The 144,179-nt window shown below is 48.0% G+C and overlaps 1 protein-coding gene and 2 long non-coding RNA genes across 4 annotated transcripts; 1 reads left to right on the top strand and 2 right to left on the bottom strand.

Moving 5' to 3' along the window:
- Positions 1-33,906: 33,906 nt before the first annotated feature.
- Positions 33,907-105,493, bottom strand: LOC141203924 (securin-like). 2 transcript variants are annotated; one of them, XM_073663894.1, is made up of 9 exons: positions 105,369-105,493; positions 96,456-96,519; positions 64,977-65,076; positions 57,681-57,850; positions 57,119-57,194; positions 46,453-46,750; positions 45,891-46,047; positions 36,520-36,595; positions 33,907-34,229 (listed from the first exon to the last, which is right to left on the bottom strand). In XM_073663894.1, the coding sequence occupies exons 2-6, from the start codon at positions 96,465-96,467 to the stop codon at positions 46,683-46,685; spliced, it is 426 nt and encodes a 141-aa protein (XP_073519995.1). In that variant the 5' UTR covers positions 96,468-96,519; positions 105,369-105,493; the 3' UTR covers positions 33,907-34,229; positions 36,520-36,595; positions 45,891-46,047; positions 46,453-46,682. The 2 variants fall into 2 exon arrangements, with proteins under 2 accessions (XP_073519995.1, XP_073519994.1); XM_073663893.1 differs by lacking the exons at positions 96,456-96,519; positions 105,369-105,493 and adding an exon at positions 81,057-81,591.
- Positions 63,048-63,724, top strand: LOC141203923 (uncharacterized). The gene is made up of 3 exons (XR_012274905.1): positions 63,048-63,155; positions 63,238-63,485; positions 63,574-63,724. It is a non-coding gene; the product is annotated as an uncharacterized lncRNA (long non-coding RNA).
- A 27,342-nt stretch (positions 105,494-132,835) lies between the features above and the next one.
- On the bottom strand, positions 132,836-136,161 carry LOC141203921 (uncharacterized). Its single transcript, XR_012274904.1, has 3 exons — positions 136,019-136,161; positions 134,734-134,859; positions 132,836-133,093 (listed from the first exon to the last, which is right to left on the bottom strand). It is a non-coding gene; the product is annotated as an uncharacterized lncRNA (long non-coding RNA).
- Between the last annotated feature and the right edge of the window lie 8,018 nt (positions 136,162-144,179).

Here is a 144,179-nt window from a genome sequence, read left to right as displayed (position 1 = left end):
GAGAATGCCAAGTGTGCGCAAAGCAGTCATCAAAACAAAAGGTGGCTACCTTGAAGAACCTAGAATATAAGACATATTTTCAGTTGTTTCACACTTTTTTGTTAACTATATAATTCCACATGTGTTAATTCATAGTTTTGATGCCTTCAGTGTGAATGTACAATTTTTAGTCATGAAAATACAGAAAAATCTTTAAATGAGAAGGTGTGTCCAAACTTTTGGTCTGTACTGTATATATATATATATATATATATATATCTATAATATAAGGCGGGATGCGTGTCTCTGTCTGAAGCCTTGATAGACTGCGCATGCGTGACGCGCAGTCTGGCTCCAGAGAGAAGCACGCATCCAGCCGTTAGAGGTAAGAGGAGGTGTATGGCGCCGGAGTTCGCGGCATGCGTAGACACTGAATGCATACCGCGATCTCCGGCGTCATACTTAGATACTTACTTGACCGGGAGGAGCGTTGCCGCGGCGCCTCTCTCCGCTGGAGACCGGGGGCGGAGTGAAGGCGTCGGACCGGCGCGTGCGCATTGCGCTATCCGGCACCATTTTACTGAAGACACATTTACAGCGTGTCTTCAGCAAAATGGCACCGGACAGCGCGGTGCTCCGGCGCCGCACTCCTCCCTCGGCCACCGACAGAAGAGGACGCAGCAGCGCTGGAGTACAGAGAAGAAAGGTGAGTATAGCTGTTTTTTTTTATTGTATGTGTGTGCAGTGTGAAAGGGATGAGGAGGCCACACATAACAGGATTGTGGGGTGAGGTGACCATGCATATATCAGGATTGGGGGGTGAGGGGTACCACACATACCAGGATTGGGGGTGAGGGGTACCACGCATACCAGGATTGGGGGGTGAGGGGTACCACACATACCAGGATTGGGGGGTGAGGGGTACCACACATACCAGGATTGGGGGGTGAGGGGTACCACACATACCAGGATTGGGGGGTGAGGGGTACCACACATACCAGGATTGGGGGTGAGGGGTACCACACAAACCAGGATGGGGGGTGAGGGGTACCACGCATACCAGGTTTGGGGGGTGAGGGGTACCACGCATACCAGGATTGGGCGGTGAGGGGTACCACGCATACCAGGATTGGGGGGTGAGGGGTACCACGCATACCAGGATTGGGGGGTGAGGGGTACCACGCATACCAGGATTGGGGGGTGAGGAGTACCACGCATACCAGGATTGGGGGGTGAGGGGTAACACGCATACCAGGATTGGGGGGTGAGGGGACCATGCATACCAGAATTGAGGGTGAGGGGTGCCACGCACACTGGAATTGGGGATGAAGGGTGCCACACATACAAGGATTGGGGATGACAGGTGCCACGCATGCCGGGATTGGGGATGAGGGGTGCCACGCATGCCGGGATTGGGGATGAGGAGTGCCACGCATGCCGGGATTGGGGATGAGGGGTGCCACGCATGCTGGGATTGGGGATGAGGGGTGACAAGCATCCCGGGATTGGGGATGAGGGATGGAATGCCATGCATACCGGGATGAGGGATGGGGTACCATGCATACCAGGATGAGGGATACCATACACACCAGGATAGTGATGAGGGGTGCCATACATACCAGGATAGGGATGAGGGGTGCCACGGATACCAGGATGAGGGGTGCCACGCATAACGGGATTGGGGGTGAGGGGTGCCACGCATACCGGGATTGGGGGTGAGGAGTGCCACGCATACCGGGATCTGGGGTGAGGGGTGCCACACATACCGGGATTGGGGATGAGGGGTACCACACATACCAGGATTGGGGGGTGAGTGGTACCACACATACCAGGATTGGGGGTGAGGGGTACCACACATACCAGGGATTGGGGGTGAAGGGTACCACGCATACCAGTGTGAGGGTCGTGATGACATTCCACTCGTCCTCCAGTCACTCCAAATTCAAACTATGAGCATGGGTCAACCATTCAAAGAATGAGTCAGACAACAAGCTGGTTCAAACTCAGAGCACGCTCAAAAGACTACTACAGACAACGTTCTCAGCAATGTTCTGTGTTTATTCCTACATACACAAACCTAAATACACTACATAATGGGGAGGGGAAAGGGGTTGTCCGGGGCGGGGTAAGCCATGAAAGTCCAGTGTCTGGCCACTCCTGATTGGTCCACATCTCCTTATCTCAGTCTCTGGGCAGATATTGCAGCCGTCAGCTTATAATCTTGTTTCGTTTCTCTGAAATAAGTCTTGGCAACACTGGAACTGTCTTAGTTTAAGTTTCGATTTGAGTAATACGTAGCAAGGAAAGCTTATTGTTATAAGACACAAAATGGTGGTTAGTACATTAGCAAAAAAGCGTATAAAAGTTACAAAAGTATAAAAGTTACAAAAATATATATTCTCTTTTACCCCGACATTCCCCCCTAAACACTAAGCTTTCCCTTGCTTCGGGGCCTTTGAGACTGTCCATGTGTGGGGAGAGGGGAGGTGGATTTCTTCACCCAATCATCTTAGAAGCTGCCCCCTTATGGGACGCCCCCAGACAATCGAGCCCTATCCTGGGTGACACATGGAGTTCTCCCAACTGTCCCTAAACTAAATCTCTCAATTGGACTTTGTCATGGGGGGGCTGGTCAGGCTTGTTCAAAGGAGTGTATTTCTCCATATCTTCTCTTGATTCAGAAAGGTCCCGGAGGTTGGGACAGCATTGGTTATAACTTTCCTGTATAAGGGGACTATGCAGCACAGGACCACCAGGCCCAATACTAGTAGACCTCCCATTACTAGACAAACTTGTTGGAGGAATCCCTTGAGCCCTCCCAACCAACCTGAGAAGAAGGAGGTATCTACCCCTGTGTGGTAGCTGTCCACCCTGAGACAGACAGTAAGCATATGGAAAGGATATAGAAGAAGGTAGTCATCTTTTATAGGCTCGTTCTGTCTCTCTTGCAGTGGGAGGCGTGAATCCAGGTGCTCTTGCCCTCAAGCTTCAGAGCCGTCGGGGTGGTGAGAAGCACAGTGTACGGTCCCTCGAACTGCGGCTGGAGGCAGTCTTTCCGGACAAACTTCTTCACATACACTAGATCGCCTGGGATGAAATCATGTACTGCATCACCTGTGGATTCTGGGAGAGAAGCAGATACTGGAGAGCGGGTGTTAGTCAATTCTCTAGACAAGGCAATCACAAATTTTACCACTCTATCATGTGTTTCAGACAACTCTTGGGGCCTAATCTCTCCTATCTTGGGTGGGGTCCCAAACAAAATTTTATAGGGAGTTAGCCCATGTTTGGCCTGAGGAGTGTGTGTGATATGATACAATACTATGGGGAGTAGGTCGGGCCAGGGGAGGGGATGATCTTGGGTCATTTTCAAGAGCTGGGTCTTGAGTGTGGAATTCATTCTCTCCACTTTGCCTGAACTGGCAGGATGGTATGGAGTGTGGAGGCCCAAATCTGTTCCCAACATGTTCCAGAGTTCTTCGTAGATATTTGCTGTGAAAGCTGGTCCTTGATCCGATTCTATGACTTGGGGAACTCCAAATCTGTAGGCAATTTCGGTGATCAGTTTCTTGGCTGTGACTTTAGCAGTCATGTTGACAACCGGGTAGGCCTCGGGCCAGGCTGAGAACATATCCACGGCTACCAAAACGTACTCCTATTTTCCTACTTTAGGCATTTGGATATGGTCGACTTGTATTCTCTGCCAAGGGTAGTCTGGTTTAGCCAGGTGTTGGAGAGGGACCCGTGCCGTACACGTTGGGTTGCAGGTAGCGCAGACAGAGCAGGATTTTGAGTACGCAGTCACAGTGGAAGAGATTCCGGGTGCAAAGTACAGTTTCTTGATACATGCCAAGGCTTGATTCTTTCCTCTGTGTGTAGGCCCGTGAGCCCATGCTGCCACAGCTGAGTACATGCGTCTAGGCAAGCAAGGCTTCCCATCCACTTGGTAAAGAGTCGAGTTGACCTTTGAATCTTTGCGACCTGCCAGCACAGCTCCTGCCGCTTTCCATTGCTTGACTTCTTCAGTGGGGGGTCTTCCTTTGTTCCTCACACAATTTTTCTTCAGGCATCCTGACCCCCCGGGATTCCACTCGTGTCTCCGCTGGACTTGTATGATCTTCCGCCGGCTGTTCTTTGGCTCTTGCTCTAGTGAGCGCCACAGCAACGGTTTGCAGGCTCTCCCCCATCTCTTCTTCCTTTTCCTGCCACTTTGATGACACATTCTCCACTGCTGCAGTCTTGGCTGCTTGGTCAGCTAGGTGGTTGCCCCTGGCTTCTCTGGATTCTAGTCTTCCATGAGCCTTGACCTTGATAACAGCAACCTGAATGGGTAGTTCCAGGGCCTTCATTAGGGCCTTAATCCATGAGACATGTTTCACTGGTGTACCTGCAGCTGTGATGAATCCTCTAGACTTCCACAAAAGTCCAGAATCATTGCAAATTCCATGTCCATACCTGGAATCGGTATATATATATTCGCCTTTGTTCCTGCTGCCAGGTGGCAGGCCTCTGTGAGAGCCACAAGTTCAGCTTCTTGTGCAGACATGTATGGTGGTAGAGCTTCAGCCTTGAGGACTGTTAGGTCTGTTGTGACAGCATATCCCGTGTGGAACTTCCCTTGAGGGTCTGCGAAACGGGATCCATCAGTCCATAGGTGCAAGGCAGGGTCTGCGAGCGGATGTGCCACCATATTCTCTGGAGCAGAAGTCTCTTCCTGCAAAATTTTTATACAATCATGAGGTTCCACCAATGGACCTTCACCCTCTTCACCTTCCCCCCTAGAAGGTGGAAGCAAAGTGGCAGGATTGATAGTCAGACATCTGGTAAATGTTATATTGGAGGGCAACAATAGGGAACACTGCAGCCGCAGGTGTCTTTGGTTGGTTAGATGTTTCGGAGATGTTTGTTGCAGAACAGCTGAGAGATCATGGCCGGCCTGTATAACTAGATCATGTCCAAGGACGATATCAGCTGACTTGTCAAGGAGGATGTGAGCAGCGTGGACCGCCTTAAGGCACGTTGGGGCAGTTCGGGCGACAGGGTCCAGGCGGGCTGAGTAGTAGTCCAAAGGCCGATACTTATGATCATAGCGTTGTGCTAGAACTCCAGAGGCATGACCTTCCGATTCCGAGACAAAAAGGTGAAATGGCTGAGTATAGTCTGGTAAGCCCAAGGCTGGGGCAGAGACAACAGCCTGTTTAAGGCGGTCAAAACATAGTCTGTGTTGATGAGAAACACGTGGATCTTCAGCATGAAGCCAAACTGAGCCTTCATCCTTGAGACAGTCGTACAGAGGTTGCATGAGCTTTGAGGCATCAGGGATCCATTGCCTGCAGTAAGTGATGAGGCCAAGGAAAGTCTGCATAGCGGAATAGGTGGTTGGGAAGGTGATATCCATGATGGCTTGTTTTCTTTCTTCAGTCAGATGTCTAGCACCTTGTGATATACAATGTCCGAGGAAAATGACCTTGGGCAGACACCATTGGACTTTGCCTTTCGAGACTTTACAGTTAGCTGAGTGAAGAAACCAGAGAAGGGATGCTGACATCTCTGGCAAATTTTCTTCAGTGCCACAGAGTAAAAGATCATCCACATACTGTAGAAGGGTGACCTGAGGGTTCTCTTGAACCCATGGCTCCAGAATAGACTTCATAGAATGAGTGAATTGGTTAGGAGAGTTCTGGGCTCTTTGCGGAGTCCTGGTCCATGTAAGCTGTGCTCCTTGAAAGGTGAAGGCAGAAAGAAACCACGAATCTTCATGTAAGGGTATACTGAAGAAGGCGTTGGCCAGATCTAACACCGTAAACAAGGTGGCCGTTGGAGGCAGCTGAGACAAGAGGGTGTTTGGGTTAGGTACCACTGGAGTTTCTAAAATGGTAGCTGCATTGACGGCTCTGAGATCCTGAACCAACTGGTATCTTGGAGACTCTCCCGGAACGGTTTTCTTTTTTTTACAGGAAAGAGGGGTGTATTGCATGGAGATACACATCTGACAAGGACTCCTGATTCCAGGAGGGAAGCGATTTGGGTACCCAAGCTTTGTTCTTGTGCAGCCTTGAGGGGGTATTGTGGCAACCGTGGGTACCTGTGTCCAGGCTTGAGGTGTACTCGGACCGGGGGAACCTGCAGGAGGCCAACGTCCTCTGGCCCACTGGACCACAGAGAGTGAGGGAACTGTGAGATATCAAGAAGAGTGTGAGGTTGTATGGTCATCATTATGAGAGGGAAGGCTTTAAGAACACAGCGGTCTTCAGTCCCTTGTTCGGAATGAGGGTCCCGCAAAAGAAGCTCCATACCATGGTTTCCGAAGGTAATTGTTGCCTTCATCCGCTCTAAGAGATCGGCTCCCAACAGATTGACAGGGCAAGTTTCAGAGACCAAGAATCTTGTGAGTACTCCGGTGAACGGTCCTGCAGACACAGGGACTGTGAGTGGAGAGGAAATATGTTGGCCTTCCACCCCAACACAGGTGAGGGTATCCGGTGATAGGGATACAGATGGAGGGAGCTGTGCAGAGGAAATGACAGATGTGGCCGCCCCAGTGTCCACCAGGAACTCCAGTGGTTGATGGTCCACCTGTAAAGTGACAGTCCCACAGGCGGCTGTGAGATGCGTAGCCGGGAAAGTGGACACTGGTTGACCGAGCCGTCATTGGCGTGGATGAGATGGTTCACGGGAAGGTCCATGGTTGTGTGGACCGTCACGGAACGACCGGTCATGGTACTGTCTGCGGGTTGGACAGTCTCTGAGGATGTGGTCAAGGCTACCACACTCCCAACACAACATTCGTCCTTCAGAATCACGAGATTGTCTTCTGTTTCTAGATGGTCCCTTGTCATCTCTTCTGTCTTGTTTTCTATATGTGGGAGGAGTATCATCACCTGTGCCTTTAACCATTACCCACTTGATTCCATGTTGGTTGCCAAGGGGTGGGTAGCTTTCTTGAGCTTGATATACCATGGCAGGAGCGGTTTTCTTCTTTGGCTTAGTATCCTTTTCCATTTTTAGCATTGATTTTTGGAAAGCTTTAACGATGTCCACCGCGTCGTTGAAAGAAGAAGAACGAATCTCGGGCCGTACTCTCAGGACTTCATCTCTGAGAGCGTCTTGTAGGCCATCTACCAGGGCCTGAACCAACAGGGCGGCCTGCGTCTTGACGTGAGGACTGTATCCGAGATCCTCAAAATGCATGCTGAGTCTTGCAGCATATCTTTCCACAGATTCATCAGGGTCTTGTTGAACATCTTGTACAGACCCAGCTTGATCTGACAAGCGATCCTGAGCCCAGGCCTTTAACTGTTTCATGTATTCTAGGCCGGATTCATACGTACTAAGAGATCCTGCTTTTGTGGAATCCATGGCCTTTTCGATAGTAGGCAAGAAATATTCCTTGGCCTTCACAGATGTGATACCTGCCAAATCAGCCCAGGTTGCACCATAAATGGCTCTGGTTGTGGTTGTGTCCAAGCGTCTAGCATACTGCATGGGAGATTTATCGGGATCAGGAAGCTTTGAGACCAGAGTGTCTACTTGTACTGGGGTAAAGGGTTGATATTTAATCATCCCTAAAGGTCCAGGAACTTGTTGAGGACCGGGCAGCGTCGCTTGTTCCTTGGTGGTGTTTGGGGTGGCCGCTAGGGAGGATTCTTCAGGCAACAGAACCGCATTGGGAATCGGTGTCGGGGAGGAGGTTGCCACTAGTAGCTCAAGGGCCAAAGGCATAGCAACATGAACTGCTGGACTACGGACACAGACAATGCGTATCGAGTCCAATCCATGAGGGAGGGTCTCTATGCCTTCCTTGAGGGCCAGTACGTGTTCCTCCATGCACGGCCCGAGTGGGTAGCCGAAAATTCCAGAAGATATGAGTGGTATCGCTAAAGTGCGTCTGGGCATATCCTGATGACTCAATTTTCCTGCATGAAGGAGTACTGAACGGATGGTAGATGCGAGAGTGGAACGTGACTCTTCAGGGTTCCGGGAGTCATAAATAGGACCCATTGCATGTATGATGACATCAGCGGGCAGTCTACCCACACGGGTGACTAAGGTCTGGCCTTGTGAAAGCTCTCCGTTTTCGGCTAAGTGAGCCTGGCATTCTGCAGCCAGAGTAGAACCAGCAGCAAGGGAAATTTTGCGAGCCAATCCTCCAACATGGCTCATACAGGTGTTTGCAGGGTTGACTATGGCCCCCACCCGATGTGTAAGGATGTCACCATAGCCTATTGACAGAGTGACAGGGCGTCCTGATGGGTCTACTAGATTAGGGGAGCGGCAGGGGTCCCAAACTTCTGAGAGGCTGGGGGGTGGTGTTCTTTCAGCAGTTGCTTGGAGCAAGGGCCGGAGTATGGGTAATGGATGTGGGGTGAAGGATGCCATAGGAGACGTATGGGGTAAAGGAGGGGGGGCTGGAGTATCTTGAGCCCATCCCTCATCTGGCTCCGTATCGTCTTGAGTAACAGTATGTTGGCGGAGGGAGAGCAGTCTGGCCTGAAATTCTGGGGAGTTGAGGAGGCTATCCCCAGGGTTGTGGGTGACTCCCATAGGAAACAGGGGAAGCGTCTCAGCATCGTGGACTGGAGCAGAGGGTGTCACATTAGCTTCAGATGGGTGCTCTGGGACTGCGGGCTTTTCCACCTGTGCTGGTGGCTGGTAATATGCACCGGACGGATCTAGTAGTGGATATAGGCCGGATTGGGGCTTTTCACAACAAGTAAGAGGTGTAGCAAGATGGCCGTGGGAGGGAGGAGTTAGAGTGGAAGTGGGATTGTTCTTGGAGGCAGGAAAAGGTGTAGTAAGATGGCCGTTGGAGGGAGGAGGTGGAGTGGAAGTGGGATTGTTCTTGGAGGCAGGCTGGGCATCGTGCCATGGGCGGCCCGCCCCACAGACACAGCAGAACTCCGCCCAGGGTGGGTTTTGCTCTCCACACACCCGACACGTCCACCCCTCCGGTGATTTGTTGTTGGTACCATTATAGGGCGGTGGCTGAGGGCTCGGTGTAGTGACAGGCATCAAAGGTGCAACGGCCATTTTGGGGGCACATAACAAATCACAGTCTGCAGCTTTCATGTATCCGAACAAAGGCTCGGCATTCTCTGTCCCCCCCACACCATCTACTTCTTTCCAGCCTTCAGACTTCAAATCACTCACTACTCTAAGATGTGCTTGAGCCTGGTGCAGAAGTCCTCACCCAGCTTTCCCAATTTCTGTGTAACACATTCTTTCTACGCTGAAAACTAAAGCCTGCCTGTACTGGATAAGCTTATCATGTTATACAAATTCCTAACATTCTTCTTGCCTTCTTGCCTTCCCGTAACTCCACTAATTGGCTTAACTCCCACAGCAGCATTCCGCAACTTACGAGATCTTTCAAATTTGAATATACGCAACATTTTCTTATAGAATGCAATGATCTGTCGCGACTCAGATCACTGGTGCAGTCCACAGGTCGCCACTCCTCAGTGTAGAGCACACCTCAATACACTGATGAGATAGAGAGACACCTCAATCTAACTCCTTTCCTAGCCTTGAATGGCGACTTTACAATGCGACTCACCACGGCACCCTGACTACAGGTCACCACCCGTCAGTGTAGAGACACCTCAATACACTGATGAGATAGAGCGACACCTCAATCTATCTCCTTTCCTACCACGGCACCACCCGACAGTGTATAGACACCTCAATACACTGTTTCCTAACCTTGACTTTACAGCAGTCTCTGTGTTAGACGAAGAGCACTCCTCAATTCGTCACAGATTCTGACAGCACAACACCTCCTTATGAGGTTTCTCTGTATAAGACGAAGAGTACACCTCAATTCGTCACAGATTCTTTCTCCCTTACACTACAATTCAGGAATGCTTTGAAACCTCGACTATCAGTTACGGGAGGCAGCTATCTAAAGAGAGTTCAGTGACCGGAGGAGGAGGAGATGGTGTTCACACGAGCACGCGCAGGCATGCGACGTCACTCGTTTTAACACTTGCTGGTTCAGGACGTGGTGCGGGACGCCTGAGGTCTCACCACTCAACCGATCACCCACCCAGATCCAACCTGACAACCCAACAGGAACCGCTGCGGCTGACACACAGGCAAGTGAGACATATAAAATACATCTCAACTTACCGTGTTCGATGGAGGTTGATCAGGCCTCAAATTCAGCCACCGCGGTCACCACCAGGGAAATCAGCGATATGGGTCCGGGAGGGCGGCGTACCGCTAGCCACGCCCCACGTTGGGCGCCATTTGTGAGGGTCGTGATGACATTCCACTCGTCCTCCAGTCACTCCAAATTCAAACTATGAGCATGGGTCAACCATTCAAAGAATGAGTCAGACAACAAGCTGGTTCAAACTCAGAGCACGCTCAAAAGACTACTACAGACAACGTTCTCAGCAATGTTCTGTGTTTATTCCTACATACACAAACCTAAATACACTACATAATGGGGAGGGGAAAGGGGTTGTCCGGGGCGGGGTAAGCCATGAAAGTCCAGTGTCTGGCCACTCCTGATTGGTCCACATCTCCTTATCTCAGTCTCTGGGCAGATATTGCAGCCGTCAGCTTATAATCTTGTTTCGTTTCTCTGAAATAAGTCTTGGCAACACTGGAACTGTCTTAGTTTAAGTTTCGATTTGAGTAATACGTAGCAAGGAAAGCTTATTGTTATAAGACACAAAATGGTGGTTAGTACATTAGCAAAAAAGAGTATAAAAGTTACAAAAGTATAAAAGTTACAAAAATATATATTCTCTTTTACCCCGACACCAGGATTGGGGGGTGAGGGGTACCACGCATACCAGAATTGGGCGGTGAGGGGTGCCACGCATACCAGGATTGGGGGGTGAGGGGTGCCACTCATACCAGGATTGGGGGGTGAGGGGTGCCACGCATACCAGGATTAGGGGGTGAGGGGTACCACGCATGCCAGGATTGGGGGGTGAGGGGACCATGCATACCAGGATTGAGGGTGAGGGGTGCCACGCATACCGGGATTGGGGATGAGGGGTGCCACGCATACCGGGATTGGGGATGAGGGGTGCCACGCATACCGGGATTGGGGGTGAGGGGTGCCACGCATACCAGGATTGGGGGTGAGGGGTGCCACGCATGACGGGATTGGGGATGAGGGGTGCCACGCATGACGGGATTGGGGATGAGGGGTGCCACGCATGCCGGGATTGGGGATGAGGGGTGCCACGCATACCGGGATTGGGGGTGAGGGGTACCACGCATACCAGGATTGGGGGGTGAGGGGTACCACGCATACCAGGATTGGGGGGTGAGGGGTAACACACATACCAGGATTGGGGGGTGAGGGGTACCAAGCATACCAGGATTGTGGGTGAGGGGTACCACGCATACCAGGATTGGGGGGTGAGGGGTACCACGCATACCAGGATTGGGGGGTGAGGGGTAACACACATACCAGGATTGGGGGGTGAGGGGACCATGCATACCAGGATTGAGGGTGAGGGGTGCCACGCATACCGGGATTGGGGATGAGGGGTGCCACGCATACCGGGATTGGGGATGAGGGGTGCCACACATACCGGGATTGGGGGTGAGGGGTGCCACGCATACCGGGATTGGGGATGAGGGGTGCCACGCATGACGGGATTGGGGATGAGGCGTGCCACGCATGACGGGATTGGGGATGAGGGGTGCCACGCATGCCGGGATTGGGGGTGAAGGGTACCACGCATACCAGGATTGGGGGGTGAGGGGTACCACGCATAACAGGATTGGGGGGTGAGGGGTACCAAGCATACCAGGATTGTGGGTGAGGGGTACCACGCATACCAGGATTGGGGGGTGAGGGGTACCACGCATACCAGAATTGGGGGGTGAGGGGTAACACACATACCAGGATTGGGGGGTGAGGGGACCATGCATACCAGGATTGAGGGTGAGGGGTGCCACGCATACCGGGATTGGGGATGAGGGGTGCCACGCATACCGGGATTGGGGATGAGGGGTGCCACACATACCGGGATTGGGGGTGAGGGGTGCCACGCATACCGGGATTGGGGATGAGGGGTGCCACGCATGACGGGATTGGGGATGAGGGGTGCCACGCATGACGGGATTGGGGATGAGGGGTGCCACGCATGCCGGGATTGGGGATGAGGGATGGAGTGCCATGCATACCGGGATGAGAGATGGGGTACCATGCATACCAGGATGAGGGATACCATACACACCAGGATAGTGATGACGGGTGCCATACATACCAGGATAGGGATGAGGGGTGACACGCATACCGGGATGAGGGGTGCCAAGCATAACGGGATTGGGGATGAGGGGTGCTACGCATACCGGGATTGGGGGTGAGGAGTGCCACGCATACCGGGATTGGGGGTGAGGGGTGCCACGCATACCGGGATTGGGGGTGAGGGGTACCATACACACCAGGATAGGGATGAGGGATGGGGATGGGGTATCATGCATACCAGGATGAGGGATACCATACACACCAGGATAAGGATGAGGGGTGCCACGCATAGTGGGATTGGGAGTGAGGGTTGCCACGCATACCGGGATTGGGGGTGAGGGGTGCCTAGCATACCGGGATGAGGGGTGCCACGCATACCGGGATTGGGGGTGAGGGGTGTCACACATACCGGAATTGGGAGTGAGGGATAGGGTGCCATGAATACCAGGATGAGGGATACCATACACACCAGGATAGGGATAAGGGGTGCCACGCATACCAGGATTGAGGGTGAGGGGTGCCACGCATACCAGGATTGGGGGTGAGGGGTGCCAAGCATACCAGGATTGGGGGTGAGGGGTGCCACGCATACCAGGATTGGGGGTGAGGGGTAGCACGCATACCAGGATTGGGGGTGAGGGGACCACGCATACCAGAATCGGATGGTGGGTACAGGATGGGGGCATCACAAATACAAGGAGGGGGGCAGCACATACCAGCATGGGAGACGATATACCAATAAAAGTGCTCACCACCCGGGCGTAGAACGGGTTCAATAGCTAATATATATATATATATATATATATATATATATATATATATACACACAGAGTTGAAACCTGAAGTTTCCATACACTATATAAAAAGACACATATGCATGTTTTTCTCAATATCTGACATGAAATCAGAACAAATCTTTCCCGTTTTAGGTCAATTAGGATTACCAGAATTTTTAATATTTGCTAAATGCCAGAATAATGAGAGAATGTTTTAAGGCAAAATTTTTATTAGTTACTGCAAAGTCTGTAACATCTGTCTCTGCTGAAACGGCACTATGATTATCATCTTTATACAGTGCCTACAAGTAGTATTCAACCCCCTGCAGATTTAGCTGGTTGACACATGCAGAATTAACTTGGCATTGTGACATTTGTACTGTAGATCAGCCTTGTAGTGGGAAATGCACTGCAGCAAATTTTTTTTTTTTTTTAAACGTTAAAAGTTAATTCAGAGTGTCATTTATTATTCAACCCCTCAAACTACAAGAATTCTGTTTGGTCCCCCTAAAGTATTAAGAAGTAGTTCAGGCACCAAGAATAATGAGCTTCACATGTGTGGATTAAAGATCTCTTTTGCCAGCCTTTTCTGACTATTTAAGACCCTCCCCAAACTTGTGAACAGCACTCAGACATGGTCAACATGGGAAAGACAAAGGAGCATTCCAAGGCCATCAGAGACAAGATCGTGGAGGGTCACAAGGCTGGCAAGGGGTACAAAACCCTTTCCAAGGAGTTGGGCCTACCTGTCTCCACTGTTGGGAGCATCATCCGTAAGTGGAAGGCTTATGGAACTACTTATAGCCTTCCACGGCCTGGACAGCCTTTGAAAGTGTCCTCCCGTGCCGAGGCTAGGCTTGTCTGAAGAGTCAAGGCTAACCCAAGGACAACAAGGAAGGAGCTCCGGGAAGATCTCATGGTAGTGGGGACATTGGTTTCAGTCAATACCATAAGTAACGTACTCCACCGCAATGGTCTCCGTTCCAGATGAGCCTGTATGGTACCTTTACTTTCAAAGCGTCATGTCAAGGCTCGTCTACAGTTTGCTCATGATCACTTGGAGGACTCTGAGACAGACTGGTTCAAGGTTCTATGGTCTGATGAGACCAAGATCGAGATCTTTGGTGCCAACCACACACGTGACGTTTGGAGACTGGATGGCACTGCATACGACCCCAAGAATACCATCCCTACAGTCAAGCATGGTGGTGGCAGCATCATGCTGTGGGGCTGTTTCTCAGCCAAGGGGCCTGGCCATCTGGTCCGCATCCATGGGAAGATGGATAGCACGGCCTACCTGGAGATTTTGGCCAAGAACCTCCGCTCCTCCATCAAGGATCTTAAGATGGGTCGTAATTTCATCTTCCAACAAGACAACGACCCAAAGCACACAGCCAAGAAAACCAAGGCCTGGTTCAAGAGGGAAAAAGTCAAGGTGTTGGAGTGGCCTAGTCAGTCTCCTGACCTTAACCCAATTGAAAACTTGTGGAAGGAGCTCAAGAATAAAGTCCACATGAGACACCCAAAGAACCTAGATAACTTGGAGAAGATCTGCATGGAGGAGTGGGCCAAGATAACTCCACAGACCTGTGCCGGCCTGATCAGGTCTTATAAAAGACGATTATTAGCTGTAATTGCAAACAAGGGTTATTCCACAAAATATTAAACATAGGGGTTGTATAATAATTGACCCACACTTTTATGTTTAAAATTTAATAAAATTCAACTGAGCAACATAACTTTTTGGTTTGTAAGATTTATGCATCTGTTCATAAAACCTACTCTCGTTTGCAGTTTGAAGGCTCTAACTTATTTGCATCTTATCAAACCAGCTAAATCTGCAGGGGGTTGAATACTACTTGTAGGCACTGTATATAAGTACAAAGTCAGTAGGCTATAACATAATTGTGTGACAGGAGCCATGCAGTAATCATCAGTAACTGTAATAGGAGTTTCTAACCCCCTCGGTGGAGAACTTCAGTGGCCCCATATGGTGCCCCACAGCGTAATGGCCCTATATGGTGAGCAACAGCGTAATGGCCCAATATGGTGAGCCACAGCGTAATGGCCACATATGGTGAGCCACAGCGTAATGGCCACATATGGTCAGCCACAGCGTAATGGCCCCATATGGTGAGCCAAAGGCGTCATGGCCCCATATGGTGAGCCACAGCGTAATGTCCCCATATGGTGCTCTACAGCGTAATGGTCCCATATATGCCCCACAGTATATGCCCTCCCAATACTTGTATATGGCTACATCTTCGTATATGGTATATGGTCCCCATCCTGGTTAGGTGTATATGCCCCTCCATCCATCCATTCTGGGTAGGTATATATGCCCTTCCATCCATCCATGCTGGGTAGGTTTATATGCCCACCCATCCATCCATCCTGGGTAGATGTATATGCCCCTCCATCGATCCATCCATTCTGGGTAGGCGTAGATGCTCCTCCATCCATCCATCCTGGGCAGGTGTAGATGCCCCTCCATCCATCCTAGGTAGGTGTAGATACCTCTCCATCCATTCTGGGTAGGTGTATATGCCCCTCCATTCATCCTGGGTAGGTGTATATGCCCTCCATCCATCCATCCTGGGTAGGTGTATATGCCCCTCCATTCATCTTGGGTAGGTGTATGTGCCCCGCCATCCATCATGGGTAGGTGTAAATGCCCCTTCATCCATCCATCCTGGGTAGGTGTATATGCCCCTTCATCCATCCATCCATCCTGGGTAGGTGTAAATGCCCCTCTATCCATTCATCCTGGGTAGATGTATATGCCCCTCCATCGATCCATCCATTCTGAGTAGGCGTAGATGCCCCTCCATCCATCCATCCTGGGCAGGTGTAGATGCCCCTCCATCAATCCTGGGTAGGTGTATATGCCCCTCCATCCATCCATCCATCCTGGGTAAATGTATATGCCCCTTCATCCATCCATCCTGGCTAGGTGTAAATGCCCATCCATCCATCTATCCTGGGTAGGTGTAAATGCCCCTCCATCCATCCATCCCTCCTGGGTAGGTGTAAATGCCCCTCCATCCATTCTGGGTAGGTGTAAATGCCCCTCCATCCATCCATCCATCCTGGGTAGGTGTAAATGCCCCTCCATCCAACCATCCATCCTGGGTAGGTGTAAATGTCCCTACATCCATCCATCCATCCTGGGTAGGTGTAGATGCCCCTCCATCCATCCATCCATCCTGGGTAGGTGTGCATGCCTCTAAATCCATCCATCCATCCAGGGTAGGTGTAAATGCTCCTCCATCCATCCATCCTGGGTAGGTGTAAATGCCCCTCCATCCATCCATCCTGGGTAGGTGTAAATGCCCCTCCATCCATCCATCCCTCCTGGGTAGGTGTACATGCCCTTCCATCCATCCATCTATCCTGGGTAGGTGTACAAGGCCCTCCATCCATCCTGGGTAGGTGTAGACGCCCCTCCATCAATCCTAGGTAGGTGTAGATACCTCTCCATCCATTCTGGGTAGGTGTATATGCCCCTCCATTCATCCTGGATAGGTGTATTTGCCCCTCCATCCATCCATCCTGGGTAGGTGTATATGCCCCTCCATTCATCTTGGGTAGGTGTATGTGCCCCGCCATCCATCAAGGGTAGGTGTAAATGCCCCTTCATCCATCCATCCTGGGTAGGTGTATATGCCCCTTCATCCATCCATCCATCCTGGGGAGGTGTAAATGCCCCTCTATCCATTCATCCTGGGTAGGTGTAAATGCCCCTCCATCCATCCATGCTGGGTAGGTTTATATGCCCCCCCATCCATCCATCCTGGGTAGATGTATATGCCCCTCCATCGATCCATCCATTCTGAGTAGGCGTTGATGCCCCTCCATCCATCCATCCTGGGCAGGTGTAGATGCCCCTCCATCAATCCTGGGTAGGTGTATATGCCCCTCCATCCATCCATCCATCCTGGGTAAATGTATATGCCCCTTCATCCATCCATCCTGGCTAGGTGTAAATGCCCATCCATCCATCTATCCTGGGTAGGTGTAAATGCCCCTCCATCCATCCTGGGTAGGTGTAAATGCCCCTCCATCCATCCATCCATCCTAGGTAGGTGTAAATGGCCCTCCATCCATCCATCCATCCTGGGTAGGTGTAAATGTCCCTACATCCATCCATCCATCCTGGGTAGGTGTAAATGCCCCTCCATCCATCCATCCATCCATCCATCCAGGGTAGGTGTACATGCCTCTAAATCCATCCATCCATCCAGGGTAGGTGTAAATGCTCCTCCATCCATCCATCCTGGGTAGGTGTAAATGCCCCTCCATCCATCCATCCTGGGTAGGTGTGAATGCCCCTCCATCCATCCATCCTGGGTAGGTGTAAATGCCCCTCCATCCATCCATCCCTCCTGGGTAGGTGTACATGCCCTTCCATCCATCTATCTATCCTGGGTAGGTGTACAAGGCCCTCCATCCATCCTGGGTAGGTGTAGACGCCCCTCCATCAATCCTGGGTAGGTGTATATGCCCCTCCATCCATCCTGGGTAAATGTATATGCCCCTTCATCCATCCATCCTGGCTAGGTGTAAATGCCCATCCATCCATCCATCCTGGGTAGGTGTAAATGCCCCTCCATCCATCCATCCATCCTGGGTAGGTGTAAATGCCCCTCCATCCATCCATCCATCCTGGGTAGGTGTAAATGTCCCTCCATCCATCCATCCATCCTGGGTAGGTGTAAATGCCCCTCCATCCATCCATCCTGTGTAGGTGTAAATGCCCCTCCATCCATCCTGGGTAGGTGTACATGCCTCTATATCCATCCATCCATCCATCCATCCTGGGTAGGTGTAAATGCTCCTCCATCCATCCATCCTGGGTAGGTGTAAATGCCCCTCCATCCATCCATCCTGGGTAGGTGTGAATGCCCCTCCATCCATCCATCCTGGGTAGGTGTAAATGCCACTCCATCCATCCATCCCTCCTGGGTAGGTGTACATGCCCCTCCATCCATCCATCTATCCTGGGTAGGTGTACATGGCCCTCCATCCATCCTGGGTAGGTGTAAATGCCCCTCCATCTATCCATCCATCCTGGGTAGGTGTACATGCCCCTCCATCCATCCATCCATCCTGGGTAGGTGTACATGCACCTCCATCCATCCTGGGTAGGTGTACATGTCCCTCCATCAATCCATCCATGGTAGGTGTTAATGCCCCTCCATCCATCCATCCATCCTGGGTAAATGTATATGCCCCTTCATCCATCCATCCTGGGTAGGTGTAAATGCCCATCCATCCATCTATCCTGGGTAGGTGTAAAGGCCCATCCATCCATCCATCCCTCCTGGGTAGGTGTAAATGCCCCTCCATCCATCCTGGGTAGGTGTAAATGCCCCTCCATCCATCCATCCATCCTGGGTAGGTGTAAATGCCCCTCCATCCATCCATCCATCCTGGGTAGGTGTAAATGTCCCTACATCCATCCATCCATCCTGGGTAGGTGTAAATGCCCCTCCATCCATCCATCCATCCTGGGTAGGTGTACATGCCTCTAAATCCATCCATCCATCCATCCAGGGTAGGTGTAAATGCTCCTCCATCCATCCATCCTGGGTAGGTGTAAATGCCCCTCCATCCATCCATCCTGGGTAGGTGTGAATGCCCCTCCATCCATCCATCCTGGGTAGGTGTAAATGCCCCTCCATCCATCCATCCCTCCTGGGTAGGTGTACATGCCCTTCCATCCATCCATCTATCCTGGGTAGGTGTACAAGGCCCTCCATCCATCCTGGGTAGGTGTAGACGCCCCTCCATCAATCCTGGGTAGGTGTATATGCCCCTCCATCCATCCATCCATCCTGGGTAAATGTATATGCCCCTTCATCCATCCATCCTGGCTAGGTGTAAATGCCCATCCATCCATCCATCCTGGGTAGGTGTAAATGCCCCTCCATCCATCCATCCATCCTGGGTAGGTGTAAATGCCCCTCCATCCATCCATCCATCCTGGGTAGGTGTAAATGTCCCTCCATCCATCCATCCATCCTGGGTAGGTGTAAATGCCCCTCCATCCATCCTGTGTAGGTGTAAATGCCCCTCCATCCATCCTGGGTAGGTGTACATGCCTCTATATCCATCCATCCATCCATCCAGGGTAGGTGTAAATGCTCCTCCATCCATCCATCCTGGGTAGGTGTAAATGCCCCTCCATCCATCCATCCTGGGTAGGTGTAAATGCCACTCCATCCATCCATCCCTCCTGGGTAGGTGTACATGCCCCTCCATCCATCCATCTATCCTGGGTAGGTGTACATGGCCCTCCATCCATCCTGGGTAGGTGTAAATGCCCCTCCATCTATCCATCCATCCTGGGTAGGTGTACATGCCCCTCCATCCATCCTGGGTAGGTGTACATGCCCCTCCATCCATCCTGGGTAGGTGTACATGTCGCTCCATCAATCCATCCATAGTAGGTGTTAATGCCCCTCCATCCATCCATCCATCCTGGGTAGGTGTAAATGCCCCTCCATCTATCCATCCTGGGTAGGTGTAAATGCCTCTCCATTCCATCCATCCATCCTGGGTAGGTGTATATACCCCTCCATCCACCATAGGTAGGTGTATATGCCCCTCCATCCATCCTGGGTAGGAGTATCTGCCCCTCCATCCATCCTGTGTAGGAGTACATGCCCCTCCATCCATCCTGGGTAGGTGTACATGTCCCTCCATCAATCCATCCATGGTAGGTGTTAATGCCCCTCCATCCATCCATCCATCCTGGGTAGGTGTAAATGCCCCTCCATCTATCCATCCTGGGTAGGTGTAAATGCCTCTCCATTCCATCCATCCATCCTGGGTAGGTGTATATACCCCTCCATCTATCCTGGGTAGGTGTAAATGCCCCTCCATCTATCCATCCTGGGTAGGTGTAAATGCCTCTCCATTCCATCCATCCATCCTGGGTAGGTGTATATACCCCTCCATCCATCCTGGGTAGGTGTACATGCCCCTCCATCCATCCATCCATCCTGGGTAGGTGTATATGCCTCTCCATCCATCCATTCTGAGTAGGTGTATATGCCACTCCATCCATCCATCCTGGGTAGGTGTATATGCCCCTCCATCCATCCTGGATAGGTGTATATGCCCCTCCATCCATCCTGGGTAGGAGTATCTGCCCCTCCATCCATCCTGGGTAGGAGTATCTGCCCCTCCATCCATCCTGGGTAGGAGTATCTGCCCCTCCATCTTTCCTGGGTAGGTGTATATGCCCCTCCATCCATCCATCCATCCTGGGGAGGTGTAAATGCCCATCCATCCATCCTGGGTAGGTGTAAATGTCTCTCCATCCATCCATCCATCCTGGGTAGGTGTAAATGCCCCTCCATCCATCCATCCTGGGTAGGTGTATATGCCCCTCCATCCATCCATCCTGTGTAGGTGTAAATGCCCCTACATCCATCCATCCTGGCTATGTGTATATGCCCCTCAATCCATCCTGGTTAGGTGTATATGCCTCTCCATCCATCCATTCTGGGTAGGTGTATATGCCCCTCCATCCATCCATCCTGGGTAAGTGTATATGTACCTCCATCCATCCTGGTTAGGTGTATATGCCCCTCCATCCATCCTGGTTAGGTGTATATGCCCCCCTCCATCCATCCATCCTGGTGGGTATATCCAGCCCTCCATACTGGTGGGTATATGCCCCCCCTCCATCCATCATGGTGGGTATATGCCCCCCTCCATCCATCCTGGTGGGTATATGCCCTTCCTCTATCCTGGTGGGTATATGCCCCCTCCATCCTGGTAGTTTTATGCCTCCTCCTCCATCCTGGTGGGTTTATGCCCCCTCCTCCATCCTGGTGGGTTTATGCCCCCATATATTCAATGCAAAGGGGAAAAAAACAAAACAATAAACCCTTCTACTTACCTTCCACGTTCCCACGCAGCGCTGTGTCTGTGTTGCCTGAAGATGTCGGCGGTGATAACAGCAGAGAAGCTGAGATCACCGCACAGCGCCGCCGCAGATACTCACTCGGGGCCTCCACTCCCAGGCATTTCCTCCCCGGCAGCTCCTGTCATGGCACGCTCTGACTGAGCAGTGCGTGCGACGACAGGGGGAATGTACAGCTTACACTGCAGGCTCCACAAAGATGGCTGCAATCTCCTCCCACGGCTGCGACCTGAACAGCCAAGGGGGCGTGCCCAGGTCACAGCTAGAGGCAGGAGGAGCGGCCTCTAATGTTAGAGATAGGGTCGGTGACAGACTACTGTCTCTTATGGCCAGGGCTGCCGTAAATGAGGTGTGTAAGAGCGCTTCTTACACCCCCCCCCCAAATAAAAATGGCAGCCCCTAGTGGCCAATGTAAAAATAAATAAATAAAAAACTAATAAAGTGGAACATTTAATTTTGTATTAAAAATAATTGATTACATAATTATTAATACAAAACATAAAATGGTGGCCCCTTCCGTGTAAGAATAGCACACGGCTCTTTTCACGTCTGGTTATTTCTCTAACAGGTAGAATATGCTCCGTTATAGACCGGGGACAGGTTTACAGCTCTATTTTTTGTGGACGATTGATCTGTAAATCAGAACTGAGACCGGTCCGATTTCCATCCGATTTGTAGATAAAGATCATCTATTGAAGTCAATGAGTCTGTCAGAAAAATGGCCAGAACCAACCATGTTGCCTGTACTGCTTGTTCTCCAGTGTCTATAGGCCGGGCAAGCGAGGCTAGGAAACCTTTAGCTTTTTACTTTACATATAAAAAAATATGCCCCACTGAGGAGAAAAACTGACACCCTGACCAAAATCAGATGAAAATGAGAAAAAAACACTGATTAAAACCTGACATGTGAACGGGGCCTTAGGCCTTAATCAGATGTCAGCAGGGTCGGACTGGGGTGTCTGGGGCCCACTAGGGGCCACCTACAGCAATATGCAGATCTCTTTTCTCTGCTCTCCCTGTTATAGTGGAGCAGTGACCGGCGGCTCCTCACATCTACTGTGCACAGACTAGAACAGGGATGGACAATTTCTGGAGTTTGCATGAAAGAGCTTCTTTGGTTAAAACAAGTGATCACAGATTCATGGGCTACACAGGATAGGTGATCACTTATTGATTGGAAACCGCACCGATTGGAAGAATGGATCAGTGGTCGAGTCGCACATGAGCTCCAGTCTAATGGGGAGAAAAGCTCCACATTCTGCCGATCGGTGCAGGTCCCAGTAGTCAGACCCCCACCAATCAATAAGTTATCACTGATCCTGTGGAGAGGTGATTACTTGTTCTCACCGGAGAACCCCTGTAAGTGCATCTCTGACGCTCTGCTCCAAGTATTCCATCTCTAAGGCCACAGCCCCACTATCAGTATTCAGTCAGGATTATTCTCAGGAGTGGGGGCCAAAACCAGGTGAGGAACAATCAGAGAAAGAGAATAATAGAAACAAGTCACCAATTCTGGATTTATCACCCACTCCTGCTTTTGCCTCTCACTACTGAGAAAAAATACTGACCAAATACTGATAGTGAAGCCGTGGCCTCATGGAAAAAAATCTTTTCCTAGTTAATCTCAGCGAGAACAAATGACCGCCATACACAACATAATCCACTATAACAACACCAATAATACCACATACAAAAGGGGCAAATATCACCACACCATGACCAGACCACATATTACCACCACATAGTGACCAAATAATACAATACTGATCAGGAATACAAACCACAATACTAACAACACTGTCACTATACATATGAGCTCTGTATATAGTGTCAGTGTACAGGTAATACAGTGATCACCAGTGACATTATACACAGGAGCTCTGTATATAGTGTACAGGTAATACAGTGATTACCGATGACATTATACACAGGAGCTCTGTATATAGTGTATAGGTAATACACTGGTCACCAGTGACATACACAGGAGCTCTGAATATACTATATAGTGTAAGTGTACAGTAATACACTGACTCACCAGTGATGTCTCTAGGTGAAGTTCTTCATCTTCGCTTTTCTTCAACTGGCACAGTCCGCCATCACTTCTTCCAGCGAGGAATCATCTCTGCAGAAAATAACACACAGTTATCAATAACTGATCTCTTTTAGAGCACATTCCCACTTTTCCCCAGGCTTCTACACTACACCAGTTGAAGAAATAAAGCGACATAGTGGCGCCCTGCACAGTAACAGGACCCCCCTTTTGTCCCCTCTTATGGAAAACAGTTTCCTAAAAAGTAAATTATATTACAGAAGTAATAATGTCCCTAATTGGACTTTAAAGTAATAATGTTCCCCACTCGCCATCATAAACTAATAAAGTTCCTCAATCTGGCCACTAAACAGTAATAAAGTCCCTTGTCCAGCGAGGCCAACCATCTATCCATCCTGACCTCCCCCCACCCATATATCCATTCTGGTCTCCATGTGTCCAGCCTGCCCCTCCCATATATCCATCCGGGCCTCCATGTGTCCAGCCCGCCCCCTTCATATATCCATCCTGTCCCCCCCATATATGCATCCCACCCCACCCCATATATCTATCTAGGTCCCCATGTGTCCAGCTTGCCGCCCTTCACCTCCATGTGTTCATCCAGGTCCCCAACTTGGCCACCTTCACCTCCATGTGTCTCCCCATGCGTCCAGCCAGCCCCCTCTTCAGCCCCGTGCCTCCATCCATAAGTCCCCCCATGCGTCCAGCCAGCCCCCCCTTCAGCCCCATGCCTCAATCCATGTCTCCCCATGCGTCCAGCCAGCCCCCCTTCAGCCCCATGTCTCCTTCCATGTCCCCACGGGTCCATCCAGCCCCCCCTTCAGCCCCATGTCTCCATCCATGTCCCCACGGGTCCAGCCAGCCCCCCCTTCAGCCCCATGTCTCCATCCATGGGCCCACGGGTCCAGCCAGCCCCCCCTTCAGCCCCATGTCTCCATCGGTCCAGCCAGCCCCCCCTTCAGCCCCATGTCCCCATGGGTAAAGCCAGCCCCCCCTTCAGCCCCATGTCCCCATGGGTCCAGCCAGCCCCCCCTTCAGCCCCATGTCCCCATGGGTCCAGCCAGCCCCCCCTTCAGCCCCATGTCCCCATCCACGTCCCCATGGGTCTAGCCAGCCCCTCCTTCAGCCCCATGTCCCCATGGGTCCAGCCAGCCCCCCCTTCAGTCCCATGTCCCCATCCATGTCACCATGGGTCCAGCCAGCCCCCCCCCTTCAGCCCCATGGGTCCAGCCAGCCCCCCCTTCAGCCCCAAGTCCCCATCCATGTCTCCATGGGTCCAGCCAGCCCCCCCCTTCAGCCCCATCCATGTCCCCATGGGTCCAGCCAGCCCCCCCCTTCAGCCCCATCCATGTCCCCATAGGTCCATCCAGCCCCCCCCTTCAGCCCCATCCATGTCCCCATGGGTCCAGCCAGCCCCCCCTTCAGCCCCATGTCCCCATGGGTCCAGCCAGCCCCCCCTTCAGCCCCATGTCCCCATGGGTCCAGCCAGCCCCCCCTTCAGCCCCATGTCCCCATGGGTCCAGCCAGCCCCCCCTTCAGCCCCATGTCCCCATGGGTCCAGCCAGCCCCCCCTTCAGCCCCATGTCCCCATGGGTCCAGCCAGCCCCCCCTTCAGCCCCATGTCCCCATGGGTCCAGCCAGCCCCCCCTTCAGCCCCATCCATGTCCCCATGGGTCCATCCAGCCCCCCCTTCAGCCCCATGTCCCCATGGGTCCAGCCAGCCCCCCATTCAGCCCCATGTCCCCATGGGTCCAGCCAGCCCCCCCTTCAGCCCCATGTCCCCATGGGTCCAGCCAGCCCCCCCTTCAGCCCCATGTCCCCATGGGTCCAGCCAGCCCCCCCTTCAGCCCCATGTCCCCATGGGTCCAGCCAGCCCCCCCTTCAGCCCCATGTTCCCATGGGTCCAGCCAGCCTCCCCTTCAGCCCCATGTCCCCATGGGTCCAGCCAGCCTCCCCTTCAGCCCCATGTCCCCATGGGTCCAGCCAGCCCCCCCTTCAGCCCCATGTCACCATGGGTCCAGCCAGCCCCCCCTTCAGCCCCATGTCACCATGGGTCCAGCCAGCCCCCCCCTTCAGCCCCATGTCACCATGGGTCCAGCCAGCCCCCCCCTTCAGCCCCATGTCCCCATCCCTGTCCCCATGGGTCCAGCCAGCCCCCCCTTCAGCCCCATGTCTCCATCCATGTCCCCATGGGTCCAACCAGCCCCCCCTTCAGCCCCATGTCTCCATCCACGTCGCCACGGGTCCAGCCAGCCCCCCCTTCAGCCCCATGTCTCCATCCATGTCCCCATGGGTCCAACCAGCCCCCCCTTCAGCCCCATGTCTCCATCCACGTCGCCACGGGTCCAGCCAGCCCCCCCTTCAGCCCCATGTCTCCATCCACGTCGCCACGGGTCCAGCCAGCCCCCCCTTCAGCCCCATGTCTCCATCCACGTCGCCACGGGTCCAGCCAGCCCCCCCTTCAGCCCTATGTCTCCATCCATGGCCCCTTGGGTCCAGCCAGCCCCCCCTTCAGCCCCATGTCTCCATCCATGTCCCCATGGGTCCAGCCAGCCCCCCCTTCAGCCCCATGTCTCCATCCATGTCTCCATGGGTCCAGCCAGCCCCCCCTTCAGCCCCATGTCCCCATGGGTCCAGCCAGCCCCCCCTTCAGCCCCATGTCCCCATGGGTCCATCCAGCCCCCCCTTCAGCCCCATGTCCCCATCCATGTCCCCATGGGTCCAGCCAGCCCCATGTCCCCATCCACGTCCCCATGGGTCCAGCCAGCCCCTCCTTCAGCCCCATGTCCCCATCCATGTCCCCATGGGTCCAGCCAGCCCCTCCTTCAGCCCCATGTCCCCATCCATGTCCCCATGGGTCCAGCCAGCCCCCCCTTCAGCCCCATGTCCCCATCCATGTCCCCATGGGTCCAGCCAGCCCCCCCTTCAGTCCTATGTCCCCATCCATGTCACCATGGGTCCAGCCAGCCCCCCCCCTTCAGCCCCATGGGTCCAGCCAGCCCCCCCTTCAGCCCCAAGTCCCCATCCATGTCTCCATGGGTCCAGCCAGCCCCCCACTTCAGCCCCATCCATGTCCCCATGGGTCCAGCCAGCCCCCCCTTCAGTCCTATGTCCCCATCCATGTCTCCATGGGTCCAGCCAGCCCCCCACTTCAGCCCCATCCATGTCCCCATGGGTCCAGCCAGCCCCCCCTTCAGTCCTATGTCCCCATCCATGTCTCCATGGGTCCAGCCAGCCCCCCACTTCAGCCCCATCCATGTCTCCATGGGTCCAGCCAGCCCCCCCTTCAGCCCCATGTCCCCATGGGTCCAGCCAGCCCCCCCTTCAGCCCCATCGGTCCAGCCAGCCCCCCCTTCAGCTCCATGGGTCCAGCCAGCCCCCCCTTCAGCCCCATGGGTCCAGCCAGCCCCCCCCTTCAGCCCCATGGGTCCAGCCAGCCCCCCCCTTCAGCCCCATGGGTCCAGCCAGCCCCCCCCTTCAGCCCCATGGGTCCAGCCAGCCCCCCCTTCAGCCCCATGGGTCCAGCCAACCCCCCCTTCAGCCCCATGTCCTCATGGGTCCAGCCAGCCCCCCCTTCAGCCCCATGTCTCCATCCATGTCCCCACGGGTGCAGCCAGCCCCCCCTTCAGCCCCATGTCTCCATCCATGTCCCCACGGGTGCAACCAGCCCCCCCTTCAGCCCCATGTCTCCATCCATGTCCCCACGGGTGCAACCAGCCCCCCCTTCAGCCCCATGTCTCCATCCATGTCCCCACGGGTCCAACCAGCCCCCCCTTCAGCCCCATGTCTCCATCCATGTCCCCACGGGTCCAACCAGCCCCCCCTTCAGCCCCATGTCTCCATCCATGTCGCCACGGGTCCAGCCAGCCCCCCCCTTCAGCCCCATGTCTCCATACATGTCCCCACGGGTCCATCCAGCCCCCCCTTCAGCACCATGTCTCCATCCATGTCCCCATGTGACCAGCCTGCGACCCCTCCATATACGGATGATGACCAATGCTGGTCACACTCACCCAGAAAAACGTGGATATTGCACTTGACTTGAAGTTGAAGCAGGGAGAGCTGTAGCCGGGGCCTGCAGCCTTGTTTCCAGGGTGATGGTGAGAGAGCAGAGTGCAGGTCACCGCATACTCAGCCCAGGAGCCGGCTTAAAAGGCCAAGAGAGCAGGAGAGAAGAGGGCGGTGCGCGGTGCTGGTGCGGTGTTACATACCCGGACGGGAGCCGGTGTTACAAGGCCAATTCCAAGGGAGCAGGAGCCGGGACTGGAGAGCAGAGCGCGGCGTCGGCGTATGAAAAGCCGCCAGGGGGGCAGGGAGAGGAGAGCGTGACGTCAGCGTGTCACCTGACACCACACAACTGCCAGCCACCAGCGGGAAAGCAGAGCGCGGTGCGTGTCACCGCCCACCAAGATCACGTCCTCCTGTCATGTGACTATGCGCGTCACCCGCTGTCACCACTGAATAGCATGAGCGCCGCACGCGACGCTACATTTCCTTCGGTTGCGCTTTTAAAGGGCCCGCACTTTTTAAGAGCCCCCGCTACCAATTCTCTCACTCTCTCATCGGGGCCCACCGGGAATTTTTCGCGCTATCACACCAGGCCAGTCCGACCCTGCATGGGCCCATCAGGTAAAGTGATGGGATGAAGTTTTCTCTCCTCATGTTGAAAAATGACATTTTCTGCCACCTATTGATGAGAGAAAAAAAGTGATGAAGATTTACAAACTTCTAACATTAGTCAGTGAAAAACATACAGAACAAGGATGCAAATGGATCTTTTTTTGGCAATCCAATCATTTGAATGGGCCAGTTTTATCTGCAAATCAGATTACAATCAAACATGTCTCAAATTTCTTTTGTGAACCATCAGCATCAGAAAAGGTCCATAGACTATAATTATTATGTTTTTATAAGCAAAGAAAAGGAACACAATGCAAACTCTAAAATCAGACATTTAAATGGATGAGTTTGGTGGGCAAACAGGGTCTGACTGGAGCACCGGGACACTGGACGATTATCCGATGGGCCAGGGTCCTTGGCAGGACGTAGAGGGGGCCCACTGGTTTCAACTGAATGTGCGTCCGAGGACATTTCATTAATGATCAGTATTGTAATATTCGGTCACTATGTTGTAATATCTGGTCCGGTCATGGTGTGGTATTTATCCCTGTATGTGTTATTATTTGGTCACTATGTGGTGTGGACATGGTGTGGTGGTATTTCTCCCTTGTATGTGGAATTATTTGGTCGCTATATGTTGGTAATATCTGGTCTGGTCATGGTGTGGCGATATTTCTCCCTTTTACAGTATGAGGTATTGTTCGGTCACTATGTGGTGGTCATATGTGGTCTGCTCACGGTGTGACGGTAGTTCTCCCTTCTATGTGGAATAATTTGGTCGCTATATGCTGCTAAAATCTGGTCTGGTCATGGTGTGGCACTATTTGTCCCTTTTACAGTATGAGGTATTGTTCGGTCACTATGTGGTGGTCATATGTGGTCTGCTCACGGTGTGACGGTAGTTCTCCCTTCTATGTGGAATAATTTGGTCGCTATATGCTGCTAAAATCTGGTCTGGTCATGGTGTGGCGATATTTGTCCCTTATACAATATGTGGTATTGTTCGGTCACTATGTGGTGGTCATATGTGGTCTGCTCACGGTGTGACGGTAGTTCTCCCTTCTATGTGGAATAATTTGGTCGCTATATGCTGCTAAAATCTGGTCTGATCATGGTGTGGCAATATTTGTCCCTTATACAATATGTGGTATTATTCGGTCACTATGTGGTGGTAATATGTGGTCTGGTCACGGTGTGGCTGTATTTCTCCCTTCTACGTGGGATTATTCGGTCGCTTTATGCTGGTAATATGTGGTCTGGTCACAGTGTCACGTTAGTTCTCCCTTGAATGTGGTATTATTGGTCTTGAAAAAGTGGAGTGTGTTGTGTACAGCAGTCAATTGTTCTCTCTGATATTAGGAGAATAATCTTTATTTAGATTTGTGATTAAATACTTGGAACAAGATGCACTTACAGGAATTCTACTGTGAAAACAAGTAATCACCTTTCCAAAGGATAAGTGATAAGGTATTGATTGGTGGGGGTCTGACTGCTGGGACCCGCACCGATTGGTAGAATGTGGAGCTTTTATCCCCACTAGACTGGAGCAGCATGTGCGACTTCACCACTGATCCATTGATTTCCTCAATGGCTGCGAGCGCTGCTCTTGTTTTTTTCTGGAAGCCCCAAAGAGAATGAATGGATCTGCGGTCAGACATCCCACCTGCCGCTGCATTTTAAAATGGGGATAAAAGTGTCCTGTCAGGGATAAAACTTCCCAATTCTGATCAGTGCAGTTTCCAATGGTCGGACCCAAACGATCATTAAGTTATCACCAATCCTGAGGAGCCCATGGATCGGTGATAACTTGTTTTCACCAAAGAAGCCCTTTAATGCAAACTACCGTAATTGTCCATCCCAGTTGTGCTGTGCGCACAGTAGATGTGCAGGAGCCGCCTGTGATTTACAGTCGAGGTCCCACTATAACGGGGATAACGGCTATCAGGTATCTGCATCTAGCTGTAGGGTGGGCCCCAGTCTCCCCAGTCCGAGCTGTGAGCAAATATAACCTGTCTGGGCAATTGTAGCCAATTTTGCTGCAAAAAAAGAAAAGTCTTTTTACCTTTTTAACCATAACTTTCAATGTCTTGGATAAATGTGTAACCCTTTATTAAATTCTGCCTTTATTATGGGGATCTCATGGTAGTAGAGCATAGCAGAGGTTGACTATATTTTATTTTTTATTTATTTATTTTTTACAGAAAGATCCACGTAAAGAAAAAAAAGAAGAAAAGTAAAAAAAAATGGAAACCAAAAGAAAATAAACAGAACACACCTTTTTGGTAAATTTTTATACTCTGAGCAGCCCCATGATATAAGCTGGTGCAGGTCACTAATCAGACAAATCCACATGAATGAGTGTAAGAAGTGAATGCAGCACTCACCGCTATAATAAAACATTGTATTCCATCATTAATAACCATCAGCTTCTCACAGAGGGAGGTCAGCGAGTGGTAGATACACTGCATTGTGAAAGGATTTGGCCCCCTTGAACTTTTCCACCTTTTGCCACATTTCTGGCTTCAAACATAAAGATATAAAATTCAAATTTTTTTGGGAAGAATCAACAAGTGGGAATGAAATTTATTGGATATTTTAAACTTAAAAATAAAAACTGAAAAGTGGGGCGTGCAATATTATTCGGCCCCTTTACTTTCAGTGCAGCAAACTCACTCCAGAAGTTCAGTGAGGATCTCTGAATGATCCAATGTTGTCCTAAATGACTGGTAACGATAACTAGAATCCACTGATCCAATGTTGTCCTAAATGACTGGTAACGATAACTAGAATCCACCTGTGTGTAATCAAGTCTCTGTATAAATGCACCTGCTGTGTGATAGTCTCAGGGTTCTGTTTCAAGTGCAGAGAGCACCATGAAGACCAAGGAACACACCAGGCAGGTCCGAGATACTGTTGTGGCGAAGTTCAAAGCCGGATTTGGATACAAAAAGATTTCCCAAGTTTTAAACATCTCAAGGAGCACTGTGCAAGCGATCATATTGAAATGGAAGGAGTATCAGACCAATGCTAATCTACCAAGACCCGGCCGTCCCTCTAAACCAGTGTTTCCCAAACTCCAGTCCTCACGGACCACCACAGGTCATGTTTTCAGGATTTCCTTAGTATTGCATAGGTGATGGAAGTATCATCAAGGCATCAGGAATTTTCTCACCTGTGCAATACTATGGAAATCCTGAAAACATGACCTGTGGGGTCTGTGAGGACTGGAGTATGGGAAACACTGCTCTAAACTTTCATCTCGAACAAGGAGAAGACTGATCAGAGATGCAGCTAAAAGGCCCATGATCACTCTGGATGAACTGCAGAGATCTAGAGCGGAGGTGGGTTAGTCTGTCCATAGGACAACAATCAGTTATACACTGCACAAATCTGGGCTTTATGGAAGAATGGCAAGAAGAAAGCCATTTCTCAAAGATATCTATAAAAAGTCTCGTTTGAAGTTTGCCACAAGCCATCTGGGAGACACACCAAACATGTGGAATAAGGTGCTCTGGTCAGATGAAACCAAAATCAAACTTTTTGGCCACAATGCAAAACGATATGTTTGGCGTAAAAGCAACACAGCTCATCACCCTCAAAACACCATCCCCACTGTCGAACATGGTGGTGGCAGCATCATGGTTTGGGCCTGCTTTTCTTCAGCAGGGACAGAGAAGATGGTTAAAATTGATGGGAAGATGGATGGAGCCAAATACAGGACCATTCTGGAAGAAAACCTGTTGGAGTCTGCAAAAGACCTGAGACTGGGACGGAAATTTATCTTCCAACAAGACAATGATCCCAAACATAAAGCAAAATCTACAATGGAATGGTTCAAAAATAAACATATCCAGGTGTTAGAATGGCCAAGTCAAAGTCCAGACCTGAATCCAATCGAGAATCTGTGGAAAGAGCTGAAAACTGCTGTTCACAAACGCCCTCCATCCAACCTCACTGAGCTCGAGCTGTTTTGCAAGGAAGTATGGGCAAGAATTTCAGCCACTCGATGTGCAAAACTGATAGAGGCATACGCCAAGCGACTTGCAGCTGTAATCGCAGCAAAAGGTGGCGCTACAAAGTATTAACTCAAGGGGGCCGAATAATATTGCACGCCCCACTTTTCAGTTTTTAATTTGTTAAAAAAGTTTAAAATAGCAAATAAATTTCATTCCACTTCACGATTGTGTCCCACTTGTTGTTGATTCTTCCCCCAAAAAATAGAATTTTATATCTTTATGTTTAAAGCCAGAAATGTGGCAAAAGGTAGAAAAGTTCAAGGGGGCCAAATCCTTTCACAATGCAGTGTATAGGCGACGGCAGTGCTGTGTATCTGCAGGATTCCAGGCCAGTATCTGCCACCCGCTGGATTTCCCATGTGAGAAGCTCTGGGATTTTATTACAGGGAAACTGTCATCAGGTTTTTGCTATGTAATCTAAAAGCAACAAGTCGGGGCAGAGGACCTTATCCCAGCGATGTGTCACTTGCTGGTCTGCGTGATGGCATTTTGATATAATCCCTCTTTTATCTGCTGCAGATCTAGCAGTTCCCTGAATTCACAGATCATGTAGAGACCAATGCGGGAAAGTTACCCCAAATGTTATAGAAGTCAGCATTGGATTTTCTGCTTTCAGATCACCTCACAGACCAATGTAAGTTAAGGGACAAGTTCAGATGACGGTTTATCCCACTGTTTTTTTAAAGAAATTCGCCATTAAAACTCATGCATACAGTACAAAAAGAAATAGATGCCACAACCAGGGCCGCTCCAGGATTTCATGGGCCCCGGGCAAAAGTCTCAGTGGGCCCCTTTCACACCTACCACGATTCATGATGCACAGAAATATAGGTATAGTACAATGCTAAAGATTTCACTTCTCACATTACATGAGTGATATCTATTGTAAAGTCTACAACAGCTCAGAAACCGGCGAATCCTCCCAGCGCACAGTTCAGACCAGACAATATAGTCCTCTATACAGTATTATGGGCCCCACGTAGTCCTCCATATACAGTATTATGGGCACCACGTGGTCCTCCATACAGTATTATGGGCACCACGTGGTCCTCCATATACAGTATTATGGGCACCACATGGTCCTGCATCCAGTACTATGGGCACCATATATTGCTCCATACAGAATAACGGACCGTATATAATGCTCCATACAGTATGATCCCCATATATTGCTCCATTCAGTATAATGGATCCCATATATTGCTCCATAAAGTAAAATGAGCCCCATATATTGCTCCATACATAATGGGTACCATATAATGCTCCATACAGAATAATGGAGCCCAAATATTGCTCCATACAGTATGGGCCCTATATATTGCTCCATAAATAGTGGGACCAATATATTGCTCCATAAAGAATAGGCCCCATATAATGCTCCATAGATAATGGGCCCTATATAATACTCCATACATAATGGGCCCCATATATTGTTCAATAGATAATGAGCCCCATATAATACTACATACATAATGAGCCTCATATATTGTTCAATAGATAATAAGCCCTATATAATACTCCATACATAATGGGCCCCATATATTGTTCAATAGATAATGAGCCCCATATAATACTCATAACATAAAAAAAAAAAATCAAATACTCACCGCTCCTTGCTGGAAGCAGGCCTGTCTCATCAGCGTCTTCTGACTCTCTGCACTGGGACTGCTCAGCAGAGGGCGCTCTGTAGTGACGTCATTGCGCCCTCTACCCTGAGATGTCACAGAGTAAGAAGACGCAGAAGACAGAGGAGCAGAAGAGGAACAGGGAGAGGTAAGTATTGCAAACAGTTTAAAGCACTGGGGAAGGCCCAGTGCAAGTGCCCATTCGCTGGCATCAGGCCCCGCTGACTCATGGGCCCCATAGTGCGCTGGTGTCCCAGAGGGTGAGTGGGCCCCCTGCTCGCTCAGGGCCCAGGCACTTGCCCGGGTGGTGATGCCGGCCCTGGGTACAACACATACGGCACCCGTTTTTAACTGATCCGCTGCAATGATTATGTAGGAAACTGTATTCATTTACAATCATCCACAGCGTGAGAGAAAACAGCTACAACATTACTGAATAAACAGAAACCCTGCAAGTATAAGAAAATGATTTTATTAAAAATATTTTGCATATCAATCCAGTTTGAAAAAAAATAACTCATTAAGCATTTTTTGCAACGTAGCAGTCCACATCTGACAGACTCCTGTAACTCTGGACACAGTATAATAGTGTGGCCGCTGTTCTCTAGGAGGACCCTCTAATGATAGAAGCAGGACGGCATACTGGATCTCGCACAACGCTACCTGCATGCCATCTGATTGGCTACTGTAAGTGCTCCAGCCGTATAAAGATCACTATGTATACAATATACTCCGAAAAGATGTCAGTGATTACTGTGAAGTCAAAATATTGTGGCCCCCATTGAGCAGGAATGATTAGAGATGGACAAGCTCCAGTTGGCAGACAGTCAGTGATGGCGGAGAGCTGATCATCTTTACTCGCTGCTCATTAGGAAAGTGGTCGCTTTCTGAAACCATTTGACTCTGAACTCGGCGTCAGACGGCATTATGTAAGAGGCCAATGTCTGAGTGGTTTTTGTGTCCATTTGTCCTTCCTCTGTTCTTTCTGCCAAAAGATCCTCACCCATAACCTAAGGATTAAAATAAAGTTGAATTGTTACTAATATTATTTTAAATTTATCACATGAATTGAATTTCATAAATTAAAAGAAAACTTTCCCTCCGATGTCCACAAAACTGAGCGCCACTACATAAGCCACAAATAGTCTCCCCTCTCTCTCCCAGTCTGTGCAGCGGACGGGAACCATTTAAATGGGTGCAGGGCCGATTTTAGATAAAGTGGGGCCCTGGGGAAAAGTTTAAAGTGGGGTCCCAAATGCTGACATACAGCACCACACAAACATTTAGCTTGTATGTACATGCGCTGAGATCAGGCCGCTAAACGAGCGCAATCCACAATACTGAAGCCGTTCGACGCTTGTTTCCCGACCTCTTTACACCAGCTGAGGAAGAATGATGGATACAGAACAATCACTAATAGATCAATCTGTCCCCATACAGCATCATGTTATCCACCGGGCGATGTGCTGCTGAGAACAAGGATTTTTGTTCTGGCATAAACAATCCAATTACTCGATGAATAGGCAGCATTTTGCTTGTTTAGTATAATACATGTCATAGTCCTCCATATTTTATAATGTGCCCCACAGCCCCCCATATTGTATAATGCACTCCCCATAGCCCTCAATATTGTATAATGCACTCCCCATAGTCCTCCATATAGTATAATACACTCCCGATAGCCCTCCATATAGTATAATGCACTCCCCATAACCCTCTATATAGTGTAATATACTCCCCATAGTCCTCCATATTGTATAATGCACTCCCCATAACCCTCTATATAGTATAATATACTCCCCATAGTCCTCCATATTGTATAATGTGCCCCACAGCCCTCCATATTGTATAATGCACTCCCCATAGTCCTCCATATTGTATAATGCACTCCCCATAGCCCTCCATATTGTATAATGTGGCCCATATTCCTCCAAATAGTATAATACACTCCCCAAAGCTCGCTATATAGTTTAATGCACCTCATAGTTCTCCATATAGTATAATGCACCTCATAGTCCTCCATATAGTATAATGCACCTCATAGCCCTCCATATAGTATAATGCACCTCATAGCCCTCCATATAGTATAATATACTCCCCATAGTCCTTCATATAGCATAATGCACTCCCCATAGTCTTTCATATTGTATAATGTGCACCACAGCCCTCCATATTGTATAATGTGGCCCATTTTCCTCAATATAGTAAATACATTCCCCATAGCCCTCCATATAGTATAATGCACCTCATAGTCCTCCATATAGTATAGTACACTCCCCATAGCCCTCCATATAGTATAATGCACTCCCCATAGCCCTCCATATAGTATAATACACTCCCCATAGCCCTCCATATAGTATAATGCACCTCATAGTCCTCCATATAGTATAATACACTCCCCATAGCCCTCCATATAGTATAATGCACCTCATAGTCCTCCATATAGTATAATACACTCCCCATAGCCCTCCATATAGTATAATATACTCCCCATAGTCCTCCATATAATGGAATGCACCTCATAGTCCTCCATATAGTATAATGCACTCCCTATAGCCCTCCATATAGTATAATGCACTCCCTATAGCCCTCCCTATAGTATAATGCACTCCCCATAGCCCTCCCTATAGTATAATGCACTCTCCATAGTCCTTCATAGTGTATAATGCACTCCCCATAGTCCTTCATATAGTATAATGCATTCTCCTCAGTCCTTAATAGAGTATAATGCAGCCTCCCTATAGTATAATGCAGCCAAACATATAGTACATATAATATAATGCAACCCATAGTCCTCGTAAAGTATAATTCGGCCCCAACCATAGAGTATAATGCAGCCCCCCAGTTCTGCAGTATTATGGTCACCACGTATAAAAAACAAATACATACAATACTCACCTCTCCTCGTTCTCCAGCTGCTCCATGCTCTGCAGAGCGTCTCAGCAGCTCCACTCTGCAGGCACAGTCATTCCCCCGCTACCGATACAGTTCAATGCGCGATGCGGGGGGACGAACTCACGGACCCTATAGAGGCACGCCACGGGCTGGAGGCCCCAGGCAGATGCCTAGTCTGCTTGCCATTACGCCGGCCCTGAATGGGTGTCTCATGCTGGGTACATGTTTTTCTGCTTTTTTTCTTGCCATAGTACAAATTCTATTCAGTAGGACTATCAGCTGTGTATCCACCAGACTTCTGCACAACCCAACTGATGGTCCCAACCCCATTTATAAGGCCAGAAATCCCTCTTATTAAACCTGACAGGGCACACCTGTGAAGTGAAAACCATTTCCGGTGACTACCTGTTGAAGCTCATCAAGAGAATGTCAAGAGTGTGCAAAGCAGTCATCAAAGCAAAAGGTGGCTACTTTGAAGAACCTAGAATATAAGACATATTTTCAGTTGTTTCACACTTTTTTGTTAAGTACATAATTCCACATGTGTTAATTCATAGTTTTGATGACTTCAGTGTGAATGTACAATTTTCATTGTCATTGAAAATACAGAAAAATCTTTAAATGAGAAGGTGTGTCCAAACTTTTGGTCTGTTACTGTATATATCCAGGATGTGTGATCACGGGGTGCCATACATACCAGAATGGGAGATCAAAGGGTGTCATGCATACCAGGATGGGTGATCAAGGGATGCCATGCATACCAGGATGGGGGATCAAGGGGTGCCATGAAAACTAGGATGGGGATCAGGGGGTGCCATGCATACCAGGATGGTTGATCAAAGGGGTGCCATGGATACCGAGGGCTCAAGGGGTGCCATGCATTCCAGGATGGGGATGAGGGTCACGTATACCAAGATGTGATGGGGGCCACATATACCAGGAAGGAGGGACCATACATACCAGGATGGAGGATAGTAACAGAATTGGGGGACATTACCCCAATACCAATGTCAGCAGCAGACTCCTATTAGACAAAGATAGCACAAGTATACACAAAATGCAGTTTTTAAAAGGAAGGTTTTTATGATTAAGGGAAAAGGAAATCCAAACCTAAAGGGCCCTGTGTGAAAAAGTGATGCCCCTCCCTCCTTAAAACATAAATTAACTGTGATTTGTCACATCTTTGGGAAGCTGAGTTCAATTTCCGTAGCCCCACACAGCCCTGTTTACTGCCACACGTGTTCTCAATCAAGAAATCACTTAAATAGGACATGCCTGACAAAGTGAAGTAGAACAAAAGATCCTCTAAAGCTAGACATCATGCTGAGATCCAAAGAAATTCAGGACCAAATGAGAAACAAAGTAATTGAGATCTATCAGTCTGGAAAAAGTTCTAAACCCATTTCTAAAGATTTGGGACTCCAGCGAATCACAGTGGAAGTCATTATCCACAATAGGCAAAAATATGGAACAATGGTGAACTTTCCTAGGCGTGGCCGGCTGATCAAAATTACCCCAAGAGCGCAGCAACGACTCATCCAAGAGGTCACAAAAGACCCCACAACAACATCCAGAGAACTGCAGGTCTCACTTGCCTCAGTTAAGGACAGTGTTCATGACTACACCAAAAGAAAGAGACTGGGCAAAAATGACACGCATAGCAGAGTTCCAAGACGAAAACCATTGCTGAGCAATAAGAACAAAGGCTCATCTCAGTTTTGTCAGAAAACATCTTGATGATCGCCAAGACTTTTGGGAGAATAGTCTGTGGACTGACAAGACAAAAGTTGAACTTTTTGAAAGGTGTATGTCCCATTACATCTGGCGTAGAAGTAACACTGCATTTTAAAAAAGGAACATCATACCAACAGTAAAATATGGTGGCGGTAGCATGATGGTCTGGGACTGTTATGCTGCTTCAGGACCTGGAAGACTTGCTGTGGAAATGGAACCAAGAATTTTGCTGGTTAACCAAAAAATCCTGAAAGAGAATGTCTGGCCATCTGTTCATGACCTCAAGCTGAAGTGCACTTGGGTTATGCAGCAGGACAATGATCCAAAACACACCATTAAGTCCACCTCTGAATGGCTTAAGGAAAACAAAATTAAGACTTTGCAGTGGCTTAGTCAAAGTCCTGACCTTAAGAAAGAGGTTCATGCTCGGAAACCCTCCAATGTGGCTAAATTACAACAATTTTGCAAAGATGAGTGGGCAAAAATTCCTCCAGAGTGTTGTAAAAGACTCATTGCCAATTATCCCAATTGTACAATTGTAAACATTTATGCTCCCAACAAAAGACAAATCAGCTTTCTTAACAAGGTGATGAAAAAGATTTCCAAAATCAAGAAGGGAGAACTGTTTATACTGGGTGATTTCAATATGGTTCCTGATGGTCATATGGACTCCTCATCCCCCAGAAGATGTCTATCTGCTTCCCTAAACCTGTGGCTAATAAAAAACGAGCTGTTTGACGCATTTAGGTGTATCAACACTACCTCAAAAGAGTACACGTTTTTTTCAGACGTCCACCAGACTGCGTCCAGAATAGACCTTATTCTAACTGATGTCTTTTCCATCTCAAAAATTGAAAAAATTGAAATTCTCCCAAAAACTATCTCTGACCACTCCCCTTTGCTGGGAGAAATTAGGTTAGGCCCACCCCTCACTAATAGCTTTCTTTGGAAATGCAACCCATCCCTCCTTTATTCACCAGAGTACAGATCTATAATTGAGGAAAATTTAAAACAATACTTCAATGAAAATGAAGATGAAGCCATTAGTCCATTTACTCTCTGGAGTGCTCATAAGGCAGTCCTCAGAGGGACATTGCTGAAACTGTCATCCTCCATCAAAAAGAAGAATAGGGCTAAAATTATAGAACTCCAAGCCTTAATTAGATCTAAGGAGGAGATCCAAACCAACACTTACCCACCCTCTCAAAAAATTGGCCAAGAAATTAATAATTTAAGAGTAGAACTCAAAAAAGAATTATTTGCCCCCTTCGAATCTCTAGTCAAGAACTCACAATTTAAAGTATATGCATCCTTGAACAAACCGACTAAATTTATGATGAACCGTATTAAGAAAAAGAGGATACAAAACAGGATTAATAAAGTTCCATCGGAGGATGGCACACTTAGACATCACCCAAAAGAGATAGTCTCCACTTTTGAGAAATACTATCATAAACTATATAATATTAACACAAATGATTCCATACCAAAGCCTAACAAAGAACTAATCAACAAATTCCTTTCCTCAATTAATCTACCAAAAGCCAGTAAACATGACTTAGAAACCTTATCATCCCCCTTTACAGAAAAAGAGGTCGTCGAGGCAATAACACAACTAAAACCCTATAAATCCCCAGGCCCCGACGGATTCACCAACCAATATTTCAAAACGTTCGAATCTATTCTTACCCCTCACCTCACCCAAGTATTTAATAAGGCAGCGTCTCAGGGCTCATTCCCAGACGAAATGCTGGAAGCCATAATCATACTTATACCCAAACCCAAAGGAAATCCGGAGGATGTCAAAAACTTCAGGCCCATCTCCCTTATAAACACCGATGTCAAACTATACTCCAAAGTGTTGGTAAATAGATTAAAATCTATATTACCTACCTTAATAAACAACGATCAAATTGGCTTTGTCGATAAAAGACAATCTACAGATAGAACGACACGCCTCATTAATATTATCAAATTATTGAATTTATCCAAAACCCCATCAATCCTCCTGACTCTTGACGCTGAAAAAGCGTTCGATCGTCTCAACTTGCTATATTTAAAACTTGCACTAATGAAATTTGGTTTTGTCGAAAAAATTTTGTCTTCCATCCTCGCGTTATACTCTAACTCCTCTGCCAAAATATACGCCAACAATCACTTATCTAGCCCAATAAAAATAAATAACGGAACCAGGCAGGGTTGCCCCCTATCACCTCTTTTGTTTGCTTTGGCAATTGAACCCCTAGCACAAAAAATCAGGGAAAATGAAAATATCAAAGGGATACAGGCAGGCTCCCCACAATTTACAATTAGTCTGTTTGCAGACGATATTCTCCTTACACTAGCTGACCCCCTCAATTCGGTCAAAGAGGTAACAAACACCCTGGAAAAATTCTCGGAAATATCGTATTTCAAAATAAACAACAAAAAATCAAAAATAATCCAAATCAACCTAAGCAACTGCATAATAAATAAAATCAAAAAAGACTTTAACTACGATTGGGAAGAGGAGGAATTCACATACCTAGGAATCATCATCACAAAAAATATAAACTCAATTATCACCAAAAATATGGTTTCAATTACAGAAACAATAAAGACTTACAATACTTTAACGACAAAGACCTATCGTGGCTAGGCAAATCGCTAATCCTGAAAGCATTTGCACTTCCTAAAATCTTATACGTACTAAGAAACCTTCCCTTAATTATTCCCGCCCCATACATAACCAAGATGCAATGCCTTATCAATACATTCTTTTGGAGCGGTAAAAAAGCGAGGACCCCGACAGCTTTGCTATATAAAAGCAAAGTTAACGGTGGCATTGGTCTCATCAATGTGAACACTTACTATTTAGCAAATTTAATTAAACAAAGCCAATACTGGTTACATTCAAAACACCCTCCAGCATGGATTGAATTGGAGACATTGCTCAATGGTAACCTTCTTCCCCAAAATCTACTCCTTAATAATCTTTTCAAAAAATCCCGGTATACTCCATCCCACCCTATCTTCCAAGCTGCTTTATTTGCTCGGGGAAAGTTCATTACTCTCAATAGAAGCAAAAACAATTCAAATAACTCACTGAATTTTCCTCTTTCATATATCGCAGCAATCTACAATCACCCATTCCCCTCTCATTGGCCCATCATAGGCATAAGCAAAATCAAAGACATTTTTAACAGTAGCAATTTTATTCCCTTCGCAGAACTAAAATCCAAATTTAAATTGACATCCGACGAGTTCTTCTACTACTCAATGACTAAGGACATGATTGGAATATTTCTATCCAGCAGGAAATCAATGTCTGAGGCCTCTATAAACTTACTTCGTAATACAAACCATAACATCTTCTGGAGTCTGAAATATATTTACTCAAGTTTTAACAAAGACGCATTTTTAAAAAAAACTACATTCATGAAAAAATGGGAAGTAGACTTAAATACATCCTTCACAATGGAGATGTGGGAAAACGCCCTCTGCTCATCATATTCCTCCAACATTTGCATGGCGTTACATGAGGGATACTATAAAACGTTATCACGTTGGTACTATACCCCTTTAAGACCCTCGCATATAGACCCCAACAATTCCCCTCTCTGTTGGAGAAATTGCGGGCAATACGGAGATCTGATCCACATTTTCTGGAACTGCCCCAAAATTAAAAAAATCTGGGCTCAGACGTCTAAACTAATTAATAACCTAACCAACCAAGAAATCGCCCTTACACCTCAGAAGGCTCTCTTGTCCTTAGAGTTGGAATCACTGACCTCACACACTAGATACCTTATCATCCACATATGTTTGGTAATAAAAAATTCAATCGCATATAACTTGAAGAAACCAGATCCCCCTCGTTTCTTCGAACTTCTAGGCAGAATCTCACTCCATAAATCGTATGAGTTCAGATATGCTTCCAGCATAAATGGCTCAACAAGAAACTTAAAAAAAAGGTCATTATGGTCAAAAAAATTCCCCGATTAAAGAGAAACCATAGACAGACAATCGTCATTCCCAAACCTTTCACACAGGTTTAACATGTTGTTCCAATGTGTCATTGCTAAGCGTATTCGCTTTTACTTGTTCTGTTTTGTTTTGATTTATATTATCTTGGATAAACAATGCTAATGTACCTGATTACCCTCCTTCCCCTTTCACAAATTCTCCCCCCCCTTTCCCTCCCTCCCCACCCCCCCCCCATACGAACCATGTTTGAGTTCGTGTTTAAATGTTGATAAAATTAAATAAAAATATTGTGAAACAAAATTAGAAAAATTTTGTCTCTGTCCAAATATATATGGACCTAACTGTAAGTTTACCACTAAAAGTACAATGTGTCAAAAACAAACAACCCAATCTCAATCATTGGGATTTGAAGCGTTCAGAGTTACTACAATATAAAGTGGCAGTGGTCTAAATTGTACAAGTTGGCCTAGTCATGAAGGTGAAACAAGGGTGAAGGGGTTAAAGAACTGATTAGCTCTTCACATCACATGGCTATCATTATCAGAAGGGATATTTTTACCAGTTTTAAAATTACATTCATTGGGCAAGAAAAAAGCGAAAAGGACATCTACAGAATGGGAAGAATAGAACCAAGCAACAGCACATGTGAAAAAGACTTGGGTATAATAATAGATCACAGATTGCACATAAGTCAACCGTGTGATGCAGCAGAAATAAAGGCAAGCAGATACAGATTAGATATTAGAAAAAACATTTTGACAGGGTGATCAATGAGTGGAACAGGCTGCCACGAGAGGTGGCGAGTTCGCCTTCAATAGAAGTCTTCAAACAGAGGCTGGACAGACATCTGTCCGGAGATGGTTTATTGAATCTTGCATTGAGCAGGGGGTTGAACACGATGAACCTGGAGGTCACTTACAGCTACGAATCTATGATTCTATTCAATGGCCCCAATTTTGATAGGTTGGGGTATCCTCATTATGAAAAAGCTAAATCTGTATAGTAATATTATGGACCAGGTTATCAATGAGACTTCTGATGCTCTGGCAGAAATCTCTTTAGAATTAGAACAGACATGTAGAGTAGCAGATTTCTTACTGGCAGCTCAAGGTTGTGTGTTCATTCGTGGAGGATTAATGTTGTATCTTTGATAGCTCTGAAGTTGTGATTGAGCATCTCAAGAATGTAAAAGAGCTCCAAGTGATAGCATCCAAAATAGGTTCCCTAGGAGCTCAGTTGATTGAGTTCTTTGTTTCATTCCTCAAAACCTATTGTTGCAATTTGTGTTATTATAATTCTAGACATTGCAAATACACATGAATATTCAAAATAGAAACAGTGTACTTTTAAGCTTGAAAGAGTAGCTATTGCTTTTAATTTTGTGATTCATAGAGTTGTTTACGTGCAAAACAAAGGTGGGAACTGATGAAAATAATCCGTATAGCTATTATAACAAGTAATATAACATATTGGCAAATGATGGATTATATGTCAGCTTTATAAAGTGATGTTTTGTTTCAGCTAAAAGAAACCAATTCTAATCAGGGGCGTATCTAAGGGGGTGCAGGTGTGGCATTAAACTTCAGTGCAGCCGGCCAGGGGGCGCCATCGGGCCACCTAAAGTCGCGGTCAGACGTGTCTCTGCCGCCCCCATAGTGGGATTCAGCTATTAGCTTGATGGCCGGCTCAGAGCAGGTGCAACAACGGCTCCCAGCAATCAACTTTACTCACGTCTTTCATGCACAAGAACAATTCAAGCACTGACTTCCCGCACTTCTGGGTCAGGGCGACGTCAGCAGCGTCATCAGGTCATCTGATTATACTGCTGATGACACTCTTCAGCGACACATAGGCGTGAAGAATGTCTGTTGGTGTGGCAAGCGCTCCAATTAAGCTGAAGGAACCAAAGAATTATTGTAATGCTGGGTGAATTTGAGGAGACAGTATGGAGAGAATGTGTGAAAAAACAGTACGGAGAGCGAGAGGAGAATGTGTGAGGAAACAGAATAGTGAGCGGGGGTGAGGAATGGGTGTGGAAACACTGCGGGGAGGGAATGTGCGAGGAGCAAGCGTGAATGGGTGTGTGGAAATAATGAGGAACGGGGGGGGATGTGTGCAGAAATAGTATAAGGAATGGTGGGGGGGGTGTCAGGAGACAGTATAGGAGGAGAAAAGTTAGTGCGGGCACATAATAGAGACTGGGTAATGTGGGGAAAGGGGTAACATGAAGAGACAGTGTGAGGACATACCAAGGAGGAGACAGTACATGTACTGATGGTGGTTCTGGTGTTGTACTGTACTGATGAGGGTTGTGATGCTGTATTTTTGCATACTGCTGGTAGTTATGTTGATGTATTTTTGTGCAGTTATTGGTTCTGATCCTGTACACATTGAACAGTCCATAACTTATAAAATTACATGATACATGGCCATATTAATAAAGTGTTGTGCTGTCTGACAAGAGTTACTCTGTTTTTATTTGTTTTAGGAAAATTAAAAGGGTTGTTCAAATTTGTGATGAAAGTCTGCAATCACTGACAGCAGACCTCTGAATTTTCACCGTGCGCATGTGCACTGCATGCGGTCAGGATTCTCTGGCGCTAGTGGTGAGAGCAGGAAATCTTGAAACCACAATTATGCGATTTGCATACACTTGGTCACATGCCAACTAGACATGCGTGGCCTCATTCTATACAAATGACTTGAGTGAGGCTGGTCACGTTTAGTTGGAATGTGGCCAGAAGTATGAAAATCTCATACTTGCACTCACATGACCTTTCAGGATTCTCCTGTGCTGGAGGAAAGGTGAAAGTGTGCAGTGCATGTGCTGCAAGTATTCAGAAGTCTGCAGCCACCTAGAGTTACTGCCGACTTTAATCACAAACCTGGACAACCCTTTTAATTATAAAATTAAGTACTGTAGCATGCCCAACCTTAACAGCGTGCAATATACTCAATGTCAGGATTCAGCTCTGCTAGCTGGGTCCAGCAGACACCACATGACCACTCGTATGTGATTTTCATACTTACGGTTATGTGACAACTAGCCTTTAATCCTGCTTCTCTTCATGAAATAGGGGCTGTCGTTTTTCACTGAAATTGAGAGAATTAGGAAGAGCAGCTAGTCACGTGACTGTCAAAAAGCAAATCGTATATGAGCGGTCACATGACTACTATTCAAACTGCATGAGCGGTGTGTGGGGGGGGCGCCAAACTGAATTCTTGCTCCGGGTGCCGGAAAACAGATCTGCCTCTGTGCTAAGCTTCCGATATGGTCAGAAGGTTCTGTAAGACATTGCACTATAGATCAGATATTCTTTCAGAAACAAACCGCCTGGAAGCCTCCTTGTCAGATTTATGCTTAAGTACTAATTATATTTTACTTTAAATATTTCTAATAAAGAAAATAATCAATACAGTAATTATAATCCATAATTTTCCAATATGTTATATTACTTGTGATACGTCTGATATAGTCTAGCTTTATTAAATCATGTTTTGTTTCTGTAAGGGAAATCAAGGCTGAGCCTGCAGATATTGTTAGAAAGTTCTGTACCATGTTATTCTATAGATAAAATGTACTCCCAGAAACCAGGTGTCTGGAGGTCTCCTGCAACAGACTTATCCTTGAGAACTAAGAATTGTAATGTTTAATCTGAACATGCATGGAAACTTTGTTACTGTGAGCCAGAACTTTGGTTTAGATCCTGCACTCTTCTGTAACAGAGTAGGTCCCTCTCTCATTCATAGGGGTCCTGTATACGCATTTTATGTCTCATCTCCATCTCTGAACTGTAACTATTATTCAAAATACATTTTTCTCTCATTCAAATCACCTGTGAATATGGATGTTTTGCTTGGAATACAGATTTCCATGTCATTTCATTATATTGTCTGGGCGTGCGTGGAAACTCCATGCATGAGAGAAATTTACATTTAAATACTGCACCCTTTTGCAAGAAGGCCGACCCACTTCTCATTCATAGAGGTTTCTGTATAAGGTTTTTATATCTTATCCTTATCTATACCTTTACTTGTAACTTTATTCTAAATAAACCTCCATTTTATTCAATTACCTATGAAGACCTGGTTTGGCCATTCCAGCAGTGTCAGCACTGGCTCTCCCGGGGCCCGCGATCCCTGCGGCCAATCAGAGGTGTCGTCACTCTCTCGTACTTTGGAGGAATTGACCGCTGCAGCTGCTCTCCCACCTCCTCCAGATGTCAATGATGTCTGTAGGAGAGGAAAGTGAAGCCAGCACTGAATGTCACGCCAAATATGGCTGCCCTCCTATTATATAAATCTCACTAGAACTCCACCACCAGCCTATCACATTCCTAGTTCCACATCCAACCTCCATATCAAACCCTGTAATAAACCCTTCATTACCTGGTCTTGTCAGGACCTCAATAAACCCAGCCTTTTTGAGGGCTAGTTCTGTACGGCCATTAATAATGCACTGGTGTAAATAATGTGTGTGAGGTAAATTGTGTGGAAAACCGGATTGTAATCAAGTAATGATTTCTTCAATTGGACTGCAATGTCCTGAACCATACGACTTGTACCAGTCATGTGACTTATGCTGCCCCAGGACTACAGCCATATTGGCCAAAGCTGTGATATCACAGAGGCACATACCAGCATGTGGAAGCATGGCGACATAGCGATGACATCACAATGGCAGGTGCCGGAATGTGGAATCTATGACATAGCGATGACATCACAATGGCAGGTGCCTGCATACACAGGAGCGCAGGTGAGAGGAGACACACGGGAGCTCACAAACCACAAGGAAGGCAAGAAGAATCGATTGGAGAATAGGGACAGGAGAAAGCCAAGAAAGCCCAGAATAACCCGCTTCTTAGCCTTCACTGAGCCATGACAAGACTGACCGGATGGAAGCGGAGGAGGAGGCCCAGGACCCCGTCACATCCACCTGAATGATGAGAAAGGGGAGAAATTATGTAGATTATGGAGCAGAATTACAACTATTCTCGTTACCCATAGCAACCAGTCAGAGCTCAGCTTTTATTACAGGGGTATTCCCATCTCCAAATCCTCTCCCAATATGGAGTAGGTTGTAGTGGAGAGAAGATTTCCCTTTTTCGGCGCTTCCAGAGGATAAGGATCGTTACAGATGAATTTTTTTTCTCAAAATCAGATTTATTCGGACACTATATTAAGAACAAACAACGCGTTTCTGCCAGCAACAGCCTTCATCAGGTATAATATGCACTTGTAAGGACTTTAAGGGAAGACAATCTTTATAGAGTAGTTACTCTTAAGATGTCGTGGTTTTTTTTTTCTTTCCTTGACTTGGTTGAATTGATTAGGATTGACACCACACCCCAATTAAGTTAGGAGAGTGGGTAGTTGTTCAGCATTACATTCTAGCACCATTCTGTGTACTAGAATGGTATATTTTTTGATATTAGAATGAACATATATATAATAAAATTCCTTTCTCTTATCATTTCCTTCACTTTCCCCTCCTTATATATATAGAAAGAGAAAGTGATATATAATAGTAATTTTAGAATACATAGTTGTGATTAAAATATACCTGGTGATGGTTATATTTATATATATAAAAAAATAAATAAATAAATTACATAGTACTGATCATAAAAATACATAATTGTTAGTCTAGTATATAAAAAAAAATCATAAAATATAAGTTATTTTTACAGGAATGAGATCTTACAATAAAACAAATATTATTTTCAGTATTGGTAAATAGGACTGTGCATTATTAAATATACATTTTTTTTCTTCTTTTTCCCCCTCACACATTTTCCACTATATCATTAAGACCATCTGGATATAGGGTTTTCAATCTAAAGATCCAATAAGACTCTTTTCTGTTTAGTTTCTGGAGTTACCTTTATGTCAAATTGTTTGTGGTGTTTAACTAAAAGGTGTCTGGACAAACTGTGTTTTAAAAAACCTTTTTTGGTGTTGTGTCTGTGGCCATTCATACGCGACCGCAGTGTCTGTGTAGTGCGGCCCACGTATTGAAGACCACAGGCACAATTGATCACGTAGATAGCGTGATCACTCTCACAAGTAAGGTGCTGGTTTATATTTATTGTCTTTCCTGTGCTTCTTGATGTGATACATTTTTGTTTGTGACTAATGATATTGCAGCAATGACATTTTTTTGATCCACATCTAAAAACTCCAAGGGGATTTTGTATAGGAGTCTTTTTTGGTCTTAAAGGAGAGAGGGGTTTCCCTAAGACACTAGGCGCAATAATGTTCCCAATAGTAACCCCCCTCCGGAATGTGATACCAGGATTCTCCGGTAGCCACTTTTTGAGAAAGGAATCCCTTCTTAGAATGTACCAATACTTTTTTAAAATCTGTCTTACGTTCACACTTCCCTGATTAAAAGCAGTAATAAAATTATATTGCCATCTTTTATTATTTTCTTTATCTCTCTTTTTGTACGTATTTGTTTGTTCATTGTCTATAACAGAGCACTGTTATTTTTCTGTGAGTTTTTCATACAGACATTCATTTTGAGTTTTTTTCAGGTTGGTTTCATAGGCTTCTGCTATCAATTTTTTGGGGTGTTTTTTATCCAAGAATTTTTTAGTCCGAATTTTGGATTGTTCCACATAATCTTTGTCTTTCGTATTGTTCTTTCGGATGCGCAGCTATTGGCTGAACAGTATGTTCTGCTTCCATTTTGGATAATGTGCGCTCCGAAAGTCCAAAAATCCATTAGAATCCGTTTTTTTTAAAAAAGGTTTTACTTATAATTTTATTATTAGAGTGACTGATTTCCAGGTCCAGATAATGGATTTTTTCTTTATCCATGTTATATGTGAATGAAATACCCCAACTATTTTTGTTAAGTTCCTCTATAAGAGAAATAGCTTGTTTTTCTGTGCCCTTCCAGAAGATGATTAAATCATCTATATAGCGTCTATATAGCAATATGTGTTCCTTAAATGGTGTTTGGCTGATGGGAGATGAGGACTCGAATCGCCCCATAAAAAGATTAGCGAAACTTGGCGCGACCCGAGTCCCCATCGCGGTGCCAAACTGCTGCAGGAACAATTCACCCTGGAATTCAAAAACATTATGCTCCAATATAAACTTTAAGCCTGATAGAAGGAAATCTCTCTGGGCCGACGGCATATTTGGAATCTCAGATAAATAGTGTGATACTGCTTCAACTCCCATATTATGTTCTATATTGGAGTACAGAGCATTCACATCCAGTGTAATGAAAAGATAATCATTTTCCCAGTTTAAAGAACTATATTCCTTTATAAGTTGGTAAGAATCATGGAGGAAAGACGGTAGCTTTTTTACAAGGTCCTGAAGATGTAAGTCTATATAGTGAGATAACTGACTAGTTAGAGATCCAATACCGGAAATAATCGGTCTACCTGGTGGTACTACAGGGTTTTTGTGGACCTTTGGTAAATGATAAAAAATTGCTGTGTTTGGGTTTTTGTTTGTCAGGAAACGTTTTTCTTTTTTATTGATAATATTTTGTGAATATGCTACATTTATGAACATGTGGTATTCTGATTTAAATGTTTTTGCAGGATCTGTATCTAATTTGTTATAGTATTTTTTATCTGCTAGGATATTGTGAGCTTCCTGCAGATATGTTTCCCTGTCCTGAATGACCACTCCACCTCCTTTATCAGCTTGTCTGATGACTATTTTTTTTATTATTTTTCAATTGCTTGAGAGCTAACTTCTCTGATTTTGAAATATTGTCTTTGGTACTGAATGATATTTTTTCAGTATTTTTGTATTTATTATTTTTAAAAAAAGTATTGGTACATTCTAAGAAGGGATTCCTTTCTCAAAAAGTGGCTACCGGAGAATCCTGGTATCACATTCCGGAGGGTGGTTACTATTGGGAACATTATTGCGCCTAGTGTCTTAGGGAAACCCCTCTCTCCTTTAAGACCAAAAAAGACTCCTATACAAAATCCCCTTGGAGTTTTTAGATGTGGATCAAAAAAATGTCATTGCTGCAATATCATTAGTCACAAACAAAAATGTATCACATCAAGAAGCACAGGAGAGACAATAAATATAAGCCAGCACCTTACTTGTGAGAGTGATCACATTATCTACGTGATCAATTGTGCCTGTGGTCTTCAATACGTGGGCCGCACTACACAGACACTGCGGTCGCGTATGAATGGCCACAGACACAACACCAAAAAAGTTTTTTTAAAACACAGTTTGTCCAGACACCTTTTAGTTAAACACCACAAACAATTTGACATAAAGGTAACTCCAGAAACTAAACAGAAAAGAGTCTTTTTGGATCTTTAGATTGAAAACCCTATATCCAGATGGTCTTAATGATATAGTGGAAAATGTGTGAGGGGGAAAAAGAAGAAAAAAAATGTATATTTAATAATGCACAGCCCTATTTACCAATACTGAAAATAATATTTGTTTTATTGTAAGATCTCATTCCTGTAAAAATAACTGTTATATTTTATGAATTTTTTTATATACTAGACTAACAATTATGTATTTTTATGATCAGTACTATGTAATTTATTTATTATTATTTTTTTATATATAAATATAACCATCACCAGGTATATTTTAATCACAACTATGTATTCTAAAATTACTATTATATATCACTTTCTCTTTCTATATATATAAGGAGGGGAAAGTGAAGGAAATGATAAGAGAAAGGAATTTTATTATATATATGTTCATTCTAATATAAAAAAATCTACCATTCTAGTACACAGAATGGTGCTAGAATGTAATGCTGAACAACTACCCACTCTCCTAACTTAATTGGGGTGTGGTGTCAATCCTAATCAATTCAACCAGGTCAAGGAAAGAAAAAAAAAAAAAACACGACATCTTAAGAGTAACTAGTCTATAAAGATTGTCTTCCCTTAAAGTCCTTACAAGTGCATATTATACCTGATGAAGGCCGTTGCTGGCAGAAACACGTTGTTTGTTCTTAATATAGTGTCCGAATAAATCTGATTTTGAGAAAAAGAATTCATCTGTAACGATCCTTATCCTCTGGAAGCGCCGAAAAAGGGAAATCTTCTCTCCACTACAATATCCAACATGCAAGCCTTATACCAGGGCTGACATAGTTCCCGCATTTGTGCTGCAGACCAGAGGATTGCAAAGAGCTGATCCACTATACAGATCATTTGAGTGAAATTACAAGACATCTAAAGGGTGAGTGCAAAAAACAAATATTGTTGTGGCAAATGCACATATTCATCTACACTTAGACTCTGCGCCCCTTGTCTCCCCTTTTTATTCTTTTTTTATATCACTGTGGAATATGGAGTAGGTGTAATAATAATAATGTTAGCAAATACCTCCAATTAGAAATGTAGAATAGTTTTTCTGATTCGCCATGTCTCTTCCCTCATGTGCAGTCATTGCAGGACCTTAGCTATCCATGCTTACAAACCACTTATAGCAATAGTTATCTAGTTGCTAGTGGTCGTAACCATAGATACCTAAGGTCCTGCAATGCCTGCACATGAGGAAAGAAACATAGCGAATCAGAAAAACTATTCTACATTTCTTATTGGAGGTATTTGCTAATATTATTATTATTACACCTACTATATATTGCGATAGGATCTTGGAGATGGGAATACCCTTTTAATTTCTGATTGCTATGGGTAACTAGGAGAGTTTTTTGTTGCTCAGCTTTGATAAGGGATGATAGATTTTACTAGGCTAAGTGGATATCATTGGTGCAACCAGTGCAGCTGCACAGGGGACTAATAGGTTAGGGGCTACCCTCTGGTGACTGTGGGGCGGTCATAAAACTACCCTCTGGTGACTGTGGGGCGGTCATAAAACTACCCTCTGGTGACTGTGGGGCGGTCATAAAACTACCCCCTCGGCTGACTGTGGGGCGGTCAAAAAACTACCCCCTCGGCTGACTGTGGGGCGGTCAGAAAACTACCCCCTCGGCTGACTGTGGGGCGGTCAGAAAACTACCCCCTCGGCTGACTGTGGGGCGGTCAGAAAACTACCCCCTCGGCTGACTGTGGGGCGGTCAGAAAACTACCCCCTCGGCTGACTGTGGGGCGGTCAGAAAACTACCCCCTCGGCTGACTGTGGGGCGGTCAGAAAACTACCCCCTCGGCTGACTGTGGGGCGGTCAGAAAACTACCCCCTCGGCTGACTGTGGGGCGGTCAATAAACTACCCCCTCGGCTGACTGTGGGGCGGTCAATAAACTACTCCCTCGGCTGACTGTGGGGCGGTCAAAAAGCTACAACCTCGGCTGACTGTGGGGCGGTCAAAAAGCTACCCCCTCGGCTGACTGTGGGGCGGTCAAAAAGCTACCCCCTCGGCTGACTGTGGGGCGGTCAAAAAGCTACCCCCTCGGCTGACTGTGGGGCGGTCAAAAAGCTACCCCCTCGGCTGACTGTGGGGCGGTCAAAAAGCTACCCCCTCGGCTGACTGTGGGGCGGTCAAAAAGCTACCCCCTCGGCTGACTGTGGGGCGGTCAAAAAGCTACCCCCTCGGCTGACTGTGGGGCGGTCAAAAAGCTACCCCCTCGGCTGACTGTGGGGCGGTCAAAAAGCTACCCCCTCGGCTGACTGTGGGGCGGTCAAAAAGCTACCCCCTCGGCTGACTGTGGGGCGGTCAAAAAGCTACCCCCTCGGCTGACTGTGGGGCGGTCAAAAAGCTACCCCCTCGGCTGACTGTGGGGCGGTCAAAAAGCTACCCCCTCGGCTGACTGTGGGGCGGTCAAAAAGCTACCCCCTCGGCTGACTGTGGGGCGGTCAAAAAGCTACCCCCTCGGCTGACTGTGGGGCGGTCAAAAAGCTACCCCCTCGGCTGACTGTGGGGCGGTCAAAAAGCTACCCCCTCGGCTGACTGTGGGGCGGTCAAAAAGCTACCCCCTCGGCTGACTGTGGGGCGGTCAAAAAGCTACCCCCTCGGCTGACTGTGGGGCGGTCAAAAAGCTACCCCCTCGGCTGACTGTGGGGCGGTCAAAAAGCTACCCCCTCGGCTGACTGTGGGGCGGTCAAAAAGCTACCCCCTCGGCTGACTGTGGGGCGGTCAAAAAGCTACCCCCTCGGCTGACTGTGGGGCGGTCAAAAAGCTACCCCCTCGGCTGACTGTGGGGCGGTCAAAAAGCTACCCCCTCGGCTGACTGTGGGGCGGTCAAAAAGCTACCCCCTCGGCTGACTGTGGGGCGGTCAAAAAGCTACCCCCTCGGCTGACTGTGGGGCGGTCAAAAAACTACCCCCTCTGCTGACTGTGGGGCGGTCAAAAAACTACCCCCTCTGCTGACTGTGGGGCGGTCAAAAAACTACCCCCTCGGCTGACTGTGGGGCGGTCAAAAAACTACCCCCTCTGCTGACTGTGGGGCGGTCAAAAAACTACCCTCTGCTGACTGTGGGGCGGTCAAAAAACTACCCTCTGCTGACTGTGGGGCGGTCAAAAAACTACCCTCTGCTGACTGTGGGCGGTTCTCAAACTACTCCTAGTGCTGGCGGGCGGGTTCTAGTACTGCTCCTGGCGGGGCGGTTCTAGTACTGCTCCTGGCGGGGCGGCTCTAGTACTGCTCCTGGCGGGGCGGCTCTAGTACTGCCCCTGGCAGGGCGGCTCTAGTACTGCTCCTGGCGGGGCGGCTCTAGTACTGCCCCTGGCGGGGCGGCTCTAGTACTGCCCCTGGCGGGGCGGCTCTAGTACTGCTCCTGGCGGGGCGGCTCTAGTACTGCTCCTGGCGGGGCGGCTCTAGTACTGCTCCTGGCGGGGCGGCTCTAGTACTGCTCCTGGCGGGGCGGCTCTAGTACTGCTCCTGGCGGGGCGGCTCTAGTACTGCTCCTGGCGGGGCGGTTCTAGTACTGCTCCTGGCGCTGGCGGTTCTAGTACTGCTCCTGGTGCTGGCGGTTCTAGTCCTGCTCCTGCTGCTGGTGGGCGGGTCTAGTCCTGCTCCTGGCGGGGCGGGTCTAGTACTGCTCCTGGTGGGGCGGGTCTAGTACTGCTCCTGGCGGGGCGGGTCTAGTACTGCTCCTGGCGGGGCGGGTCTAGTACTGCTCCTGGCGGGGCGGGTCTAGTACTGCTCCTGGCGGGGCGGGTCTAGTACTGCTCCTGGCGGGGCGGGTCTAGTACTGCACCTGGTGCTGGCGGTTCTAGTCCTGCTCCTGGTGCTGGCGGTTCTAGTCCTGCTCCTGGTGCTGGCGGTTCTAGTCCTGCTCCTGGTGCTGGCGGTTCTAGTCCTGCTCCTGGTGCTGGCGGTTCTAGTACTGCTCCTGGTGCTGGCGGTTCTAGTACTGCTCCTGGTGCTGGCGGTTCTAGTACTGCTCCTGGTGCTGGCGGGGCGGGTCTAGTACTGCTCCTGGCGGGGCGGGTCTACTACTGCTCCTGGCGGGGCAGGTCTTGTACTGCTCCTGGCGGGGCGGGTCTTGTACTGCTCCTGGCGGGGCGGGTCTAGTACTGCTCCTGGCGGGGCGGGTCTAGTACTGCTCCTGGTGGGGCGGGTCTAGTACTGCTCCTGGCGGGGCGGGTCTAGTACTGCTCCTGGTGATGGCGGGTCTAGTACTGCTCCTGGCGGGGCGGGTCTAGTACTGGTGCTGGCGGTTCTAGTACTGCTCCTGGCGGGGCGGTTCTAGTACTGCTCCTGGTGATGGCGGTTCTAGTACTGCTCCTGGTGCTGCCGGTTCTACTGTAGTACTGCTCCTGGTGCTGGCAGTTCTAGTACTGCTCCTGGTGTTGGCAGTTCTAGTACTGCTCCTGGTGCTGGTGGTTCTAGAACAACCCCTGGCGGATGGTTCTGGAACAACCCCTGGTGCTGATGGGCGGTTTTAGAAGTACTCCTAGTGTGCAGTTCTAGTACTGCTCCTGGTGGGCGGTTATATAACTACTCCTAGTTTTGGTGGGCGGTTCTAGAACTACCCTGGTGGGCGGTTCCAGAACAACCCCTGGTGATGGTGGGTGGTTCTAGAATTACTCCTGGTGCTGGAGGGCGGTTCTAGATCTACCCCTGGCGGGTGGTTCCTGAACAACCCCTGGTGATGGTGGGCGGTTCTAGAATTACCCCTGGTGGTTGGTTCTAGAACTACCCCTAGTTTTGGTGGGCGGTTCTAGAACTACCCCTGGTGGGCGGTTCCAGAACAACCCCTGGTGATGGTGGGCGGTTCTAGAATTACTCCTGGTGCTGGAGGGCGGTTCTAGATCTACCCCTGGCGGGCGGTTCCTGAACAACCCCTGGTGCCGGTGGGCGGTTCTAGAATTACTCCTAGCGTGCAAGTCCTCGTGGGCGGTTCTAGTACTGTTCCTGGTATGCTCCTGGTGGGCGGTTCAAGAACTACCCCTGGCGCCAGTGGGCGGTTCCAGTACGACCCCTGGCGCCAGTGGGCGGTTCCAGTACGACCCCTGGCGCCAGTGGGCGGTTCCAGTACGACCCCTGGCGCCAGTGGGCGGTTCCAGTACGACCCCTGGCGCCAGTGGGCGGTTCCAGTACGACCCCTGGCGCCAGTGGGCGGTTCCAGTACGACCCCTGGCGCCAGTGGGCGGTTCAAGTACGACCCCTGGCGCCAGTGGGCGGTTCCAGTACTACCCCTGGCGCCAGTGGGCGGTTCCAGTACTACCCTTGGCGCCAGTGGGCGGTCCCAGTACTACCCTTGGCGCCAGTGGGCGGTCCCAGTACTACCCTTGGCGCCAGTGGGCGGTCCCAGTACTACCCTTGGCGCCAGTGGGCGGTTCCAGTACGACCCCTGGCGCCAGTGGGCGGTTCCAGTACGACCCCTGGCGCCAGTGGGCGGTTCCAGTACGACCCCTGGTGCCAGTGGGCGGTTCCAGTACGACCCCTGGCGCCAGTGGGCGGTTCCAGTATGACCCCTGGCGCCAGTGGGCGGTTCCAGTACTACCCCTGGCGCCAGTGGGCGGTTCCAGTACTACCCCTGGCGCCAGTGGGCGGTTCCAGTACTACCCTTGGCGCCAGTGGGCGGTCCCAGTACTACCCTCGGCGCCAGTGGGCAGTCCCAGTACTACCCTTGGCGCCAGTGGGCGGTCCCAGTACTACCCCTGGCACCAGTGGGCGGTTCCAGTACTACCCCTGGTGCCAGTGGGCGGTTCCAGTACTACCCCTGGTGCCAGTGGGCGGTTCCAGTACTAACCCTGGCGAGCGGTTCTACACCTACCCCTGGTGTGCGTTCTAGAACTACTCTTGGTAGTATACATCTATTCTATATTTTTCTATTTTAACTATTGTATGTACATTGGTGTGAGTGCCTGTCTCTACGGTGTCACTTACTTAACCGTGTATTCATTATACGTTTTTTAAATTTCCTATTTTTGCAGAATTTGACTATTTAGTTCGGTTGTTCTTGATTGGTTCTTTGGCATTCCTAGTTTGTCTATGGGCTCAATGCAACAAAATGAGTCATCTAGCGTCAATGAACTTTAACCACCTTCACTGCACACGTCAGTGTTGTGCCCTCCTCTCCCCACCCCCAAATAGCTGCAAAGTCCCACCTGTATAGTGGAGCCCCAGACCACACTCTGGATCTCTGATGTCACGTGCAGGGGCCCCAGGAGCCTCCGAACACCACACTGACATCTGTCTGCTCTCCTCCACAACTGAGCAGCAGCAGAAGCCCAGCTAACAGACATTGCTGTCACTGCAAACACTCATTGGATTAACTGACACGATGTCAGCAAGTTTCTGAAGATCCGGATACTGCAGCCATGAGATCTGTGGCTGCATTAGGCAGATGGGACATTGCAGCTAATAGAGAGTAAGAGTGTAACAGAGATGGCCCTAAACTGCATTTAAAGGGAATCTGTCACCAGGTTTATTGCCACCTGATCTGAGAGCAGCACAACGTGGGGACAAAGATCCCCAATTCCAGTGACGTGTTGCTTTCTGGGCTGATTGCTGTAGTTTTGATAAGAGATCCTCCACAAGCAGGAGACTGCCACCAGATGACTAATAAAGCTTCTGCCATGTAGTCCAACCCTGTCCCCACAATGGATGGATAGTTCTGTACACTGTGCATAGGCAGAAAGCTACCAATCAGTGATGTGGGTGGGGTTATACAGAGCCCAGCATTCAGAGCATTTGTAGATCTGCAGCAGACACAGTTACTCTGAACTGCACCAAGTGATCCATCACTGTAATCAGGGTCTCTGCCCCTAAGTCATGCTGCTCTCAGATGGGGCAGCAAAATCCTGGTGACAAATTCACTAACCCCATCCAGCTTCAGGTGCAAGTATTAGAATTGATTCTCATGCTCAAAATTAAATGTAAAGGCAAGTGGCTAATGGCAGGCAATAGGTACAGCAAGGTATGGAAGAGTTACCTGCAGGATTGTAGGGAACAAACTTCTCAATGTCGGGGTACTGCTGCTCGTCTGTCTTATCAGAAGAGCCAGAAACCTAGAGGGGAACAGGAACCAGGTCACAAGCTTCATTTATCCAGTGTTTGCCATTAGGTTCTCCATATATGATCTGAAAAGGAGTCAGCCAAGCCCCTGTGGCATAGCTGTGGCCTGGCCATACACTGTTTGGCTAGCAGCCATCTCTCCCAACATACAGATGAGCTCTCATGTGTTCTGTGGGGAGGAGGGTAATCTGCTGCCTCTAAGCAATTTGTGCCTAGAGAACAAGGAGCGGGTATTTGAACTGAATATTTGTTAGGGCAGCCAGGAGACCCCCATACACATTACACAGCTAGATTAGCCAGATATTAGCCCACTTTAATCCAACAGATAATAATGGGACTTGTAATAGTAGAAAATGCCATGTGATCTTCTTGCAGATGTTCCTGTGGCATTTTAGGATTATGTAGATACAAGTCTGTACATCAGTACAGGGCAGAACACAAGAGCGGTGTATGATCAGAGCTGCGGTAATACATTATACCTGTATAACAGCGGGCGCAGGCTTTGGCACTTTCCGGTCTCCTTTCAGAGGCTGCCCGTTCTTCTGGGTCATTACTTGCTTGTTGACATTTCCCAGAGCTTTTCTTGATGTTTTCCCACTTGATGCAGAACTGCGCACTTTGCCCTGGTGGCTTTTGACAAGCGACTTTCCTATAGGGAAAAAGTCAAGTTACTTACCGGTAACAGGATCTTTCGGAGACCATGACAGCACCATGGGGGGGGGGGGTCAGCCCACCAAGGACAGCAAACCTACAGGCTTAACAAGGGGTGCCACTTCTCGCCTCAGTCTGGATTACAGAGTATTGAGAGGACTGCCAGGATAAACATAGCAAACAATCACAAAATGCCTCTATCATACACCACCCATTAAGTGTGAAATTCTAACAAACAGAGTGCTCCCACAAACATGAAGGGAGGAAATATAAGGGTGCTGTCATGGTCTCAGAAAAATCCCGTTACCGGTAAGTAACTTATGACCATCGGTCGACCATGACAGCACCACGAGAGAATTGTAGAGATTAAGAAGTCTAGGGAGGGTCCACAGCTTGGAGCACCCATCTCCCAAAGGTGAGGTCAGATGAAACACCCATATCCAGTCTATAGTGCCTATAGAATGTAGAGGGAGAAGACCAGGTAGCAGCCTTACATATGTCTATCGAGACACCCGTCTTCTCTGCCCAGGAGATAGACAGCCCGGGTGGAGTGAGCGTTCAACCCTTGTGATACTTCTTCGCCACTAAACGCATAAGCTAGAGAAATAGCCTCCCTCATCCATCTAGCTACGGGGACCTTGACTTTAAACCCTTTCCTAACCCCTTGGTAGGATATAAACAATGAGCTCTCTTTCCTAAAGTCTTTGGTAACCGAGAGGTACCTAACCACACAACTCCTTACATCTAATGTATGCAACTCTGCTTCCTTCTGGTTACTCGGATTAGGACAGAAGGAGGGTAGTACTACTTCCTGAAGTCAGTGGAAATGAGTAGCTACCTTAGGGAGATAGAGTAATGCTTAAACCTGATCCTGCCTATCATCCAAGATTTGAGTAAATGGTAAGGCCGTAGACAGAGCCTGAATGTGACCAATCCTCCTAGCAGAGGTTAAAGCTATTAGTAGTGCTGTTTTAAGGGAGAGGGATTTAAGGGTTGCTAATTCTACCACTGGGCGTGCCACCTGCTGGCCGTAGAGGTTATTGCAGCACTCCCTTTGGAGTCGGCACACATGTGGCCGGAACTTCCTGGTCCGGTCACGTGACCACCAGGGCGCACAGCAGCATCATGCCACGCCTCCGGCTACATAGAGAGACCGGAAGCGTGTGGCCCCGCCGTATCATGCGGCACTGAAGCTGCAACTTCCCACAGGGACACCACTGCCTGGCGCCAGAACGACACTGGGGCGGCCCACCCCAGACAGGGGCGCAGCTCCCCCTTACCATCTGGCACCAGCATGATGTTGGGGCTGCCAACCCCAGACAGGGGCACAGCCCCTGCTGCCATCCAGCGCCCATTTGATGCTGGGGCTGCCAACCCCAGACATAGGCGCCGCTCCACAGCCACTGACGCAGAGCGATGCTGGAGCTGCCGACCCCAGGCTGTGGGCGCTGCTCGACAGCTCGATTCTTCAGAATCCGTACATCTTCAACAGGTAAGCCTGCCACAGGTTCCCTTCATCAAGGATAGGAAACCAAACTGAGGCGAGAGGTGCCGCCCCTTTTAAGCCTGTAGGTTTCTTGTACTTGGTGGGCGGATTCCCTCTCTCGTGGTGCAGTCATGGTCGACCGATAAATAGATACTTTGAGGACTGTTCCCGAGCATCAATGGGCAAGAAACTGAAAGATTGCCAACACCAAAGCAGCAGTGGCAGAGTCTTCCAATACGCAAGGAACAGAATTATGCCCACCTGGATGTCAGGTGTACTAGTAATCCCAGCACCCATGCCCAATCTGAGCACATACTTGAAAATCATTTCTGCACTAAAAGTGAAAGAAAAAAAACCCACTGGAGTGGCACTTTAACCCCTTACCAACATGATTTGCAGTTACATCATATGCCAGCTGTGATATTTAGCCATCATCAACCTCTAATAGCCACATGTAGGGCAGAGCTCCACCTGTTAGAGACGGACAGCGGCATTAACAGCGAACTGAGAAGGGAGTCATGCCATGTGCCCATCTGTGCCCCTGTAACACGATCGTGGGATGCCATCACTGCCAGAAAGGAGTCTGCTGAAAAGACCCATGCCTGTCATGACAGATCTGTGAATGCTGGCTATATACTGCAGTATTGCTGTACGTAACAAGAAATCAGATGATTGCATGTTCAAGTCCCCTAAGGCTATGTGCCCACGATGCAGAAATACTCCGGATTTTTCCTGAGCGTTTCTGCATCTCCCCTGGCAGAAAAAACGCATGTGGATTGTACATGCGGATTGTACATGCGGATTGTACATGCGGATTGTACATGCATTTTCCTGCCAGGGACATGCGGAAATGAAGAGTTCTTAACATGCATTTCCGCATGCGGGTTGTCAAGCGCTTTCCAAGCGATTTTAGCATCACTTGGAAAGTGCTTGTCAACTTGGTCACACTATATAAATCTATGCAAACGGCATGGATTTATATAGTGTGACCCGAGAGAATGTCAAAAAATAAAAAATAAATCTATACTTACCTTCCGATGGACCCCAGAGTCTTGCTTCACTCGGTGCTGACTGCTGGCAGATCGCGGTACACTGCACTGAAGGACCTGCCGACGTCAGCGTCGCGTGACCCATCACATGACTATGACATCAGCGCAGGTCCTTCAGTCCATCGCGATTTGCCGGCATGAGAGGAGGGGCGCAGCGGGGGCCGCCAGAAGGTAAGTATCATATTTAGTTTTTATTTTATTCTTTTTTTCACAGTTTCTATAGTACCCGGGTCCGGAGGACGGTCTCCTCTCCTCTAGACCTGGGAACCATCCGCACATTGGAACGCATGGATTGCGCATCTACATATACAGTGATGCGTAATCCATGCGTTCTAATGCAAGTAAGTGGCGGCGAAAAAGCAGCACTTCCGCAAAATAATTGGTAGTGCTGCGTTTTTTTTCCGCAATGATAATCCGCAGCAGAAATTTCCGCAGCATGTGCACAGCACATGCGGGTTATCATTGGGGAACATGGCAGGCCTTCTACCATGTGTTTTTTAAGCGTTTCTGCAGTGTTTTTGCCGCTGCGGAAACGCTTAAAAAATGCATCGTGGGCACACAGCCTAAGGGGACAAAAAGGAAAAAGTATAATCTGAACATTCAAATCACCCCTGCCCCTCTATGACCCATTTTAAAATAAAACATATGGGCGTTACTTCTGTAAAAGTCCAATCAAAATATAAAAATAATTAACCTGATCAGTGAACGGCATAAAAACAAAAACCCTCATATTGCTGTATTGACAGAAAGATAAAGTTACTGCTCTTAGAAGAATAAGAAAAATGCAGAGATGGGAAATAACACGGTCAGGAAGGGGTTAAATTCTGCCACTTCTATAGAAAATTGAACCCATTTCGCTGACTGCCTTCAATGGCAGCCAAATAAGGCAGAGGGTTAGAGGAATACTGACCTTATATTGTAGACTTCTAGGATGCTTAAGAAGTGGACATTCCCTTTAAGCTACATTGTGCAGACAAAGCCATGGCAGTGTAGAAGGCCGACAAGATCTCAGTGGAAAGGCTGCAGGTTTGCGTCTGCATTAGGCAAGTTATAGAGGTAGAAGTGTTGGGACCTTGTTGCTGTGCAGGTAGAATCTGGAGCCTCGGCACCGTCCTGCGTAGCCCATACTACAGGGAGGAGCAGCGCCATGTGTAGTAATCTGAGCAGGATAGTCAGTGTTCAGCCAGCACTGATGGAGACTGACACCCCAACTCATTACCCAATACATGACAGTCTTAAAGAACCTCTCCCATCAGAGCTTATCCTCTTAATATATTGTAATTATATAGGACTGTGTACTAACAATTGCTCACTTTACCTTTCTACCCAGTAAATTCTTTTCTGTGTAGAAACAGGAAGCCTCTTCCCTGCAAAAATCATTCTCCTCTTCACCTCCTGACCCAGCTGCTCTCTCCTCCTCTGCAGGGACTTATGACTCATGCAGGAAAAGTTCACCTTGTGTTAACATAGAGATTAGAAGGATTCAGCTAGTCAGTTTTTAATCACATCTCTTTTCCATTAGGTAAATGACAATAAGCTGGGTAGAAAGGCAAAATGAGCAATTGTAAGTACACAGTGCTATATAATATGATGACTGCAATATATAGAGAATAAAAACTGATGGGAGAGATTCTTTAAAGATGGGTGGGCAAAAGTAAAAGCAAAGTTTATTATGAGGTGGACTCCACTTAACACTTCTGGTGAGGCGCACCATAGTGATGGGGTGCACTTAATTTATGGAAAGTTGTGACTCAGGTGGCTTCACCATGCTCCGTCCACTTGGCAGAGCTGGAGTGAAAGTGCTTAAATAAATAAATATATATATATTGAGTGCAAGGGATAATTTTATTTAATTGAACACGATGACAAAATCCCAAACCGACCCAAATTCATCTTCAAAAAGGCACGTAACCTAGGATCAATTATAGCCCCCACAGTAAGGATACACACCAGTTCTCAAAAACCTCAAACCCCATTCCATCAAAAACTAAAAGGCTTCTTTCCATGCAAAAAATGTAAGACATGCAAAACCCTAAACACACCAAAACAACACACCGTCAGCCACCAAAAAGAAATATACCCCATCACACTTTTTATAACATGCAACACCACAGGGGTCATATACGGGCTATATTGCCCATGTGGCAAATTATATATAGGCAGAACAAAAAGACCTATGAACATCAGGATCAACGAACATTTAAGGAACATCAAAAATAAATACATGGGCCACCCTCTCTCAAAACACTTTATAAAAAAACACAATGGGTCAATAAAAGGAATTAAAATAGTAGGTATACAAATCGTCCACAAGAACTGGAGACAAGGAGATTTTATTAAGAGCATGTCCAGGAAAGAAAGTGAGTGGATTTTTAAACTGAACACCTTAAGACCAAGAGGATTGAACAGCGAAATAGAGCTCTTTGCATTTAATGACTAACAAATTGACCTATGACGTCACCAGCCCTGCATATATAAGGACACCATTTGACTGGGTTAAGCCATCCCTGAGGAAGACAGCCGCAGTTGTTGAAACGCGTCGGACTGACCCTTAACACAGCTAAAGAGGCGCCCACAGGCCTCCGTACCTTGTGCACGCTGCACACCACGTGACCCCACGTCACGCTGCCTTCCTCTCGTGCGCTCTCCACATACTCTCTCTCTCCTCCTCCTACCCGGAAGTAGCGAGCACGCGGCAGTCACCGGCCAGGACTCCGCTCTCGCTCCGGACCTCGACCACCCCCAGACGGTGAAGCCCTCTACAGACCGTAAGTAACAACGGGCCCCTGCCCCACCAAGTCCATACTGTACGCAGCTGACCCTTTAACGGTTTTTCCCTGTTCCCCGCAGTACTTGCTATCAACCCCTTCAGTTGGGCTCTGCACCAGCCACCCTCCCTATTGCTGAATCTGGCACCCACTGTTTCCAGCCAGAGCCTCCTGGTGCACCCAACATAGGAAAACATAAGCCTCCTACTGTATCCTATCTCTGGTTACCTCTGACATAACTATAGCCTCCTACTACAGCACCCTGCTGTATCTACATTATGGAGACCTGAACCAGCATCTACTATTGACACCCTAATCCCTACGAAGCAGGTAAATCACGATCTCTGGGTAAAAACTGGAGGCTACAGCCACAATCCAGTGATACCTTAACAGATACACCCCCTCCCCCTCCCTACAGATCTCTATACAGCGAACAGAGGCATTACATGCTAGTACAAGCCTCTTGCTGCATCCTACTTCTGACCTCCTCGTGCTACCTCCACTCAACAAGGGACCAGGACTACTACCTCCAGCTCATTCTAAGACGTCCCTGGATGCCCCTTGTACCTACCAACAGGTAACCCCAAAACTCTTGTCTCCAAGGCTTGTACCACAGCTACATCAGTTAATTTATGATCTATCCCTATTCCTTCCCCCTGCAGATCTAACTCAGATCATCAACCCACAGCCGTGTGTGACATATCCTCTACCTCTCTCCAAGAAGGACCAGGACCGATACCTCCTAGTCATCCAAAATAATCAGGACACCCCCCGCTACCCTCTAGAAGGTAACTAATCCAAAACTACCCTCTTTGAACCCCGTACCTTAACCCTTGAGCCCTGCACCCTATTCTTAATACTTGTCTCCTCTCACTCCCTATAGTACTGCTCCGGTGAATCCAGTATTATCCACACAGCCTGCTGACTGTCACACCAGTAGCAGTGCTACTGTGGATCAACAGCTAACTACTACCACAGTCTATTGAGTACCATACCAAGAACAGGTAACTCACGACCCAACTCAGAGTCCAGCAGAGACATCTCTGTCGAGTTCCACCCCCACTTATCCATACATTTTTTTGTGTACCCCACTCTAGGTACCCCTCGTCCTCCCTCCCAGGCACCAACACGTGCCACCAGTGAACCTCCATACCCCATACGAGGCACCAGTATCAGGTAACCACAGACAAACAGATACCTACCCCTTCCCCCATCGCTCATTAGTATACCATATTTATACATTCCTATTCTATCCCACCAGGTCTACAAGCCTTTGCCTCCTTATACATCTACTGCAACCGAACATCCTCAGACTACGAGGGAAAAAGGCCTATTCTTATCAATCAGTGATTACCTTGTATCAGTGGACACCGATCTATTTATCGATTTTATAACTTTTAATACTTTTAATAACTATTCTTATATCCGACCCAGTGACCTCACTGAGTCTGAATCATTTTAACTAGCTATTTTTAAGCACATGTTCGATTAAATAAAATTATCCCTTGCACTCAAAATCTCTCGTGCCGTCCTTCTGTTCACTACCACTAGCGCAAATTTACTTCTTCTCGGCTATATCAACACTTATTTGGACAACCCTGGTTCCCTGTCCACAAATTTGCTGCCACTAGTAGTGACGAGCCCACAGCGCCTCCTGTACCCATATACTAACCAATTATATATATATATATATATATATTATATAAAAAAATTAACATCTAGTTGCATAAAAGTTTTGACCTGTCAGAGTTCTGCTAGAAATCTATTAAACCCCTTGATGAATTGGGGCCAGATCGGCCGTTACCTTTAGAAACCACTTACCGGCACCTGATAGTTGTGCACGATCTCTGGACAACAGCGCAGCATTAACATCACCGTTCTCCTGGTCACTGTAGATCACGGTCGCCATTATAGTCAGATTCTGCAGGCAAAATATAAGAATGAGCCACGTTTCATTTTAGAACACACCAACAAGTAGTGTCCTCCTCACCAACCCCTGGACAATCTCCTGACACCACAACTCAGGAATATTAGAGGAGCCCTTCATAATGCTGGTCCTTGTCAGGAGGAGTATAGCGTGAGCTCAGGAGAGGAAGCCATTCCTGGTAAGCAGGTACCCAGTGTTATAGCGATGATCCTCCTACAGATGCCAGGACCAGAGAATAGAGGACTGTGCCTCCAACCACAGCAACAACCCATTACAGGAACCGGACAGATCCATAGAGCCATGAGCAGCACTGATCAGTAGCCATGTCTACACTGCAGCAATTACCCATTACAGGGACCTGACAGATCCATAGTGCTATGAGCAGCACTGATCAGCAGCCATGTCTACACTGCAGCAATTACCCATTACAGGGACCTGACAGATCCATAGTGCTATGAGCAGCACTGATCAGCCGCCATGTCTACACTGCAGCAATTACCCATTACAGGGTCCTGACAGATCCATAGGGCTATGAGCTGCATTGATCAGGAGCCATGTGTACACTGCAGCAATTGCCCATTACAGGGACCTGACAGATCCATAGTGCTATGAGCAGCACTGATCAGCTGCCATGTCTACACTGCAGCAATTACCCATTACAGGGACCTGACAGATCCATAGTGCTATGAACTGCACTGATCAGGAGCCATGTCTACACTGCAGCAATTACCCATTACAGGGACCTGACAGATCCATAGTGTTATGAGCAGCACTGATCAGCAGCCATGTCTACACTGCAGCAATTACCCATTACAGGGTCCTGACAGATCCATAGTGCTATGAGCAGCACTGATCAGCAGCCATGTCTACACTGCAGCAATTACTCATTACAGGGACCTGACAGATCCATAGTGCTATGAGCAGCACTGATCAGTAGCCATGTCTATACTGCAGCAATTACCCATTACAGGGTCCTGACAGATCCATTCTGCTATGAGCAGCACTGAGCAGCAGCCATGTCTACACTGCAGCAATTACCCATTACAGGGACCTGACAGATCCATAGTGTTATGAGCAGCACTGATCAGCCGCCATGTCTACACTGCAGCAATTACCCATTACAGGGTCTTGATCGATCCATAGTGCTATGAGCAGCACTGATCAGCAGCCATATCTACACTGCAGCAATTACCCATTACAGGGTCCTGACAGATCCATAGTGCTATGAGCAGCACTGATCAGCAGCCATGTCTACACTGCAACAATTACCCATTACAGGGACCTGACAGATCCATAGTGCTATGAGCAGCACTGATCAGCAGCTATGCCTACACTGCAGCAATTACCCATTACAGGGACCTGACAGATCCATAGTGCTATGAGCAGCACTGATCAGTAGCCATGTCTACACTGCAGCAATTACCCATTACAGGGTCCTGACAGATCCATTCTGCTATGAGCAGCACTGAGCAGCAGCCATGTCTACACTGCAGCAATTACCCATTACAGGGACCTGACAGATCCATAGTGTTATGAGCAGCACTGATCAGCCGCCATGTCTACACTGCAGCAGTTACCCATTACAGGGTCTTGATCGATCCATAGTGCAATGAGCAGCACTGATCAGCAGCCATGTCTACACTGCAGCAATTACCCATTACAGGGTCCTGACAGATCCATATTGCTATGAGCAGCACTGATCAGCAGCCGTGTCTACACTGCAGCAATTACGCATTACAGGGTCCTGACAGATCCATAGTGCTATGAGCAGCACTGATCAGCAGCCATGTCTACACTGCAGCAATTACCCATTACAGGGTCCTGACCGATCCATAGTGCTATGAGCAGCACTGATCAGCAGCCATGTCTACACTGCAGCAATTACCCATTACAGGGTCCTGACCGATCCATAGTGCTATGAGCAGCACTGATCAGCAGCCATGTCTACACTGCAGCAATTACCCATTACAGGGTCCTCACAGATCCATAGTGCTATGAGCAGCACTGATCAGCAGCCATGTCTACACTGCAGCAATTACCCATTACAGGGTCCTGACAGATCCATAGTGCTATGAGCAGCACTGATCAGCAGCCATGTCTACACTGCAGCAATTACCCATTACAGGGTCCTGACAGATCCATAGTGCTATGAGCAGCACTGATCAGCAGCCATGTCTACACTGCAGCAATTACGCATTACAGGGTCCTGACAGATCCATACTGCTATGAGCAGCACTGATCAGCAGCCATGTCTACACTGCAGCAATTACCCATTACAGGGGCCTGACAGATCCATAGTGCTATGAGCAGCACTGATCAGCAGCCATGTCTACACTGCAGCAATTACCCATTACAGGGTCCTGACAGATCCATATTGCTATGAGCAGCACTGATCAGCAGCCATTTCTACACTGCAGCAATTACGCATTACAGGTTCCTGACAGATCCATAGTGCTATGAGCAGCACTGATCAGCAGCCATGTCTACACTGCAGCAATTACCCATTACAGGGTCCTGACCGATCCATAGTGCTATGAGCAGCACTGATCAGCAGCCATGTCTACACTGCAGCAATTACCCATTACAGGGTCCTGACAGATCCATAGTGCTATGAGCAGCACTGATCAGCAGCCATGTCTACACTGCAGCAATTACCCATTACCGGGACCTGACAGATCCATAGTGCTATGAGCAGCACTGATCAGCAGCCATGTCTACACTGCAGCAATTACCCATTACAGGGTCCTGACAGATCCATAGTGCTATGAGCAGCACTGATCAGCAGCCATGTCTACACTGCAGCAATTACCCATTACAGAGTCCTGACAGATCCATAGTGCTATGGGCAGCACTGATCAGCAGCCATGTCTACACTGCAGCAATTACCCATTACAGGGACCTGGCAGATCCATAGTGTTATGAGCAGCACTGATCAGCCGCCATGTCTGCACTGCAGCAATTACCCATTACAGGGTCCTGACCGATCCATAGTGCTATGAGCAGCACTGATCAGCAGCCATGTCTACACTGCAGCAATTACCCATTACAGGGTCCTCACAGATCCATAGTGCTATGAGCAGCACTGATCAGCAGCCATGTCTACACTGCAGCAATTACCCATTACAGGGTCCTGACAGATCCATAGTGCTATGAACAGCACTGATCAGCAGCCATGTCTACACTGCAGCAATTACCCATTACAGGGTCCTGACAGATCCATAGTGCTATGAGCAGCACTGATCAGCAGCCATGTCTACACTGCAGCAATTACGCATTACAGGGTCCTGACAGATCCATAGTGCTATGAGCAGCACTGATCAGCAGCCATGTCTACACTGCAGCAATTACCCATTACAGGGTCCTGACAGATCCATAGTGCTATGGGCAGCACTGATCAGCAGCCATGTCTACACTGCAGCAATTACCCATTACAGGGACCTGACAGATCCATAGTGTTATGAGCAGCACTGATCAGCAGCCATGTCTACACTGCAGCAATTACCCATTACAGGGTCCTGACCGATCCATAGTGCTATAAGCAGCACTGATCAGCAGCCATGTCTACACTGCAGCAATTACCCATTACAGGGTCCTGACAGATCCATAGTGCTATGAGCAGCACTGATCAGCAGCCATGTCTACACTGCAGCAATTACCCATTACAGGGTCCTGACAGATCCATAGTGCTATGGGCAGCACTGATCAGCAGCCATGTCTACACTGCAGCAATTACCCATTACAGGGACCTGACAGATCCATAGTGTTATGAGCAGCACTGATCAGCCGCCATGTCTGCACTGCAGCAATTACCCATTACAGTGTCCTGACCGATCCATAGTGCTATGAGCAGCACTGATCAGCAGCCATGTCTACACTGCAGCAATTACCCATTACAGGGTCCTCACAGATCCATAGTGCTATGAGCAGCACTGATCAGCAGCCATGTCTACACTGCAGCAATTACCCATTACAGGGTCCTGACAGATCCATAGTGCTATGGGCAGCACTGATCAGCAGCCATGTCTACACTGCAGCAATTACCCATTACAGGGACCTGACAGATCCATAGTGCTATGAGCAGCACTGATCAGCAGCCATGTCTACACTGCAGCAATTACCATTAAAGGGTCCTGACAGATCCATAGTGCTATGAGCAGCACTGATCAGCCGCCATGTCTACACTGCAGCAATTACCCATTACAGGGTCCTGACAGATCCATTCTGCTATGAGCAGCACTGATCAGCAGCCATGTCTACACTGCAGCAATTACCCATTACAGGGTCCTGACAGATCCATTCTGCTATGAGCAGCACTGATCAGTAGCCATGTCTACACTGCAGCAATTACCCATTACAGGGTCCTGACAGATCCATAGTGCTATGAGCAGCACTGATCAGCAGCCATGTCTACACTGCAGCAATTACCCATTACAGGGTCCTGACAGATCCATATTGCTATGAGCAGCACTGATCAGCAGCCGTGTCTACACTGCAGCAATTACGCATTACAGGGTCCTGACAGATCCATAGTGCTATGAGCAGCACTGATCAGCAGCCATGTCTACACTGCAGCAATTACCCATTACAGGGTCCTGACCGATCCATAGTGCTATGAGCAGCACTGATCAGCAGCCATGTCTACACTGCAGCAATTACCCATTACAGGGTCCTGACAGATCCATAGTGCTATGAGCAGCACTGATCAGCAGCCATGTCTACACTGCAGCAATTACCCATTACAGGGACCTGACAGATCCATAGTGCTATGAGCAGCACTGATCAGCAGCCATGTCTACACTGCAGCAATTACCCATTACAGGGTCCTGACAGATCCATAGTGCTATGAGCAGCACTGATCAGCAGCCATGTCTACACTGCAGCGATTACCCATTACAGGGTCCTGACAGAGCCATAGTGCTATGGGCAGCACTGATCAGCAGCCATGTCTACACTGCAGCAATTACCCATTACAGGGACCTGACAGATCCATAGTGTTATGAGCAGCACTGATCAGCCGCCATGTCTGCACTGCAGCAATTACCCATTACAGGGTCCTGACCGATCCATAGTGCTATGAGCAGCACTGATCAGCAGCCATGTCTACACTGCAGCAATTACCCATTACAGGGTCCTCACAGATCCATAGTGCTATGAGCAGCACTGATCAGCAGCCATGTCTACACTGCAGCAATTACCCATTACAGGGTCCTGACAGATCCATAGTGCTATGGGCAGCACTGATCAGCAGCCATGTCTACACTGCAGCAATTACCCATTACAGGGACCTGACAGATCCATAGTGCTATGAGCAGCACTGATCAGCAGCCATGTCTACACTGCAGCAATTACCATTACAGGGTCCTGACAGATCCATAGTGCTATGAGCAGCACTGATCAGCCGCCATGTCTACACTGCAGCAATTACCCATTACAGGGTCCTGACAGATCCATTCTGCTATGAGCAGCACTGATCAGCAGCCATGTCTACACTGCAGCAATTACCCATTACAGGGTCCTGACAGATCCATTCTGCTATGAGCAGCACTGATCAGTAGCCATGTCTACACTGCAGCAATTACCCATTACAGGGTCCTGACAGATCCATAGTGCTATGAGCAGCACTGATCAGCAGCCATGTCTACACTGCAGCAATTACCCATTACAGGGACCTGACAGATCCATAGTGCTATGAGCAGCACTGATCAGCCGCCATTTCTACACTGCAGCAATTACCCATTACAGGGTCCTGACTAGTGTTGAGCATTCCGATACTGAAATATCGGGTATCGGCCGATATTCACTGTATCGGAATTCCGATACTTAATTCCGATACTTTTATAATATCGAATACCGGAATCGGAAGTTCCCATAATGCCTGCGCTCTGCAGTGTCTCTGAAGGATGACAAGCTGGATGGCAGCGCTCAGCTGCGATCCAGCTTGTCATCAGAATGCCATCCCAGCGTGGGAGAATTCTCCTGATTGTTTAAAAGCCGGCGCGCGGTAAAAAGCCGCCGGCTTTTAAACAATCACGCAGCCCCATACTGCTTCCCCGCAGCCTCCCACCCCGATCCTCCGCTCCCCTCGCCACCTCCCATCCCGATCGTAAATTAGGACCGGGCGGGGAGCACAGCACCAAGGAGCGAAGGACCCGGGCGGGGAAGCCGGCAGTGAAAAGACTTAACCGCCGGCTTTCCCGTTCTGTGCTGCGCTTTCCCGCCGGTTATTTCAAATGAACAGCTGAGGTATCAGGTGATGCCGATCAGCTGTTCATTTGAAGTAGCCGCGGTGCCCTCAGAGGGTTCATGTGAGTTCATGCTTGACTGCATGAACTCACATCAACTTTCCCACGGCCGCACAGGTCAGCCTCACCTCCCGGACCCGTCATGATTAGTGTGTGTGCGGGGTGTGTGTGTGCGGGTGTGTGTGTGTGCGGGGTGTGTGTGCGGGGTGTCTGTGCGATGTGTGCGGGGTGTGTGTGCGGGGTGTCTGTGCGATGTGTGCGGGTGTGTGTGCGGGTGTGTGTGTGTGCGGGTGTGTGTGTGTGCGGGTGTGTGTGCGGGGTGTGTGTGCGGGGTGTCTGTGCGGGGTGTGTGTGCGGGGTGTGTGTGCGGGGTGTGTGTGCGGGGTGTCTGTGCGATGTGTGCGGGGTGTGTGTGCGGGGTGTGTGTGCGGGGTGTCTGTGCGATGTGTGCGGGGTGTGTGTGCGGGGTGTCTGTGCGATGTGTGCGGATGTGTGTGCGGGCAGACATAGGCCGATGTGACACTACTACTCCCATCGGCCTATGTCTGTCCCCCGTCCACTCCTGCCAGCAGGATCAGCTCGATGGGAGCAGTAGTTCCCATCAGCCTGATCCTGCTATTTAAATTGCCCTACTGTGTCCCCAATAAATGTTAGATACATGTCATTGGTGGCCAGTGGTTACCTAAAAGAAATTAGTTCATACATTACCTGTCCCCGCCGATCGCCACCTAAAATAAAGTAAAAAATAAAAAACTACACCTATACTCACCAAGACACCTAATTCCCCGAAGTCATCGATCTCCTGTAATAAAATATAAAATAATAAACCACAACCTTATCCTTACCCCTCCGTAGCAGTCCACGAGTGTCCCACGAAGATCTCCAGTTCAGAGCAGCCACATAGAATGTGACCGCTCTGAACCGCTGCCGCCGCTAGAATGACGGGGCCGTAAGGGTTCACCGGAGTTCAGGCAGCGCTGCTCCGGTTAGCTCCTTTACGGCACTGCTGTATCGTGAGAAATTCCCACGGTACAGCACTGCCGTAAAGGAGGTCTCCGGAGCTGCGCTGCCTGAATGCACTCCGGTGACCTCAGTCAGTGGCTCCCGCTGCCGGGAGCGGACGTGTTCCCGGCAGCGTGAGCTTACAGCAGCCATGCACAGCTGTCACCATCTCCAGATGTGACAGCTGTGCATGGGAGATCAGCGCAGGAACGTGGACAGGTAACTATTTTTTTTTTAGTAAACTAAGAATTAAATAAAATGGTGTTTTATTTCAAATAAATTATTTTTTTCTGGGTGTAGTGTGTTTTTTCTTTTTAACACTTTGTAGGTTAGTAATGGGGGTGTCATATAGACGGCCATCATTACTAACCTGGGCTTCATGGCAGCTGGCGCTGACATGAACCCCACCACTATTACCCCCTGCCACCGCACCAGGGCAGCGTGGAAGAGCGAGGCTAAGTGCCAGAATTGGCGCATCCTATGGATGCGCCATTTCTGGGGCGGCTGACGGCTGGTGTTTCTAGCCTGGGAGGGGGCCAATATTCATGGCACCCTTCCTGAGCTATTAATATCAGCCCCCAGCTGTCTGCCTAGCCTTTGCTAGCTATTAAAATAGAGGGGACCCCACGTCATTTTTTTTTGGGGGGTCCCCCATTTTAATAGCTAGTAAAGGCTAGGTATTCAGCTGGGGGCTGATATTAGTAGCCTGGGAAGCTCCGTGGGTTTTACCCCCTTCCCAGGCTTCAAACATCTGCCCCAGCCGTCTGCTTAACCTCCGCTAGAGACTAAAATTATGGGGGATCCCACGCCATTTTTTTTTTAAATAAATCCTTTATTTTAACACTAAATGACATTTGAGGACTTAATAAAGATGCAGTCCCTAAATTATTATTTATTTTTTAATAAATTTTTCCCAAAACTTTTGACGTGGGCTTCGCCATATTTTTGTATGCCAGCCAGGTACAGCATCCAGCTTCTATGAACGCGCCATTTTCCGGGGCGGCCGCGGACTGCAATTTTCAGCGGGGGGGGGAGGGCAAAAAGCTTGGGCCTCCCTGCGCTGCAGATTCCATCCCCCAGCTGCCTAGTTGTACCTGGCTGGACACAAAAATAAGGAGAAGCTCCACGTTTTTTTTTTTTTAATTATTTCATGAAATTCATGGAATAATTAAGAAAAAAAGGGCTTCCCTATATTGTTGTGTCCGGCTAGGTACAAATAGGCAGCTGGTGGTTGGGGGCAGCCCATTCCTGCCTGCTGTACCTGGCTGGACACAAATATAGTGTGAAGCCCCACGTCAATTTTTTTTTAATTATTTCAGGAAATTCATGAAATAATTAAAAAAAAATTATGTGGGGCTTCGCCCTATAATTGTGTCCAGCCAGGTACAGCAGGCAGGAACGGGCTGCCCCCAACCACCAGCTGCCTATTTGTACCTAGCCGGACACAACAATATAGGGAAGCCCTTTTTTTCTTAATTATTCCATGAATTTCATGAAATAATTAAAAAAAAAAATGTGTGGCGCTTCGCCCTATTTTTGTGTCCAGCCAGGTACAACTAGGCAGCTGGGGGCTGGAATCTGCAGCGCAGGGAGACCCAAGCTTTCTGGGTCCCACCCGCTGCAAATTGCAGTCCGCAGCCGCCCCGGAAAATGGCGCGTTCATAGAAGCGCCATCTTCTGGCGCTGTACCCAACTCATCCAGGGCCCTGGTGCGGTGGCTCACTGGGTAATAAAGGGGTTAAGGCCAGCTTGGCATTATCAGCTGGCCCTAAGCCCGAAATTCATGGGGTCACGCCAATATTAGACATGACCGCCATGAATTTCTAGTAAAGTATTTAAAAAAAACACAAACACCCAGAAAAAAGTCCTTTAATTGAAATAAAGACACAATTCTTTATTGTTCTAAATTAAACCATACTTACCGCCACACCCATTCCAGCTGAAGCCAACGATCTCCTGCAATAAAAGTAAAATAATAAAGCAACCTCATCCTTACCTTTCCATGGTTCCCAGGACAGCTTCAGCTCTGCTACATCGAGATGACAGGCTGGACCGCAGCAGAACGCTGCCATCCAGCCTGTCATCCCGCGGACACTGAGAAGCGCAGGCATGCTTGCGCTCCTCAGTGTCTTTCTGTGACGTCATCCAGATGAGCCGAGGTCATGTCCAATGAACTCAGCTCACCTCATGCACGTCACTGACAGCGTGGGAAAATTCTCCTGCACTCAGCGCTTCAGCGTGAGAATTCTCCCACGCTGTCAGTGACGTGCATGAGGTGCGCCGAGTTCATGGGACATGACCTCACCTCATGCACGTCACTGACAGCGTGGGAAAATTCTCACGCTGAAGCGCTGAGTGCAGGAGAATTCTCCCACGCTGTCAGTGACGTACATGAGGTGAGCCGAGTTCATTGTCGGCTCATCTGGATGCCGTCACAGCCAGACACTGAGGAGTGGAAGTATGCCTGCGCTTCTCAGTGTCTGCGGGATGACAGGCTGGATGGCAGCGTTCTGCTGCGGTCCAGCCTGTCATCTCGATGTAGCAGAGCTGGAGCCGTCGTGGGAGCCATGGAAAGGTAAGGATGAGGTTGCTTTATTATTTTTCTTTTATTGCAGGAGATCGTTGGCTTCAGCTGGAATGGGCGTGATGGTAAGTATGGTTTAATTTAGAACAATAAAGAATTGTGTGTTTATTTCAATTAAAGGACTTTTTTCTGGGTGTTTGTGTTTTTTTTAAATACTTTACTAGAAATTCATGGTGGTCATGTCTAATATTGGCGTGACCCCATGAATTTCGGGCTTAGGGCCAGCTGATAATGCCAAGCTGGCCTTAACCCCTTTATTACCCAGTGAGCCACCGCATCAGGGCCCTGGATGAGTTGGGTACAGCGCCAGAAGATGGCGCTTCTATGAACGCGCCATTTTCCGGGGCGGCTGCGGACTGCAATTTGCAGCGGGTGGGGCCCAGAAAGCTTGGGCCTCCCTGCGCTGCAGATTCCAGCCCCCAGCTGCCTAGTTGTACCTGGCTGGACACAAAAATAGGGCGAAGCTCCACGTTTTTTTTTTTTTAAATTCATGAAATTCATGGAATAATTCAGAAAAAAAGGGCTTCCCTATATTGTTGTGTCCGGCTAGGTACAAATAGGCTGCTGGTGGTTGGGGGCAGCCCGTTCCTGCCTGCTGTACCTGACTGGACACAAATATAGGGCGAAGCCCCACATCAATTTTTTTAAATTATTTCATGAATTTCCTGAAATGATTTAAAAAAAATTGACGTGGGGCTTCGCACTATATTTGTGTCCAGCCAGGTACAGCAGGCAGGAACGGGCTGCCCCCAACCACCAGCTGCCTATTTGTACCTGGTTGGACACAACAATATAGGGAAGCCCTTTTTTTCTTAATTATTTCATGAATTTCATGAAATAATTAAAAAAAAAAAATACGTGAAGCTTCTCCCTATTTTTGTGTCCAGCCAGGTACAACTAGGCAGCTGGGGGATGGAATCTGCAGCGCAGGGAGGCCCAAGCTTTCTGCCCCCCCCCCCTCCCCCCGCTGAAAATTGCAGTGCGCAGCCACCCCGGAAAATGGCGCGTTCATAGAAGCTGGATGCTGTACCTGGCTGGCATACAAAAATATGGCGAAGCCCACGTCAAAAGTTTTGGGAAAAATTAATTAAAAAATAAATAATAATTTAGGGACTGCATCTTTATTAACTCCTCAAATGTCATTTAGTGTTAAAATAAAGGACTTATTTTAAAAAAAATTGACGTGGGGCTTCGCCCTATATTTGTGTCCAGCCAGGTACAGCAGGCAGGAACAGGCTGCCCCCAACCACCAGCTGCCTATTTGTACCTGGCCGGACACAACAATATAGGGAAGCCCTTTTTTAAAAAAATTATTTCATGAAATAATTAAAAAAAAATTGACGTGGGGCTTCGCACTATATTTGTGTCCAGCCAGGTACAGCAGGCAGGAATGGGCTGCCCCCAACCACCAGCTGCCTATTTGTACCTGGTTGGACACAACAATATAGGGAAGCCCTTTTTTTCTTAATTATTCCATGAATTTCATGAAATAATTTTAAAAAAAAATGCGTGGGGCTTCGCCCTATTTTTGTGCCCAGCCAGATACAACTAGGCAGCTGGGGGCTGGAATCCGCAGCGCAGGGAGACCCAAGCTTTCTGGGCCACCCCCGCTGCAAATTGCAGTCCGCAGCCGCCCCAGAAAATGGCGCGTTCATAGAAGCGCCATCTTCTGGCGCTGTACCCAACTCATCCAGGGCCCTGGTGCGGTGGCTCACTGGGTAATAAAGGGGTTAAGGCCAGCTTGGCATTATCAGCTGGCCCTAAGCCCAAAATTCATGGGGTCACGCCAATATTAGACATGACCACCATGAATTTCTAGTAAAGTATTTAAAAAAACACAACACCCAGAAAAAAGTCCTTTAATTGAAATAAACACACAATTCTTTATTGTTCTAAATTAAACCATACTTACCATCACGCCCATTCCAGCTGAAGCCAACGATCTCCTGCAATAAAAGTAAAATAATAAAGCAACCTCATCCTTACCTTTCCATGGCTCCCACGACAGCTTCAGCTCTGCTACATCGAGATGACAGGCTGGACCGCAGCAGAACGCTGCCATCCATCCTGTCATCCCGCAGACACTGAGAAGCGCAGGCATACTTCCACTCCTCAGTGTCTGGCTGTGACGGCATCCAGATGAGCCGAGGTCATGTCCAATGAACTCCGCTCACTTCATGTACGTCACTGACAGCGTGGGAAAATTCTCCTGCACTCAGCACTTCAGCGTGAGAATTTTCCCACGCTGTCAGTGACGTGCATGAGGTGAGCTGAGTTCATTGGACATGACCTCACCTCATGTATGTCACTGACAGCGTGGGAGAATTCTCACGCTGAAGCGCTGAGTGCAGGAGAATTTTCCCACGCTGTCAGTGACGTGCATGAGGTGAGCTGAGTTCATTGGACATGAACTCGGCTCATCTGGATGACGTCACAGAGAGACACTGAGGAGCGCAAGCATGCCTGCGCTTCTCAGTGTCTGCGGGATGACAGGCTGGATGGCAGCTTTCTGCTGCGGTCCAGCCTGTCATCTCGATGTAGCAGAGCTGGAGCTGTCCTGGGAACCATCGAAAGGTAAGGATGAGGTTGCTTTATTATTTTTCTTTTATTGCAGGAGATCGTTGGCTTCAGCTGGAATGGGCGTGATGGTAAGTATGGTTTAATTTAGAACAATAAAGAATTGTGTCTTTATTTCAATTAAAGGACTTTATTCTGGGTGTTTGTGTTTTCTTTTAACTTTGACTATGGGGTTAGTAATGGGGGTGTCTTATAGACGCCTCTCCATTACTAACCTGGGCTTGATGTCAGCTGGCATTATAAGCTGACATCAACCCCAACCCTATTACCCCCTGCCACCGCACCAGGGCAGCGTGGAAGAGCGAGGCTAAGTGCCAGAATTGGCGCATCCTATGGATGCGCCATTTCTGGGGCGGCTGACGGCTGGTGTTTCTAGCCTGGGAGGGGGCCAATATTCATGGCACCCTTCCTGGGCTATTAATATCAGCCCCCAGCTGTCTGCCTAGCCTGTGCTAGCTATTAAATTAGGGGGGACCCCACGTCATTTTTTTGGGGGGGTCCCCCATTTTAATAGCTAGTAAAGGCTAGGTATTCAGCTGGGGGCTGATATTAGTAGCCTGGGAAGCTCCGTGGGTATTACCCCCTTCCCAGGCTTCAAACATTTGCCCCAGCTGTCTGCTTAACCTCCGCTAGAGCCTAAAATTAAGGGGAACCCCACGCCAATTTTTTTTTAAATAAATCCTTTATTTTAACACTAAATGACAAGTACAGTAATCAACACTGTCACTGTACTTCATATATATGTGACTGACATGTTTCTATCTATCTAATCTATGTGTGATTCTCTATTCCTTCTATTCTAAATTGTCGGGTACAGATGCTGAATTGCCGGCCGGCTTTCTTAAAGAGACGGTGCATGAAAACACTATTATTTTTTTAAATAAATCCTTTACACTAAATGACAAGTTCTGTAAGCAACACTGTCACTGTACTTCATATATATGTGACTGACATGTTTCTATCTATCTAATCTATGTGTGAAGCTCTATTCTGTCTGTTATAAATTGTCGGGTACAGATGCTGAATTGCCGGCCGGCTTTTTTAAAGAGACGGTGCACGAAAACACTAATATTTTTTTTAATAAATCCTTTACACTAAATGACAAGTACAGTAAGCAACACTGTCACTGTACTTCATATATATGTGACTGACATGTTTCTATCTATCTAATCTATGTGTGAAGCTCTATTCTTTCTGTTGTAAATTGTCGGGTACCGGTGAATGCCGCTGATGAATTGCCGGCTTTTCATGTCATTCTACATTATTCTTAGTTGTTTTACTTCATGTAGAATTAACCTACAAGGAAAGAAAGGGTTTATTTTCATTCCGATATTTGTGTCCCATTGACTTGCATTGGTTTCCGGTATCGGAATCGGCGATATCCGATACTTTTTGGGTATCGGCCCGATCCAATCCGATACGATATTTCCTGATATCGGAAGGTATCGCTCAACACTAGTCCTGACAGATAACATACAACATAAAAAAAATTTTTTATGGGCATCATAAACACCCTTTAAAAAAATTCGTGGGTGTTGCATCACGGACCACGGTCACCCTGGTGATATGGTGGTGGATGATGAGGAGAAGGAGGAGGACAAGAGCAAATAGCCACCAAAATCAGGAAGCGTATACCCATGTGTGGGTGTGAAAAGGTGCATGTGAATACACCTCCCAAAAAAAGACACTGGATTTGAGTTTATGTTACGCTGCTTTCATACTGTGGTGTTGAGAAGTCTGGCCCAATCCAGCCCTTGTTCATTTTTAGAAGAGACAGCCTGTCAGCATTTTCAGTTGACAGGCGGATGTGCTTATCAGTTATAATTCCACCAACGTCACTAAAAACCCGCTCTGATAAAACACTAGCGGCAGGGCAGGCCAGGACCTCCAAGGCGTAGAGAGCCAGTTCATTCCACGTATCCAGCTTGGATACCAAACAATTATAAGGCACAGAGGAATTACAGAGGACGTTGGTACGGTCGGCAAGGTACTCCCTCAGCATCTTCCCAAACTTTGCTCTCCTTGTGAGAGTACCCCGAGCCTCAGGGCCTGGGAGGGGCAGAGAAAATTCTCCCAGAACTTGGACAGTGTTCCACTGCCTCTGCTGGATTGGAGTTGTGTCTCTCGCCTCTGCTGCTTGGTTGTCCAACGAACTGTGACCTCTGCCACCAGCGTTTTCAGATTTTTAATAGTTCCGCAACAAGGGCCTTCTGGTACTGCCCCATTTTTGTAGACCTGTCCGCCTCAGGAATAAGAGATAGAAATTTCTACTTGTAGAGTGGGTCTAGGAGTGTCACCAACCAGTAATGACGGTCACCCAAAATTTTGAGAACGCGAGGGTCATGGGAAAGGCAGCGTAACAAACTCAGCCATGCGTGCCAGACTGCTAACAGGCAATACTTCTGTGTCCTCACCAATAGGACCACTGACCATGCTCTCCTCCTCTCTGTCCCCAGGCCATCCACGCTGAACAGACGGTATGACAGTAGTGCAGATAGTACCATCTATAGCGCAGGAAACTAGCTCCTGTTCTTACTCCTCCTCTTCCTCATTGTCACCCAATCCACATTGGGATGAGATGAGGCTGGGCTGTGTGTAATCACCCTGTATGGTTCCTTGCTCCATCTCATCGTGCTCCGCCAGCAGTGCATACTCTTTTATTGTGAGCAGAGAGCATTTCAGAAGACAGAAGCAGGATGGTGACGCTAAGGCTAAGTGCCCACATAGCGTTTTTCAAGCGTATATGCTGTGGAATTTCCGCAGCATAAACGCTTGTTAAACGCTAGGTAATCCGCCCCCCATGGTCCCCAAGGGGATTCCGCAAGTTCTATGCCCATGCTGCGGATGTTTCCGCAGCGTTTATGCTGCGCTCAAAAATCCGCAGCATGTCCATTAATTTTGCGGAAGCGCGGCGTAATCGCCGCCATTGACTTGCATTGAGACGCACATAATCCGTGTCAGTACATTTGTACTCACGGATTATATGCGTTTCAATGTGCGGATGGTACCCAGTTCTGGAGGAGAGGAGACTCTCATCCAGACCTGGGTACCATTGTACCTGTAAAAAAAAGAATAAAATAAAAAATAAAGTTTATATTCACCTTCCGACGGCCCCCGGTCTCCTTCCCTTTGCTTGCGGACTGGACTGAAAGACCTGCGGTGACATCACAGTCATGTGACCGCAGGCCCTTCAGTGCAGTGTCCCGCGATCACCTGGCAGACAGAAGCGAGCGCAGCTACACACGCCGGGCCATCGGAGGGTAAGTATAGGTTTATTTTTTTATTTTTAAACATTCTTACGGTCACACTATATAAATCCATGCCGGTTGCATGGATTTATATAGTGTGATCTAGTTGTCAAGCACTTTCCAAGTGATGCTAAAATCGCCTGGAAAGCGCTTGTCAATCCGCATGCGGAAACGCATGTGAAAACGCTTCAAATCCGCATGTATTTGGCAGGAAAAACGCATGCATAATCTGCCAGGGAGATGCAGAAATGATGCAGAAATTTTCTGCTTCATTTCTGCATCGTGGGCACATAGCCTAATTATGACGTCATCGCCACTCACCATCTTGGTGGAGTCCTCAAAGTTTTGGAGGATATGTCTGACATCCATGTCCACTCCTGAGGTGTTATGTGTGGAGTCTGAACTGAATACCGACGGCCTTGTTGATGCTGGTAGTCAACAACTGCCCTCTTCTGCTCACAAATCCTTCCCAACATCTGCAGTGTAGAGTTCCAACGCGTAGGGACATCACATACCAGTCTATGAGCCGGAAGCTGCAAACGCTGCTGAAACACGGCAAGGGTGGCGGAAGCTGGAGGTGATTTTCTAAAATGGGCACACAGGCGGCGTACTTTAACAAGCAGATCCGGCAGCTCCAGGTAGGATTTGAGACAGCGCTGAACCACGAGGTTAAGCACATGGGCCAGGCATGGTACGTGTGTGAGCTCGCCTCAGAGCTGCCACCAGGGTCCGGCCATTGTCACACACGACCATGCCTGGCTTTAGGCTCGGCGGTGTGAGCCACAGATCTACCTGCTCTCCCTCCACTGTCTGATTCCGGAGTGACTGACGAGCACAGCGGCCCCAGGTCTGATATAGACCTGATGACTCTGTGCGGCCAGCCAATCACTGTAATGCCACAACCAACATGTTCATTAGCTCGGTAAAGAGCAACAAACATGCAGGGAGGGGACTCGAGCTCCCGCCGAGCAACCCCGGAAATACTCGGGGAGCGTGGAGCATGTCCAGCAGTGAGATGCTGGGGCGAGCACCGAGCAGTAGAGAACATGCTCGCTCATCACTAGTCTTCATGCATCAGGTCCATGTATTCAGCAGTACATGATTCATCTGCACTACCACAGACTGTAGAGACAAGGAGAAGAGGAAACCCCAGAGAATTAGTAGGGAGGTTTCTCTCTAACTACAGAAGCCGGGCGAAGAGCAGCTCACCATTCAGCCCCATGCTATACCTGCATCCACCACCAGGCGGAGCCCGGGGAACAGACTTGGGTTATAGAGCCCATATATGAAATCCTATGCACAGGGCTCCCCCTACTGGTGTCTAGCAGCAGCGCAAGACTAGAGTAAGCCACAGGAGAGCCAACATGGCGACATTACAGCTCCCGGCACACCAGCACCATCAGGACATAGGCGGGCATGCTGGGAGTTGTAGTCTCACGGCAGCTGACAAGCCAGCGCTTGTCATGTAACGGAGGTAATAAGACGCCATAACACAAACCGCCCTCCACCAGCAGCGTAACAGGCAGGGAAGCCGGGAACGTATTCACAGACGGTTACTAGACACCGCCTGACAGCCGCTCCTGAGAGCGGAGCGGACACCAATAAAGAGCACGGACGGGAAGCCGGGACCGCCGATCCAGAACTGTCATCAGCGCGTCCTGATTGGTCGCTGCCCCGGCACCTCTGTAATCTGATTGGATAATGGACGGGCCGCTCTTATTGGCTGGAGACACGTCACCTACTCGCCTGTAATAGCGCTATAATAGTCCTGTTATCACTGTACAGGGGAGGAGCTTGGCTGCGCTTTATAGGGGGGGGGTTATAGGATTTCATCCCTGGGGGGTCTCATCTGTTTTATCCTATGTAACGTAAATCTGTAGGCTCCAAGATACATAAAAGCACGGGGTTTCCTGTGTCCCTGCTGGGCTCTTGTGGTTATTCTCAGTCCTCCTCTCCGTCCTCCCCTCCGTCCTCCGCTCCGTCCTCCCCTCCGTCCTCCGCTCCTCCCTCCCCTCCGCCCTCCGCTCCGCTCCGTCCTCCCCTCCGTCCTCCGCTCCTCCCTCCCCTCCGCTCCGCTCCGTCCTCCCCTCCGTCCTCCGCTCCGTCCTCCCCTCCGTCCTCCGCTCCGTCCTCCCCTCCGTCCTCCGCTCCGTCCTCCGCTTCTGCCCTCCCCTCCGTCCTCCGCTCTGCCCTCCGCTCCGTCCTCCCCTCCGTCCTCCGCTCCGTCCTCCCCTCCGTCCTCCGCTCCGTCCTCCGCTCCGTCCTCCGCTCCGCCCTCCGCTCCGTCCTCCCCTCCGTCCTCCGCTCCGTCCTCCCCTCCGTCCTCCGCTCCGTCCTCCCCTCCGTCCTCCGCTCCGTCCTCCCCTCCGTCCTCCGCTCCGTCCTCCGCTCCGTCCTCCGCTCCGTCCTCCGCTCTGTCCTCCGCTGCAGAATATTATAAAATGCAGCTCATCTTCTGCAGAATATTATATATACAGCTCATCTACTGCAGAATATTATATATACAGGTCATCTTCTGCAGAATATTATAATATACCGCTCACCTGCTGCAGAATATTATAATATACAGCTCATCTACTGCAGAATATTATAATATACAGCTCATCTTCTGCAGAATATTATAATATACAGCGCATCTTCTGCAGAATATTATAATATACAGCTCATCTTCTGCAGAATATTATATATACAGCTCATCTACTGCAGAATATTATATATACAGCTCACCTGCTGCAGAATATTATATATACAGCTCATCTACTGCAGAATATTATAATATACAGCTCATCTACTGCAGAATATTATAATATACAGCTCATCTGCTGCAGAACATTATATATACAGCTCATCTACTGCAGAATATTATAATATACAGCTCATCTTCTGCAGAATATTATAATATACAGCGCATCTTCTGCAGAATATTATAATATACAGCTCATCTTCTGCAGAATATTATATATACAGCTCATCTACTGCAGAATATTATATATACAGCTCACCTGCTGCAGAATATTATATATACAGCTCATCTACTGCAGAATATTATAATATACAGCTCATCTACTGCAGAATATTATAATATACAGCTCATCTACTGCAGAATATTATAATATACAGCTCATCTTCTGCAGAATATTATAATATACAGCTCATCTACTGCAGAATATTATAATATACAACTCATCTACTGCAGAATATTATATATACAGCTCATCTTCTGCAGAATATTATAATATACAGCTCATCTACTGCAGAATATTATATATACAGCTCATCTGCTGCAGAATATTATAATATACAGCTCATCTACTACAGAATATTATATATACAGCTCATCTACTACAGAATATTATAATATACAGCTCATCTACTGCAGAATATTATAATATACAGCTCATCTACTGCAGAATATTATATATACAGCTCATCTACTGCAGAATATTATAATATACAGCTCATCTACTGCAGAATATTATAATATACAGCTCATCTACTGCAGAATATCATATATACAGCTCATCTACTGCAGAATATTATAATATACAGCTCACCTGCTGCAGAATATTATATATACAGCTCATCTACTGCAGAATATGATAATATACAGCTCATCTTCTGCAGAATATTATAATATACAGCTCATCTACTGCAGAATATTATAATATACAGCTCATCTTCTGCAGAATATTATATATACAGCTCATCTACTGCAGAATATTATAATATACAGCTCATCTACTGCAAAATATTATAATATGCAGCTCATCTGCTGCAGAATATTATAATATACAGCTCATCTACTGCAGAATATTATAATGTACAGCTCATCTACTGCAGAATATTATATATACAGCTCATCTTCTGCAGAATATTATATATACAGCTCATCTACTGCAGAATATTATAATATACAGCTCACCTGCTGCAGAATATTATATATACAGCTCATCTACTGCAGAATATTATAATATACAGCTCATCTTCTGCAGAATATTATAATATACAGCTCATCTACTGCAGAATATTATATATACAGCTCATCTACTGCAGAATATTATAATATGCAGCTCATCTGCTGCAGAATATTATAATATACAGCTCACCTGCTGCAGAATATTATAATATACAGCTCATCTGCTGCAGAATATTATAATATACAGCTCATCTACTGCAGAATATTATATATACAGCTCATCTACTGCAGAATAATATAATATACAGCTCATCTACTGCAGAATATTATAATATACAGCTCATCTTCTGCAGAATATTATATATACAGCTCATCTACTGCAGAATATTATAATATACAACTCATCTACTGCAGAATATTATAATATACAGCTCATCTACTGCAGAATATTATAATATACAGCTCATCTGCTGCAGAATATTATAATATACAGCTCATCTACTGCAGAATATCATATATACAGCTCATCTACTGCAGAATATTATAATATACAGCTCATCTACTGCAGAATATTATAATATACAACTCATCTACTGCAGAATATTATATATACAGCTCATCTGCTGCAGAATATTATAATATACAGCTCATCTACTGCAGAATATTATATATACAGCTCATCTACTGCAGAATATTATAATATACAGCTCATCTGCTGCAGAATATTATATATACAGTTCATCTTCTGCAGAATATTATAATATACAGCTCATCTACTGCAGAATAATATAATATACAGCTCATCTACTACAGAATATTATAATATACAGCTCATCCACTGCAGAATATTATATATACAGCTCATCTACTGCAGAATATTATAATATACAGCTCATCTGCTGCAGAATATTATATATACAGCTCATCTTCTGCAGAATATTATAATATACAGCTCATCTACTGCAGAATAATATAATATACAGCTCATCTACTACAGAATATTATAATATACAGCTCATCTACTGCAGAATAATATAATATACAGCTCATCTACTACAGAATATTATAATATACAGCTCATCTACTGCAGAATATTATAATATACAGCTCATCTACTGCAGAATATTATAATATACAGCTCATCTACTGCAGAATAATATAATATACAGCTCATCTACTACAGAATATTATAATATACAGCTCATCTACTGCAGAATATTATATATACAGCTCATCTACTGCAGAATATTATAATATACAGCTCATCTGCTGCAGAATATTATATATACAGCTCATCTTCTGCAGAATATTATAATATACAGCTCATCTACTGCAGAATAATATAATATACAGCTCATCTACTACAGAATATTATAATATACAGCTCATCTACTGCAGAATAATATAATATACAGCTCATCTGCTGCAGAATATTATAATATACAGCTCATCTACTACAGAATATTATAATATACAGCTCATCTACTGCAGAATATTATAATATACAGCTCATCTACTGCAGAATATTATAATATACAGCTCATCTTCTGCAGAATATTATAATATACAGCTCATCTACTGCAGAATATTATAATATACAACTCATCTACTGCAGAATATTATATATACAGCTCATCTGCTGCAGAATATTATAATATACAGCTCATCTACTACAGAATATTATATATACAGCTCATCTACTACAGAATATTATAATATACAGCTCATCTACTACAGAATATTATATATACAGCTCATCTACTGCAGAATATTATAATATACAGCTCATCTGCTGCAGAATATTATAATATACAGCTCATCTTCTGCAGAATATTATATATACAGCTCATCTTCTGCAGAATATTATAATATACAGCTCATCTACTGCAAAATATTATAATATACAGCTCACCTGCTGCAGAATATTATAATATACAACTCATCTACTGCAGAATATTATAATATACAGCTCATCTACTGCAGAATATTATAATATACAGCTCATCTACTGCAAAATATTATAATATACAGCTCACCTGCTGCAGAATATTATAATATACAACTCATCTACTGCAGAATATTATAATATACAGCTCATCTACTGCAGAATATTATAATATACAGCTCATCTACTACAGAATATTATAATATACAGCTCATCTACTGCAGAATATTATATATACAGTTCATCTACTGCAGAATATTATAATATACAGCTCATCTACTGCAGAATATTATATATACAGCTCATCTACTGCAGAATATTATATATACAGCTCATCTACTGCAGAATATTATAATATACAGCTCATCTACTACAGAATATTATAATATACAGCTCATCTTCCGCAGAATATTATAATAAACAGCTCATCTACTACAGAATATTATAATATACAGCTCATCTTCTGCAGAATATTATAATATACAGCTCATCTACTGCAGAATATTATATATACAGCTCATCTACTGCAGAATATTATAATATACAGCTCATCTACTGCAGAATATTATAATATACAGCTCATCTACTGCAGAATATTATATATACAGCTCATCTACTGCAGAATATTATAATATACAGCTCATCTACTGCAGAATATTATAATATACAGCTCATCTACTAAGAATATTATAATATACAGCTCATCTACTGCAGAATATTATAATATACAGCTCATCTACTGCAGAATATTATAATATACAGCTCATCTACTGCAGAATATTATATATACAGCTCATCTGCTGCAGAATATTATAATATACATCTCATCTACTGCAGAATATTATAATATACAGCTCATCTACTGCAGAATATTATAATATACAACTCATCTACTGCAGAATATTATAATATACAGCTCATCTACTGGAGAATATTATAATATACAGCTCATCTTCTGCAGAATATTATAATATACAGCTCATCTACTGCAGAATATTATATATACAGCTCATCTGCTGCAGAATATTATAATATACATCTCATCTACTGCAGAATATTATAATATACAGCTCATCTACTGCAGAATATTATAATATACAGCTCATCTGCTGCAGAATATTATAATATACAGCTCATCTACTGCAGAATATTATAATATACAGCTCATCTACTGCAGAATATTATATATACAGCTCACCTGCTGCAGAATATTATAATATACAGCTCATCTACTGCAGAATATTATAATATACAGCTCATCTACTGCAGAATATTATAATATACAGCTCATCTACTGCAGAATATTATATATACAGCTCATCTGCTGCAGTATATTATATATACAGCTCATCTACTGCAGAATATTATAATATACAGCTCATCTACTGCAGAATATTATAATATACAGCTCATCTACTGCAGAATATTATAATATAGAGCTCATCTGCAGAATATTATAATATACAGCGCATCTTCTGCAGAATATTATAATATACAGCTCATCTACTGAAGAATATTATAATATACAGCTCATCTTCTGCAGAATATTCTAATATACAGCTCATCTACTGCAGAATATTATTATATACAACTCATCTACTGCAGAGTATTATAATATAGAGCTCATCTGCAGAATATTATAATATACAGCGCATCTTCTGCAGAATATTATAATATACAGCTCATCTACTGAAGAATATTATATATACAGCTCATCTTCTGCAGAGTATTATAATATACAGCTCATCTACTGCAGAATATTATATATACAGCTCATCTGCTGCAGAATATTATATATACAGCTCATCTACTGCAGAATATTATAATATACAGGTCATCTACTGCAGAATATTATATATACAGCTCATCTACTGCAGAATATTATATATACAGCTCATCTACTGCAGAATATTATAATATACAGGTCATCTACTGCAGAATATTATATATACAGCTCATCTGCTGCAGAATATTATATAAACAGCTCATCTACTGCAGAATATTATATATACAGCTCATCTACTGCAGAATATTATATATACAGGTCATCTTCTGCAGAATATTATAATATACAGGTCATCTACTGCAGAATATTATAATATACAGCTCATCTACTGCAGAATATTATAATACACAGGTCATCTACTGCAGAATATTATAATATACAGCTCATCTACTGCAGAATATTATAATATACAGCTCATCTTCTGCAGAATATTATAATATCCATCTCATCTACTGCAGAACAATATAATATACAGCTCATCTGCTGCAGAATATTATAATATACAGCTCATCTACTGCAGAATATTATAATGTACAGCTCATCTACTGCAGAATATTTACCGGTGACTCCATGACCCAGTAAGATATAACCGGAATCCCTGGAGAACTACAAGTCCCAGGATCGCTAAAGTGCTGATACGTAACAGAGCCAGGAGACACATAGGCCCCGTAAGTCGGGAGCATGCACTCCAAGAGAAGGCCCTACCACAAGGTCAGCCAGCGCAGGACAGAGACAAAGTTAGGCCTAGCTCCAGGCAGGTCAGAAACTTACTACGCAGAAGCAAGAAACAGGAGGTCTAACACCTGCTCATTGGGGAGGATCCTGATATGCACCCTTCACCCTACAGTGCTCCGGGACGTGCCTGAATTTCCATCAGTAAAAAGTACTGAAGTGACTATCGTGTCTGTCCCTGTTCTTGCTCTGACCCGGCTGGGTCTCGCCTGTCCTGCATTCCCCCTTCATTCACTGCCCTGAGGCCTAGCTCCACCTGTGGGGAGCTATACCATCGAGCTGCCTTATCATCAGCCTCAGTGGACTGAGCAGCGCTGGTGATCCTCACCAGAAGCCACAGGTGGCATCACGAACTCTTATAACTTTAACAAATTTCACAAATACCTATTAACCCTTTTAAAGGAGCGACCCCAGGGTACGGGCCCGGGAGCCGACCACCGCGACATCCCTAAAGGCCAGGCTAAAGGCCCGGGTACCGAGTCGTCCCCATTCCCCTGGGCGAGTCATCTCCAACTTGGCGTCACGAACAGGATTGCGTGCCCGCTGCAACGATGAGGTGTTGTGCCCGTTGCCACCGGGTACTGTGCGCCTTTATTCTGAACTCTGTACGTAAAGTTGTGGTGAAGATTGCCGCCATTGTTGGGTCGCTGAGCGAGAAGATGGGCGTAACCGCTGGAAAATAAGGGGTGTAGCTGCAAAAGAGCGCAAAGTCCCGGACACGCCCCATGCCTCGACGTCAAAGCGAGAAGCGCCAGGTCCTATAAGGGGTGTTGCTGAACGCTCTGACGTAGGACGCAAGCGACGCAAGGTCCTGAAGACGACCGTTACCTGCGGAGCTGCGGCCTGCCGGAAGAAAAACCAGAAGATAGGCCACGGTTAACTAGGGGGGCGCCAAGATGTCCGACGAGCAGCAGCAGAACGCCGAAATGCTGGCCAACGTCCCTGATATTCAACCCGCGCCCGACGATGAGCAGGCCGAAGCCGCCGCTCAACCAGCAGCGCCTGTAACACCTGTAATTCCTATGACTTTACCTTACATTCCTGGAGCAAAGTGGCTCCCCCAGTACAACGGCAAACCAGATACCCTGTATGGATTCAAACGGAAGATATGTGGTATCTTAGATATGTACTCCATGACCGGTAAACAAAGAGCCGCCGTTGTATTAGGACAACTGACCGGTGCTGCGGAACGGGAAGTGGAAACATGGTCGGCCGCAGACCAGGAGTCAGTGTCCGCAATACTTCAAAAACTACAGACTGTCTTTGAGGACCTTACTGAGGCGGACCTCCGGATGACGTTCTACAGCTGTTCCCAACAACCAGAGGACAATGTTCGGGACTACGCCTGGCGTCTTCAAGGGGCCCTGCGGGCTCTGAACCAGGTTAGTCCAACCAGTGTTGAGAATGAGAACAAAATGCTGAAGGAACAGTTTGTCCGGGGACTGAGGTCTCCAGAGGAGAGCAGGACTGTGCGTTGGTGGTCCCTGGATCATCCAGATGCCACCTTTGACAACCTCAAGGACATGGCTGTAAAAGGACTGCAGCCCCTGGAAACAAATGCCATCCAACGTTACCAGGGTGGGGCTACCCTAGTACCGGCTACACCCACCTTTTCCCCAGTGGCTGCTGAAGCTAAAATCCCAGCAAAGTCCCCTAAAGAACTGGACAGTTTGCGCTCTGAGATGCGTCAGTTGAGCAAAACCCTGACCACTGTGCTGAGTGCTCTACAGCTGCGGACGGAGCCTGAGGAAGGAGGGAAGATCCTGCTAGCCGATAGCCCTGAGGATGTCCCCTGGAGGAGGCCAACACCGCCCTCGCCGAGGACCAGTGACCAGCGCCGTCCACAGAAGGACCCTGCCTGCTACTGCTGCCGCAAGACTGGACACATCGCCCAGAATTGTCCTTTAAACGAGAAAACCCTGGGTCCGAGGGCCGACACCCAGGAGTAACCTCACCAGGCCCATCAGACTGGTACAACAGGTTCGTCGGAGGAAGACCTTTCCTGTCCATTGTGTTGGATGGGATCCCGACGCATGCCCTGCTGGACACAGGATCTCAGGTAACCATCATGCCTGAAGTCCTCTACACGAGGTTCTGGTCCACGGACGACCTACGTCCGCCAGCTCCAAATTTGTCTGTATACGCCTCAAATGGACTCCCCCTTAACCTACACGGTGTTAAGAATGTGACTGTAAAGGTGGGGAGAGTGGAGCTGAAGGATCAAGGACTAATTGTAGTAGAGACTAATCCTGATGACGCTAACCCGTATATGGTACTTGGCACTAACATTGTTGGTAACTGTTTGGGAGAAGTTGTGTTCTTGCTCCAACAGATCGCCGACACTGCCAGACCGAGACAGAGAAGGGCACTGCAGAAGGAAATCCGAGTCCTGATGTATCAACAGCAAGTAAAGTTAACAGATGGTGAAATCGGTAACGTGCGGGTAACAGACCCTATACCCATTGTCATCCCCCCAATGAATGAAATGCTCATCTGGTGTAGAGCTGCTATAGGTCTTAGAGGACAGAGCTACCAGGCGGTAGTAGAACCCCTTTGCTCCGAACATAGACCCATGCTCTTAACCGCCAGGGGAGTGGTAGATGTACGTAATGGGAGGGTGCCTGTTCGTCTTCTCAATTTAGGGGAAGATGAGGTCAAACTGCCACGTTATGCCACTGTTGCCAAATTACATGCTGTCAATAACAACTGCATCCATGAGGCGGAGTCCTTAACCTCACCAGATGAAGTGGAGGATAATGACCCTGCAACTCAGGTGGAGGATTGGTGTCAACAGCTCCATGTTGAGACAGACACCACTCCTGCCCATCAAAGACAGGGTGTACACCGGGTGGTTCAAGAATACTCGCAGGTGTTCAGTAAACATCCACTTGACTTCGGGAGGGTTAAGGGGGTTCAACATCATATCCCCACAGGCAACCATTCCCCAATCAAAGAACGTTATAGGCCTAGACCCCCAGCTCACTACCAGAAGGCAAAAGAAATGCTGCATGACATGAGGAAGGCGGGAGTGATAAGGGATAGTTGTAGTCTCTGGGCAGCTCCCTAGTGCTAGTGAGGAAAAAGGACGGGAGCATGAGAATGTGTGTAGATTACCGTCAAGTAAATCGCATTACACATAAAGATGCATACCCTTTAACACGCATAGAGGAGTCCCTAGCTGCCTTAAAGTCTGCAAATTACTTTTCCACCCTTGACCTCACTAGTGGTTACTGGCAAGTAGCTGTGGCTGAGGAGGATCGGGAGAAGACGGCCTTCACCACCCCGATGGGACTCTGCGAGTTCAACAGTATGCCGTTTGGACTCTGCAATGCCCCCGAAACGTTCCAGAGATTGATGGAGTGCTGCCTGGGACACCGCAACTTTGAGACTGTGTTACTTTACCTGGACGATGTAATAGTGTACTCCAGAACGTACGAGGACCACTTGAAGCACCTGGAAGAGGTATTTGAGTCACTGTCCCGGTACGGGATGAAGTTGAAGCCCTCAAAGTGCCACCTGCTCAAGAGAAAGGTACAGTATCTGGGGCACATTGTCAGTCCGGAAGGGGTAGCACCAGACCCGGAGAAAGTCACTGCCATACAGAAGTGGCCGGAGCCGAAAAACCTCAAGGAGGTGCGTCAGTTCTTGGGACTAGTCGGATACTACTGGAGGTTCGTTAAGGACTACGCTAAGAAAGCAGCTCCTCTGCAAGACCTCCTGGTAGGACAGTCCCCCAAAGGCAGAAATCCCCCATTCCACTGGGGTAAGGAGCAAGCCGAGTCGTTTCAGGAGATGAAGGAGATCCTGACAGGTGATGAGATCCTAGCCTACCCTGACTACAGCCAACCGTTCCTGCTGTATACAGATGCCAGCAACGAAGGTCTGGGCGCTGTTCTAAGTCAGAAGCAGAATGGGCAAGAGAAAGTGATCGCATACGCAAGCAGGAAGCTCCGCCCGACTGAGAGGAACCCAGAGAACTATAGCAGCTTCAAGTTGGAGTTCCTGGCCTTAGTCTGGGCCATCACTGAAAGGTTCAAGCACTATCTAGCCTCCAGTAAGTTCACTGCCTTTACTGATAACAACCCCTTGACCCATCTTGAAACAGCTAAGTTGGGGGCACTGGAACAACGATGGATGGCTCGGCTGTCAAACTATCAATTTACAATCAAATACCGGGCGGGCCGCAAGAACGCCAATGCCGATGCCCTGTCTAGGATGCCTCACCAGTCAGACACAGAAGAAGAAGTGGATGACTTGGAAGAGATTGAGCTACCTGCCTTTCACCGGAATGGGATGATCCACGAGCAACGAGCCTCCAGGAAGCAGCGTTGAAAGACGTTAAACCCCCTGACTCACCACAGCTGGAAAGAGACCCAGGACAGCGACCGGGTTGTCAGCCGCATCAAACAGCTGATAACCCAAGAAGGTGCCTCCCTGGAGAAGGATGCGTCTCTGCAAGCAAAGCAGCTGTGGAACGAAAGAAGCCGGCTGTTTATCTACCGTGAGAAGCTGTGCCGGAGATACGTCAATCCAAAAACTCATGAGATGGTATGGCAGATAGTGGTCCCGAAGACAGACATCCAGATGGTATTAGAAGCTTACTACGATCAGGCGGGGCACTTTGGCTGGAAAAAGCTAGAGACCCTGCTGAAGTGTTGATTCTACTGGGTAGGAATGCGCAGCTCCATTGAGAGGTGGTGCCGGGACTGTGGACCCTGTGGCCTAAGAAGAAAAGACTTCAGCAGCCAGAAGGCACCCCTGCAACCCATCAAGACGACTCGGCCCCTGGAGATCGTGGCCCTGGACCATGTCAAGCTGTCCTCCAGCAGGTCAGGGTACTCCTATGCTCTGACCATGGTGGATCACTACTCACGTTTCCTGGTGGTCGCCCCCGTCAAAGACCTGACGGCAGAGACAGCAGCAAAGACGTTCCAAGCATATTTCTGCAGACCCTATGGTTACCCTGACAGGTGCTGACGGACCAAGGCCCGGCCTTTGAGGCTGAGTTGTTCAAGGAGTTCTGTCATCTCTACGGTTGTAAAAAAATCAGAGCTACACCGTACCATCCACAAACCAACGGTCTCTGCGAAAAGATGAACAACAGCATCATCGACCTGCTAAAGACCATACCACTTGAGGAGAGAAACCAGTGGCCAGACCTACTACCTGACTTAGTGGATCAGTATAATCATATACCAGTGAGTTCCACCAATTGCACTCCGGCATATCTCATGCGGGCAAGGCCAGGAAAGCTGCCCATGGATCTGGAGCTTGGTGTTGTTGAGCCTGAAGCTGATATGACCACTGAAAACTGGGACAAGACCAGACAAGAGCAGTACAGAAGAGTACAAGCTTGTGTCAAGGACAGTCTTACAAAAAAGCACCCGCAGAACCTTTCACACCTGGTGAAACAGTATTGAAAAAAAAAAGACGTAACCACAAACTTGATGACCAGTTGGAAAAAGACCCCTACACTGTGTTACCGTCAAGGTTTGACAACAAGAAAACATGCTTAATCAGTCGAGATGGAGGAAAAACATCTACAACAGTGTCCAGGGACCACCTAAAATTGTGTCCATATTTACTGAAACCCCAAGAAAAAGTGCCTCTCACAATCCAGGAAGAACCTGCAGAAGCGGTGATACACACTGACCTAGGAGACTTCCCAGCTGATTGGCCTCAAATAGGAGGTACGGTCCTCACTAATACAATTCCGCTCCCCGCTCCTCACCAATACGATTCGCTGGTTGGTCGCGTGCGGACAGCGCGACCAATCAGTGATCTTGGCGCTAAAGTTAAACACCGCTCTGCTGATTGGTCGCGGCCGCTGCCCGCGACCAATCACCGATTTGGGCGCCACATTTAAATAGCGGCCGCGACCAATCACCGATCTTGCTGCCACATTTAAACACTGCTGTGCTAATTGGTCGCGGACGCCAGCCGCAACCAATCAGCGACCTTGGCGCCAAATTTAAACAACGCTCTGCTGATTGGTCGCGGATACCGGACGCGTCCAATCAGCGAGATTGGCGCCAAATTTAAACAACGCTCTGCTGATTGGTCGCGGACTCCAGCCGCAACCAATCAACGAGATTGGCACCAAATTTAAGCAACGCTCTGCTGATTGATCGCGGTCGCTGGCCGAGATCAATCAGCAGTATTGGCGCAAAATTTAAACACCGCTCTGCTGATTGGTCGCGGTTGTCGGCCGTGACCAGTCAGCAGTATTGGCGCCAAATTTAAACCTCACTCTGCTGATTGGTCGCAACCACCGGCCGCGACCAATCTTCGTTTTTTGTGCCAAATTTAAACAAAGCTCTGCTGATTGGTCGCGGTCGCTTGCCGCGACCCATTAGCAGTATTGGGGCCAAATTTAAACCCCGCTCTGCTGATTGGTCGCGGTCGCCGGCCACGACCCATCAGCATTATTGGTGCCAAATTTAAACCCCGCTCTGCTGATTGGTCGCGGCCGCCAGCCGCGAACAATCAGCGAGATTGGCGACAATTTTAAACACCGCTCTGCTGATTGGTTGAGGCCGCCGACCGCGACCAATCAGCGATTTTGGTGCCAAATTTAAACAACGCTCTGCTGATTGGTCGCGGCCGTCAGCTGCGACTAATCAGCGATTTTTGCGCCAAATTTAAACACCGCTCTGCTGATTGGTCGTGGATGTCGGACGCGTCCAATCAGCAAGATTGGCGCCAAATTTAAACAACGCTCTGCTGATTGATCGTTGTCGCGACTAATCAGCGATTTTGGCGCCAAATTTAAACCCCGCTCTGCATCGCTCTGCTGATTGGTCGCGGTCACCGGCCGCGACCAATCAGCAGTATTGTCGCCAAATTTAAACACCTCTTTGCTGATTGGTCGCGGTCGCGACTAATCAGCGATTTTGGTGCCAAATTTAAACACGCTCTCCAGTCCTCACTAACACGGTTCGCCGATTGGTCGCGACCGCCGCCCGCGACCAATCAGCGATTTTGGCCCAAAATTTAAACACCGCTTTGCTGATTGGTTGCGGCCGCCAGCCGCGACCAATCAGTGAGATTGGTGCCAAATTTAAACACCGCTCTGCTAATTGCGCCCGGTCGGCCACATACATATTCTAGAATACCCGATGCGTTAGAATCGGGCCACCATCTAGTAAGTATATAATTCCACATGTGTTAATTCATAGTTTTGACGCCTTCAGTGTGAATGTACAATTTTCAAAGTCATGAAAATACAGAAAAATCTTTAAATGAGAAGGTGTGTCCAAACTTTTGGTCTGTACTGTACACTGCACCTTTTATCGGGCTAGACATGTAAATACAATGTAAATAATACAGAAGAACGCCTACCTGTATTGGCATTGCTGCTAGCTATGAAGCTCACGACCAACGGCAATCTGTTAAACTGGACAACCTGAAACACAAATCAATGACTTACAGACAATAGAAATTAAGTGATACTTATAACCTCCATATTTCCATGCTGCTTAAAGGCGTTTTCTATTGTGTAAATGATGCTTTACTGTACAATGAACATGGAAAACACTTCCAATGGATCCCTATGAACCGTAATGTGAGGTATGCATGGAGAAAGTGACTTGTGGACCACAAAGAAAACACAGTGAGATCCGGTTAATATCAGTGCAATGAGGACTGAAACAGCAATTCTAAAAGGAGGATGGGCCTATTAATATGTCTATTAACACCGGCACTTTACACACAATCCTCATAACAAATGGAATTAAAACAAAGTGTTTCATCAGGGTTTAGCTTGTTCTTGGACCCCACGCTTTACTCCCCCTCCCCAGGTGCAGGGCTGAGTCTCCACCATAGCTCTCGGTAACGGATATGGGCTGCAGCGCTGACGTCATGTCGACAGCACACCAGCAAATCAGAGAGCTCAGTGGCTTGGCGGTGTAGACAAAACACCCCACTCAAAACACCTGAGCTCACTGACTGGCTGCCAAGCTGCTGATGTGACATCAGCCCCGCAGGTAATACTGGACACATGGAGCAGCCGGAGAGGCTCAGCACCGGACCGGAAGAGGGTGGCTTACACCAGACAATTTTACAATCGTTTTATAACAAACTGCACCCAGGGATCACGATTTTCTGATTTGGGACAATCTCTTTGAGAACTTTGGAAAATATTTACAATCTACATATCTAAAGCCAACTGTATAGCAGGTCAGACAGACCTGCCCGAAAATACCTGCCCCCAAAAAACTCTAAACCAGAAGATGATACCACTTGTATCTGGTTGGGATGAGCATGTGTGGCACCCCAGGGCTCTGGTTTCCACAGTAATGTAATGTTATGTCTGAGAGCAGGTGGGAGGTCCTTTGGTCAGGGATCCTGTGCATGCCACACCTCCTGCCCAGTCTTGGGAGGGGAAGAACTTCCCCTATATAAACCCGGGGCTGAGGCAGGGTTAGGAGTCTAGGAGAGTAGAGACGAGAAACAGTCATAGGAAGAAACAGCAGAAGCTCAGTGGGAGCAATACTACTACGAGTCAGGGGCTGGCAGCTGCAGAGCTCGCCCTGACTGAGAAGCTTTCTTACCGGACCCGGCGTCCGAGGCTGTGGGGACTAACTCTTACCCAGCAGCAGAAGCCGACCGGCAGGGGATTTCAGGTCCTCTGGCCAAGAAACCCGAAGGCAAGGTCACACGCGTGGGACCAGCACCGCCATCGTGGAGCGGAAGCCATTAGAAGGCCCCGAGTCACCGGCCATACGGGCGAGCACCACACGGCACACTCAGGGACGTGGGCTACTTATATCCGCTTCTAGCAAGGTAGCCAGAAGAGTACAGTCAGTTTGGGAGGCCTACAACTCCGCCTGGCCAGGGGAGATCCCATCTGCTCAAGGACTGACCAGGCCCCGTTCGCTAGCAAGTACTCCGGGAGGGTCTATCGTTGTTACCAGTAAAGACCCTGAATTACACCGCACCGTCTCTGAGTGGTTCCTGCTACCCCCATCTTCCACGTCAGCTGCCCTGAGGCCATACCCCTCCCGTTGGGGGTTATACTATCACGCTGCACAATTCTACACCGGCCTCAGCGGTCTGCCCTGCAGCGGCAGCTCCATAGCTGCAAATCAACGGGTGGCGTAGTCGACACTCAAGTAACACCTATCAAGACTGCCACACACTGAGTTTGACTCCCTGGGCACGGACCGGGTCCCCGCCACTCGGAGACTACAACCCTCATCTGATCCGGTTCCGGGTAAGCCCCCGTGCGCGAGACGCTGCGCGACACAGCAGGCCCAGGGGCGCGTCAACTTTGGCGTAGTCGGCAGGATTTCGTGCCCGCAACCACCGGGTACTGCGTGCCTGAAAAAGAGACTTTCAAACTCACCTGTGGTGAAGATTCCCGCCATCCGGCGCCATTTTCAGCCTTCTTCCCGCCATCTGTGAAGATTCCCGCCATCCGGCGCCATCTTCAGCCTTCTTCCCGCCATCCGTGGAGTTTTCCCGCCGTTGGACGCCATCTTGAGGACGCCGCGCGGGAAGAAGAGGGGCGTGGACTCCGAAAAGCCCGCGAGAACTGAAGCCCCGCCTCACGTCCGGACGTTGCGTAAGGTCCTGGAAGGAGCCCAGCAGACGCCGACGTCACCGGAGCGCGACGGAAGGTCCTCAACCCTGACGATCCACTGCGGAGCCGCGGCCTACGGAAGAGGATCATCGCAAGGTAGGCCACGGTCCACTAGGGGGGAGAAGGATGTCGGATACGGAGGAGAGCTTCACCGCTTCAACCCCCGCCAGCGCCACCGCTGTCGCGGTCATGCCTTTCACCATGCCCTATATCCCGGGGGCAGCCTGGCTACCCCAGTACTCAGGGGAGTCACATACCCTGCAGGACTTTAGAGAAAGGCTGGATAGCCTCTTCCAGGTGTACCCCCTCACAGAAGAGCAAAAAGTGAGCATCCTGGTGGCCCAATTAACCGGAGCAGCCCGAAGGGAGGTAAAGTCCTGGCCACCTGGGGGGAGGACTGTCGCAGGGATACTAACCCGGCTGAGGGGCACCTTTGATACCCGCACCTCAGCCGAGATCAAGCTTAGATTCTACGGGTGCAAACAGCGGGCCCATGAGAGTATAAGGGACTATGCCCTGAACCTACAAGAGGCCCTGAGAGCCGTTAAGCAGACCGACCCTGACGGCGTGGGAGACGAGGACAGGCTGTTGACTGAACAATTTATAGAGGGTTTATATTGCAATGCCCACCGAACCCAGTTGCGGGCAATGGCCCTACAGGACCCTCATCTGGGATTTGCACAGTTCAAGGACAGAGCCATCCGGGTGCTCCGAGAACCGGCACCGGATGGCGTTGTGACCCACAGGCGCCCAGCTATCACTTACCACCAGGAGGCGGCGCCCTTGTCGGCAGGGCCTGTAGGGGCTGATGCGCAGGCTTTGAACAATGACCCGGCTCCAGACCTGCACCATCAGGTCCAAGAGCTAGCTAAAAGCGTTGCTGCGTTAACCCGAACTGTGCAGTCTTTACAGGCTTCCACTCCAGGGAAGATCCAGCTGGCATCCGGACCGGAGAACATCCCGTGGCGTCGACCAAGGAGGACCCCACCGGCCAGAGGAAGACCCAGTGACCGGTACAACGAGGACGGACGACCCATCTGCCGCCGCTGCAATCAACCCGGACATATGGCAAGGTACTGTCCTTTAAACTGGCACAACCTGGGGGTAGAGGGCCAACCCCCAGGAAAAAGACCACCAGGCCCATCGAACTGGCGCGACAAATATGTCGGAGGGCGTCCAGTCTTGCCTGTGGTACTGGATGGCATCCCTATGAGTGCCCTACTGGACACCGGGTCACAGGTCACCACCATCCCGTACGTGCTCTTCAAGCAGTACTGGAATGACTCGGATATAACCCGCTACCCTGACGACGACTTGAGTATCATCGCCAGCAATAGTCAGCCCGTGCCACAGATCGGATTTAAAGAGGCGACCATTAAAATTGGTAGAGTCGAACTGGCAGCACAGGGACTGATTATTGTAGACATTGACAAACACGAGAGTCACCCAAAGATAACGCTAGGAACTAATGTAATTGAAAATTGTCTTGCAGAGGTGATTTTCCTTTTACAACAGGTTGCCAAGAACGCCAGCTCCGGCGAGCAGCGAGTGCTCCAGAAAGAGATCCGGGCACTGATGCGACGGCAACAGGTGGAACTCTCCGGCGGTGAGATTGGTAGCGTAAGAATGTGTGACCCTTTCCCTATTGCCATGCCCCCAAAAAGTGAAATGATGATTTGGTGCCGGGCAGCTATTGGTCCGAGAGGTAGGGATTACCAGGCAATGGTAGAACCAGTTTACTCAGACAGTAGGCCCACCATTTTGACAGCACGGGGGGTGGTTAATGTACGCCATGGGAGGGTGCCCGTTCGCCTAATAAATATCGGGAAGAGGGAAGTATACCTACCCCGGTATGCCACGATAGCCAAATTATATACCATCAACCAAAACTCTATACAGTCTGTGGAACCCTTGCCTCCATCTCACCCGGAGGAAGGTAACGGCTCTAAGAAAGTAATGGAGGATTGGTGTCAGCAACTACACTTGGGAACTGACTCCACTCCCTCCCACCAGAAACAGGGAGTCTACCGGGTGGTTCAAGAGTATGAGAGAGTGTTTAGTAAACACCCGTTAGACTTTGGGCGAGTTAAGGGGGTAGAACACCGCATCCCCACAGGAGATCATCCTCCCATAAAAGAGAGGTATCGACCCGTACCCCCTGCACATTACCAACACGCCAAGGGGATGCTTAGAGACATGAAGGAGGCTGGGGTAATCCGGGATAGCTGTAGCCCCTGGGCAGCCCCACTAGTTTTAGTCAAAAAGAAAGACAACACTATGAGGATGTGTGTAGATTACCGGAAAATCAATCGTATCACACACAAGGATGCGTACCCTTTACCAAGGATAGAGGAGTCTTTGGCTGCTTTAAGATCTGCTAACTTCTTCTCTACCTTGGATCTCACTAGCGGGTACTGGCAGGTTCCTGTAGCAGAGGCGGACCGGGAGAAGACCGCATTCACCACCCTGATGGGACTTAGCGAGTTTACCTGTATGCCGTTTGGACTTTGTAACGCACCCGGAACCTTCCAACGATTAATGGAGTGCTGTCTGGGACACAAAAACTTCGAGACGGTCCTGTTGTACCTGGACGATGTCATCGTATATTCCAAGACTTATGAGGACCACCTGAAACATCTGGCGGAAGTGTTCGAAGCCCTGGCAAGTTACGGCCTGAAGGTGAAACCCTCTAAGTGTCACCTCCTGAAGCCAAAGGTGCAGTACCTGGGACACGTGGTGAGCGCTGACGGAGTGGCTCCCGACCCTGATAAGATCACCGCAATTAAGGAATGGCCAAGTCCCTCCAGTATAAAGGAAGTGCGGCAGTTCCTTGGGTTGGTAGGCTATTACCGCAGATTCATCCCCGGTTTCACCAAAAAGGCAGCTCCTATGCAGGACCTCCTGATAGGCCAGTCCCGGAAGGCCAAGAACCAGAAGCCGCCCTTCAGATGGGAGAAGTTAGAAGAAGAGTCCTTCCGCCAGCTGAAGATGGCCCTCACGGGGGATGAAATCCTGGCGTACCCCGATTACAGCCAGCCCTTTATCCTCTACACTGACGCAAGTAACATCGGGCTAGGAGCTGTGCTGTCCCAGATCCAGCAGGGGAAAGAACGAGTAATCGCTTACGCCAGCCGAAAACTGCGACCCACCGAGAGAAACCCGGAGAATTACAGCTCCTTTAAGCTAGAGTTCCTGGCAGTGGTGTGGGCAGTCACCGAACGCTTTAAGCACTACCTCGCTTCTTCCCGGTTCATCGTGTACACGGATAACAACCCGTTGACACACCTGGACACAGCAAGACTCGGTGCCCTAGAGCAGAGATGGATGGCTCGTCTGTCCAACTACGAGTTCACAATCAAATACCGGGCAGGACGCTCCAATACCAACGCGGACGCCCTGTCCAGGATGCCAAATCTACCGGACGTAGGAGAAGATCCAGAGGAACTGGAAGAAGTCGAACTCCCTGCGTTCCTCCGTCATGGGACTATCCAGTGTTCCCACCGGGTAGGGAGTAAGCAAGCCGCTACGTTTAACCCCTTGCCTCACTACAACTGGGCGGAAACGCAAGACAGCGACCCTGCCGTCCGGCTGGTAAAGGAGATGCTGACTCGGCCAGAGGCTCGCCTTGACCCAGACGCTCCGGAGGAAGCCAAGCAACTGTGGGCAGAAAAGAGTAGACTGTTCCTTTACAAGGGGAAGTTGTGCCGCAGAATGGTTAACTCCCGGACGCATGAACTAATCTGGCAAGTAGTGGTGCCACGAAGAGACGCAGCCATGGTGATGGAGGCATACCACGACGGGGCTGGACACTTCGGATGGAAGAAGCTGGAGTTCCTGCTGCGCGAGCGGTTCCACTGGGTAGGCATGAGGGGAACCATCGAGAGGTGGTGCAGAGACTGTGGCCCGTGCAACCTAAGAAGGAAGGACCGTGCCAGCCAGAAGACTCCCCTGCAGTCCATCGTCACCCGGCAGCCGTTGGAACTGGTAGCCTTGGATCATGTAAAACTGACCCCAAGCAGAAGTGGCTACGTCTACGCACTAACCATCATGGATCACTACTCCCGGTTCTTGGTTGTCGTCCCCGTCAAGGACTTAACAGCTCGAACAGCAGCTAGAGCCTTCCAGCAGCATTTCTGCCGTCCACACGGGTACCCGGACCAAGTGTTGACAGACCAGGGACCTGCCTTTGAAGCGGAGGTCTTCCAAGAATTCTGCACTCTGTATGGCTGCCGGAAGATAAGGACGACACCCTATCATCCGCAAACTAATGGACTTTGTGAGAAAATGAACCAGGTGGTAATGGATCTTCTGAAAACGTTGCCCCTGGAAGAACGCGGTCTGTGGCCTGAGAAGCTGCCCGATCTGGTGGACCTATACAACCACATCCCGGTAGGTTCCACCAACTGTACCCCGGCTTACCTAATGAGGGCGAGACCTGGTAAGTTACCTGTTGACCTGGAAATGGGAGTCCTGACACCCGAGGACACTTCACCAGAAGCAAACTGGGACACAGAGAGGCAGCAGCAGTACCGGAGAGTACAGGAGAGCGTGGAGCGAAGTCTCTGTCAGGCTAGGGAAAGACAAGAGAAAACTTACAACCAGTATGCTCCCGCTGTTCCCCTGGTACCCGGAGAGCAGGTCTTGAAGAGAAAAAGACGGCTCCACAAGTTGGACGACCAGTGGGAGAAGGACCCGTACACCGTACTGCCCTCAAGCCACGACAACCCAAAGGTCTGTACCATCAGTAAAGACGGAGGTGAAACCACAACCATTGTATCCCGGGATCACCTGAAGAAGTGTTAAGAACAGCTACGGAACCCTGAAGAGGAACAAGAAGACCCTCGACCCGTAGAGGAAAGGGAAGACATGGTTAGTACTGTGCTCGGAGACTTCCCTCGGTCTTGGACTCAAGTCAATGGCGCAGTTGTGGTACCCGTACTCACCTTCCTCCAACCCGCATCCCAAGCACCTACGGAGCGACAGGTAGAGCTGGAAGAGCAGCCGGTCCAGGAGGCAGAAGACTCCACACAAGCAGAACAGGAGGATCAACCCTCTGCTTATAGTGAGCCTGCCGTACCCCTAGTGAGCCAAAGAGCCGGTAGACAGCTGCCCAGTTTACCCTTGACAGCTCCTACACCCTGTAGTTCAGGGCTAGACAGTCAGCTCCGTAGGTCCACTAGGGCCACTAGAGGCCAGTTACCCGCACGTTGGAGGATTTGAAATGTATAAGTTGTTTTATTTGTGGTTACCTGTTTTTCTTATTGCTTGTGTATAATTATGTGTTTCTAGTTGTTTATAGGAGTCTTTGGTGGATTTACCGGGAATCCTGTGTACATAGTTGGAGCGTAACCCAGGACGGACTAAAGACTGTTAAGGACTCGGGGCAGAACAGACCCCTACCTGGTTACGTCTCCCTGTTTTGGTGAAATGGACACCTTGCTTTCTTCAAAGACTGCACCCGGTTACGGATATCCGTGACCACCTTTATGTGTTTCTTCTTATTGTACTATTATTGTTGTTATATCTTGTTATGTTTTTCTAAAATATGTTTAGTCCCGGAGTACTAAATTTCACTAGGGGGGAATGTGGCACCCCAGGGGTCTGGTTTCCACAGTAATGTAATGTTATGTCTGAGAGCAGGTGGGAGGTCCTTTGGTCAGGGATCCTGTGCATGCCACACCTCCTGCCCAGTCTTGGGAGGGGAAGAACTTCCCCTATATAAACCCGGGGCTGAGGCAGGGTTAGGAGTCTAGGAGAGTAGAGACGAGAAACAGTCATAGGAAGAAACAGCAGAAGCTCAGTGGGAGCAATACTACTACGAGTCAGGGGCTGGCAGCTGCAGAGCTCGCCCTGACTGAGAAGCTTTCTTACCGGACCCGGCGTCCGAGGCTGTGGGGACTAACTCTTACCCAGCAGCAGAAGCCGACCGGCAGGGGATTTCAGGTCCTCTGGCCAAGAAACCCGAAGGCAAGGTCACACGCGTGGGACCAGCACCGCCATTGTGGAGCGGAAGCCATTAGAAGGCCCCGAGTCACCGGCCATACGGGCGAGCACCACACGGCACACTCAGGGACGTGGGCTACTTATATCCGCTTCTAGCAAGGTAGCCAGAAGAGTACAGTCAGTTTGGGAGGCCTACAACTCCGCCTGGCCAGGGGAGATCCCATCTGCTCAAGGACTGACCAGGCCCCGTTCGCTAGCAAGTACTCCGGGAGGGTCTATCGTTGTTACCAGTAAAGACCCTGAATTACACCGCACCGTCTCTGAGTGGTAGTGGTTCCTGCTACCCCCATCTTCCACGTCAGCTGCCCTGAGGCCATACCCCTCCCGTTGGGGGTTATACTATCACGCTGCACAATTCTACACCGGCCTCAGCGGTCTGCCCTGCAGCGGCAGCTCCATAGCTGCAAATCAACGGGTGGCGTAGTCGACACTCAAGTAACACCTATCAAGACTGCCACACACTGAGTTTGACTCCCTGGGCACGGACCGGGTCCCCGCCACTCGGAGACTACAACCCTCATCTGATCCGGTTCCGGGTAAGCCCCCGTGCGCGAGACGCTGCGCGACACAGCAGGCCCAGGGGCGCGTCACATGTCCATCACCACCACCGATTGTGATAATCACACCCGATGCTCACAAAGCCGTCCTGGGTCTACAGCCTTACCTACCTGATACGTGGTGTAGTAACATATGATGCTTTTGTTTTTGGAGAGTCCCAGCTTGCTTCCCTGGTCAGTGGCCAGTGCAAATGTGGATAGGAAACATGGCCTCAGAGCATGTTCAGGGGAATTCTCATTTGCAACTGATAAAGAAAACAGCAATAAATGTTTGAATGTGAACATTTCTATAATCCAGTCTCCTACTTTTGGTTGATGAGGTACAAGCAGCCCAAAATGGCTGTACACAAATAGAGGGTCCTGGTTTGGCTTTATAGCCCAAGTCATGTGGCATGGCTCTTTACAACTCTGGAGCAAATGTATGTACCTGTATGTTCGTACTGGGGTCTGCATGTGTGGAGGGGGCTCAGCTTGCGCCATATACCGGCTGCTATACAGCCACCATCAGTCTTCAGCAGCAGCGCTTGTTCCAGTCGCTGATGTTTAACTACCTAGGCGCTGCTGTCAATCACTGGCAGTGGCAGTTAAATAGAGCAATCATAGTTTTGCAGTATATAGAAAAAGCAAAGGATCACAGGTTTTCAAGTCCTCTAAGCGGACTAAAAAATAAAGTAAACTAATTGTATTAAGATTCATATCACCCTCTTTTTCCTTTTAAAAATAATGAAAGTGGTTTCCAACTTCAGATTTTGATGCAGTTTTTGAAGCCAAAACCAAGAGTGGATTAAAAAAAGAGACATCTACCATTTATTATTCAGTTCTGGCTTTAGCTACAAAAACCGCATAAAAAAAAAAAAAAAAAAATCTCAACATGGAAACAAACCCATCCACTACTTTTACATTGATGCCCCATGCGTAGGATAGAGCATCAATGTCTGATCAACTGGGGTCCCACAAGCAGCACCCCTGATGATCAGCTGTAATCGGTGCTGCCGGACGGAAGTGCTTACTTGCAGATCTTGGCCGCCTAGTTGTAGTGGCCGCCGTGGAGTACTACACATCCGCCTCTTATTAAATTGAACTGAATAGGAGGCGAATGTGAAGTACCCTGTGGTGGCCACTACAACTTGATGGCCAAGCTCCGCAAGTAAGCACTTACAGCCGGCGGCACCGATAACAGCGGATCGGCGGGAGTGCCGGGTGTGGGACCCCAACCGACCAGACATTGATGTCCTATCCTATGGATAGGGCATCAATGTACACGTAGTGGACAACTTCTTTAATCTCAATTATCATTGTGGCTGAAATTATTAGATTGAGTTCCAATATTGGCAGGAACAAATCTGCTGGTCAGATAGTTGCTTGTGCGCTCACCAGTGGTTCATCATATCCGCATCATTAATTTGGAAGTTTGAGATAACAGTTGAGGTGTGTAACCTAGCTGTAAGAGTGGGTATAAGGGCAGAGAACCACATTACAGCAGAACTGCATGCCGAGACATGCATGTCCATTCTAGTTCCTTACCTTTAATTACAGGTACCCCATCTCTGTCTGACACTACAATGGCATGAAGTCCTTCAACACTAATAAAACAACAATCAAAAGGTTATGTTAGTAATAGACATAATTTACTACACACCTCACATCAGAATGACCATTGTTAACGAGCCAACGCATGGGCATTGGTATCAGAAATAAAGGCCCCAGAGACCAGGCTGTATCGTCAGAGAGAGGAGGGCAGGAGTTTTGTTATTCAGACCTTGGGAGTTGAGGTCTTAAATTATTAAATATAATTACATAATAGCAATCATTAATCATACGAAAAACTATGGAAAGAAAGTACCTTGGAAGTTTTTTGTAAAGGAACCTTCTCAAGTCCTTGGAAAAGAAAAGAAAAAGCAGATGAGTATGGGTACCCATATCTAACCAAGAACAGGATGGCGGGCTTCAGAATGTTAGCCAATGCAAAGTGGAACTCCTGTACTCCTGACAGGCAGAGGCCCGGGAGGTAACACCATCACCTATCCAGCTATTATGGCATATCCTGTGCATATACCATGAATGCTGGAGATTAAAAAACCCTTGTAGATAAACCACTTCCTGTCAAAGCACTTCCTAATGGAACATGCCCATTGACATTAGGCCTTGCATCTTCATCCTGGAATCATGATCCCAGGGCTCCATCCAACAGTGCTCACTACCCACATCAAGCAGGGACCCAGCAGTGAAAGGGTGCACTGTCAGCACTCTGCCGCTGCTCCGTTAACTCCTTACATGCCATGGTCACTGGAGATATTAGATCCGACTGGAGACACCATCTAATAGGCGGCCTGCCAATATAACACACACAGGCTGGACATTGAACTGCACTAATGGATTATTTATGCAACTAACGCATTGCGTGTTCCCGTTGTGAAACTAATCATTTACAAAAATGTTGAAAAACAGGTTTTGTTTTCCCAATAATTTTTTTTTATCAAATAAAAAACTAATTCCAACAAAAAAAACCACACACATTTGTCATTTTATCACAAAAATATGGATGACCAAAAAGACTTACATATCCCAAAATAGTACCAATAAAACACGTTATGATCCTAAGAATATGAAAACAATAAAACAGAAAAAAAAGATTTATTTTTACAGAGGGGTGTACTCATTTGTGGGATCCCGATCCATCAGCCAAGTCAGTAGTCTCTGGCCTCTGGATAGGAGGCTCGCAAATCTCTTACTTTGGAGGGGTCCCTAACGTGGCTTTTGATTAGTCTGGCTGGTGCAACGTCATTAATGTGTCATCAGTAGTGTTGAGCATCCGATGCTGAAATATCGGGTATCGGCCGATATTCGCGGTATCGGAATTCCGATACTTTTGCAATATCGTATACCGGAATCGGAAGTTTCCATAATGCAATGAGCCAGTTTCATTTTATTCAGCCAATGAGGATCCTAAGAAGTGTGGGCACATCCTGTTAGGCATGTAGGCATGTTAACTAATGGCATGGCTGTGATTGGCTGCTGAAATGATGTCATGATGCACTATAAAAGCCGCCGCCGCCATTTTGAGCTCACTCTGCTGTGAATTCAGTTAGGGATAGGATGCTGTTGTTCTCAGGGACAGTTTTAGCTACCTATTAGCTCTATTCTGCTTTACCCAAGCTACTTTATAAATCGCTGTGCCTTGCAGCGCTAGTGCACAGTTCTCTGTGCTGTTCACCACTGTCTGCAAGGTCTCTGTGTGTGAGTGCAGCTCACGCTGTAGTGTGTGCTTCAGCCACGTCTGGTTGTAGTGCGCTCAGCGTGCGTCACTGCCTCATACATTGTCCTTTTTTGCTAATTGATAATTTTTCCTGATTTCTCCTATTAGTGTGGTGGTTCCATCCGTATTTAGCTAAATTGGTTCCAAACACACTATACAGGAGTAGATAGAGAATTTCTTTTTGTCTTGCAGCACTAGTGCTCAGTGCTCTGCATCTGCACTGTTCACGGCTGTCTGCAAGGTCTCTGTGTGTGAGTGCAGCTCACGCTGTAGTGTGTGCTTCAACCACGTCTGGTTGTAGTGCGCTCAGCGTGCGTCACTGCCTCATACATTGTCCTTTTTTGCTAATTGATAATTTTTCCTGATTTCTCCTATTAGTGTGGTGGTTCCATCCGTATTTAGCTAAATTGGTTCCAAACACACTATACAGGAGTAGATAGAGAATTTCTTTTTGTCTTGCAGCACTAGTGCTCAGTGCTCTGCATCTGCACTGTTCACGGCTGTCTGCAAGGTCTGGTGTGTGAGTGCAGCTCACCCTGTAGTGTGTGCTTCAGCCACGTCTGGTTGTAGTGCGCTTAGCGTGCGTCACTGCCTCATACATTGTCCTTTTTTGCTAATTGATAATTTTTCCTGATTTCTCCTATTAGTGTGGTGGTTCCCTCCGTATTCAGCTAAACTAGTTCCAAACACACTATATAGGAGTAGATAGAGGAGCCTTTCTGCAGCATTGTGCCCTGCAGCCCCAGCCAGATTAGTATTAGCCTATTTTTTGTAGCCTCATCTATTGCATTGTAGGTTACCTTCCTGCATTGTAATAGCTACAAAAAGTTTGTGATACTATCGGTATTACATCTTTGGGCACATCCAGTGTCTTTTTGTGACAAAAAAGATCTAAATAAAGTTCACCAAACACTCCACTTTACAGTTATGTAGGCCACATTAGCTCATATTAAAGTCTACACTTTATAAAATTAGTGTTTCTTATACCTGTTAGCAGCTGTGCAGGAATAAGCACACTAAGCCCTTAGTACTTTTCTGCCTATCTTTATCAGTCTACCAAGATGAAGAAGGCAGGGAGTAAGGCATGTGGTCGTGGGCGTGCAGTTTCTGCAGGGAGAGGACGTGAGGATTCTGTGCCTGCAGGGAGAGGACGTGGGGATTCTGTGCCTGCTGCGGGCACCAGTGACTCAGCATCCCCCAGTTTTACCAGGGAACAGTCCTTTATGCGCAGCTTTGTAGGAGCTAGCCGTACCCCACTGCTGCGGGAGGACCAAATTGAAGCCGTTGTCGGATGGATGGCAGCGAACGCATCGACTTCAATTAGCTCCAGATCCTCTCAGGTCCTGAGCACTGAAGAGCACCCATCTGTCTCTTCACCACCTGCCAAATTGCCCAGGCAGTCAGAGAGCCCTGGACAGGAGCCATCTCTACTTCTGTTCTCTGAATCTCTTTGCTTGGAAAGAGGGGGCCAGGCAAGCAGAATTCTAGAATTTGAAGAAGAGGTAGTATGCAGTGATGCGCAACCGTTTTGTCTCTCTGAATCTGAAGAGGCGGGTGGGCCAGTGCCTATGGTCAGCAGCACACCTCAGTACGCATCTGATGATGAGACTCAGGTGCCACTTTCTGGTGCGTACTGTGCTGTCGAGACTACCCAGGAGAAGCAGTTGTTTGAAGAGGGTGGTGTAGATGATGAGGTCCTTGACCCATCATGGCGTGAGGGACAGGAAGGTGGTGGGAGCAGCTCTGAGGAAGAGATTCCCCGAACGGCCCAAAAAGGAGGGAGAGGGAGGGGGCAGACTTGGTTGCCTGTAGCCTCCACTTCGGCACCCATTAGGAGCATGGCTCTTCCAAAATCCAAAGCGGGCGCTCCCAAGACTTGCAGTGCCTGGTCCTTTTCTGACACAGTTGCAGATGACATTTGCTTTGTCAAATGCAAGCTGTGTAATCAGAAGGTGAAAAGAGGGAAAAGTGTCAGCAACCTCAATACCACAAATATGTGGAAACATGTGCGGACCAAGCACGTGGTGGAGTTACAAAAACACACTGAAGACCTAGGCCAACCTACAGCGCCACCTACCACCTCTTCAGCTCGTGTTATAGCCTCTTCCTCCAGCTCACACACAGCTGGTTCGGCTTCCTCACAGGATCGCCATGGAAGAATCTCTGGCACTGTTGTACAGAGACACAGTGTAATTCCACCCACAGCACCACTTTCCCTGTCATCCTCACACTCCCAGGCCAGTCTATAGCCATCGTTAGCACAGGCATGGGAGAAAAGGCGCCCATGCTCGGCAAACCACCCCCGAGCACAGGCACTGAATGCTGGCATTGCTAAACTACTGGCCCTTGAAATGCTATCATTCAGGCTGGTGGAGACTGACACCTTCCATAACTTTATGGTATTGGCAGTCCCACAATACAACGTGCCCAGCCGCTTTTATTTCAGCAGGCAAGCCGTCCCTGCCCTGCAACAGCATGTGGAGGGAAAAATTAAACATGCGCTACAAAACGCCGTCAGTAGCAAGGTCCACCTGACCACCGATGTGTGGACCAGTAAGCATGGACAGGGACGATACCTTTCCCTCACTGCCCATTGGGTAAATGTTGTGGAGCCGGGTACAGATCTTGAGAGTGCGTGTTCTGCCAACTCCAAGGATTGCAGGAATCCAGTCTGTACACATTGACTCCTCCTCATACTCCAGTTCCTCTGAATCAGCGCTGCTGGAGCCGTCACGGTCTACCTCCACATTGACCCGTGAACGGTTACCTGTTATGATGACCGATATGAGCACAGCCGTGGCCAAACGTCAACAGGCCGTATTAAAATTAATTTCTTTGGGGAATCGAAGCCACACAGCGCAGGAGCTCTGGAATGCCATCAAGCAGCAGAGCGCCGTGTGGTTTGTGCCAGCGAATCTCCAGCCAGGCATGGTAGTGTGTGACAATGGCCGAAATCTGGTGGCAGCTCTGGGCCTAGGCAAGCTCACTCACATCCCATGTCTGGCACATGTGCTCAACTTGGTCGTGCAGAGTTTTTTGAGGGACTATCCGGATCTTGATGCACTGCTTCACAAGGTCCGCATAGAGTGCGCTCACTTGCGGTGTTCCAGCAACGCAAGATCGCGCATTGCAACTCTGCAGCGCCGATTATGTCTTCCGGAACATCGCATCATATGTGACCTACCCACGAGGTGGAATTCAACGTTACATATGTTGGAGAGGTTGTGTGAGCAGCAGGCAGCAGTAATGGAGTACCAGCAGCAGTAGGCGCAAACAAGTCGCAGTGCACGCCGTTCACACTTCACCACCACTGAGTGGGCCTCTATGAAGGACATTTGCCACGTTTTTCGTGCCTTCGACTATTCCACGCGGATGGCGAGTGCAGATGATGCACTAGTCAGCATGACTATCCCCCTTATCAGCCAGCTTGAAAAAACACTGCAAGCACTAAGGGACGAGGTTTTGGAAGAGGTGGAGGATGAGGAGTCACAAATGCCATCTGCTTCTCTACAGTCTGCGCAACGTGGTTCCTCACAAAGGCCTAGGCAGGGGACACTTTGTGAGGAGGATGAGGAGGAGTCAATGGAGGAGGAAGACATCTGTCCTGAGGAGGGAGGTACACAATGCTCTAGTAGTTAGTATCTAGAGCGAGGGTGGGGTGATGCAGAGCAGGCAGAGATCATGCCTCAAGCAGGGGACAGCGTTTCTTGGCCAGTTGGCAATCTGCAGCACATGGTTGATTTCATGCTGCAGTGCCTGAGAAACGACCGCCACATCGCCCACATTCTCAACACGGCTGATTATTGTGTGTCCACCCTCCTAGATCCTCGCTACCGGGACAACTTACAAAGCCTCATAACACCGTTGAACCGGGAGCGTAAAATGCGGGAGTACTAAGACGCACTGGTGCATTCCATCATGTTCTCCATTCCAACCGAGAGCAGTGCTGCTAGTGCTTTACAAAGCAGATCAGTGCGTCGAGGCAGTGGATGAAGCTCTGCACAAAGAGGGAGCAGAAGCAGCGCCTCAGCACAAGGCAAGACCAGTATGGCCCAAATGTGGCAAAGTTTTGTGTCCCCGCCGCCACAAATGTCTACACCATCACAGACGGCTCCAGTCAGCAGGAGGCAACGTTTCCGTCAGATGGTGACAGACTACATGTCTTGCCCTCTCAGTGTACTCCCAGACGGCTCTTCCCCCTTCAAGTTTTGGGTCTGTAAGCTGGATACATAGCTAGAGCTTAGCCAGTATGCATTGGAGGTGCTAGCTTGCCCTGCTGCTAGTGTATTATCGGAACACGTCTTTAGTGCCTCAGGTGGTGTACTAATGACTCGCCCCCTGGGTCGTGGGGCACTCGGATCCGGGCAATAGGGAAACGATGGGGGTAGTGGTGGCACCACGGTTCCGTGGCTCAGGGTGGTCAGACCGGTGGTAGTCTGCTATGCGCTGTTGGTATGTCCGACTACGCCACCCTTGGATTACGGTCAGTACGAACCGCCGCTGCCAGGCAGACCGCTGGGGCTGATGATGTATGCAGCTGGGGTAGTGTGACTCCCCACTGGAAGAGTGCGGCCCCAGGGCAGTATAATGGAGGATGGGGGTGATGGTGTAGGGCGTCCCAGTACCGTTAGTGCTGGAGGAGCAAGGAGCACACAGACAACAGGTTGCAGTCCAGGGTCTTTACTAGAACAGGTGAACTGACCCACAAACAGTCCCGGCTAAGAGGGGACCTGGATGTCTGAGAGCAAATGGGAAGTTGGCCCTGGTCAGGGTGAGGGTGTAGGCCTACCGTGCTCTCTGCGCTCCTTCTGGCTATCTCCTCCTTATAGGGTAACAGCCCACGTTCCCGAGCTCACCGTGTCCTCTTGTCCGTATGGTTTGCAACGTGGGTCCCTTTCTACTCTCGGCCTGGTACGGCTTTGCTGGTCCCTTCTGCTGTGGCGGAGCCTCCGGGCTTCTTAGGCCAACGAACATACAGTCCACCGCGGACTGGTTATCTGCTGCAGGACGTGGAATCCTCACAGCCTCAGACACCAAAGTCTGGTAAATTTGGTTCTTTGTCTGCCAGGACAGGCGTACTTCACCTCTTGTCCCTGGCTTGTGGCTCTCCTACTGCCACACGTCCTCTTAGGGTGCAACACAACTGTTTCTCTCTGCTCTGGGACACCTCTCAGTCCTGAGACAGGTCGTCCAGTTCTCCCTAACCCTGCCCCCAGTTCCAGCTTTTATAGGGGCAGCCTGCTCCCCCTACTGGCCTGAGACAGGAGGTATTGCATGCTAATGTTCCCCTGACTAGAGAACCTCCCCCTTGCTCTCAGACACAGCTTTATTATATTTGTGGCATCCAGGCCAGGGTGACACATTCCCCCCTAGTAGAATTAAGTACTCCAGGACTAAACAGTAAACAAAGATAATATACATGACTATAAAACATTAGTAGACAAACGACGCACAGGTTGACTTCTTAAGGTCACAGTGTGGTCTGTGACCGGGTGTCCATATCACCAACACAACGGGGAGCCTTAACCAGGTGGGCGTCTGTCCTAGCCCCAAGTCCTTTACAGTCTTAGTTCATTCCTTGGTCAGGCTCCGTACGCAGTTCGTACAAAGTCCCGGTTATTAAAAGTCCATAACCTTTGAGTCCGTACGGTAACTGCAAGAAACTGAAATACACTATTAATAATCATGCAGGTAACTTGGCAAACATTTCAACATTTGGCAACAGGGTTATTTACAGTTCTAGTGCATCCTATATTTTCCAGCGAGCGGGTATCTGCCCCTTTGTGCTCCTGGTTGACCTCCTTAACCCACTGTCTGGTGGTGGACCGACCTGGCTTTCCCCACTAGCGTTAGGGGTACAGCTACCAGCTGGGTGTACAGGTAGGGCAGGCAGCTGTCTGCGGGTCCTTTGGCTCACCGCAGGCATGGCAGGCTCACTGTCAGCAGAGGGTTGACTCTCCTGGGCTGCTGGTACAGGCTCTTCTGCCTCTGGAACTGCTTGCTCCTCTTCACCTTCCAGCTCTGGTGTAGGTTGTTGCTGAGCCGGTTGCAGGAAATGCAGGACGGGTACCACTATGGCATCGTTTATTCGAGTCCAGGACTGAGGGAACTCTCCAAGAACGGTGCTGATCATTTCTTCCTTGTCCTCTGTGGGTTCAAGGTCACTTTGATCCTTTTCTGCACTACGGAGTTGCTCGGGGCACCTTTTTAGGTAGTCTCTGGAGACGGTACTAGTAGTTTCTCCTCCATCCTTGGTGATCACGCACACCTTCGGGTTGTAGTGATCAGACTGCAGTACGGTGTAGGGTTCCCTTTCCCACTGGTCGTCCAACTTATGTAGCCTTCTCTTTCGCTTCAGGAGCTGCTCACCAGGTTCCAGGGGACCAGCAGGGGCGTGTTGGTTGAAGAGTTTTTCTTGCCTCTCTCTCACCTGGGCCAGGCTCTTCTCCACACTCTCCTGTACCTTCTTGTACTGCAGTTGCCTTTCCGTATCCCACTCTGCATCCGGGGAGGTGTCCTCAGATGTTAGGACTCCCATCTCAAGGTCTACGGGCAGCTTACCTGGTCTGGCTCGCATCAGGTAAGCCGGGGTGCAGTTTGTAGCATTCACCGGGATATGGTTGTATAAGTCTATCAGGTCCGGCAGTTTTTCTGGCCACAGGCTACATTCCTCCAGGGGCAACGTCTTCAGGAGATCAATGACTATATTGTTCATTTTCTCACACATCCCGTTGGTTTGTGGGTGGTAAGGCGTTGTCCGAATCTTCTTACAGCCATAGAGGTTGCAGAACTCTTGGAAGATTTCGGCCTCGAACGCTGGACCCTGGTCTGTCAGGACCTGCTCCGGACACCCGTGTGGACGGCAGAAGTATTGTTGGAAGGCTCTGGCCGCCGTTTGGGCTGTCAAGTCTTTCACCGGGACCACCACTAGAAAACGGGAATAGTGGTCCACGATTGTCAGGGCGTAGATGTATCCTGACCGGCTTGGAGCCAATTTGACGTGGTCCAGAGCTACCAGCTCAAGAGGCTGCTGGGTGACGATGGGCTTCAAGTGTGTCTTCTGGCTGGTGCGGTCTTTTCTCCTTAAGTTACAAGGGCCACAGTCCCTGCACCACTTCTCTACAGCCCCTCTCATGCCGACCCAAAAGAACCGTCCTCTTAGCAGGAACTCCAGTTTCTTCCAACCGAAGTGCCCCGCTCTGTCATGGTAAGCCCCCAGGACCATAGCTGCATCCCGCCTTGGGACCACGACTTGCCAGGTCAGCTCGTGTGTCCGGTGGTTGACAAGTCTTCTGCACAGCTTGCCTTCGTAGAGGAACAGCTTGCTCTTCTCTTTTCATAGCTGCTTGGCTTCCTCTGGAGCATCCGGATCTAAGCAGGCGTCTTCCTGGGTCAGCAGATCTTTCACCAGGCGGATTGCAGGGTCACTATCTTGGGTCTCGGCCCAGCTGTGGTGAGGTAGGGGATTGATCATAACGGTTGTTAAATCTTCCTCCTTCACGCGGTGAGAGTATTGAGCGGCTCCATACCGGTGAAACGCGGGGAGTTCTACCTCCTCCAGCTCTTCTGGGTCTTCGTCACCTTCAGGTAAGTGAGGCATTCTCGATAGGGCATCAGCGTTGGCATTGGTTTTGCCTGCCCGGTACTTGATCACGAAGTCATAATTGGAGAGTCGCGCCAGCCACCGCTGTTCCAGGGCACCCAGCCTTGCATTGTCCAGGTGTGTCAACGGGTTGTTGTCCGTGTACACGGTGAACTTTGCGGAGGCCAGGTAATGCTTGAAGCGTTCCGTCACGGCCCACACCACCGCCAAGAATTCTAGCTTGAAGGAGCTGTAATTCTCCGGGTTCCTCTCGGTGGGCCTCAGCTTCCTGCTGGCGTACGCGATCACCCGTTCTCTGTCCTGTTGATTTTGGGACAGTACGGCTCCCAGTCCCACATTACTGGCGTCCGTGTGGAGAATAAAAGGCTGGCCATAATCAGGGTAGGCCAGGATCTCATCTCCTGTGAGGGCCATCTTCAACTGGCGGAAGGACTCCTCTTCCGGTTTATTCCACTTGAAGGGTGGCTTTTGACTTCTGGACTTAGACTGTCCGATCAGGAGGTCCTGCATAGGAGCTGCCATCTTAGTGAACCTGGGGATGAACCTTCGGTAGTAGCCTACCAACCCGAGAAACTGTCTCACCTCTTTGATGTTCGAGGGGCTTGGCCAGCTCTTGATTGCCGTGACCTTGTCAGGGTCGGGGACTACTCCTTCCGTGCTTACCACGTGCCCTAGGTACTGGACCTTTGGTTTCAGCAGGTGACACTTCGATGGTTTCACCTTCAGGCCATAGCTAGCCAGGGCTTCGAACACCTCAGCCAGGTGTTTGAGATGGTCCTCGTAGGTCTTCGAATAGACGATCACGTCGTCCAGGTAAAGGAGGACCGTCTCGAAGTTTCGGTGCCCTAGACAGCATTCCATCAGCCGCTGGAAGGTCCCTGGTGCATTGCAGAGCCCGAAAGGCATGCAGTTGAATTCGCTCAGTCCCATCGGGGTGGTGAAGGCGGTCTTCTCCTTGTCAGCCTCTGCCACAGGAACCTGCCAGTACCCGCTAGTAAGGTCCAAAGTAGAAAAGAAGTTAGCTGATTTTAGTGCGGCTAAAGACTCTTCTATTCTAGGCAGCGGATATGCGTCTTTGTGGGTGATATGGTTGATTTGTCTATAGTCTACGCACATTCTCATGGTGCCGTCTTTCTTTTTCACCAGAACCAAGGGGGCTGCCCAGGGGCTACAGCTATCTCGAATGACCCCAGCTTCTTTCATTTCTCTTAGCATGCCCTTTGCGTTCTGATAATGTGCAGGGGGTACAGGTCTGTGTCTCTCTTTTATTGGTGGGTGGCTCCCTGTGGGGATGTGGTGTTCTATCCCTTTTACTCTGCCAAAGTCTAGCGGGTGCTTACTAAAGACTCTCTCGTACTCCTGTACCACCCGGTAGACTCCTTGTTTTTGGTGCAGGGGAGTGGAGTCAGCACCCACGTGGAGTTTCTGGCACCAGTCCTCCTTTTGTTTCTGGGAGCCACTACCCTCCGCCTGTGGAGATGGAGGCAAGGGTTCCACGGCCCTGATAGCTTTGTGTTCGACAACAAACAGTTTGGCGAGTTTAGCGTACCTGGGTAAGTGTACCTCCCTCTCCCCAATGTTGAGGATGCGGACGGGCACCCTCCCATGACGGACATCAACCACCCCCCGGGCTGTCAAAATGGTGGGCCTGCTGTCTGAGTACACGGGTTCTACCATGGCTTGGTAGTCTCTACCTCTCAACCCGATTGCAGTCCGACACCAGATCATCATTTCACTTTTGGGAGGCATGGAAATGGGGAATGGGTCACTCAGTCTTACGCTACCGATCTCACCACCAGACAGTTCTACCTGCTGCCGTCTCATCAGGGCTTTTATCTCCTTGTTGAGGACTCTCTGTTGGCTGGAACTAGCATTCACCGCCACCTGTTGTAGAATTACATTTACCTCTGAAAGACAATTTTCAATCACGTTAGTACCCACAGTTATTTTAGGGTGACTTTCACGATGGTCAATGTCCACAATAATTACTCCCTGTGTCGGTAGTTCAACTTTACCAATTTTAATGGTCATCTCCTTGAACCCCATCTGCGGCACGGGTAAGCCATTACTGGCGATGATGCTCAAGTTACTGTCTGGATACCGCGTTATATCAGCATCAGTCCAATACTGCTTAAAAAGTACATAAGGGATAGTGGTTACTTGCGACCCGGTATCCAGCAAGACGCTCATGGGGATACCGTCCAGCACCACGGGTAAAACCGGGCACCCCCCAACATACTTATCACGCCAATTATAAGGGCCTGGTGATCTTATGCCTGGGGGTTGGCCCTCTGCCCCAGGTTGGACCCGTTTAAATTACAGTACCTGGAAATGTGTCCGGGCTGCAGGGCCGGCTCCAGGTTTTTCTGGGCCCCGGGCGAAAGAGTCTCAGTGGGCCCCTTTAACACATACCACGATTCATGATGCAGAGATACGGCGGAGAAATATATATATATATATATATATATATATATATATATATAGTACAATGCAAAGATTTCACTTCTTACATTACATGAGTGATATCTATTGTAAATTTCACAATAGCTCAGAAACCGGTGAATCGCTCCACACAGAATAGTGGCCCCCATATAAGGCTCCATACGGAATACTGGCCCCCATATAACGCTTCAAACGGAATACTGGCCCCCATATAAGGCCCCATACGGAATACTGGACCCCATATAAGGCCCCATAAGGAATACTGGCCCCCATATAAGGCCACATACGGAATACTGGCCCCCATATAAGGCTCCATGCGGAATACTGACCCCCATATAAGGCTCCATGCGGAATACTGACCCCATATAAGGCTCCATGCGGAATACTGGCCCCCATATAAGGCTCCATACGGAATACTGGCCCCCATATAAGGCTCCATACGGAATACTGGCCCCCATATAAGGCCCCATACGGAATACTGGCCCCCATATAAGGCTCTATATGGAATACTGGCCCCCATATAAGGCTCCATACGGAATACTGGCCCCCATATAAGGCTCCATACGGAATACTGGCCCCCATATAAGGCTCCATACGGAATACTGGCCCCCATATAAGGCTCCATACGGAATACTGGCCCTCATACGGAATATTGGCCCCCATATAAGGCTCCATACGGAATACTGGCCTCCATATAAGGCTCCATACGGAATACTGGCCTCCATATAAGGCTCCATACGGAATACTGGCCCCCATATAAGGCTCCATACGGAATACTGGCCCCCATATAATGCTCCATACATGATACTGGTCCCCTTATAAAGCTCCATACAGGATACTGGCCCCCATATAACGCTCCATACAGGATACTGGTCCCCTTATAAAACTCCATACAGGATACTGGCCCCCATATAACGCTCTATACAGGATACCGGTCCCCTTATAACGCTCCATACAGGATACTGGCCCCCATATAATGCTGCATGCAGGCTGTTACCCCCCACATAATGCCCCATACAGGCTGTCCCCCCCTTATAATGCTCCATGCAGGCTTTTACCCCCCACGTAATGCCCCATACAGGCTGCCCCCCCCCCTTATAATGCTCCATGCAGGCTGTTACCCCCCACATAATGCCCCATACAGGCTGTCACCCCTCCTCTTTATAATGCCCCATGCAGGATGTCCCCCCCCCCCTCTTTATAATGCCCCATGCAGGCTGTTCCCCACCTTATAATGCCCCATGCAGGCTGTCACCCCTCCTCTTTATAATGCCCCATGCAGGATGTCCCCCCCTCTCTTTATAATGCCCCATTCCTCCATACATTAAAAAAAAAAAATCAAATACTCACCTCCCTTCTCCTCACCTGCTACCTGCTGCCCGCTGCCCGCTGCTCGGGTCCGAACTCCAGCGTTGTTTGCGTCTTCCCGCTCAGCGCTCCCTGTGACGGCTCAGGGGAAGGCGCGGTGTAAAGGCGTCACCGCGCCCTCTGACCTGAGACGTCACAGGGAGCGCAGAGCAGGAAGACAGCTGATCTGCGGAGGCACGGGGGGAGGTAAGTATCCAGCTGCCGGGGCCCTGAGCAAGCGGCGGAGAAGGGCGGGCGCTGACACCACTCTCCTCCGCCCATAGCCCAGCGGGGTGCGCGACCGCCAGTGGGCCCCTCTGCCTGCTCAGGGCCCCGGCATTTGCTCGGGTGCGCCGGGTGCTGACGCCGGCCCTGCCGGGCTGGTTGCATCGACGGCAAATGGGCTGTCCATCCTCTGCGTAGCGGTCTGTGGGCCTCCCTCGGAACGACGGGATTCTCCTCTGTCGACGCCACGGAACATCCTCCGGACTTGAAGCCAGCTCGATGGGTCTTGACGGGTCCACTTGTAACGCCTGGACGGTCTTGGTCAATGCCGCGACGCTCCTGGTCAGCTCCTCGACTTGGTGGTGTAGATCTTTCTACGGGGCTTGGTTCAGGGCCTGTGCATCAGCCCCCACGGAGTCCTTTTCTCCCATGCCTGTGCTAATGATGGCTGTAGACTGGCCTGGGAATGTGAGGATGACAGGGAAAGTGGTGCTGTGGGTGGAATTACACTGTGTCTCTGTACAACAGTGCCAGAGATTCTTCCATGGCGATCCTGTGAGGAAGCCGAACCAGCTGTGTGTGAGTTGGAGGAAGAGGCTACAACACGAGCTAAAGAGGTGGTAGGTGGCGCTGTAGGTTGGCCTAGGTCTTCAGTGTGTTTTTGTAACTCCACCACATGCTTGGTCCGCACATGTTTCCACATATTTGTGGTATTGAGGTTGCTGACACTTTTCCCTCTTTTCACCTTCTGATTACACAGCTTGCATTTGACAAAGCAAATGTCATTTGCAACTGTGTCAAAAAAGGACCAGGCACTGCAAGTCTTGGGAGCGCCCGCTTTGGATTTTGGAAGAGCCATGCTCCTAATGGGTGCCGAAGTGGAGGCTACAGGCAACCAAGTCTGCCCCCTCCCTCTCCCTCCTTTTTGGGCCGTTCGGGGAATCTCTTCCTCAGAGCTGCTCCCACCACCTTCCTGTCCCTCACGCCATGATGGGTCAAGGACCTCATCATCTACACCACCCTCTTCAAACAACTGCTTCTCCTGGGTAGTCTCGACAGTACAGTACGCACCAGAAAGTGGCACCTGAGTCTCATCATCAGATGCGTACTGAGGTGTGCTGCTGACCATAGGCACTGGCCCACCCGCCTCTTCAGATTCAGAGAGACAAAACGGTTGCGCATCACTGCATACTACCTCTTCTTCAAATTCTAGAATTCTCCTTGGCTGGCCCCCTCTTTCCAAGCCAAGAGATTCAGAGAACAGAAGTAGAGATGGCTCCTGTCCAGGGCTCTCTGCCTGCTTGAAAAAACACTGCAAGCACTAAGGGAGGAGGTTTTGGAAGAGGTGGAGGATGAGGAGTCACAAATGCCATCTGCTTCTGTACAGTCTGCGCAACGTGGTTCCTCACAAGGCCCTAGGCAGGGGACACTTTGTGAGGAGGATGAGGAGGAGTCAATGGAGGAGGAAGACATCTGTCCAGAGGAGGGAGGAACACAGTGCTCTAGTAGTCAGTATCTAGAGCGAGGGTGGGGTGAAGCAGAGCAGGCAGAGATCACTCCTCAAGCAGGGGACAGCGTTTCTTGGCCAGTTGGCAGTCTGCAGCACATGGTTGATTTCATGCTGCAGTGCCTGAGAAACGACCGCCGCATCGCCCACATTCTCAACACGGCTGATTATTGGGTGTCCACCCTCCTAGATACTCGCTACCGGGACAACTTACAAAGCCTCATAACACCGTTGAACCGGGAGCGTAAAATGCGGGAGTACCAAGACGCACTGGTACATTCCATCATGTTCTCCATTCCAAACGAGAGCAGTGCTGCTAGTGCTTTACAAAGCAGCTCAGTGCGTCGAGGCAGTGGAGGAAGCTCTGCACAAAGAGGGAGCAGAAGCAGCGCCTCAGCACAAGGCAAGACCAGTATGGCCCAAATGTGGCAAAGTTTTGTGTCCCTGCCGCCACAAATATCTACACCATCAGAGATGGCTCCAGTCAGCAGGAGGCAACGTTTCCGTCAGATGGTGACAGACTACATGTCTTGCCCTCTCAGTGTACTCCCAGACGGCTCTTCCCCCTTCAAGTTTTGGGTCTCTAAGCTGGATACATGGCCAGAGCTTAGCCAGTACGCATTGGAGGTGCTAGCTTGCCCTGCTGCTAGTGTATTATCGGAACACGTCTTTAGTGCCGCAGGTGGTGTACTAACAGACGGTCGCATGCTACTATCCTCTGATAACGTTGACCGGCTTACTTTTCTGAAAATGAACAAGGCCTGGATCTCGCAGGAATTTGCCAGTCCTCTTCCAGAATAAATAATTGGTTGGCAACAATATCCAGGTCTCCTGTTGTGTTCATGTTTCTACCACCTGAACTGTAATCCCTGAGCTCCAACACCGCCAGTTGCTGCTCAGAAGTGCCGTCTGCTCAGTCAATGCTTGCTGCCGTGTTATTGGGGTTAAGTAACGTCAGCTGATCCCCAGCTGTGTGTCCGGCAAATTCTCCTGCTCTGTCCACATCCACTGTACTACAGATTTAAAACTTGCACCAATTACACCTCTGGCTCCTATGTTTTTAATATTTACCCTGGGCTCCAACACCGCTAGTTGCTGCTCAGAAGTGCGGTCTGCACAGTCAACGCTTGCTCCAGTGTTATTGGGGTTCAGTAACGTCAGCTGATCCCCAGCTGTGTGTGCGGCAAATTCTCCTGATCTGTCCACATCCACTGTACTACAGATTTAAAACTTGATCCAATTACACCTCTGGCTCCTCTGCTTTTAGTATTTACCCTGGGCTCCAACACCGCTAGTTGCTGCTCAGAAGTGCCGTCTGCACAGTCAACGCTTGCTCCAGTGTTATTGGGGTTCAGTAACGTCAGCTGATCCCCAGCTGTGTGTCCGGCAAATTCTCCTGCTCTGTCCACATCCACTGTACTACTGATTTAAAACTTGCTCCAATTACACCTCTGGCTCCTCTGTTTTCAGTATTATCCCTGAGCTCCAACACAACCAGTTGGCGCTCAGAAGTGCTGTCTGCACAGTCAACAGTTGCTGCAGTGTTATTGGGGTTCAGTAACGTCAGCTGTTCCCCTGCTGTGCGGACGGCAATTTCTCCTGCTCTGTCCACATTCACACTACTACAGATTTTAAAGTTGCTCCAATTACACCTCTGGCTCCTCTGTTTTCAGTATTATCCCTGAGCTCCAACACCGCCAGTTGGCGCTCGGAAGTGCAGTCTGCACAGTCAACACTTGCTGCCGTGTTATTGGGGTTTAGTAACATCAGCTGTTCCCCTGCTGTGCGGACGGCAATTTCTCCTGCTCTGTCCTCATTCACACTACTACAGATTTTAAAGTTGCTCCAATTACACCTCTGTTTTCAGTATTATCCCTGAGCTCCAACACCGCCAGTTGGCGCTCGGAAGTGCTGTCTGCACAGTCAACACTTGCTGCCGTGTTATTGGGGTTCAGTAACGTCAGTTGTTCCCCTGCTGTGCGGACGGCAATTTCTCCTGCTCTGTCCTCATTCACACTACTACAGATTTTAAAGTTGCTCCAATTACACCTCTGGCTCCTCTGTTTTTAGTATTTACCCTGGGCTCCAATACCGCTAGTTGCTGCTCAGAAGTGCCGTCTGCACAGTCAACGTTTGCTCCAGTGTTATTGGGGTTCAGTAAAGTCAGCTGATCCCCAGCTGTGTGTCCGGCAAATTCTCCTGCTTTGTCCACATCCACTGTACTACTGATTTAAAACTTGCTCCAATTACACCTCTGGCTCCTCTGTTTTTAGTATTTACCCTAGGCTCCAATACTGCTAGTTGCTGCTCAGAAGTGCCGTCTGCACAGTCAACGCTTGCTCCAGTGTTATTGGGGTTCAGTAACGTCAGCTGATCCCTAGCTGTGTGTCCGGCAAATTCTCCTGCTTTGTCCACATCCACTGTACTATTGATTTAAAACTTGCTCCAATTACACCTCTGGCTCTTCTGTTTTTAGTATTTACCCTGGGCTCCAATACCGCTAGTTGCTGCTCAGAAGTGCCGTCTGCACAGTCAACGCTTGCTCCAGTGTTATTGGGGTTCAGTAACGTCAGCTGATCCCCAGCTGTGTGTCCGGCAAATTCTCCTGCTTTGTCCACATCCACTGTACTACTGATTTAAAACTTGCTCCATTTACACCTCTGGCTCCTCTGTTTTTAGTATTTACCCTGGGCTCCAATACCGCTAGTTGCTGCTCAGATGTGCCGTCTGCACAGTCAACGCTTGCTCCAGTGTTATTGGGGTTCAGTAACGTCAGCTGATCCCCAGCTGTGTGTCCGGCAAATTCCCCTGCTTTGTCCACATCCACTGTACTACTGATTTAAAACTTGCTCCAATTGCACCTCTGGCTCCTCTGTTTTTAGTATTTACCCTGGGTTCCAGCACCACCAGCTCTTTCCCAGCAGTGTCTTTGGCACGGGTACTCCCTAGTGCCCAGCCTGGTTCCAGCACGCCAGCTGTTTCCGGGTAGTGTCAACGTCACTTTGCCTCGAATGCGTTGTCCTGTCGTGTTGCGGTCGGGTTAGCCGACTCTATGGTGCCTGCAGTTTAGGTGACTCCTATGTGGGCTGCGGGATCTGGCAATGAAGGCTGGTTCCATAGTGCCAATAGGACAAGCACCCCCTGTAGGACTGTGGGTTTTGGTAACTGCGGCCGGCTCGCGGCCTTGCAAATTTTTTTTACATGGGTACCTTCTGCTACCCATCCGGTTTCCAGTACCGTCAGCTGGTTCTCGGCAGTGCCTTTGGCTTAGGTGCCTCCTTCGCGGTATCCAAGTTCCACCAACGTCTGCTGGTCCTTGGTAGTGCTTTCTGGCACAGGTACCTCCTGCTTAGTAACCGAGTTCCAGTGCCGTCAGCTGGTCTTTGGTAGTTCCATTGGCTCTTGTACCTTCTGCTACCCATCCGGGTTCCAGTACCATCAGCTGGTTCTCGGCAGTGTCTTTGGCACGGGTACTCCCTCCTGCCCAGCCTAGTTCCAGCACGTCAGCTGTTTCCGGGTAGTGTCAACGTCACTTTGCCTCCAATGCGTTGTACTGTCATGTTGCTGTCGGTTTAGCCGACTCTATGGTGTCTGCAGTTTAGGTGACTCCTATGTGGGCTGCGGGATCTGGCAATGAAGGCTGGTTCCATAGTGCCAATAGGACAAGCACCCCCTGTAGGACTGTGGGTTTTGGTAACTACGGCCGGTTCACGGCCTTGCAACTTTTTTTTACATGGTTCCAGTAACGTCAGCTGGTTCACGGCAGTGCCTTTGGCTTAGGTGCCCCCTTCGCAGTATCCAAGTTCCACCAACGTCTGCTGGTCCTTGGTAGTGCTTTCTGGCACAGGTACCTGCTGCTTAGTAACCGAGTTCCAGTACCGTCAGCTGGTCCTCGGTAGTTCCATTGGCTCTTGTACCTTCTACTACCCATCCGGGTTCCAGTACCGTCAGCTGGTTCTCGGCAGTTCCTCAGCCTTCTTGTACCTTCTGCTACATTTCCAAGTTGAAGCTTTTTGAAATGGTTCTTGGTAATCACTCTGGATCTCCCTGACGAGGACCCTGAAGACGAGGACCCTGAAGACCACCCCGAAGAATACAAGGACCCCGAAAAAGAGGACCCTGAAGATGAGGACTCTGAAGACCAACCCGAAGAAGACGAGGACCCCGAAGACGAGGACCCTGAAGATGAGGACCCTGAAGACCAACCCGAAGAAGACGAGGACCCCGAAGACGACGACCCTGAAGACGAGGACCCTGAAGACGACCCCGAAGAAGACGAGGACCCCCGAAGACGAGGACCCTGAACACGAGGACCCTGAAGACCACCCCGAAGAAGATGACGACCCCGAAGACGAGGACCCTGAAGACGAGGACCCCGAAGACGACGACCCTGAAGACGACGACCCTGAAGACCACCCCAAAGAAGACCAAGAAGATGACCCTGAAGAAGTTGACCAAGAGGACAAAGAAGAAGAAGACAACCACCAAGATACAGAAGAACAAGAGACAGAAAACCAAGAAGCAGAAGTACAAGAAGCTGCAGAACAAAAAGCGGAAGAACATTAAGCATAAGACTAAAAATCAGAGCAAAAGATAATATCTAAATTATAAGCAGAAGATGACTAAGCAGTGTATGGGGGTGAGTCCGTTCCTCCTCGTGGTGCCCCTGGAAAAGACCTGCTGCTGCAGGCCAAACTGAACGCGGACAAATCCTGTTGTAAATCTTTTGTGACGGGCAGAACGAAAGGTGTAATGTTCAAACTTTTATAGATAACAACTACAGGAATGCCTGTCACAAATAAGAATATGATGAAGAAGAAGAATATGAAGAAGATGAAGAAGTAGAATATGAAGAAGAATAATAGTTGAATAAGAAGATTATGAAGAATGTAAAAAAAAAAGAATAATAGGAAGAAGGTGAAGAAGAAGAAGATGTAGAAGGTGAAGAAGAAGTTGATGAAAAAGATGCTGATGCTGAGGATGATGAATGGGGAAAGTGTGGGAGAAGTAAAAAAGAAGGTGAAGAGCATGGAAGTAGTGAAACATAAATATCTGACAAAATATTAAAAAACTTAACATAGTCAATATTTCCATAACTCAGAACGTCTTAAAAAAAATATTAATTCCTGCTATTCCATTTGATTGGGCTAAACCTCTATGCCTTTATTGTCTCCCCCACCTCCCCCAATACATTATACATTATTCTTAGTTGTTTTCCTTCATGCAGAATTAACCTACAAGGAAAGAAAGGGTTTATTTTTATTCCGATATTTCTGTCCCATTGACTTGCATTGGTTTCCGGTATCGGAATCGGCGATATTCGATACTTTTTGGGTATCGGTTCGATCCAATCCGATCCGATATTTCCCGATATCGGAAGGTATCGCTCAACACTACTTACAGCCAATGAAAACGCAAAAGTCATTATCTCAGTAAATTAGAATACTTTATAACAACAGCTTGAAAAAGGTTTTTACAATCCGAAATGTTGTCCTCCTGAAATGTATGTTCAGTAAATGCCCTCAATACTTGGTCGGGGCTCCTTTTGCATCAATTACGGCATCAATGTGGCAATGTGTCATGGAGGCGATCAGCCTGTGGCACTGCTGAGGTGTTATGGAAGCTCAGGTTGCTTTGATAGCAGCCTTCAGCTCGTCTGCATTGTTGGGTCTGGTGTCTCTCATCGTCCTCTTGACAATACCCCATAGATTCTCTATAATAGATTCTCTATGGGGCTAAGGTCAGGCGAGTTTGCGGCCAATCAAGCACAGTGATACTGTTGTTTTTTAACCAGGTATTGGTACTTTAGGCAGTGTGGACAGGGGCCAAGTCCTGCTGGAGAATGACATTTCCATCTCCAAAAAAAGAGGGAAGCATGAAGTGCTCTAAAATTTCCTGGTAGACGGCTGCGCTGACTTTGGTCTTGATAATAAACAGTGGACCTACACCAGCAGATGACATGGCTCCCCAAACCATCACTGATTGTGGAAACGTCACAGTAGACCTCCAGCAACTTGGATTGTGGCCTCTCCACTCTTCCTCCAGACTCTGGGACCTTGATTTCCAAATGACAATTGGAACTCTGGGACCTTGTGGAGTGTGTCAAACTAAGGGACCTTGTTAAATGCTTAGGAAGCTTTTGCAGGTGTTTTTTGTTAATTATTTTAGTTTACTGAGATAATGACTTTTGTGTTTCCATTGGCGGTAAACCATAGTCATCAACATTAACAGAAATAAACACGTGAAATAGATCACTCTGTGTGTAATGACTCTATATAATATAGTTTCACTTTTTGTATTGAAGAACTGAAATAAATTCACTTTTTGATGATATTCTAATTCAGTGAGATGCACCTGTATGTGAATACAGTGTGTATATTTACAGTATGTTTGCAGGGCTGCCATCAGGAATTTCAGGGCCCCATACTGACAACATTTTTGGGCCCCTTGATACTACGCCCAGACTCCACCCCAGCTCCGCCTCCATCTCTCAAATCTTTCATAGTGCCACAGCCCACTTCTGCACCACGTCCTTCCCAATCCCACATTAACAGTTCTAATGGAACACCATATTAGATACATTGTTTTTTTGTTTTGGCCAAAAGATTTTTTAAGCCTGCCACCACGACAAGGTAGACTCTTTTGGCAGGGCCCTACTCTACTCTAACATTAAAAATTTGTTAAAATATCCAATACTCTTTTTAGGTATATTTGTACTTATTTCTCTTTAAGGGGATGTGTCACATACATTTTTTAAACTAATTGAAACCAGATTGTGATAATGTTTTTATAATCTGTATTTCTGATTTCAGGGTATTATATTCTGTTTCCTGTATATTTATGGAAGCTGCTCTCTTGCCTGTTTGGAGATATGGACATTGGACATATGTCACAAGATACTGTATTATAGGGGACTCTATTTCCTTGAGAGAGCTTTCTATACATGTTCTCATGTTTAGTGACATGCAGATGTTATTGTGCAGGAAGGGGGGAGAGGTGAGCTGTGACACTACCTACTGTGAATGGTGGATTATGTTATCTCTCATTGTAATCCTGCTTGTTATGATAATGAGCTGACTGCTGAAAAGGAATCTCTTCTGGACTTGTTAGTCTATTAGAAAAGCAGTTTCTGTTTATTTATTATTTTATGATATAAAGGGTGACAAACTGTAAAGTAAATTATTCCAAGACTTTAAGCTATGATTAAAAGGATTGGCCATTTTCTGCTTATTGTTGACCAATGTGTTTGAGAAGAAGATAAGGCACTTACTAATATGGCCTTTCTTGAATTTCAGCACTAAATATCAAATATGGGAAACACAAATCTAGGCTCTGCTGAATTTCTGCACTGAATGCCTTTTAATCATCTACAAACACATTGGTTAACAATAACCAGAGAGTGGTCAATGCCCTTAACATAAAAACTTCCTAACACATTCTCAGTAAACATTTCGCTAACTAAATGTATTTTTCATAAGAGTCATTTAGTTAAATCCTTTGGCCAATTAAACATCATAAAAATGAAGGCATTGGCTCTTCTATCATCTCTATAAAAACAGTGGGAGGGAGTGTAAAGTGCTGTAGTGCTGTAGTCGTGACCGAGCTGCAGTCCCTTTGGCACTTTACAGACAAGGGGTGTCCCAGTCCCAGTGTGCTATAAAGTGTGGGGGGCATCACACCCACTTGTGGGCCGTAGGCTTCCGCTGCCTCCAGGCTTCCGTCCTCAGGAGCCGCCGTACACAATGCATGGAACAACATTCAAACAGTCAAACTTTCACTAACAAGTACAAGTTCATCATGTGGGTACAAGTGGGATAGGGCCCAGCAATGCAGACTTCCTTCCTCCTTAGCACAACTCCTCTTCTCTTCTGCCACACGTTCATTCTGGACTACCCCCAAGTCTGCAGACTTCATCAGCCCCAGGGATTCATTGTCCACTCCAGCAGTGCACCCGGGACCTGCCACCTGCTCCTCATGTAACTCCATGTCGCAATGTCAGAAGACCAGCCCGCTCCATGGTACCTGGCCTGAGCCATAGGCTCCAGGTGCTGTTGGAATGTCCATCACGGATCTCCATTTGGCCTCCCACTGTACAGAACATTTGGCCCATGCTGCCCCTAGCAACCCACCACCCCACCTGAACTTGAATTCTCTTCTACCCTTCACTGGCTGACACTGAATCCCCTCTAACCAGGAAGTGCCCCCCTTCTTATCAGCACTAGTGCCCTCCCACTGGGCTAAACCTAACCTTAACCATTTCCTATCTTACATGCTAATCTATTATCCTTATGCTATATTCTATGCTATGCTAAACCACAATATTGCAATATGTAGTAAAAATCACACTCAGGCTGATCTTCAATGGAGCGCCGTCAGAACAGGCTCCAGGGCCTTCAACAGGCCAGCGGCAGCCATGACAAACCATCGGCACCCTGCATTACTGGAGAAAGGGGCAAGGTGTGCCCCCCAGACTGCGCTTTAAAAATGAGATTGACAGCAGCATTTAAGGGATTAACAGCAGCGAGTGGAGCTTAGCTCTGCCTGCTGCTGTTACAGTCAGATGCTGCCTGTATTAGGCCACGTACACACATTGAGTATTTGGTGAGTTTTTTACATCAGTATTTGTAAGCCAAAACCAGGAGTGGGTGATAAATATAGAGGTGGTGACATGGTCCTATTATACTTTTCCTCTGATTGTTCCACTCCTGGTTTTGGCTTACATATACTGATGTAAAGAACTCACCAAATACTCAACGTGTGCACGTGACATAGGGGTATGTGCATGTGCAGTCTTTTATACATCGGCGTATCCACTTATTTTTTTTCTATAGAAAGACGCTTCTGGAAAACCCTGGCTGTGTGGATAGATAAAATAGTGGAAGCTTAAGATTGGAACGGTCATTTCTTTTAGTTGCTTTCGAAGCCTGAAGTGCTTAACAGAAGAGACAAGAAATGAAATATATGCACAGCAATTCGTTTTGACATTGCTGTGCATATATTCATTCTTTTTTATGTTTTTTAAGTGTTTTTTCAGGTGGGTTCATGGCAGAATATGCCTGAAAATGAGGCGGTGTGCACATACCCTAACAGTCAACATCTCTGGGAAATGATGCAGACTACTACTATTGTAGGTTAGAGGAAAAGGAATCACTGGTTACAAATGCCTATAACAGGTATTCTTGTACTTCCATTTACCCACAGTGCATCTGCAGTAGTGATGGACAGTCTGGCTCTTTTTGGCGATCTGTCTCTCCTGGCTCTGCTCACCAAAAACAGCCAGCTCTTTTGGATCCTAAACCGATCCCTATTAAATATGTGTTTAAAATAGGTGAACACATATTTAAGATGATGTTAATGAGGCTGAAACTCTGCCTACTTGCAGTTGACCAATTAAATTGATGAGTGGGCAGAATTTGGTCTGGGTGGGAGTTACGACCCCTGAACACTGGAATTTAACACCCAGTTAGAGCCATTCAGAGAATATAGTGGCTCTCACTGGGGGGCTGACCCCCATCGTTCACAGCAGGAAGCCGTCAGTTTGTTTCAGTTCGTTTGTGAACGACCCATCACTAATCTGCGGGCTCCTTCATCTTGCAGCATCCATCTTCATTCTTCCCAAAGTCGGGGGGGGAGGGGGTGGTTGTTATCCAGTATGGTGGTATTGGTGGTATTATACACCTATGACCTAGGGCGGTGTCTGCCTCACACTATATTCCTTATAGCTCATGTCATTACTTTCTTGAATATGAGGAATTCCAAAGACATATACATGGACATGCAATAGCAATAGAAAAAAAAAAATAAAAACTCCGGCCTCCTTCCACCCCTTAATAGCCGGCCATCTCACACCTAATTTCCCCGTCACCCAGAACAGCTCAATGAGTTGTTATGGAGGAGGGGGAAAAGTATAACTATAGTCATCGGTAGTCACCGGTAAATATAATTATTTTACATAGCAAAGCAATATAGCTTTAAATGCTATGATTTAAAAATAAAAAATAAAAATCCGGCCTCCTTCCACCCCTTAATAGCCGGCCATCTCACACCTTATTTCCCCGTCACCCAGAACAGCTCAATGAGTTGTTATGGAGGAGGGGGAAAAGGGTAATTATAGTCACCGGTAGTCACCGGTAAATATAATTATTTTACATAGCAAAGCAATATAGCTTTAAATGCTATGATTTAAAAAAAAAAAAAAAAAAACTGGCCTCCTTCCACCCCTTAATAGCCAGCCATCTCACACCTTATTTCCCCGTCACCCAGAACAGCTCAATGAGTTGTTATGGAGGAGGGGGAAAAGTATAACTATAGTCATCGGTAGTCACCGGTAAATATAATTATTTTACATAGCAAAGCAATATAGCTTTAAATGCTATGATTTAAAAAAAAAAAAAAATCCGGCCTCCTTCCACCCCTTAATAGCCGGCCATCTCACACCTTATTTCCCCATCACCCAGAACAGCTCAATGAGTTGTTATGGAGGAGGGGGAAAAGTATAACTATAGTCATCGGTAGTCACCGGTAAATATAATTATTTTACATAGCAAAGCAATATAGCTTTAAATGCTATGATTTAAAAAAAAAAAAAAAAAAATCCGGCCTCCTTCCACCCCTTAATAGCCGGCCATCTCACACCTTATTTCCCCGTCACCCAGAACAGCTCAATGAGTTGTTATGGAGGAGGGGGAAAAGTATAACTATAGTCATCGGTAGTCACCGGTAAATATAATTATTTTACATAGCAAAGCAATATAGCTTTAAATGCTATGATTTAAAAAAAAAAAAAAATCCGGCCTCCTTCCACCCCTTAATAGCCGGCCATCTCACACCTTATTCCTCACAGCCCGTGTCATTGCTGTCACGAATATGAGGAATTTAAATTACCGGTATATTTAAAAATTGTCATAGGCATTAAAAAAAAAAAAGTCCGGCCTCCTTCCACCCCTTAATAGCCGGCCTGTCTCGCACCTTTTATTTCCTCTCAGCTCAGGACAGCACCATAATCTGCTGCTATGATGGGCGAGAGGAAATGCAGTCACCGGTTCTAAATGCCTATGACCGAGGTGAAGTGCAGGTGTTATTGCACTTCTACTTACCAAGCATCTCTTGGCTCCTCCATCTTGCTGTTTGCATCTTCGCTCCTCCCGAGGTTAAGTGCCTGATGGATATTGAAGACATCTTCTTACTCCACGTCGCCCTGTAGCCAGTGCCAATCCTGGGATCCATACTTCAATCTTCCTATATTCTGATGATCTTCATTTCCTTCTGTTCTTCTTCCAGGGACTCAAGAGGGCACTATCTCTGATGACACGTGAGTCTTCAAGGGTTTTCTAGCTGACAAATGAAAACCCTCTGAATGCAGCCTGTTTGTCTGGGGGGATCGATGACATTGTGGCCTCTGCTGCCTCCAACTTGCCTAGATGGAACCTTTTGCGGCGGTGATGAGGTTCAGATGTCTGGATGAAACACAACAGAAGATTAGTATTTAAGGATGATGACTTATCACATTAAATAAAGTCACAATCTTTGCTCTTCATTTGTGTATATTTTATTCCCAAGTAATCCTACATATTGGTTTTCTGGTCAATGTACTGCAATTAGCATGAGAATCAATACAGCAATTGACTATATTTGGTTTATTACCTAATCATGGGAGGTTCCATCGGTAATATACTGTAATATTTCTGTCATGTGAGATTGGTGATCTTCATGGGAAACATTTATGCCAGGTTCGTTTGGTGGCTGGCAAATTACCGCCTTTTAGGCTGCTCACCCACTAATCCAGTGTGCCGTCATACAAAGCTCATGCTAGCAAACATTAATGTATGCAGGATGACATCAAAGATTGTTGGTGTATGAGCATAAGAGCTGAAGCTAGATGCATCAAACCCGGGTGCTCTGTACAGACCCTGTGCACAATCAATTATGGAGGGGCATTAAATTCACAATCCGATGGCACTTGGCATCATTTTTTTTCTTTCAGATTCCTACTAATTCGGACAGCAGAAGCCTCTATATGCCTCCTCGAGGTATATGAGGATTGAGAAGACTGCTCATGCTCATATATAGACTTTTCTGGGAGACCTATTACAGTTTTGTACAAATTCGAGCTGTAATTCGACCTTATCCATGAGCACTTTCTCTTATGTACAATGGTTAAAGAAGAATATATTGGGCGTTGCATTCACTAGTCTTACTCTTCTTAAACATTAGATGGCTGTACAATTTCAGACTGCCAATCCTTTTGTTCTTACTGAGATAAGTCGCCACCAGATATTTGGCCAGCTACTATGTCGGCCCTCGCTCAACCGAGCTCTCCGGTGTTCCCTATGTGAGAGCTGCTGCCAGACATGCCTATAGGTGGTTTATCTCAATGAGAACAAAAGGATTGGCAACCCTGAATTGGACATGTCAGATACTTAACTCCCGCAAAAATCAATTGTCCGGGGGTTCCTATACAGATTAGACTGTTGGTAGAATCTATCGTTATCGGTGGGTTTGGCCAACAATAGTTTAATGTGTATTGGAGTAAAATGCACCAAATTTATGACAAGGTGCATGGCCTTTAGAAAAATCTGGTGCTTGAATAGTTTTACAGAGATAAATACATCTATGCTACCCTTGTATCATTTTCTATAATATGTAACAGTAAATCTATTAAAGGCAATATGTCACCAGGTTTTTGCTACCTTATCTGAGAGCAGCATGATGTAGATAAAGAGACCCTGAATCCAACAATGTATCACTTAGTTTACTTTGTGCAGTGGTTCTGATACAGAGTTCTTAGATTTAGCAATGTAGCAGAGTTGAGAAAGCTAACCCCGCCCACACTAGGCTGTGCATGCAAACAGTCCATTGACATTGAGCTGCTTAACACAGGAGGAGGCGGAGTCGGACTAGCAAGCATATGCTGTTGTAGTCCTGGCAATGATAATCACCAGGTGATAAAACTTTCAGTGTAAGTAAACAACAGCACACAGCATTACAGGTGACATATCATTGAAATCTGTGATTTAACCTCTTCCTCATGCTGTCCACAGATTACATAGTAAAAAGTTCACCCTGACCTGGATACAATTTCTGTCCATTTACTTACTACAGGGATGTGTGGTGGGGGCATCTGAAGGGCTTCCACAGAGACCCAGTCAATATGCTGGAAAAAGGGATGATCTCTGATGTTTCTGTGGACTCCTAAGCGCTTGGCGGGATCTCTCTGGAGGAGCTGGAAATGAAAAATATACTTAATAGTCAATCAGTGCAGGTAAAAAATCTTATAACAGAACAATTCTACAGGACTTCTGTAGTGCAACGTTAGACCCTAGGGCTCTTTCACACGTCTGTGTGTCCGGTATGTGTGGTGACAGTTTCCACACGTACCGGAGACACTGACACACGTAGACCCATTCAAATGAATGGGTCTGCGCACATGTCAGTGTGTTTCCACGGACCGTGTGTCTGTGTGATCCACACAGACATGCCAGTTTTTGCCAGCCGGCAGCACGGATTACACGGACCCATTCAAGTCAATGGGTCTGTGTAAACATGTACCGCACATAGATGCCATCCGTGTGATATGTTCCAGGCTTGGGAATCAGCGGTACAGTTAGAGCTAATCCCAAATGCCGGGTGCTGAATGCTGTCCTCATCATAGTTCCCTGCTGGCGCAGCGATCAGCACCAGCAGGGGATAGTGATGAGAGTAGAATTCTGCTCCCGGTGTCTCCACCTGTAAAAATAAGAATAAAATTTAAAAAATCCTTATACTCACCTGTCCTAAGTGTCCCCCACTGTAATCCACACGACCGCTCAGCAGAGGAGCTGTGCTCAGTGAGCGGTGTCCTGTCAGTCACTGAGCTCAGCGCAGCTCTGGGGCCTGCTCGCTGCAGGAGTCATTCTCCCCTGCTCCTCTGCTACTACTCTCATCATTATGTCCTGCTGGTGCCGATCGCAGCGTCGGCAGGGGACTATGATGAGGGCAGTGTTCAGCGCCCGGTGCTTGGAAACAGTGCTAACTGTACCGCTGATTCCCAAATTCCGGTGCGTGTGCTACTGATGCGCCACACGGGTGGCACATGAGCGTCATACGTGTGCTACACAGGTGCACAAGGACACGCATATCTCCGGGACCAGAAATATCAGGACGTGTGAAAGAGCCCTTAGGTCCAACTGACTGTAGACTGCTAGTAGATCCATGACAGCAAGGCTCAGTGACTAAACACTTCTACCCAGCAAAACAAGTACTCATGTAGATCCTCAAATGGATTCATTGCTGGTTAGAAAGGGAAAAATTAAGAGTACATTGGCCTATTCTGTGCGGCTTCAGTACATTTACCATGGCAGTACATTACTAAGTAGTAAATCCAATATCCGTATCGTTCTCACCTCTCTAATGATGTCTTCAGCGCCGGAGGAAGATGTATCAAATAGTGCAGGATGGTAAGTGCACTCACCGGTAACCATCTCATTTATGATGAGGCCAAGCGCGTACCAGTCCACTCCGGCGCCATACTCCTCCCTAGCCAGCATCTGTCACAGAGGAGAGAACAGTTACTACATAGGTGACATGTCAGCACATGAATGTATCAGGATTTGTATCACGTTTGTGTACTTCTGTGGTAAAATGACACAGAGTCAGTTGAAGTAAGAAGCGTCATTGATGTTTGCTAAAAGAGGCTTTTAAGTTTCCTGGAAGAGATGTGCCGACTGCCGACTACTTCATTGTAGTTTAGTGCATTATTTTTTAACCTTGCATTTTAGGCTGTCGGCCAAAGTTTAGTGTACTCTAGGGTAATGCACATGATGTATTTTTTGGGAAGGAGGGGCAAGTCCACCGAGTTTTTCAAGAGGAAGACGCTTCAGGAAAAGTCTGAGTTATTTTTATCCTGAAGCATCTTTTTTTTTTTTTACCCTTCTTCATCATTTCCATGCCCCTGACGCCCATCCCCCTGCTCCCTCTCTCTGGAGCACTCTGGAATGCCTGCTCTGTCTGCAACAAGCTCCATTTTGTCCATGACCTCTTTACCTATCACAATCTCTCCTTCCTGGGCATCACAGAGACATGGTTGACACCCTCTGACACTGCCTCCCCTGCTGCGCTGTGTTACGGTGGCCTCCACTTCACCCACACTCTTCGCCCTGGTAACAGACATGGTGGAGGAGTGGGTCTACTCCATTCTACCAACTGCACCTTTAGCCCTATCCCACCTCTACCCTCTCTTATTCTACCTTCTTTTGAAGTCCACTCTGTCCGCATTTACTCTCCCTCCAGCCAACAGCATCCAAACTCCTGTGGCTTATTTCATCCTTTGGAATTACTCAGTGGTCCTCCTCAGCCACCCACACAGACGGACACACACTAGACCTCATCTTCACCCGACTCTGCTCCCTATATATCCTTACAACCTCCCCACTACCCCTATCTGACCACCATCTACTCATGTTGTCATCCCTGTCCTCCTCACCTGTCACCCATGTCCAGCAACTAGCACACCCCCGCAGAGACCTTGCACATCTAGACACTCACACACTCTCTGACTCTATTCTACCACTGACATCCATATCTTCACTCCACGACACAGACAGCGCCACTGCTTTCTACAATGCCACTCTTGCATCAGCTATTGACTCGGTCGCCCCTCTTATGCATGGCAGAGCACGACGAGTCAATAGGCAACCCTGGCACAACAACCTCACTAAACAGCTTCGACAAGCATCCAGGGTTGCAGAAAACACATTCTCAAGATGACTACATTCAAACAAGCAACACTTGCATTCAAATCAGCCCTCACCTCTGCTAAACATGCCTACTTCACAACCCTCATATCTTGCTTATCCTACAACCCCAAACAGCTATTCAACACTTTTAAATCTCTCCTCCACCCCCCACTGCCCCCTCCGACCGCCGTCATCTCTGTTGAGGAGTTTGCCACACACTTCAAAAACAAGATTGACCAAACAAGGCAAGTCTATACTGCCCAACCACCACAACCCCTTTATTTTCCAGACCATTGCCCTTCCCCCATAACCTACCTTCACAACATCACGGAAGGAGACCTTACTCGTCTCCTCTCCAAATCACACCTCACCACTTGTGCACTCGACCCCATCCCATCCCACCTCCTCCCCAACCTCACCCCACCATTCATCCCATCCCTTACTCATCTCTTCAACCTATCACTAACTTCTGGCACCTTCCCTGCTGCCTTCAAACATGCCACAATCACGCCCATCCTCAAAAAGCCATCCCTCGAGCCAACCGCCTTGTCCAGCTACCGCCCCATATCGCTGCTCCCATTTGCCTCCAAACTCCTTGAGCAACATGTTCACACTGAACTTTCCTCTTACTTCTCATCTAACTCTCTCTTCGACAACCGACAATCCGGCTTCCGCCCCCATCATTCCACTGAAACTGCCCTTACCAAAATCACCAATGACTTACTTACAGCCAAAGCTAACAGACAATTCTCTGTACTCCTTCTTCTTGACCTGTCCTCTGCTTTCGACACAGTTGACCACTGACTCCTACTACAGATCCTCTCTTGCTTTGGCGTCAAAAATCTTGCCCCATCCTGGATGTCCTCATACCTTTCTAACCGCACATTTAGCGTCTCCCACTCCCACACTACTTCCTCACCCCGGTAATCTCCGGTCCTCCCAAGAACTCCTTCTCTCCTCCACACTTATTCGCTCCTCGCCCAATGGCCTCCAAGATTTCTCCCGAATATCCCCCATCCTATGGAATTCTGTGCTTCAACACATCTGATTATCCTCCACACTTGGATCCTTCAGACGGAACCTGAAAAGCCATCTCTTCAAACAAGCTTACAGCCTGCCATGACCTTGCCTGCTGCCACCTCAACAACACTGGAGCCACCGCAACAACCCAACCTACTGTCTTCTTCCCCATTCCTGTAGAATGTAAGCCCGCAAGGGCAGGGTCCTCTTCCCTCTGTACCAGTCTATCATTGTTAGTTTGTTTACTGTAAGTGATATCTGTATTTGGTATGTAACCCCTCCTTATGTACAGCACCATGTACATCCTTATGTACAGTATCAATGGCGCTATACATAAATAATAATATTTTCATGAGTGCTTTTTCAGCCAATTTTTCAAACCTCTCTAAATACGTCTTTTTGCCGTCTATTTGTCCAGTGTATGTTACTATTCTGAAAAAAAAGTATGGGATAGCTAGTAGAACACACTATTCCATCATTTAATACAGTATAAACATATATTTTAAATTTACACTTTTTTAACATGTAGGTCTGTGAGTTATGGATACCACTGTTTGCCATCCATCACACGCATTTGTTACAGGGATACATCCTGAACTTTTCAATAGGTTATACTGATATACAAGTGATTCGCGCTAAATTCGAATATCATCAAAAAGTTAATTTATTTCAGTTCTTCAATACAAAAGGTGAAACTCATATATTATATAGAGTCATTACAGACAGAGTGATCTATTTCAAGTGTTTATTTCTGTTAATGTTGATGATTATGGCTTACAGCCAATGAAAACACAAAAGTCATTATCTCAGTAAAGAATACTTAACAAAAAACACCTGCAAAGGCTTCCTAAGCGTTTAAAAAGGTCCCTTAGTCTGTTTTAGTAGGCTCCACAATCATGGGGAAGACTGCTGACTTGACAGATGTCCAGAAGGCAGTCATTGACACACTCCATAATGAGGGTAAGCCACAAAAGGTCATTGCTAACGAAGCTGGTTGTTCACAGGGTGCTGTGTCTATTAATGGAAAGTTGAGTAGAAGGAAAAAATGTGGTAGAAAAAGGTGCACAAGCAACCAGGATAACCGCAGCTTTGAAAGGATTGTTAAGAAAAGGCCATTAGAAAATTTGGGGGAGATTCACAAGGAGTGGACTGCTGCTGGTGTCATTGTTACAAGAGCCACCACACACAGACGTATCAAGGACATGGGCTACAAGTGTCGCATTCCTTGTGTCAAGCCGCTCATGACCAATAAACAATGCCAGAAGCGTCTTACCTGGGCCAAGGAGAAAAAGACCTGGACTGTTGCTCAGTGGTCCAATGTGTTGTTTTCAGATGAAAGTAAATTTTGCATTTCATTTGGAAATCAAGGACCCAGAGTCTGGAGGAAGAGTGGAGAGGCCACAATCCAAGCTGCTGGAGGTCTAGTGTGAAGTTTCCATAATCAGTGATGGTTTGGGGAGCCATGTCATCTGCTGGTGTAGGTCCACTGTGTTTTATCAAGACCAAAGTCAGCGCAGCCGTTTAACAGGAAATTTTAGAGCACTTCATGCTTCCCTCTGCCAACAAGCTTTTTGGAGATGGAAATTTCATTCTCCAACAGGACTTGGCACCTGTCCACACGGCCAAAAGTACCAATACCTGGTTTAAAAACAACAGTATCACTGTGCTTGATTGGCCGGCAAACTCGCCTGACCTTAAGAGAATCTATGGGGTATTGTCAAGAGGAAGATGAGAGACACCAGACCCAACAATGTAGACGAGCTGAAGGCTGCTATCAAAACCACCTGGGCTTCCATAACACTTCAGCAGTGCCACAGGCTGACCGCCTCCATGCCATGCCGCATTGATGCAGTAATTGATGCAAAAGGAGCCCCGCTATAATATATGAGTTTCACTTTTTGTATTGAAGAACTGAAATAAATTAACTTTTTGATGATATTCTAATTTAGTGAGAAGCACTTGTATCTGTTAAGCGCATACCTTTATGGTCCATGGGTGATGGATGCCACTGTCAGGTATCCATCAAAGCTTCCATTTAACGTAATTGATAGGTTTTACTGGCCCATACATTAAAAAGAGTCAAACAAAATATTTTGAACCAGCCCTTAGGTTTTCCATGAGAATATTTAAAGGGGTTTTCCAACTTGTAGAAATTTAGTAAAATTAACTAGCAACACTGTAAAATAACAAAATCATCACTACTCACTTCTCCCACTGCAGTGCTCCCAGTCTTCATTTAAATGGAGGTGGCATTTGACCACTGCAGCCAGTCAGTGGGTACAGTGGTCATGTGCCATATAAAAAGCATCACTGATCTGTGATGTACGCCATGATACCAGTAATTTGGCGTATAACCGCCAGGACAACAGACTGACTGGAGTTGTCACATGCCGCAAAGTCTGGGAGCGCTGCAATAATGTTACCGTTGGATCGATTGGGAAGAGGGTGTGTGATGATTTTGCTATTTTACAATTTCGGCAGCCATTTCTATAATTTTTCTACAAGTTGGATGACTCCATTAATAGCAATACAGATACAAATTAAATCATTAATACATCAGTCAGCAAGAGAGTTCTCTTCTTCTTACCTCAGGAGCCATAAATTCCCTAGTTCCAACATATTTGGTGGCTGTGCGGTCTCCAAGCATGTTCTCAAGTGCGAGACCGAAATCCGTGATTTTAATATGCCCCGTGTCAGCCACCAGGATGTTCTCGGGCTTGAGATCTCTGTGGATAATGCCCTTCGAATGGAGAAACTGGATGCCACACACGAGCTCAGCGGCATAGAATCTATCGGAAAAGAAGATGAAAGAATGTCAGAATATGACAGGGAATTTTTAGAAATTCCCATGAGTCAGTAGACTGTTATCTCTTTAAGGTCCCTGCTTGATGTGAACAGCCAGAGACTTGACCGGTACCTCCTGGCTTTCAGAAACATGGGCGCTAAAGCAACAACTGCAAAGAAGGTCACTGCTGACTTAGGACCTGCACGACCAACCATCAAAAGACAGTGGGTGGTTAGGAAAGAATTAAAAATAAGAATGTGTTGTATCGTTATGGAAAAAAATAGGCATTAGTATTATAGGAAAACATTAGAAGTATTGTATCCTCATGATGGAGCTTTGAGAAATGTAGGCTATTATTTGCAATTTACTTTACCTAAGATAAAACTTAAAACTATACCTTGCGCTGGGGATGTCAAGCCGCCCCTTCATCTCTAGAAAGTCGAAGAAGTCCCCGCAGCTCATGTATTCCAGCCCAAGTAGCGCAAGCATCTATAGAAGAAATAAAAGAGAGAGAAGACTTTTGCGTTGATTCATCAGGACTGGCATTTTTCACACCGTTCTTGATGAGCAGGTGGAATGGAGTGCTGATTTGTTAAGAGACACGTCTCTTAAAGAATTAGGCCAGGCGCCTAGTGGCGTCTGTCTTCGTGCACACCTAGCCACAAATGCTACACCTGTAGGTAACTGGAGTAAAATTTATGGCGTAAAGGTCGCAGCTGCGCTTCAAGAATTTGACGTCACCACATCCTATCATGCACCAGCTCCACCAACCTTGTTGGAGTTTGGCGAAAATGGCTTGAAAATGCCAAAAGATGCAACATTTTTGCGCAGCCTTGCGTTGCACAAAGATTTTGAGACTTTTCAAAGCTTTTTATGCCATCATTTTGACATTATAGCTTTGATGAATCAAAAAGCCATAGTTGCCAAACCATTGTGACATGTACACAGTTACTACAAAGAAGAGATCAGTGGCTTTTCTACATCTTTAGAAATTTTCTCATGATCCTCGCAAGTATGGGTTGTAATTCCCCAAATATTAAGCTTTTTTTTATTGATGGTAACCTTAAAGAACACTTTGTTATATAAAATACATTTGTGATTATTTTATATACAATGGGAAAGTTTGTGTTACATAGGGGGACATTTAATAAGGAGCAATAAGTCACTACTGTACCTTGGTCTGGAATGCAAAGTCTGCGCGGACAAGGAAGGGGCTCCCAGATGCCAGCTGTAAAACTCGGCGCTCCACCATCACATATTCCTCATTGCCAGAAGCGAGCAGGGATCTCTTGCTGATGATCTTAACAGCATACTTCTGATGGTTAGAAGTGTCCTCCGCCAGCACAACTTTTCCAAAGCTCCCCTGCCCGAGCACATGATGGAATAATAATCTCTTTCTGATGTTATGTGAGATTGCACTTCTAGAGCAGGTTGGCCGGACACTGCTGTCCTCTATTAGAATGAAAAATAAGAGAGCATGAGAAGACATTTACATTTACATATACTATACTGTTTACACTGTGCTGATAGGAAAAAAAGTTATAAACACCTACAAAAGAGTTAAATCCTAAATACAAAAATTAAGTGGGTATTAAAGGGAATCTGTCAGTAGGATCGTCCCCCCTAAGCCATCTATATTTGCATGTAGGTCATAGGAAGCTGAATAAAATGATACGTTGATATCTGGGATCCAATGTCTTCTTCCAGAGAAATCTATGTTTTTTTATGTAAGTGAGCTTTCCAGGTTATGGGGTGGACACTGATCTGCATGAGAATCTGCCTCCAGAGCTTATTTTCCATGAAGGGAGAGTTACCAGTGTGATGTGGAAAGGCCGCTCTCTGATCTCACTGCAGAACTCTGTGTGATTATGACGCGCCCAGGGGGATGGGGACGACTCAGCGCCCGGGCCTAGTTGTTGCCTGATCTTGGGGGATGTCGCGGTGGCCGGCTCCCGGGCCTGTACCCTGGGGTCACTCTTAAAAGAAAGGGGGGGAAGTTATATGGGATAGGGAATGTTCGTGACGCCACCTGTGGTGTCTGGTGAGGATCACCAGCGATGCAGCAGTCCTCTGAGGCCGGTGTTTAGGCAACTTAGTTGGTACGACTCACCACAGGTGGAGCGGGGCCTCAGGGCAGTGTAGAGAGGGTGTAGAGTAGAGCGTTGGCGGGTGCAGAGCCGTGGAGGAATGACCAGACAGAGGCGGTAGTTGAAGTCATCCAAGTCTTTACTCACTTTGGTGTTTACTCAGCTCAGATCTTCTCTATGCTGTCACACGATGAGCTGCGGCCGCCAGGGTGGGGTTCAGCACTCCCCAGATAGTTCAGGAGCACTTGACAGGACCCCCGCTCTAGTGTGTTCCTCTCTTGTTCAACTTCTCCCGCCTTGTGTCCCCCACTGAGTCCCGTACAGGTACTGCGATGTCCCTTGTGGGTAACGTGTAGTCCCCAGACCGACTGGGTGCCCTTTTTGGTGACTTGTGGTGAGAACGTGGCGTAAGGCCGGGTCCCTCTGGATAATCTCAGATTAGGGCATACAGGTGGCGACTCCGCTCTGTCCGTATCCCCCTGGGATCCACATAAGCCTCCGGACTTTTCCGACAGAAACGTGAAGTGCAAAGTCAGATAATCGGGACCGGTACCCTCTCTTGCGGCAGGGTCTCTCTGGCTGGGCCAGAATAAGGTATGCAGGTGGCGACTCCGCTCCGTCCACACCCCCTGAGATCCTTTCGCCTGTGGAGCCTATCTCCTCTGCTCCCCTCCTGGGCTTTCTTGCTTGGACCCTGACCAGGGACAGTGTCGGTTATAACTCTTCCCCGACCCCCCGTCTCGAGGCCTGAGACCGAGGACGGTGGACCCTCAGCCGGCTGCAGCCTTGTGCTGACTTGCCGTCCCAAAGAACCACGACCAAAGACCTTGTTATTAAAATGGCCTCCAGTTATATAGAATTCTAATAAAGTGCTTAGGTAAATGCTTCCTCCACCCTCGCTCACTATGTGGTTCCCCCTTACTTTGGTTCCCCCCAA

Source organism: Phyllobates terribilis, unplaced genomic scaffold, assembly GCF_046119375.1.
Source record: "Phyllobates terribilis strain yellow unplaced genomic scaffold, ASM4611937v1 Scaffold_132__1_contigs__length_4960021, whole genome shotgun sequence".
Taxonomy (NCBI): Eukaryota; Metazoa; Chordata; class Amphibia; order Anura; family Dendrobatidae; genus Phyllobates; species Phyllobates terribilis.
Note: the sequence above shows the minus strand (reverse complement) of the source record. Positions and strands in the feature narration are given on the sequence as shown.

Coding starts and splice junctions, on each gene's coding strand:
- LOC141203924 (XM_073663893.1), bottom strand. CDS start 81,104: ATGGATGTCAGACATATCCTCCAAAACTTTGAGGACTCCACCAAGATG. Junction 65,077..81,056: donor TTGAGGACTCCACCAAGATG/GTGAGTGGCGAT, acceptor TTTTGCCTGCAG/AATCTGACTATAATGGCGAC. Junction 46,751..57,118: donor TGTTCCCTACAATCCTGCAG/GTAACTCTTCCA, acceptor CTCATCATTCAG/GTGGATGTGACGGGGTCCTG.